Source organism: Marmota monax, unplaced genomic scaffold, assembly GCF_021218885.2.
Source record: "Marmota monax isolate L192 unplaced genomic scaffold, Marmota_monax_Labrador192_F-V1.1 WCK01_AAM20220418_F8-fsc00020, whole genome shotgun sequence".
Taxonomy (NCBI): Eukaryota; Metazoa; Chordata; class Mammalia; order Rodentia; family Sciuridae; genus Marmota; species Marmota monax.
In genome coordinates this window covers 7020358-7164536 of record NW_026692912.1, presented here as the reverse complement: position 1 = coordinate 7164536, position 144179 = coordinate 7020358, and the positions used below count along the sequence as shown (strand labels likewise).

Sequence of the window (144179 nt, the reverse complement as noted above, 5' to 3'; positions counted from 1 at the left end):
TGGGCTGCCTTTAATAAGTCCAAGGAATAGAATTACTTATTGGACTAAAAAATTGATGAAGAGAAGGATCCAGTATGGTGGTATATAATCTCTGGAAGGATATACCATTGTACCTTACCTTAAATATGATTTTTTATTTTTATTTTATAACCTAGCACAAAACATGACTTCACACTAATTAGGATGGCTCCAATAATTTTTCAAAAATAGCAAGTGGTGAGAATGTAGAGAAATTGAAACCTTTCGCATCACTGGAGGGAATGAAATGGTAAACCAAGATGGAAAACAACTGGCAATTCCTCAAAATGCTCCACATAGAATTTCCATATGACCTAACGATTCTACTCCTAGGCAATAAATAGAAGAATTGAAAACAGGAATTCATGGAGATACTTGAACGCTAATGTTCACTGCAGCATCGTGCACAACAGCCAAAATATGGAGGCAACCCAAGTGTCCATCAACAGATGAATAAAATGTAGTATATACATGCAATGAAATACTATTCAGCCCTTAAAAGGAACAAAGTGCCAATACTACTACAAAATACATGGACTTGGAAAGCATGTTAAGTGACATAAGCCAGACACTAAAAGACAAATATTACATGATTCCAATCACATGAAATATCTAGAATGTGCACATTCATAGAGACAGAAAGTAGATGAGAGGTTACCAGAGTCTGGGGACAAGGAGGAAATGAAGAGCCATAGCTTTATGATTACATTTTCTATTTAAGTTGATGAAAATATTTGGTAAACAGAGGTGATGGTTGCACAAAATTGTGAATGTAATTATTTCCAATGAATAGCATACTTCAATTGGCTAAAATGGAAAATTTGTATGCTACATATACTTTGCCACAATTAAATTTTCCCTAAAAATATTTTTAAAAACAGCCAAAACATATTGCTAACAGTTTTATCATTGTAGAGTGGTGTTTCTATCAATAAATAGAAGCTTGTAATATTTGGTATTTTATAAGAATATGAATAATGTGTATATATACATTCAAATGCATGGTTCTATAGAATATACTTCTTGGAGTAGAAGTGGATGCGAAAGAGCATAAACTTTTTTGAAAAAGCTTTTTTACAATCTACCCACCATGGAAATACAGGTTGGCCTCCAAAATGTTGACATGGATCTCATCACCATGTTTTTTGGACTTTTTGCCTCCACAACTGTGAGCGAAATAAAACTCTTTTTCTTTGTGAAGAGCCCAGCCTCGGGGACACAGTAAAGGAAACAGACCCCTACAGAAGCTAAACCACCAGAGGACTTGATGCTGAGGGATGTGGGCGCTTCTTTCTGGCAGAAAATGGGGAGCCAAGAAGAGTTTTAGGCGGGGGAGTAAGTGGTCGGAGCTCTGCCTGGGGCAGGTACCCTGTGGGCGCTGGAGAGGGGGCTCTAGCAGGACAGCACTGAGCCGGGGACCTACAGCCACCTGATGCAGGAGTCCAGGTAGAGAGGACGAGGACAGGTCTCTAAGGCCGATCAGCCCTCTGCTGTGCCTGTGCTCCTTGTACCTGTAGCCACCAAGGAGAGAGTGCACTCTCAGGGTTTTGTTCAGAGGGAGATCTCTTGCTGTGCTCTTACCACAATAAAATAAAGACTTTTTTAAAAGGAGAAAAACAGATTTTCAGTGCCTGAGGGTCCAGCCACGAGCTTGTCCACTCTTAAGTGAGTGTGGCCAGGAAGGTGGCCCCAAACCCAGTAATCAGGATCCTTGCCTTTAAACTGTTTATTTAGGCACACACTTTGCCTTTCTGTTCCCTTTAGATATGTCTGTAGAAATGATTTATTACACAGTTCTGCAATTTGCCCACATAGTTTCTTAATGGGTTTTACACGGGGTGGGCAGGGGGCACACTTCCTGTCACACATGGGCAATATTTTAAAGGGGCCATCCCTCAGCAGCAGATCACCTTTAGGCATAAAATATAGCATAATTTAAAAAAAATTCTCAGTCTAGCTTGTAAATCAAATTAGATCACCATATGCAAATTAGAGCCCCAGTACTGCTGCCACCACAGTCAACCTGAGCCAAGGCCCTTCTTCGAACAAAAAATTGGGGCTGGGAATGTGGCTCAGTGGTAGAGCACTTGCCTTGCAAGTATGGGGCACTGGGTTCCATCCTCAGCACCACATGAAAATAAATAAATAAAATAAAGGTATTGTGTCCAATTACAACTAAAAAAAATATTAAAAAGAAGACAAAAATTCATGTGGCATCATTGATTTGGAATGCCCATTTGTTCTGAGATTTCTCCAAATTGCCACCATCTGTGTGAGAAAGATAATTCATTTAGTGATTGCCTCAAATAAAGAGGAGCAAATACCTTTAATAGCCATCTTTTCTCTTGTGTTTACCAAACAGACCTGCCCTGACAGAAACGGTCTGGGGTGGTGTGGATTATACAGTAATTGCTTCAATAGAGTTTTTCATTATATCCTAGTATTATGCATTAATTTGATTGAACAGCTAGATTAATATGTCTCTGGACTTTGTTTACCAAATGCTGAAACCCTTGCCGGATGCTATGGCGCTCGCCTGTAATCCCAGAGGCTCGGGAGGCTGACACAGCCTCAGCAACTGTGAGGCGCTAAGCAACTCAGTGAGGCCCTGTCACTAATTAAAATACAAAATAGGGCTGGGGATGGGGCTCAGTGGTCCAGTGCCCCTGAGTTCAATTCCTAGTACAGGAAAAAAAAAAAAAAAAAAAAACACAAATTCTGAAATCCTTATAGGTTTGGAATTGGTGGGAAAATATGGGGTTCTTACATAGAAATGCTGAAATTGGGCACCTATTTTGTTGATTCTCAGATTATGTTTGAGTTTCTTTTCTTTTACTTTGTTGGTGATTTGAGGCTGGAGCTGGGGATTCAACCCAGGACCTCACACTTGCAAAGCAGACACTCTACCCCTAAGCTACACCCTGAGTCCCAATTATGTTCTTTTTGTTTTGTTTTATTTTGAGGTACCAGGGATTGAACTCAGGGACACTTGACCACTGAGCCATACCCTCCCTCGCCCTATTTTTGTATTTTATTTAGAGACAGGGTCTCACTGAGTTGCTTGGTGCCTCGCCATTGCTGAGGCTGGCTCTGAACTCTTGATTCTCCTGTCTCAGCCCCCCAAGCTGCTGGAATTATAGTCCTGCACCACTGTGCCCAACCCAATCATGATTTTAAATAAGAAGTCTTTATACCAGTTCCCCTTAAAGGTACAAATCCAAAAATTATACTTTCCAAATATTTGATTATAAAATGAGCAGAATTCATGATATGTAATAATGGATTATGAGAAAGTTAATTTTATACCATTTTAACTTTATAGACAACATCTAAACACTGAGACATATTTATACAGCCTTGCATAAGGGCAGATGAGTGTTAATTAACATATTTTCCACTTTAAGTACATCCCCCCACCCCCACCACCACTAAAGTGGTTCTGGTGGACATTGTCCAAGCTGGAAGCAGACGAGGCTGGGAGATACTGCTGGGGGATCATGCTGAACCCACTGGTCCAAAGCTCAAAAGCCTGTGAGTGAGGGGGGTGCTGCAGGCCAAGGAAGTAAGATCAAACGTTTTGCCAGAAGGAAGAGAAGCAGACATAAATATCCCCCCTCCTTTGTCTGTACACAGTGGCCTCATAGATACCAGATCATTTAATAAAATATCTTCATATGCCAGGTTTACTTTACGTCACATAGGTAACAGTGACTCTGAAATTAGCATGTCCTCTGTAATAAGGAATCCATGTCTCTACGCTTGTCCTCACGATGTTTCCCTGCTGCTCAGGCTAAGGTCACTGCAGGCAAACTGCAGGCTTCTGGGGAGTGTCCTTTTCTCTTGCCCCCATCGCTGTCCTCTCAGATTTCTAACAGTAGCTTCTGGCCTCTCTGGGATGGAGTGACCACAGGAGAGGGAAGGAGCAAAAGAAGCAAAAGTGTTCCCGCTGAGTTGACGCTACTGCAAGATGGCTTTGTGCTGGACTTGGCAGCTGTTGAAAGCTGACCCTGTCTCACACGGATCCCCTGAAAGGCAGCCCTGACGACCACTCCTGTGCTATAAGCCGGCTCCTTTGACCAGTAGTACATCCCATCATCTCCCCTGGCAGCCATTCTCCTTCACAGGACCCTTGGTCAGTGCAGCTGACATTCCTGCTGCCATTTCTGAGACCTCCTGGGCTGTGCTGCCCTTCTAGGGAGCGCACTGCTATTCCAACTGCAGGCTCTGCTCCGTTCCAGGGGCACTGAGTCTTCCCAGATTTGAAGAGGGGGCCGGTCGTCTGGTCCCCCAGTGTCAGAGAACATGTGTTCAGACCTGTCATGGACTAGATCTCCTCAGGAGCTGCCACAAGGGAGCTGAGCACCCTTGGCCTTGAGCACTGGATGCGTGAGACTGGCTTCCGCTGCAGCCAAAGCAGGTGGATCTTACCTCCGCTCAGCAGGGGAGTGCAGCTCAGGGGGTGGGTGTTACCCAATGGGAGTGAGCTGCCCCCCTGTAATACTACCCTCTGACCTTTTTTGGAAGAAATGTTGTATCGAATGGCTTTCCTCAATAAAAACCAGGGTTTGGGATGTTCCCCCCCACCCCTGGCTGCCTCCTGAGTTTTTCTCTTGCCGCCCCCTGCCTTGTGGGACCTTACAGCTGACACAGAGGAGCTGAACTGAAACACCCCGAGAAAGGTATCCTCAGTGTCTGTGTGATTCATTCATGCCAGCTCAGTACACCTGAGTGGCTCTGGTTCTGTAGCCCACGCAGGACGTGGGTTAGAGAGTCTGGAATAATAGGTTCCAAACTGGAAAAGAGAGTAACCACAGATAAGAAGACGGGCAGGACAAACCAGACGGAACCACAAACCTGGAGCCTGGAGTGAGCAGTCACTCCAAGCACAGAGCATGGGATCCAGGGTTAGGCCAGTATGAAGCAAAAGAACAGATTCTGTCACTGGTAGCCCAGCCGAGCAGCAAGAGGGAGCCCCAATGGAAGGGACGGCAGGCAGGCATTCTGTTCACCTATGAGGAAAACATCTCTTCTCTCCTCTTTAACTCAGGATATCAGGACAATAAGTGGTCCTCATGTGAGTTCCATTTGCAAGTGTCCCTGGAAATGTCGAGGACTATTTGCAATGCTGTTTCTGGGAAAATAACGTATTTCAAGCTAATAAGCCAGTGTGGGGCTTGGAGTTGCAACTTTGAGATCATTTTAAATATGACAGTGGACTCCAGGAAGACAGGAATTTGTGTCTGTTTTTCTGGATGTTGTATCCCCAGAACCTAGAACATTCTGTGTAGCTAAAAATTAACCTTACCCAAAAGGAAGTCTGGACTTTGCCCTCAGTTACTGGGAGGGGGCTCTCCAAGTCCTTAGGATACCCCGCCTGGTAAGGGGGTCACAAGAGAGACACGCCCTCCATCCACAGTTGGCAAAACTTCACACAATCAGAAATGACCACTCCAAGAAACCTCAGGGACCCAATAGTACTCTCTTAGCTACCAGACAAAATAAGGTCTCCTCTTTATACCAGATCATGCTATTGATGACCCCAAAGAAGGATAAAGTCCATGGATATGACTTCAAGGCCCTCGCCCCATCCCTGAGATACCAAGAAATGTTTTTCTCTGTCCCTTTTTGTACCTTTGAACTCAGGGACAGTTAATTCCCCATTGCCAGAGGAATTGCTGTGAGGCAGTTGTCACAGTATCATTAGCAGAGAACAGAGCGTCAGTGTCACAATGAGGCTACACTGGAAAAGAACTTCATATCCCTGATGTATTTCAGCTTCTTGACGATCTGTAACTGGGTTTCCTCCTAGGAGGAAATTCTGACTTCAGAAATCACCAGAGAAATACTGACTTCACTATCCAGACCTGGGATCATTGCCCTTCACCCTGTTAGTCCCCAACAGAATGATGCCATTTTGATTCGATAGCCTCAAGCATTGCAAAAATTTGCTGAAGCTATAAGTATTCTCTTCCCAATCCCCAAAGTTTAAAATCAACTTCTATTTTCAAACTTCCCTGCTAGGTCAATTCTGCAGTAGTGTAATCCAGCCATTAGGCAGGGCCTCGTAGCCCAGACCTGTAAGTCTGAGACAACGGTAGGTTGGACTTATTACACAGTCTGGAAAATCAAACTGTTATCAACATTTCTCAAATTCCCCGGGAATATATTCTCATGTTTGCTTGGCTTCCACATTTTAGCCTCCTTGTGGGCTGCCTCCAGCTCCTTCCACAATTTATACCAAAAATCCAATTTACACAATCCATTTGAGTATGTTATGTTTCCTCAAAAGTTCAAAGCAAGTTCATTAATGGAAACAACCTGATGTTGACCTTGAGATATCCCTGTTTTAAAAAAATATCCTTTAACCACGAGCTACTGGTTGATTCTCCTGTGTAAAACATCCCATCTCATCATATTCTCTCCATCACTTCCTCTCTATCCTTCCCTACCAAGTATTCTCCATTGTAGCAGAGCAATTCATTCAATTTTGAAGCCATAGTTTGCATCCCATCCTCTTTCAGTTTACCGATGTAAGCCCTTAACCAAAAGACAGTTCTCACTGAGCATGGTGGCACATGCCTATGATCCCAGTGCCTCAAGAGGCTGAGGCAGGAGGACTGCAAGTTTGAGGCCAGCCTCAATAGTGAGGCACTAAGCAACTCATCGAGACCCTGTCTCTAAATAAAATATAAAAAAGAGCTGGGGATGTGGCTTGGTGGTTGAGCATCCCTGCATTCAATCCTCAGTACCAAAAGACAGTTCTCTCCCTGAAAGAAAATCTCGGATAAACTCTCCTAATGGTTTTCTCCATTTCACAAAGAGCTATTTTGACACTATTGTGTTCAATTTCATTAGTAATGGAAAATGAAAAATTAAACAATATATCACTCAGCCAATCAGATTCATGATTTTAAAAAATATTGGCCATGGATAAAGTTTTGGAATACTTGTAGTTGGGAACATTGGAATAAACGTGACCAACATATGGACAGAACCAAATAACCCCGCCAGCTCAGGGGGAAATGAAGAAGAAAGAAAAGTGCTAAAGGCATCGGGCACTTTAATGGAAATTCCTAACTTCAGGGTAAGGAAATTCAGCTGTCTAGACTAGGAGTGGGGAGCTTGAAGGAGTAACAGTAGTGATGAAGTTAATGATGAGGTAAGGTGTGCAACCACCAGTTGTCGTTCATATCTACCAATAACAAAAGACTGATTTTGGGGGGTTAAAATATAACTTCTGCCAAAGAAAGAGATAATATAAACTGTTGTTAACCTGCCCAAATTCCCAATCCCTTAAAGGAAAACGGTTTTGGATACTGTGCTTGTGTAAAGTTCTGGACACTTAGATGAGTCAAAGGTACTGGACACTTAGATATCCTAAGGATCCAAACTCCAACTAACCTTGTCTTTCAGAGGCTGTGGCTGCTGTCCTTGTCCATTTGCCATTAAAATTGGGCACAAGAACACCAAGAAGTCACCATGAATCTCCTGGGCACCAAACATACTCTTTCCTGCCCTATTGAGTGGCATCAGCTCTAATTATTCCTGTGTTTCATTGGCAGTGGGGGCTGCAAGGGATTGAACTCAGGGGCACTCAGCCACTGAGCTACATCCCAGCTCTATTTGGTATTTTATTTAGAGACAGGGTCTCACTGAGTTGCTTAGCGCCTCGTTTTTGCTGAGGCTGGCTTTGAACTTGCAATACTCCTGCCTTAGCCTCCCAAGATGCTGGGATTACAGGGTGCTCCACCACACCCCACTGTGTTTCATTTTTTTGCCTGCTGTTTTGTTGACATGTGGAACCAGAAGTGCCCCAGCAATGGCCGTAGCTGATTCAATGGGATCTTCACTGTGTCCCTGGATGGAAGTGTCCCCTTCTAGACCTGCAGAGTTAATACACTATAGGGAAGGGAAGTGTACATCCCTGAAGAGGTTTGCTGAGAATGTTGGAAAGTGGAACCACATCTACTTCTATTCCTTAATTTCCAGACCCTGGGACCTTGACTTAGGTTGCCTAGAAGGGTGGTAGCTTATCCTCATGGGTGTTAACTCTAAAATGAGATCTTGGCTGCTCTTAGAGAGGCTGTTTGCTATTCTAATGGTCTGGTAGGTTCTGGGTGATGAAGAATGTGATAGACTTAGTGACTCCCATGGTCATGTGCCAATTACCCTTCCTCTTTTGTCTGAGGTAGGATCTTTAGCTTTAATCTCTTGATGATCTCCAGGAATCCAATTTTGGTGCTGGCTGAAGCCCCACTTGATCCCAGTCAAGATGACAGCTCCTCTTTCTATTTTTGCAAAAGATCTGATATAGTCAAGTGGCCACCAAGTGGCTGGTTCATTTCCTTAGAGCATGATCCTATATCAGAGTTCCTTGTTAGTTGGTGCTGCCGATAGGTTGGATTTTCAGCAGAAGCAATAGATAGATCAGCTGTTGGACCATATGTTGCCTCCACTACAACTACCATGGCTACTCTGTTAATGAACTCATTATGCCAACACCCAGGTAGGTAATGATGTCAATTGGCTGAGTCACCTGAGCTACATGGTTGGGTAAGACCTCTTCAATAATGGATGCTTTCATGAGCCAATGCATATGGAAAACAAAGGTCTTCACATCTCCTGTCAGTCCACCCACATGCCTCTTCCCCAGACCACCTTGTTCCTGATCTTCTAATCTACCTCCTCTAGACCCCTAACTCACAAGCCAGACCATTTGCTACTGCTCATGAACCCATGCAATCCTTGGTAAACTTACATGACAAGGTGCACCTCTCCATCAGGACAGAGGTCCCTAGCAGGAGGATTTCTCACGGCTACCTTTCAATGCCATCCTTGAGTGGGATTGTGGTGTAACAGCAGTCCTTTGGCTTGGGCTGACATATTGAGTTGACCCACTTGTGAACCAGCCTCAACCTTTTCCCCACTCCATCAGTGATCATAAGAGATCCCCTGTGTGACTGGTGCTGAGGGAGAGGCACTGAATGGCATGGGATGAGGGCTACCTGCTCTTACAGCTTGCTGGTGCCCTCTGACCCTACTTGTTCCCTGTATCACACGAAGGAATCATTACTACTGGGTCTACCCATTCTTAAAATTAAGTAGTCTGGAAAAAAAGAACAACGCATAATGGATAATCCTGACTCTGTGGTCATCTGATGGTTCTTGGGCTGATGTCCCATCTCTACAAGGGCTGAACAGCACATCAGAACCTGGTTTCTGAATAGTTGATAGCTCTCTGCTCTGACTGGCATAAGCAGTCTCCAGTAAGCACATTACCCAGTACGGTTATCCTTTATGGGACTGAGAATTTGGGCAAGATAACAAAAGTTCATATTACTTCTATCTCTAGAATATATTTTAACCCCAGAAGTTATTGGGGGTTGAATAACCCCAGTCTTTTGTTATTGATAGATAGAAAGGTAACCTCTGTAAATTTCCATGGGATAAAGCCTTCTGGGCACTTTTATACATTTAGTACTATGTCTCCCATCTTAATTTTTCTCTGAGCTGGAGGAGTTATTTGTTTTCTTCACATACACTTTTTTCTTGGCTGCTGTGTTTTTTCCCATGGCTTCAATCACGATTAGTCCAAATCTTCAATCACCCATCACCGCCCCAGAATCTCAAAGTACTGTATGCTGGTTTTGATTTCTTTATCCATGGCCAGTATCTTTTTAAAATCATGAATCTGATAGGCTAACTGACATATTAATTAATTTGTCACTTTTCCTTACTAATGAGGTTGGACATCTGTTTTTACATTCTTTCTGTCACAGTGATCTCTTCCTATATAAACCGTCTCTTCTCATTTGCCTGTTTAGTGGCTGCTGTGGTGCTCTGTCCAGATCACCCTGGAAGGCTGATGCATTATCCTCTGTGTTGATGGCTGACGGCTCTTGTCTGAGTCTCTCTCTGAGAGACCTAGGCCAATGTCACACCTCCTCTCTCCCAGACAGCCTGAATCCAGTGGTGACAGGGAGCATAAAGGCTTGGCCCTTTTGCCTCCAAGTGGAACAACTGTGAAGAATCATCCCAGCTCCCCATAAAATCAGTGGGGGACTTTACTGTAACTGAGTCACAATAGGCTCCTCCCTGACAGACACTGCTTCTCTTGTTCCCTTAGGGGTGTTGATCCCCAGAGGTCTCCACAACACACCTCCTGCACATAAATCTCTCTCTCTGAGTCTACTTCTTGGGGAAGCCAACCAAGACACCTATTTTTTAAAGCTGGGAATATTTATCTTATTCTTAATGATATATTTTTTAAAACTTTATTATCCCTAATTCTATGTAGGTTAATTCTTTCTCAATTCATTTTTATCTTTTACAGAACAAGTTAAGTAAAGCTATTTTGCTACCTAGGTGAGGCAGCAGAGCTAACAAGAGACAAGTTGGGTAGGTAGGAGGTAGGAATATGGAATATGCATGAGGGTGGCTTATAGAGAAAGGGATGAGTAACCAGCTTAATGCTTCCTAATCTTGGCCAAGCTGTCAGCTTTTCCCCCACGTGCTGGGAGATTTACTTAACACTCCTTACTAAGCGTAAGGAATGAGATGATTTTAAGACTACTAGGCACTGGCCCGTGGAGTGCCAATGGAGAAGCCCCATACTGTACTTACAAGAACCTCTGGTCAAGAGGTAGATGAAAGGGTTGTTCTCAATGCACACAGTACCTGCTTTTTCTGAGCTTGACCTGTGCCCCATTCTGGGCACCTCCTCTGGAGGCATGTTACCTCCCGACCACAAGACCATGCACACTTTAGACTGTGGACATACACCCTGGGCCTACTTTCAGCCTCAAATCTCTCTCAGTCTCCAGGGCTCTAGATTCTTGCTCCTTAACCTGCAGGAATTGTAAACTCCCAAGGCCCACCTGGACCCCCTTTCCAATCCTAGACTCAACATCTCTGTCACTCCTACACATATATGTGCCCGCGCGCGCGTGCGCGCGCACACACACACACACACACACACACACTCACTGTTCTTCCCATGGCCTCCACAGTGGCATGCAGGTACCCTCTCTGTCCAGTTGTCCCTGAGTCTCCCAGAAATGATTACCCCTCCTCTTCTGAGGCAAGACTTCATGGTAGACATGGAAGAGACAACTGATAACAAACTCCTGAACCAGGGGGATCAAGTTTCTGGCCCCTTCTCTCAGCACATAATAGATGAGGCCCTGAGAGAGTGAGAGACTCCGGAGCCCCATCCTTTACCTGTGAAGAAAAAAACTGAGCTAAGAAGGGCCGAGAACCAAAGATCAAAGCAGGATGCTAGGAGATGGGGTTTTGGAAAAGGAGGAACCTTAGAGCAGAGGATTCAACTATCCACTACAGGAGAAAAGGAGAAATTATTTTTTCCTTTGAGCCCCAAACCCAAAAAAGTATTCTATGCCTGGGCTTGGCTGGCTTGCTATGTGTCAGAGAAAGAGAGTCGAGAATCTCTAACTTCAGGACTGGGGAAGTAGCTTGGTGATACACAACTTGCCTCCCATGCCTGAGGGCTTGGGTGCCATCCCCAGAATCTAAATAAATAAATAAATAAATGTAAAAGGGAAGAGGAAAAAAAAAGACTTATTCCAGATATCAACTAGAGCAGATCTCATTTGGGGTGAAGCAGGAAGTTTGAGAAAACTTGCCTTGCAAGATATTTTCCCAAGACATGTTCAGTAGAAAAGTGCCGGAAGCCATCCATGAAATACATGAGGATCTCCTGTGGGCAAGGTAGCCAGGGACAGGCAGGCCTGGCTTGGGAACTTTCCCTGGTTCTCCCACAGCAATAGATTGCCCAATGCCCATACTTTTCCCTCTGCTCTGCCAGGAAGGTTCCTCATAGTATCTCTGGAGATGGGCCTAAGCCCACCTTTAACCTCTTTTGGAGAAGAACATTCTATAGAATCTCTCTGATGTTTCCCAATATAAATAAAGCAGGCACGGGCTCCATTTTTGTCTAGAAGCTCAATCCGTCTTTGAAACTTTTTGTGTTCTGTGGGGATTTTTTTGGCATTTTATTTCCCTTAGCTTTTATTTCTCAGCCAGCCCATTCTTCCTAGGGCAATCCCGTTCCCACTGCCCACAGGGGACGGGGCAGGAGAAAGTATTTATCTTTGGGTAGTTTAAAAGCTCAGAACTGTCCCAAAACACCAAGACAATGCTCACTTCCAGAATGTTCTCCTCCCATGTCGCATCTCATCTACTTCTGGTCTGTCTTACCTTCTGCCCTGCAGACTTCTCCAGCTCAAAGGGAGGCCAGCCCACCATCCCTCCTTCTTCATGGAGGATCTTGATCCATTATTGACACAGATCCCTCTCTGTCCTAATTCTTCTATCAGTTCCTTCTTTTTGACTCTATTCCCTGAGCCTAAAATCCTTCCCAAAAACCACACTAAGCAATGTTCCTCTTGAAAACACACCTCCAGCCACCTTAATCGCAAATACCTGTGAGCTTTTGTTCACCTATGTCCACCCAAAGCTTGTGACTTCCCTGAAGGCCAAAGATGCCATCTTGCCCACGCACCACAGGGCACACTGACACTGTAGTTTGTGAGAACGGTTTTATTAGTGCATAATAGAATAAATGAGCAATGAGTGGAAAAAAAATCCTTTCCTCTGCTCACTAGGTGGCCCTCAGGTATTTTTTCCAACTGCATGATATTTCGATGGTTCAAAAGTTGACATGGTCGTTCTTTGAACTCACTACCACTTTCTTAGCCAAGGAGACCTTGATTACAGGTTCTTGGAATTACAGACTCAGGTTCTAAAACAAAAGCTTTGAGTTTACATAGTCTTAGTTTAAAACATCTGCAGTGAAAGAAATAGGATTCCCACTTATTTTGTAAGGTATTCTGAGGCTGGGGTTGTGGCTCAGCGATAGAGCACTCGATTGGCATGTGCGAAGCCCTGGGTTCAATCCTCAGGACCACATAAAACTAAATAAATAAAGGTATTGTGTCCAATACAAGTAAAAAATTTTTTAAAATGTAAGGTATTCTGTTATGCATTCCTTAAAAAGTTTATTGAACACCCATCGTGTGTCAGCTCCTGGGCTCCATGCTGAGGTCTGAGGTGAGAGTAAGAAGAAAAAGACATTATCTCGGTACCTATGGATGGACATTTGCCCATTAAACTAACACTCATACAAAAAACATTAAATCATAAACGTAGAAATGAGAGGTACAAGCTGCTACCAGAATACCTACTAACCAAGAAGCTCAAGGAAGGTCCTCTGAGGACAGAACGGCCAAATTAACATCTGAAGGATCTGAAGGGAGCAGAGGCCCAGGTACAATGGAAGTGGAGTGTGATGAGCAGAGATAAAATATGTTCCAAGGCCCTAAGGGAGTTTGAGGAAGTGAAGGACGGAGAGAAGCTGGGTCATTGTAAGCGTGGTGGAGGACCAGTGAGAGGAGGCTGGGGACTCGGGAGGGTCAGACGGGGAGGCCTTCAAGGTCAAAAGAAGAACTTTGGTCTTTATTCCAGGAGTAGCTGGAAGTCACTGAAGGGATCTAAGCAGGGAAATGACAGATTGTATTTGTGCTTGAATCCCTTGGGCTCCATCTTAGGATGGCTAATGTTCTGGAGGGGGCCTTCCAGATGTGGGAAACCAGACAGAAGTTATTGCAGTGCAGAAGGAGAGAGAAGTTGATGGCTTGCACTACGGTGGGTTTCAAGTTCCTTCCTTCTACCAAACCCAAACTTACATCTGTGTCTCCAGCTCTTTCTTCTGGGACCGCAGAGAAGGGTCAACTCTACATCAATATGGCAGCCCTTTAAGTAGCTTTAGCAATGCATTGTGCCACCAAATTTTCTGCTCCACCCCACCTAGAACTTTCCTCCTGTTTAAAAAGCATGAGTCTTTAAAGCAAGGTCCTCAAATGGCCTGAATATTAGTTCCCTTCAGTGCCCCTCTCAAGACAGTCTCAGTGGGCCAATAAAGACGAAGCTCAACAGGGGCTGGAGTTGTTGCTCAGCAGTAGAAGGTTCACCTAGCCCGTGCAAGGCCCTGGGTTCGATCCTCAGCACCACATAAAAATAAATAAATAAAATAAAATGTGTCAACTACAACTAAAAAATATATTTTTAAAAAATTATTTTAAAAAAAGACTAAGTTCAACATGCCAAAGCTGCTAGAGATTAAGATGAACACCAAAGATAAAATTGATGTTGCAAAGTCATGATTACAGAATGAAAACAAAACAGGAAGAGTTAAGCCTGCCACCTGACACACCAGGAACATGGTAAACAAAAATCTGGCTTCAGCAGGCTAATGATAATAGAAACCAACTTTTACTGCAGTTATTTTAAACATATAGCATGCTGTAACTCATGTAGTCCTGCAACGAATTTAACATGGGTCTAAATGCTATTCCCATTTTGCAGATGAGAAAAATCAGGTGTGCTAGACCTTAGGATGGCACAGCCAATAAGCACCAGAGCCAGGACCCAAGTACTAGCCCACTTCAGAGGCTGCACTCCCAGGCCCTCCGCTACTGTCATCCGGGGCAAGGGAGGGTCTTCAGACTTAGAAAGGAAACTAAGCATGATTACAGGGAAGTGAAGCCCCCAAGTAGAGAAGAGAACCAGAAAAGCCCTGTTAGATCGAATGCTATTCTAAAGCCCAGATGAATAATATTTTAAGACACTGAAAGAACAGTAAGTTATAAACCCCCAATAGCAGCTGGTCATCTGGAGCTGTCCAGAAATGCCCAACAAATTAAAAAGGCAAAATTTCAAAACAGAAAAAGGATGGAGTTCAAAATATCGATGCACTTTTTATTTCTGTCCATTTTAACTCTGCTTCCTCCTCCTGGGATATGAACCCTTGGCGTGAGATCTTACCTCTGTGCATTTTTTCCTGTGTGGCTCAGGCTGTGGGCCACAGGGACAGTGGCCTGCAGCAGCTCTGGAGCTTCTCCATCTAGAGCTTTATGGACTTGACGCCCTCTGATGAGCAGCTCCAACCTCCTCCTCCTCCTCCTCCTCCTCCCAGCCCCTGGCAACCACCATCCCACTTTGTAATTCTGTCAGTGTGACCATTGACCTTCCTTCTGTGTTAGTATCCTTCATCATTGACCAGGAAGTCCCCATGGCTTTAGAAAAAGCTTTGCGATTCAGGCTCTGGAACACATTTATTCCCTTCTTCCCAAATCTTCATTGAATGAAAACCTGCCACAGATACCTGGGGCCGGGGAGCCCGTGGAGACTAAAACAGACAGGGGCCCACCTTCCGGCACCTTTCCAGTGAGAAAGATCATGATTCATTTATCAATTACACAAATGTGCACGTAATTATAAACTGAATCATGAATTACAATTATTCAGAGACTATCTCCAGAACAGTTTTAAATCACCGGCAAAAAATTTAAATGATGCTTTGATCACATTTTAAATGAAATTTACAGGATTTCATTATAGATGAAAAGCATATATTAAATCTCTCGATGGCTTAAATGTTTGGTTATCATTCTACCCCTTAGAGAATACAAAGAGAATTATAAAATTATATTACGTAAATCATTTGAGACACCACTAAAAACCCCAATGAAAGATTTATTGTAAGCCGGGTGCTGTGGCGCACGCCTGTAATCCCAGTGGCTCAGGAGGCTGAAGCAGGAGGATGGTGAGTTCAAAGTCAGCCTCAGCAACTTAGTGAGGTCCAAAAGCAACTCAGGGAGACCCTGTTTCTAAATAAAATATTTAAAAGGGTACCAAACATACATACATACATAAATCTATTGTAGATCATGGTGACTATAGTTAATAGCAACATATTTTGTACTGGAAAATGGTAAAGAGTAGATTTTAAGTATTCTCTCTACGTTAAAAAATGATAAATATGTGAGATAATGCATTATATGAATTACCTTGATAAATCACTCCACAGGATTTATATACATCAAAACATCATGTTGTGCACCATAAATGCAGATCACTTTTTCAATTAAAAATTTTAATAAAACCTTAATAAAAATGAAATTGAAGAATCTTCTTTATGAATCAATTTTTAAAATTTATTGAGATGAAATTCACATACCACAAAATTCAACATTTTAAAGTGTAAAATTTAGTGGATTTTAGTAGTCACCAAGTTCTGCAGACACTAACTCCATAACATATTCATTACCCCAAACAGAAACCCCAGAACCCATTAGCAGATACTTCTAATGTCCCTCCCCATTTCTGCTGGAAACCACCAATCTACTTTCCATCTCTATGGACTTGCCAATTTGGAGATTTTTGTGTAAATAGAACTGCAGTATATGGAGCCTTTTCTGTCTCACTTTTTTCACTTAGGTCATTTTCAAGCTTCACCCAGGTCGTAACATGTACCAGTAGAACATTCCTTTTTCATGGTAGAATAATATTCCCTTACATGAATATACCACATTTTGCTTATCCATTCATCAACTGGTGGACTTTTGGGTTGTTCCCACTTTTTGGCCATTTTGAATAATGCTGCTATCAACATTCACGTTCGAGTCTTTGTACAGACATACATTTTTAATTATGGAGGGTATATGCCTAAGACTGGAATTTGGGGGTCATATTGAAACTACTTAACCTCTTGAGGAATTGTCAAGAATATTCCTGCTGCACCAGTTTACATTCCACCAGTGTACAAGGGAAAATTTATTATATTATAGTTTGGGTTTTTTTTTTTTTTTGACTATAGGGTGTGAATTGGTTTTGTGTTTTGGGCCTCTCTGATGGCTAATGATGTTGAATACCTTTTCACGTATTCATTGGCCATTGGTATATGTTCTCTGGAGAAATTGTAAGGGTTCTAGATAAACTCCCTAACCAGACATATTATTTGAAAATATTTTCTTTCTTTCTGTGGGCTGATTTTTCTCTTTATTGATGGTATATTTGAAGTAGCCTGAGAGTAATAAATCTCAGTTATTTTAAGTTACTGGGGTTTAGGATTTGTTACCCCAGCACAAGCAAGACTGCCATGATGACAAATATGTTTTTTATAACTTCATTGGTTGTCAGAATGTTACCAAATAAAAACCAAAATACTTAAAAAATAAATCAGAGTTTAGAGTTTAAAATGTCAGCTCTATGAGCTACAGAAGACTCTACTTTTTCTCATATTTGCGGTCAAGAATGCCAACCAGTTATTTGATGACATGGAAAATGCCCAGGACATATTACGTGGGGAGAGAAGATCAAATTTAAAGACAAAACTCCAGATTGTTTACAGTGGTTGTAACTTATTGTTGGATTGGGTTTTAATTTTTTTCTTCGGGGCATATCTGTGGGAGGCCGTTGCACTATGTGACCAGCATTTTCTTTTCCTGATTGGTGAGGCTCTATCAGTCTCTTCCCGTGATTTGGCCATATCACAGTGGCCGTAGACGGTGGCCCTGATCTTGAAAGTCGTAAAAATGTAGCAAAATGTGTCTTCATGCATACGCATGCCTTCCTGCAGCCCCAGGGATCAAGCTACGCTCACCTGTTCCTTTGTGATATTACCCTCTTGCCCTGTTGGGGATAGAATATTCTCTGAAAATGCCCTTTTTGTGTCCTCTTCTCCTGTGTGGCCTTCCTAGGTGTCAGTCAACCTGCTGACAGCAGACATCATGAAGCTAGACTCAGCCCCTTGAAACCTGACCCCCTGCCTCATTTGAATGGCTTCTCAATAAAAGGGGTCAGCAGGGCTCAGGCTCTCTCTTTCTGAGGACCCTTGGGGTCAGAGAGGCCATCACAGGACCCCCAAAGAAAAAGTTATCTCTGTCTCTTGTGTGGTTATTTCGTGCAGCCCAGTTCCCCTGGAGTGACCCTGAGTGTTTTATCACGAGGAATGTGACACATATCTATATTTTCACCTTGGAAATGGCAATACTAAATTTCATGCTAGAAAACAATTTAGCATGAAAGATGTCTTCCATTTTCTATGCTTTTGTCTTGCCGCCTAACAATCTGTAGATGATCATGGCAAGAATTTTTATCCCATAACCAACGGAATGTTATTTCGTATCACAATTTTTTAAGTGATGAGTTCAAAGGATACAATTTTATAAGCACTAAGTATCAGTGCAAGGGACCATATTAGTTTCATGTTTTTCCTTTAATGTGGGGGCACAGAAGGTGGATATTACAATCACAAGTATGGATTGTGTCAAATGAGCCCCAAATCATCTATATTATGAACCTGGACACACAGAAGATAGAATGTAGCTTTTATCTCAAGAAGATGGGCAGAGATGTGCATGACTTCTCCTTCTCAAAATATTGTTGAATGCAGAGGGGATATTCTAAGGAAGAAGAAATAAGAACAACTCCATTGAATCAAAGGCAAACAGGAAAGATGCCATTGGAGAACCAAAACTTTCAATAACTTCTGGAAGATGCTTCCACCATTCTCCCCTGGGGGAAGGGAAGTGTTGGAGAACAAACATCAGCCCCAGAGACATGACTCGGCCCAACTCCAAAACATTAGCTTGGTTTCCAGAAGGGGAAACAGACGCGTTTGATCTTCTCCTAGGTCCTGCAGTTCTCCACGTTGGGCAGTACCCCCATGTGGGGAATGCCTGTGCTGTGCTTTTCATTTCAGCCTTTTCCACAGGGCTGGGGACTCCCTGGCCCGTTCGCTCTGTGAAATCAGACAGTGAGGGTGTGCCAATTTTATCAAGCTCATTGCAGAGTTGTTTCCAGGCCTGTGACAACCGCATCCCTCCCAGATCTGTTTTTGTTTGTTTGTTTGTTTGTTTTGTTTTGTTTTTCAGTTTCACAAAGTAAAATTGGACAGAAAATGAAAATACAGATAAGCGAATATTGTCACGTCAAGGGGTAAACCTACTTCAGCCATTAAATTGCAGGAAGGCTGCCTTTTGAAATGTCTTGCCTCCTTTGCTTCCTGAATTACACAGTGAAGTTGTGTGTGTTTGCTGGCTGGTTTTGTTTTGTAGGGGTTTCTTGGGGGTTTTTTTTGGAATTTTCCCTCTTCCTACCTCAGCCTCCCAAGTAGCTGGGATTACAGGTGTTCACCAACGCTTCCCTATTTGTTTTTTTAAAGACGATTTTTTTAAGAGTATTTGTATGCTCACAGCAAAATTGAGAAGTACAGAGGTTTACCACAGACTCCTGTTCCCATCCATGCATGGCCTCCCATATCAACATCCCCCACCAGAGTGGTACCTTTGTTAAAACTGATGACCCTCCACTGAAACATAATCACCCCGAGTCCATAGTTTATATTAGAGTTCACTCCTGGTGTGCATTATGGGGAGTTGGGCAAATTTATAATGACACATGTCCACCATCAGAGTATCAGACAGAGCAGCTGCACTACCCTGAAAATCCCCTGTGCTCGGCCTATGACGCAGCACAATTTTGAAGACAAAGCTTCAAGTTCTGAACATTTGTTTCTCTTTTTTTTTCTTTTTAACATTGTGGAGATTTTCTTTTTATTTTCTTATCTCCAGTGTTGAGTAAGGAATGTGGCTCAGAGCCTCACTCCCTAAATCAGGGAACTTCAAGTCTCTAAAGTTTCCTAGGGTGGGGACTTTGGCCCTCAGAGCATCCCGCCTGCAGCACCAAGCCTTTTAGCTCCGCCCACTCTCCCAGCCCTCTGCCTCCGCAGGTTCCTATCCTCTCTGCAAGTCTCCCTTCTGTGTGAACGTTTTCCAAAGTTTTCAAAGGATTTTCAATTCAAGGTCAAAACTTAGAAGATACTGGGATTGTCATTCTGAATTAATGTGAACATAAAAAGAGGAAATGAAAAGCCACAGTGAGGAGAACCTAATATTAGCATGCAAATTCACAGCGAGGGCCAAATGCTAGAACAAGATAGAAGAGGGGAATCTCAAGAGGTTTCACTCCTAAAACAATGTGATGGTTGATGTCTTGATGACAACACAGTGCTAAAGAGATCTTGGGTAATCAACTGAAAGATAACAGCTTCTCTATCTGAGCTGAAGAATCAGCAGGCTTCACCAATCAAATTCATGCTACAGAATTTGTAGATTAATGAGGGATGAGGAGCGGGGGCTGTGGCTCAGTGGTAGGGCACTTGCCAGGCATGAACAAGGCCCTGGGTTCCATCCCCCAACACTGCAAAAAATACCAATAATAATAACAATTGGATACATAGCTGATGATAAAGAAAAATTGTACTTTAAAGAGATGTCCTCAAAAAAAAAAAAAAAAAAAAAAGACCAAGATATATTTAATATCTTGTCTGCATGTTTGGAAACAAAGGATCTGTCTTAGGGAACTGTGTTGGAATTTGTACTGATAGGGCCACGTCCATGTTTGACTCTTTGAGAAGTCCCACCTCTCTTGTAAAAATAATAATAATAATAATAATAATATTGGGGGGTCCAGGGACTGAACTCAGGGGCACTCAATCACTGAGCCACATCCCCAGCCCTATTTTGTATTTTATTTAGAGACAGGGTCTCACTGAGTTGCTTAACACCTTGCTTTTGCTGAGGCTGGCTTTGAACTTGTGATCCTACTGCCTTAGCCTCCTGAACCACTGGGATTACAGGTGTGTGCCTCTACACTTGGATAATAATAATATTCCTAAAGAAAGAAAAAGAAGGTTTGGTATTCACAATATAGTGCTTCCTTCAAAGCAAGAGGCTAGAATCTAGCCTCTTTTGCAGATGGAAATTTTAGAAGTTTTGAATGATGACATGACTGTTAACTTCAACAGTTCTTTTGAGAATTTTTTAGAACTATAACATGTGGACCCACACCCCATAGATAAAATAGGAAAAACCATCCTTACACATACCATACCTCATTAATAATCTTATAGAGTGGAAATTTTGATAAGAAGTTAAGCCATATTGATATTGTTTAAGTAGAAAATCAAAAATAAAAAGAAAACTGAAAATTTCTCTCCCCCATTCCTATTTATTGCTTAGAGTTATTTCCATTGTAGGTAGGGGGAACCACACCAAAATGACAGGCTCAGTTAAGGCAGGATAAACAGGTCCAAAGACAAATACCACTCTCTACTCAAAGAGTATTGACAATGTTATTATATCTACATTTTTTTTTTGGCACCAGGTATTGAACTCCAGGGCATTTAACCACTGAGATACTTCACCAGGCCTTTTTAAAATATTTTATTTAGCAACAAGGTTTTGTTGAGTTGCTTAGAGCCTCACTCCATTGCTGAGGCTGGCTTTGAACTTTCAATCCTTCCGCCTTAGCCTTCCAAACCACTGGGATTACAGGTGTGCTCCAAGGTGCCCGGTGATATCTATAATTTAATCACCATGTCAATGTAGCACAAGCTGCATTGCATCACATCAAATTATATCACATCAAATAATTTTTACATAGGATTACTTGAAACCTGAAAATTATTTCAAATTTTCCTCCAGAATAAAATGATTTGAGAAATACTCAAGAATGAGTGTCAGGCAGGGGAAAACGAGGGTAGAAGAGTTTGAAAGATTGAAAGGAATGGCAAAGGTCGAAGGTAAGGGTTTTGAAGAAGGAAAGAAGACAAGTTGTCTGGGGGGACTCAGCAGGATGGCTGGGTAGTTTAAGGACATGTTTGAGATTGGAGTTTGTACTTTGATAGAGGTGTCAATCTTCCCTATTGTGATGTCCCCTGACAGTCCTAAACTACTTGAATGCCCCACAAAATTCGGTTCCTCAATGTCAGCACACACTAAAAAGACAGAGCCAGGGAGCCTGATCTCTGTCAAGGGTGTTAGTAATGCAATGCACCATGAAGTCAGATGGTAAAAGAACAGAAGAAAAGAAAAAGTTAATGGTGTAGAAAATCACATATTATTCTAGGGATCACTGGGTCCTGACAAGATCAAAGAATCATTGAAGTGAGAACAGCTGAATAAGGAACAAAGAAGGAAAGGAGGCTGTCGTTAGAGAGTGGGAGGTTTGAGTTAACGGCTCTGGAGTTCGCACCAGATACAGCTGATGTTCAGATCCAAGATCTAAGGGAGTTTGTAGCTGAAGAAGAGCAGAGGTCACTAGAGAAGAGACCACGGTTTGACTCCATCAGATATCTTGTTGTGCTTGCAAATGACAGAAAATCAAACACAATGGCTTTTGTTATTAAAAAGTCAAGGAGAGGGCTGGGGCTGGGGCTAATGGCAGAGCACTTGCCTAGTATGTGTGAGGCACTGGGTTCGATCCTTAGCACCGCTTACAAAAAAAAAAAAAACTTTATAAAAGAAGTCAAGGAGTACTTTAGCTTGGGCATAGCTGAATCCACGAGCTCAGGACGTGGATTCTGCACTTTCCACTTCTGCTTTTCTCCTCTGTATTGGCTCCAATCTCAAGCAAGCTTTTCTCTAGTGGTAGCAAAACATCAGACGTTCCTCCTCCTTGGTCCAAAACCAGCAGAAAAGAAAGTGTCTCTTGCCTAACTATTTAAGCCAAAGTCTGGGCCACAATCTTATTAGTCCAAATTCGGGGCACACTCCCATCTCTGGGCTAATCTGCAAACACTGGTACACGATGCTGTGATGAGGCAGATCTGAGTCTCATGTCCACTTGTGATACACTTGTGGGGAAAGTTGAAACACTCTGGAAAACATGACTGAGGAGATTAGAGGAAGGATCATCAGAGGAAGCAGGAGGTAGGAATTAGGGGAGCGGATGTGCACTGGGCAGCAGAAACGACCCATGTCTTTCTTCTTTGACAGTGTTGAGCAGGTTGTTCAAGAGATGGTTCAAGTTGGTAGGAAAGTCTGGAGTGGAGAGGAATACCCTAAAGCCAGTTGTGGCATGGCTTCAGTGTCCCTGTGCCTTAAACGGATCTGGTAGTATTAGCACAAATGCCTTTTAATAACTCTTCAGAGGAAAAGATTCTTAAGGGCAAAAGATTTTGCCTACTTGGTACTTACTAGTGGGCCTGATACTCAATAAATGCTTGTAAATGGATGGATGAGGGGATGGATGAATGGGCAGGTGGGTGGAAGGGTGGATGGATGGGTGGGTGGGTAGTTGGGTGGGTGGATGGATGATACAGGAATGAACAAATGAACCACTGAGTTTGGAAATAGCTAGAAAGAAGCTTAGATAAATAAACAGAATGCTACTTTACTAATTGACCAAAAGAAATAATTTGGCAGTATCCCAGTAACTAAAACATTTTCTTCCAGTCTGCAACTACACTTGGGAAGTAAAATCACAATTAGAAGATTGCTAGTGAGTAGAAAAGGGGACTTGGGGTGCCTCCTGCATGTAGCAATGGACCCTTGAGAAACACTTGAAGGACAGAGCGTGGATGGTCATTAACAAGAGCTGTCTCTTCTTGTACATCTTTCTTTGTTCCATTATATATATGTATGTTTTAGAGGGTATCTTATTTTCTTTATTCTTGATTTTTTTTTCTTTAAGAAAGTCTTACCTCAGCATCTAAAATTCTTGTAGTAAAGAGAGCACTTTTCTCATCCACATAACCTGCACAGCAGCTGCGAGCGTCTCTCTGCCCCTCAGATGGCTCGGCTCCCCAGTCTCAGAGCCTGTAAAGTCCAAAGCCCACCCCAGATTTCAGAAATCCTTGGTAGATCTGTGTTCTTGTGGCCACCCCTTCCCCTGCTTCCCCGCGTGATCTCAGTTATGTCGACCCTGAAACCACTCACCGGTTTCTACCAAATAGAAAACTCACTCACACCGTCCACTCCTAAGTAGATGATTTCTAAAGAGCTGAGCAGAGGGGTAGGAGGTAGCAGAAGGGGCTCTTCTGCTCATGGAACAGCAAGCTGTTTAAAGTCATCCCTGGCCAGGGGCAGTGGTGCATGCCTGCAATCCCAATGGCTCAGGAGGCTAAGGCAGGAGGATTGCGAGTTCAAAGCCAGCCTCAGCAATGGTGAGGCACTAAGCAACTCAGTGAGACCCTGTCTCTAAATTTAAAAAATACAAAATAGGACGGAGGATGTGGCTCAGTGGTTGAGTGCCCCTGAGTACAATCCCCGGTACTCCAAAAATAAATAAACAAATATATAAAGTCATCCCTGGACACTCCTATTCTACTGAAGTCCTTCTGACCATCCTGACACCAGGGGTTCCCATGCTGGCCTCTTCCACCAGGGCCCCTAGTCTCACTTCCTCCTCACACTTCGGTTCCTCACCCCCTCCCTTGTCCCTCCTCTGTCCTCCTAGCCCCACCCCAGGGTGTGGGCTTCCCATCCTTGACTCAGGCACAGAGCTTCCCTCTCAGCTAAAGCTGGGCCTGATGATTTCGTCTTTTAACATTGAAAATGTTTTCCACAGCTGGGGGTGAACTTCATGGTGAAGCACCTGTTAAGTACATGAGAGGTCCTTGGTTCAGTCCCTGAGACAATCAATCAATCAATCAATCACAATGACTTTTTCTTTCTAAAATGAGGTTTGTGGGACATCAAAACAAATGTATTGAATGTTATTATAAGTCCAATAAATAAACTTCCCAACTACTCCTCTTGTTCTTCATTTATGCAATACGATGTTGATCAATAATAATTACGTCATGACTATGTTGTTTCTGCACCTCTCCAACATTCCTATCCATGTTGGTTGAGAGGACATCTTCTCTGTGACCTATATTTTCCCCCCACAGCCATAGGCTTTCTGATTTACTAGCTGTGTGTTCTTGTGCAACTGACTTAACCTCTCCGGTTTCAGTGTCACATATACTTCCGGAGACAATTTCATTCATGTAAAGTGCTTACTACATAGTGAGGGCTCAGTAAATGTTAACTGCCAGTTTTCTTCTTAGTCCCTTTTCTCCTGGAATAGTGTGCCTTTGTCAATATAAAAACAAGAAGAGTTTAAACCTTTGCATTTTAATGAATCCATTTTTGAGCTGGGGACTAGATTCTAAACTGTCTTAATGTGATGCCCTTCAACTTGCTGAAAGTCTAGTCCATGGAGGATGACCAGGGGCTAGCCCAGTTGAGGCCTGCATTCAGAGATGAAGAAGGGTACAGGAACATGACAAGAATATAATCCAATCCAGAGTAGCCACAACCAGAGGGACACCAGCTGTCCTGACTCTAGCTCATTATCAAGCCAGAGGACTCAGGTCTCAAGCCTGAAGGGTCTCAGAGCTGGCTACCACCTCATGGTCCTGATTCCACTAGACCTGTCCTGGATCTGAAGTGAGTCAAAGGCCCTTCAAATTTCACAAGAGGATGGGAAGAACTGAGGTACCACACACCTCCCAGAGAGGACCCAGTTTGTCCCCTACTGTCTGGAGCCCCAAGAATAGACAGACTCCTTGATCAGGTGGCCAGAGTGGTCCTTCTAGTTCAGGTCGTTCTCACAGCTGTATCTGATTGCAAAATCTACCTTTTCCCACAACCCACCCATCCCCTGCAGCCTCCGCTGCTCACTGGAGCAGGCTGGTTGGGCTGTGTGTTGCAGCCTCTGGAAAAATAGGATAGGAATGGAGTGGGAGAGCCAGACATGGTTGGTGAAACCAGGCGGGGAGTCGGGGGAGCTGCTGAGCAGGTCCACAGGGCACATCTTTTAGGCTGAGACTAGCTGCCTCTCTACCCTTTCAGAAGGCAGAGCTATCAGAATCTGGACATGAGGGGGCTGGCAGTGGCAGGCAGGGGTAAGGAGGGACATTATAGCCCCCATACAAACTACCTAAGGGGCACAGATCTATTTAAAAAATAATTTGTTATCTGATTCCTACTCCTTACATGAGGACATGTTCCATTTGATGTTTCAGTCTCTTCCTGCAGACTCGAACTTGTCTTTCTGACATTGGGTTCCTGTTTGCCCATACGTTTTTGACTCTCCATCCCTGGAGGAGAGTCTCTTACTCCTTGGTGTGTTCTGACCCTGGCCCTCATGGTCCTTTTTGAAGAAGTGTGTACTTAAAGGGGGATGAAAGGCCACCTAGGGGAGAGGTCTCCCACCAGCCCAGGGGGGTGAGCCCATGAGACCAGGAACTAAGAAGCACAAGGGGTCCCTGGGGAATCCACTCTAGGCAAGATGACCCTGCCCTCTCCAGGAGGCTCCAGCTCCTACAGAGTCCAATTTTATCATCTGGAGGGGGACAACTAGGGCTGGGAGTTTGAGGCAGGAGCCCCAAGCTGAGGCACCTGCTGAGTGGGGGCCACCACCGCAGGAGCACAGAGCAGCGCTCTTCCCCCAAAGGCCTTGGCCCTGGAAGGACCCTGGGCTTCGGAGCTTCTCGGCTTACTTTTCCCAAAGTCTGTGCTACTAGCTCCCCACATGGGTCCTGCTGCTTTTAAACTCTACAAGTAAAGCTTCACACCCGGGCGCTTATCCCAGGCAGAAGCCTAGGCATTCCGCCCTCGCCCAAACCTGTCTTCCTGGGACAGTAGAATTTGGAAACGCTCCCTGGGCAGGTCCCAGGGCGCCCTCTCAGGCGAGTTTCAGTCCCTGAAGTGACAAACCCTAGGGGCCCGCGGGAGGTCCCGGCACGCCTGGCTGGGGGGAAATTCGGCCCTGGTCAGGCGGCCGCGCTCGCAGGAGCAGCGTGACGCGGCGGCCAGCGGGCGGGCGCGCTGGAGCCGGTCTCGCCGTGCTCTCCGAAGAGCCTGGCTTCCCTGCTCTGGTGTGTCGCCAGCCCGCTGGGCCCGCGGGGGCGGAGGCGGGGGCGGGGCGCGGCTCCTTCTGTCCTGGGGAGGAGTGGCCGCGGCCGGGGAGGTCACTTGGCTGCTGAAGTGGCTGCTCTCACACGCGCTCCGCGCCCTCACTCCGCTCGCCTGGCTCGGGTGCGCAGCAGCACGCGCGGCGCACACCCGCACTCTGGGTCGGAGCCCGGACCCTTCGGAGCTGCAGAGTCTGGCAGCATCTCCAGATCGCTGCAGCCACCAAACCCCTGTGTTCTCCATCAGAAGAGGTCCCATGGGTCCCGAGGTCGCCTGCCCGTGGAGGGGCCACCGGCCTCACTTCCAGGTGAGGACCTGGATCGAGCCGGTGGTAGCCTCGTCCCAGGTGGCCAGCTCCTTCTACGACGCGGGATTACTCCTAGTGGTAAAAGCGTCCTTCGCAGCCGGGGGCTCCTCCAACTACAGCACCAGCCCCTCGCCCCGGGGGGATCCAGAGGACCAACAGCAGAAGGCCATCTCCAATTTCTACATCATCTACAACCTCGTCGTGGGCCTGACGCCCCTGCTGTCCGCCTATGGGCTGGGCTGGCTCAGCGACCGCTACCACCGCAAGATCTCCATCTCCGTGTCGCTGCTGGGCTTCCTGCTCTCCCGCCTCACACTGCTGCTCAAGGTGCTGCTGGACTGGCCGGTGGCAGTGTTGTACGCGGGTGCAGCGCTCAATGGGCTGGGCGGCGGCTTCTCGGCTTTCTGGTCCGGGGTCATGGCGCTGGGATCTCTGGGCTCCTCTGAAGGCCGCCGCTCCCTGCGCCTCATTGTTATCGATTTGGTCTTGGGCTTGGCGGGGTTCTGCGGGAGCATGGCCTCGGGTCATCTCTTCAAGCAAATAACTGGGCACTCTAGGCAGGGCCTGGTGCTGACAGCCTGCAGCGTAGGCTGTGCCACGTTTGCCCTTTTCTATAGCCTCTTGGTGCTGAAGGTCCCTGAACCCATAGCCAAGGCCAACAAGAAGCTCCCTGCAGTGGATACGGAGTCTGGCATAGTGGGCACCTACCGCACCCTGGATCCTGATCAGCCAGAAAAGCAAAATGTAGTGGTGCACACTCCACCTCCTGGAAAAGGCAGACCCAAAAGAACCATCATTGTCCTGCTCTTTGTGGGTGCCATCATCTATGACCTGGCTGTAGTGGGCACAGTGGACATGATGCCTCTTTTTGTGCTGAGGGAGCCTCTCAGTTGGAACCAAGTGCAGGTGGGCTATGGTATGGCTTCCGGGTACATCATCTTCATCACCAGCTTTCTGGGCGTCCTGGTCTTCTCCCGCTGCTTCCAGGACACCACCATGATCATGATTGGGATGGTCTCTTTCGGATCAGGAGCCCTCCTCTTGGCCTTTGTGAAAGAGACATACATGTTCTATATTGGTGAGTCTGGCGTTCTTGGATTGCTGGCCCTATGAGTAATGGAGCAGACACAAGGGTCACTGGGGTCTAGGACCTTGTCCCAGCTCAGCACCAGTGATTGAACCTGCTATCCAAAACGCACAAGGAGACAGGATTATAGTCACTTGCGTTTATCTGTATTGTATTGTCTGCGTTGCTGGCTGAAACGATGCCAGAATGGTTCCCGTAGGTCTATAAGGTCAAGGAAGTGTGGTCAGGGGTACCTGAAGTCAGAGGGAAGGCTGGGAAGGCTCAGGATGGACTTGAATGGAAATGGGATTGAGGTTCTTCTCCACAATTTTTTTGGTGGGAGAGGGTACCAGGGATTGAATTTAAGGGCACTCATCCACTGAGCCACATCCCCAGCCCTATTTTGTATTTTTTTATTTAGATACAGGGTCTCATTGACTTACTTAGCATCTCAGTTTTGCTGAGGCTGGCTTTGAACCTGAGATTCTCCTGCATCAGCCTCCCAAGCCACTGGGATTACAGGCATGTGCCACCACACCTGGCTCTTCTCCCCAACTTTAATGGGCTCTTCTCCCCAACTTTAAAAGACCTAACTCAAATGATCCCTTAATTTAAATCACTGGCAACCAAGCAAAGACTTTTAAACAATGCATGAAAATTATTTTTTACTTTTTGTTTGTGGGAGGCGGGGGTTAACCAGGAATTGAACCCAGGAGCACTCAATCACTGAGCCACATTCCCAGCCCTGTTTTGTATGTCATTTAGTTACAGGGTCTCACTGAGTTGCTTAGTGCCTCAACATTGCTGAGACCAGCTTTGAATTCGAGATCCTCCTGTCTCAGCCTCCCGATTACAGGTGTGCTCCACCAGATCCAGCTGCATAAAAATTCTTAATAAGTGCCTTCTACAACCAGTGAAATAAATTCCCTCAAAGAAACAAAATGAAGCTTCCATCTGAGTATAGAAATCAGACAATCACAAACAGAGAGCCCTCGACTAGTGCTCCAAGGGGTGCTCTCTACAATGATGATGATGACCTGTATCCCATCTGTCCCATACAGTAGCCACTAGCAACAGGTGGTTACTGAGCACCAGAAATGTGGCTAGAGCAGAATTTTAAAGTCTATTTTAATTAATTTAAATAGCCTATGTGGCTAACATATTGGGAAGAATGACTCTAGATAGCTATCAGAGGAGTGTCCCTTGGTCCAGATCACACACCTCAGAAAAACACCTAACAAAATGACAAGATGACCTCTGGCCAGTTCCTAGTTAAGAAAGCCATGTGCAAAGGACAGAACATTCCTCTTCCCACACACTTCTCCCTCCCTTCCTTCTACCCACCCCCAAACTTACACACATACATACACAGCTTCTGGCTAACAGCAGGGCTCGAGGGGTGCGTGGCAGTTATATTAGGGGAAACATTTCTGGAAGCAGTTTGCCAGAGCTCCTGGAACAGCCTTCCAGAGGTATTCAGAAATAATAAGGTCAGGAACTTCTCACTTCTGTCCCCTGGAGACCAGGAGAAGAGCCTTGGGTCACTTTGACAGCATCAGCTCCCTCTCTAGAAACCATTTAACTCTGCCAATAAAGATCCCTTCAGCCTGGGGAGTGGGGGACATCCCTGTAATCCCAGCAACTCTGGAGGCTGAGGCAGGAGGATCCCAAGTTTGAGGCTAGCCCAGCAATTGAACGAGGCCCTAAACAAAATAGCGAGACCCTGTCTCAAAATAAACTAAATAAATAAATAAAAGGGCTGGGGATGTAGCTCAGTGGTGGAGGATCCCTGTGTTCAAGCCAATAAAAATGTTAAAAAAAAAAAAAAAACTTAAAAAAATACCCCCCTTCACCATCAGCCTCCGTGTCAACTTGCAGATTGGTACTCAGCATCAATAGTTCACTTAGAGCTGAGAGTGAGCGTCTAGTCCGTGCAGGACACCAGTCTTCTGGCAAAAAAAAAAAAAAAAAAAAAAAGATGCTTCTTTCGGGTCAAGCCCTGTAGGAACTGTGGGCTGAGGGACTGGATGAGTTGTTTTTGCCTTATTCTGATCTCTTCCTTGGCCAGTGCTGGGCCACAGTGAGGAGTGCTGTGTGTGATCTCTTACAGCCCGTGCCGTCATGCTGTTCGCCCTCATCCCCATCACGACCATCCGTTCAGCCATGTCCAAACTCATCAATGGCTCCTCTTACGGTAAGTGAAAGAAACCACTCCAGAATCTTCTGCTAGGGCTGTTTCAGAGCTGTTTAGTTGGAAGCACCAGCTTGCAGAAGACCTTGGGGAAAGTTCCAGAAGCATCCTCAAGTACATTAGGAACATACTGGTTTCCATCCAGGACAGGAGTGAAGACAGGAAGGTGGGAAAGTCTCAGAAAGTCAGTCACTGAAAAGCTTCGAAGAAAGACCCTGTCATCAATAGGCTTCGGGAAAATTCGGCTAGAGGGAGGTGGGATTCCTGATGAGGTGAGCCTTAAAGACTGAAAAGGAGTCTTTGGGAGAGCAAAGGGGTCCCCAAGAGCTCCCCAGAGATGCAGCTAGAGGGAACAACAGCACATTTCTTGGTAACCTCTGTCCCTCCACAGGAAAGGTGTTCGTCATTCTGCAGCTGTCCCTGGCTCTGACCGGAGTGGTGACATCCACCGTGTATAACAACCTCTATCAGCTTACCATGGACAAGTTCCTGGGCACCTGCTTTGTTCTGTCCTCCTTTCTCTCCTTCCTGGCCATAGTCCCGATTGGGTAAGACCGGATTGGTGTGGCTCTGTGGGCTGGGCCCTGGTGCTTAGAACAGGACTGTTGGACTATCTCTACCCCAACCATCTCAGGATGATTTATTTTCAGTATCAGTGCAGCCACTTCTGAGCAGACTCGCTCATAAAGAAAACATCCTCTGGTTCCCTCAAACTGGTAATCTGGCAATCTGGGAATTCCAGAATCACAAATAATGAACAGAGAGCCCCAACCGCTGGCTCATTTCCTGGTGGTTTTGTAACGACAATTTATTTATAGGAGTTTCGCCTACTTCCTTATAATTAGAAGCTGGCATTAGAAACTCCCTTGAACCATTGGGACCTTTTTTTTAGGTTCCCTTTAGGTGAGAGCCATCCCGCCTCCTTCCAGAAACACTCTTCTCTGGGCTCTGCAAGGGTTCTGTGCTCAGTGCGTGAAGATCTGCTCAGGGACTGAGCGAGCTCCCCTGTGGCCTTAGGCAGTGCTCTTGCCTCCTCTGGGGGAACAGTGTCGTTTGTGAAACAAAAGCAAGCAACTCTCAGGGAGGTAACAGGTAGGAGGAGGGCTGAGAAGCAAAGGAGAGGAATACTGGTCTCAGACAAAGCACTAACCAGCATGGTCCACAGAATGGAAAGACAGCTCTGCCTTCAGCCAGCCCCATCCAGTAGGAGTAAGAGTGTGAGTCACACAGACAAGTCACGAGCGCATGCTTTAAATTTGCTAGGAAGCCACATTTGGGCGGGGTGGGTGGGAGGGATACTGGGGCTTGAACTCAGGGGCACTCAACCACTAAGCCACATTCCCAGACCTATTTTGTATTTTATTTAGAGACAGGGTCTCATTGAATTGCTTAGAGCTTTGCTTTTGCTGAGGCTGGCTTTGAACTCAAAATTCTCCTGCCTTAGCCTCCTGAGCCATTGGGATTATAGGCTTGTGCCACCACGTCTGGCTACGAAGCCACATTTTTACAAGATAAAATGAGATGGGTGCTATGGCAATCCCAGTGTCCCTAGAGGCTGATGCAGGAGGATGGCAAGTTCAAGACCAGCCTCAGCAATTTAGTGAAAGTTCTGTCTCAAAATAAAAGTTTAAAAAAGGCTAAGGGTGTAGCTCAGTGGTAGAAGTCAATCCCTAGTACCAAAAAAAAGGGGGGTGGGGTTAAAAGTGACTGAAATTAATCATACTAACAGCACAGTTGGTATTCAAAATATCTCAACATGGAAATAACTTACAGAATTAACCAGAGATATTTTACTTTTTTTTTATACTTCTAGTACATCTCAGTTTGGGCTAGTTGCATTTCTAGTTTTCAGGAGCCGCATGTGGCTAATGGCTCCCATTTGGACAGCATAGTTTTGGTCCTTTGCCCCTTCCTCCCAAGTGAGGGGCTCTCATGTATCGGTGCTGCCTGGCCAGAGAAGAAAGAAATACATACGCATATAGATTATATATGTATATATGTACCTCTAGAGAACAGATATAGCCACAGGAGAAATACAGCCACAAAAAAAGTACAAGGGATTTGATATGGGTTGCAGTTAAAGGTACATGCCCAGTAACCCATGAGAGTGCTATATATCAATTAAGGTGGGATTATAGGCTGCAGAGCAGAAAACGACTGAGGGAAAGTTGCAAGAGGACAGAGATAAACCCCTTTTTGAAATTTTCACACCCCATCATAATACAGGTCCCTGGCTGCACAAAATCTGAGCCTTCTAGGGTAGAAGACATCAATTATTAAGCCTCTTTAGTTTATTTCTTAATTGAGAAAAAATAAGATGTGAAGATAAAAATCACTGAGAGAAGCTGGCCAGGCAGAGGGCCATGACCCAGTCTCATTTATTAGAAGGGGACTGAACCAGATCTGTCCTTGGACTGTCCAGCCCTGGGGCCTTTTCATAGGAGTCCTAGCTGAGTAGGTCGGACTGACTGAGCTAGCAGGCAACAAAAATTTCTTGAGAGCCTCAGCCCCTTATCCAGCCGAGTAACACATAAGCAATTCTGTCCACTGGAAAAGTCTTCAGTTCTAATTCACTGGCAAACACGAAAAAACAAGGACAAACTAATTTTGCTAGTTATGTGTGCATACAGACAAGTTGACAAATGGAAATCATGAGAAAATTCATTACTTCCTTTCTGCAGTTTGATTTGGGTGTGATAAATAAGTTACCTTGCCTTCACGAAGAGACCCGAGTACCATTCTTGAGAGGTGCTGTCCTCGATACTTCATTCCAGTGCACTTGGGCTCTTAATTAGCCACTTAGGGTTGTTGTGATCTTATGTCGAAGAAGCAGGCGAGAATCTGGAAACATTCGAGAAAGGAACTAATCCTGTGCTCGTGGGGATGAGGCACTTTAACTGCTCATTTTTGCAGACACGGAATAGCAGAGACACAAGCAAACAAAGCCAGTTCTCTGTACACTGGAAAACTGGGAAATTTCTCTAAATTACTGCTTTCAGGACCACCCCCCATCCCCCAACAGAGAACATTCCTCAGATGACCTGGGGCACAGTGCCGGTATAGGGATTTTTTACTTTTATTTTTTTATTTTTGTGTGTAACCATAATGGTTTATTACATACATGAAAAGTTGAATTTCATATTATTTCATTGGAGAGATGAGAGAAGAGAAAACTTTAACTAAAACCTTTTTAAAATTCTAAGATAGTATAAAGCAATTTTCAGCAGCATTTACTGTGGGATACTTGTTTTGAGATAAGCTTGTTTTCTGGACAACTGTCACTGTTGATCAGATCATAGATTAAAATTAGAAATGGAAATTTTAAAAAATTCAGCTATTCTGTAGCCAGTTGCTATCTAGATGACTTTGATGGAGGTAGAGAGACCTTAAGGATATACCTGGAATTGTAGGTGTGAACTTTACCAAGGTGCCAGAGTCCCCTAAAGAGACCTTTATAGAGAGAGCAAAGTTCTGCCTAGAGCTGTGGGTGCAGGAATTTTTAAAAGCTCTCCAGGTAATTTGAATGTACAAGATCGAAACTTTCTAGCATAAGAGAGTGTTTCCATTACCTTTCCTGCCCATGAAGTCGTAAAGAAATGAGATCCTGAAAAATTCTTACAGGGAAAGAGGCCAGGCTGTATCATTATTGAGTGAAAGAAACAGGAAAGGACCTCAGAAAGACATTCCATTGACAGAAAAACCCAGAAAGAGCCCAGCAAGATGGTGCACGCGTGCAATCCCACCCATTCAGCAGGCTGAGGCAGGAGGATCACAAGTTTGAGGCCAGCCCAGGCAACTTAGCGAGACACTGTCTCAAAATAAAGAAGGGTTAGAAATGTAGTTTAGTGGTAGATTCAATCGGTAGTATTGAGGAAAAGAAAGAAAGAAAAAAAAAAACAAACAGGAAGGCATGTTAGAGCCGAAGAGGACCGGAGTGAAGAAGGCTGGAACATCACAGTATAAATCCTCTTTGATGCCAGGAGAGGTCCCTGGGCCAGAACTGCCAACAGCCTATTTGCAATCCCGAGGGGCTGTGGTCCTGCCCTTTCCTGGTATCAAAGTGAACTGATTTCATGCTATTATGAGAACCTGCCTTCTCCTACTTGCTGTTCTTTATATGCAATTCAGAGGTGCTGGGGAAATACCTGTGCGGTCAGCTGGCCTGTCCTGCTAGCCTCCAACACACATGCACTCAGCACATGCCTCACTGCATAGAGAAGACAGAAGCTGTAAGAAGAGAATGACCTCATCTTCTCCAATCTACAAACCCACATTCAATCACACCCATCTCTTTTGAAAAATTATAACAACAAAACACATCATTTCATATCTGTAAACTAATTTAACCTTCCTAAACAATCCTTTGAGGTAATTGCTATTGTCCCCATTTGCAGATCAGGAAACAGAGACTCGAACTTGTCATTTTCACAGAGGATTTTCCTCTTTTCAGTCTGAATTAGATTCTTCTATTATATGTTCCCAAGGCTTCCTCTGTTTTTCCTTCATAGCATGATAGTTGAAGACCACTTAGTGATTATCTGTTTAATACACTTGCTCTTAGACCACAGCCCCCCTGAGGACAGCTCTGTGGCGTACCATGTATCCACTGTGTCCAGCAAAGAGCCTGACATATAAGAAGTGCTCAAGAAGGATTTGTTGAGTGAATGAATGAATGAATGAATGAATGCTGGGCCACAGGCTGTGGCACCTACTAGCCAGCAATACTGACCACTCACACACAGAATTGCCTGTTGGCTGACCCTGAAGTTGGACCTGCCAGTTGACATGCAGCTGTTCGGTGGTGTCCACAGTCAGCATCAGCTGCAAAGTCAGGACTGCAAGGCACCGATTATGTGGCCCTGTGCTGGCGGCCTCTAAGTCTAGCATTTCCACTTACCAGCCTTGTAATACGGGGAGTTTTGCTGGAAGCACAGTAAATGCCTCCCCCTGGTAGGGCCTTACGGTTCATAGCAGGTGGGAAGTCAGTGTTCAGAGTTTCTCTAAAGCTTCCCTTGGAAGACTTGGAGTTAAGCTCACACCCCACTCAGCAGTGCTGGGTGTTGTGCATCCATCAAGAGAGCCGTGTTTGAGCTTAGAACCTGAGGATCCTGGAATTCCCACAGATGAGAAAAGTGAGGGCCCCAGAGGTTCAGGACAAGCCAAAGGTCACACAGATCCAGGACTTCAACCCAGAGATCCTAATTGCTATGTCTCCATTTATTACTGATATTTTAAAACTTATGGGAGAGATAAAGGAGTTATGGAAAGCAGAAGAGGCAGCTCATTTGTTTTGGATTAGTGAAGTTCAGTCCTCATCATGAGCTCTGCATGGAGTTTGTCATCAAGCAGGAGGGAGATGAGATTCCAAGAAAATATAGATGCAAAGGGCTCATGATGTGATGGGGAACAGGGAGAAGTTCATTATCACAGGTCTGATAGGAACCCAGAGTGAGAGAAGTCCCCTCCAGTGTCAGCATTCTGATGCCATAATGGAGACAGCTTCTCGCTCTCCCGTGATAAAGAGTAGCCAGAGACAACCCCAACACTGGCGGGCCTGAAGAGCTACCCCCTTGCCTCAGCTGTTCTCTTGTAACTCTGTTGCAAACTCTTTCAGCATCGTGGCCTATAAACAAGTCCTATGGTTGCAATATGGAAACACGACTGAGAAATGAAGGCACTGACCTGCAGAAGCTGAAAACACCAGCCATGGCCAAGTTCCCTTGAAGACAAGGAAGGGTCCAGAGAACTGGTGACCAAAGCAAACTCACTGCCCAAGAAACGCGAGTCCCAGCCAGAATCAGCCTCTGAATGATCTGCTCTGGCTCAGGGGTCCCTGGTGGGTGGAATAAGCACTTTCTGAGTGATAGAAGAACTTTCTTAGCTTTCAGATGCCCATTAGGCAGAGGTTAGGTTCTGTGGGTGCAGGCTGTGTGCACAGCCATCCCAGGCCCTAGAGGGCAGCTGCAGCCAGCGGGCACCCTTTCTTCTGGGGATTGTCTTGAGGGCACCAACACAGGCTGACTGGTCACTTGGGTGCTGTGCTAGAAGTCCCACGGGAGAACCAAAAGCCTTCATTTTCAACAGCCCGGGGGAATGTGAGAGGGGTATTTTACAAGAACTTGCAACAGTTTTGTGTAAACAATAGTACCTTTCAAATTAAAATAAAACCTTGAAAAAAAAAGTTAGCTTTCTTTCCTGAGGCCTTGTTAGCTGAACACTCAGGAGAGAAATGGAGCTCAGGCCGGAGCGGCAATGTTCCCTCCTCACTGTTGCTTTTAAGAAACAATTTTAAGAGCTTCCTTAGTGGAATATTCAATTGAATATTTTCAGTCACCGATACCTCCCAAAGCAGAAGTATGAAGGGAAAGGGGATATGAGAAGAACCACTTTATTCTGAATTATTTTTTATTGTCCATTTTACTTACATATATAAATGCAGATTTATCCAAATAAAGTCAACATTCATAGTATGAGTGCATGAATCATCCTCTACCCGGTCAGATTCCCCCTATAACTCTAGGGCTATGGCATTCTTTTTTAGGGTAGAGGGACTGGGGGATTGAACCCTGGGGTACTTAACTAATGAGCCACATCCCAAGCTTTTTTTCATTGCTTAGGGTCTCACTAAGATGATGAAGTTGGCCTTGATCCTCCTGCCTCAGCCTCCTGAGTTGCTGGGATTATAGGTGTGTGCCACCCTGAATGCTAGTGATGGCATTCTTTATTGTTCTTTCCAGATATACATGACAGTAGAGTGTATTTTTTTTAGAGAGAGAGAGAGAGAGAGAGAGAGAGAGAGAGAGAGAGAGAGAGAGAATTTTAATATTTATTTTTTAGTTTTCCGCGGACACAATATCTTTGTTTGTATATGGTGCTGAGGATCGAACCTGGGCCGCACGCATGCCAGGCAAGCGCACTACCACTTGAGCCACATCCCCAGCCCCTGGTAGAGTGTATTTTAACACACTGTACATACATGGAGTATAACTTATCCTAATTAGGATCCAATTCTTGTGGTTGTACATAATAGTTATGACATTCTTTTTCCTTTTTTGGTGATGCTGGGAATTGAACCCAGGGCCTCGTGCATGGGAGGTAAGCACTCTACCAACTGAGCTATATCCCCAGCCCCAGTGATGACATTCTTAAACTGCAGTGAAACACAAGAGTTAGAGGATGCACTCAAATGTCAGGGCATTTGGGCTTAGAGAGTTTGTATCTCTAAACTCTTGCAGGGAGTGAACAAACCTTTATAGCACATCTACTCAGGTCCTGACAGCATGCTAGGTGCAGAGATACAGTTGAGAACAAGGTGTGACTCTTCCTGCCCAAACACAGCCTACTGTCCAGCAGGTGGAGGGGACAGAAGAGCAGGCAGTGATGTTTCCAAAAACAAATGTCAACAGAGGGGAGCATATAACCCAGATCTGGGAGAAGGCAGGGCTTTCCAAGAATCACATCTATGATAAGACAGGAAGGGTAAGTAGTTGCCAAGGCCAGATGTTGAGGGACAGTCCAGGTATTTGCCTAAGATATAGGAATTCAATGTGAAGGGAGCAAAAAAGGAGGATGGGACAGAGGGATGAGATTGGAGCAGTGAGGAGGGACAGCAGAGAAGATGTCCAAAAGGTTTATAAGAGTAATGGGGATAGCGGTTGAGCATTCATAGAATTCTTACACGTGCATCTTAGAACACTCCAGAAGCTCTGTGGGAAGAGCAGCACAAAACAGATGTGCAAAAAAGAGACGAGAGGCCCTGCAGTGATCCAGGTGAGAGTGGCCGTGGGTTGGCACCCTGGACAAGCAGCAACGGGTGCGGGAAGAGCAATGGGGCGTCGAGAAAGATAGGGGGCTAGAGGTCAACCAGAGTTGGTGGCTGGTGGACTGCAGAGGGTGAGGCAATAATTCAACTTCAGCACTTGGGCCATGCAGGGCGCAGAGCTCCTCACTGAGATAGCAACAGGAGCCAGGCTGATGGGATGAGTCAAGGCCATGCTCATTCCTCTTGACTCCTGCCTCCCAACCTGGGTCCCTGACCATTTCCCTGCCACCCCAAATGAATCCAATCATTAGCTTCTCCATTCCTGCTCTCAAAGAACTTGCTTTTAAGGGCCAGGGAATTTCCTTATTTGCCAACGTCGATCCTGCTCTCAGCTTGTGGTTGAGAAGCCTGAACTAGACTCTCAAGGCCCCGATCTTGGTTCCTCTTCAATCCTACTTGCCATCAGTGTAGCAGTTTCAAACCTTCTCACCTGTCCCCAGTGACCTTGCTACTATTTGCTCTAACCCAGGGGTTCTTGGACCAGTGGCATCAGCATTCCCTGGGAACTTGTGAGAAGCGCCAACTGGGGGTCCCCCCTCAAATCCAACTCTAGCAATGGGGCCAACAGCGACGTTTCCGTAAGCTGCCAAATTCTTGAACCACCACTCCAACCTATAGAGCTGACTCCTCTAAGAACTTTTCTTCAATCTTCCTCCTCTTCTCCCTGCTTCCTTAATTCTCCGAGGCCCAGTCCTTGATCCTCTTCTCAGATAACCAGGTCAACTCCCATGGACTCCAGAACTCTATTTTCAACAGCTGAGTCAACATCTCCACCTCCGGATACATCCAAAACTAATTATTCTTATCCCACTCCACCACCTCACGCCTACTATATCTTTTATTTGTTCTCTCCCAATTGATTTCAGGTAAGAGCATCACCTTCAGCTCCCAGCCTGGAAGTTTCCAAATCACCTGACCCGTTGGCTCACCACAGAAATCTCTTAAATCCAGCTGCTCTTTTCCTCTGCCATCTCTTTATCACTTCCTGCCATGGCTTTTGCAATCTAGTCCTATCTGTTCCCCAGGCCTTCAGCATCCTATCTCAATGTCTTCTCGAAAAGAAAGAAAAAAGGTCTACTTAAAAACAGAAAGGTTGTTATCCTTAATATATAAGTTGGCCATATTTAAACAACAGGAAGTGTTTTTTCAAAAGGAGTGCCCACTGTACACTTAGGGGCTTTGAAAGCATTACAGCCCGTCCCTCCAACAACCCTACTAGGAAGGCTTATCTTCTTTTCAAAGATCATAATCCTGAAGGGTTAGAGAGATGTGACTTGCCTAAGTCAGTTAGTAAATAGAAAGACTGAGATTGGACCCCAAATCTCCCTCTTATCCCATCTTGCTGCCTCACTTTGTACGACTGCTGTCTTTGATTAATGATGTCTACTCTCAGAAAGGCAATTCAGCACCATTATCAGGTCCATTTCCAAAGCACCGCCACTGTTACATAGACACTGTTACATAAACAAGTGCTGGCCCCTCCCCTGACCCAGGCAATGGTAAGGCCCTACTGAGGGGGATGACGCAAGGCGTCCATCCTCTGGAGGAGCGCAGTAGGTTTCTGGGAATGGGCTGGTTTGGTTTTGTATTCCTTTAATAAGTATGATTGCAACTTCTCATATGACCATTAAGTATGAAGGAAAAAACATGACTTTCCCAATTAATGCAACTACTTCTAAAGAATAAATCTCTTTGCTCTAAATGCAATATTCAGCTGTGGAATGTAAATTGTAAATGTTTAATGAGAAACCCCCTGTAGGAAAAACAGTCAAGGAAGTTTTTGAGAAATTAAATTAAAATCTAGAGAAGAAGAATTAATATTAAGAAGACAGATTAGTGCTTAGGACTGGGCAACTTGTTCTTGTTCCTGTGCACAATGGTTTGTGCTCTTACTCTTGTTTGATTAAAATTAGTAGCCTCTCTTTTCAAGTTAACCACTTGCCATAACCGCTGCGCCGGTTCTAGTCAGTAAGTCAAGAAAGAATAGTCAAGGTATAGGCCAATAGTCTGGGACATTTCTAACTCTTATTAAAAGGTAACTAAGCAGAAACAGCTCAAAGCAAAACATGAACTGAAAGTAAAAATGCTTGCTTATGCATAAGCCAAGATACATTCTTCTTATCTAATTGTAGCTACGTATTATTTTGTTTCTTTGAATAATGATTTCTCCTCACCATCCATTCATCTCCTGAGACCCCCTGTCGGAGCTGAACTCCGACAAACAAGCACTCTGGCCTTTGAGCAAGACACTCTAACACTGATAAGCCACAGGCATTTCTTCTTTACCTACAAACTCTTCAAAAACTTCCTAGCAAGCAAAATGTCAGGAAGTGACTAGCCCTGGCCAAGAATATAATGTGCTTTGCCATGGGATGGTGCAGGAAGAGATCTCTCCTGTAATGCCTGGGCTGGCTAGTCAGCTACCTGTCAATCACCATGGTCACTATACTAGGTAATTTCTTCATCTCCCCAAATTAGCATCAATTTGTAAGATGTAGGAGAGGGTAAACTGAGTTTGGATCGATAAAGAACTAGAGAACAAAAATAGTTCAATTACATAGCTATATTTTTCCTGTTGCTCTGTATATTTGATTCTTATAGGCAAATTATTTTCTGTTCAGAAAATAAGAAAACAAAAGAGGTGGCAATCATATTGTCCAGTCCTACAATGGTACAAAAGAGAACAGGAGTCAAGGTAAAGAAAGCATCTTTTATAGATTTATTGGTCCATTACTTTAAGTTAATTGAGGTAAAGAAACTTTGTTTGAATTTACAAGCTAATAGTTTATCAAGCAATACAAATTCTTTATTTACCTCAAAATGTAAAATACTAATTCCATAGTAAACAACAACAAACAGATTTTTTAATACACAGATAACATGAAAAAAAAGTGGGCAAAAAACTTCGTGCCAGCATCAGAAATTCAACAAAAACAACTCTCCTCCCCCATTCCATAATCTCTGAGTGACAAGAAAAAAAGGTGACATTCTTTCTAACATTTGGTAGCTTAATGAAATAAAGACTTCTGGTCTGTAAATAAACTGCTTTCTCATCTACACACACTCTTCTTGAGCACTTTTTATATTCACAGCTTTTGTTTTGGCTTAATGGCAGCATGAAGAGAAGACGACACATTTACACAGAGGACTTCATCAACACCTCAGAAAGAGTTTTCTTTTTCTCTTAAAGTCTTAAACATAAAGAATAATTTCTAAAATTAAAAAAAACACAGTCCATAATTTGGAAATGTCCTAAGTAAAATTTTAATCTCTTCTTAACAGTTAAAATACAAGTTAGAAAGTTTGCTGGCAGTTGATTTCGCGGGAGTATATCAGGGGTAGGTCACCTCTCAATGCATCCCAACCCACAGAGATGGGATAGGCGCACAGGCTCAGGGGTGTCCGGTGGACAGTGCTGACCATTAAGAGATGCTGGTTTGTTCCCGACGAAGGCCCAGGCGACATGATACGGATTCACATTCTGGTCTGCAATCTGTTTCTCCCCCTCCCCACTTCTACACAGAGGAATACGTGATTCTATTTCCTCCTCCTAGTACCATTTCTGAAAGACAGATTGATCTACGACCGTGAACAAGCCTGTCCAATAAGAATGTGGACAGGTAGGTGTTGGTTGCTCTGGCCCAGCCTAGAAAGAGCCCAGAATCATTTGGTGGTGGTGGTGGTGGGGGGAACAGCCCTCCTGGGAGAGGCACATACACAACACTCTTCATCTCTGGTTTAATAACAAAAGCTTTGCTGAAGTGGACTCAATTATGTGAGTCAACAGAATACGTTTTTGGCATTTCAACCTGTGGAGATTTTCCATCCAAAACATGCCCCTCTGAGATCCTCACAGTACCTTCAAAAGCTGTTCTGCAGAATCAGGGTAAGCCTTCAATACTATCATAATCTATAGAGTTCTCTGGATCTGTGATTTGTCAATGCTGATACTGTAACCTCTATAATTAAAAGCATGCCAAAAGGCACTGAACTAATATTTCACACTTTAAAACGACAAGAGGTGGTGTGGTTCCTGGGCTTCCTTGCATTATTAAAAACATCATTTGGCAATAGCTACGCTTACTTCTCTCCTCCCCAAAGGCCACCTCATTCTGACCCTCACTTTCTGGCTTTTTTCTTTAAGAGGACTGAGGACTGACTATGTTAGATCTCTAGTATTTAAGCTGAATGGCTGACTATATATCTAAAACTTTCTATCAAGAATCTTAAAAACACTAGTGGAAGAATAAGGCATATTAGGTCTTGAAAAATTCTCAGAAGTAGAGTTAGGCTTTTAACAGTCTTGTGGCATTATTTTTAAATTCTGGATTTGTTGATTTTTCAAGTTCTAAATACACAGAATGTTTATATGAAACAAATATCTTATTGGTTTATTAAAAGTTATTGTTTTTCATAGCACTTATTCACAGATTAGCAGGACAAACTACCTGGATAACATTTTTCTGCCACATAGTTAAGGGTTGGACAGTCATGCCCAGGACACACTTCAAACTCAAATGATTAAGAGAGCAGTCCACTCCCTTAGAACACAGCCCCACTCCAACTTTTTTTTTCCTTTAATGCAGACAGCTCCTGCACACTCCGATATGTGCAAGTTGGGGATACTTAAAACAAAAACCTACAGAGTAGGGTGGTGAAAAATTTGATTCCTAGATTATTAAAACAAGGAAGAGGAGAGCAATTCCAATACACCCCGATCTGTCTGTAAGTCTGGCCTAGGAGAGGACGTTTTCCTCAAATGTACTAGTAAATGCCACCTGTTATCTGGATTGAAAAGACACCTCAGCGATGATAGGGCATGTCCAATCTGCTGTCATCTTGAGGGCTTTTGAAAGGGAGAAGGCAAACCCAAATTCCAATATCCTCCCATAAACGAGGATGGCCAGAGCGATGTCACCCCAGCCAGATAATTAACTTACTCAGTTGCTACAAGCCCTTAAAGTAGGTGTCTGGGAAGGTGAGGTCCCAGTAAATGGGCCCTGCCCTGACCACAGGCAGCTGAGCTTCTGGGAGGAATCACCCTGTAGGGTCTCTAGCAACGGCAACTAGCCAGTTCCAGCCCACCCCAAGACCCAAACAGCTGAGGCCCACACAGCCTGGAGGTTGTTCTTGACTGTGTTCTCCCTCCCCAATCACCAGCTCCGGATCCAGGGGAGAGACAGTCTCATCAAAACAGAGCTTCAACACTATCAATGGCAGGACTGAGCCACACACACTCCAGGTGTCCCTTGGGCTCCCTTCCTGAGAGGGAAATCTCCCTTGCAACTGCCAGGGGCCATCATGCCCACCTCTGAGTTGGAACTTCCTGTTGGTCCCTCAATAAAGGCGACCATTCTGTTCCCCTTGGGAAGGGGCAACCCAGAGAACACCTCCGATCAAGATTTCAGAGCACACTCTGGGGGTGCTGAAATTTGGCATGAAAACAGACATCTTACATTCACCACGATCCCCAGAGCAGGGCTGTTTGTTATTTCAACTAGAGAGAGGTGTCTGGTGAAACACCAAACCCATCATCTCCCTGATCACACTAAAAGTTTGCCAGCCATCATTGGTAAAGCCTTATCGAAGGATGAAACCCAACCCAAACCGGGCTGGGTCGTGTGTTCCCTCCTCATTTCAGAGCAGTGGTTCCTTGCTCTGAGCAGAGGCTCAGAATCTTCTTATGGACCCCCACACTGACAAGTAAAGGCAATGTCCACAGCTGTCAACACCACAACTGCTTTCTGCTTGACATCATTTGCATCTCTAAAATCTGCTCTGGCTTCTAGGAATTCTCTCTTCTGCCTTCATCCCGGGACTTTTAACCTGGGTGAAGGAAACTCTTCTCTTTTCAGGACCTGGACAGTTGTGTGGGGCAACTTTTCATTGTTCCTCAACACATGTCTGTCCATCTGCCCCAGGTAAAGGGTACCCTTAAGCAAAAATCTCATGGATGATAAATATGAGAGGAGTCGGTGATCGCAGCACTGCAGCTCTGTGAATTCAAGGAGGATGGGGGTACTGGGGCCTCTCTGAGGCAGTCTTTGGCACAGAAGTCTCCCAGTTCTGCTTCTCATAGTGAATCTCCATTTTGCTCGATCAAGACAAACAGACCAGTGCTTGGGACTGCTGAGCTTCAGGGGAAAGAGGGAGCCATGGAGTTGGGAGGGCTGGAGAGCCTCCTTCGCTCCCTTTTCCCGCCCTCTTCCTTCTGGGCAGAGTTCCTCACCTTGTCAGATGCCAGTCTGAAGTCAGGGACAAACGTGCCCTCCTGGGAAGGTCCATTTCTCCAAGCAAGTCTAACATACAGGGTTTTCCTGACTCTGCTACCAATGGCATGCCTGGAGGAAGGGGGTTGCAATGCTGCAGCTCTTCCTGGTGTCTCAAAGCACAGAGCACCACATGGGGCCCAGACAAAGCGCAAGAAAAAGTCCCAAGGAGCCCGAACCCCGCAGAGCCAGACCTCTGCCTTCCACAGAGACAGACTGTGGATCCCCCTCCCATGTCTCCCAGCAAGGAGACCGATGCGTGTTTTTTGAGGGATGGCCTTCCTTCCCAAGTAACCGTTATACAGGAATGACTCTGGAATTTGGCAACTAGCAGGTTCTCGGATTCTGGTTTCCCTGTAGCTCTTTCCATGGTTCTTTCCAAACATCTGTTACCTTCGACATTTTTAAAGCACACATTCTGCGAAGCAAAGCTTCACATGTTCCAAAAATGAATATTCACTGCTGGGTCAGGCTGGTGTCTTCTGCCAAGTATCAATAGAGGGCTGTCAACGATTAGATGCACACCCCAATTCTACCAGCGCACCCTCAGGCTGGACCAGGACATCCACACCCACACCAACTCAATGGTTCAAGAGGTAGAATGAAATGCTGAGTCACCGGAGATGGGGGTAGAGGGACTGTTCTTGCCCTTCCGCTTCCGTGAATCATTTCTATTTGTACCAAACTGAAAATTCACATCAAAAGGTTTTAGAATGGCACAGATGGAGCTTAGCAGTACAGGCAAGTACCGATGGATGTAAAAATTATCATTTCAAATTTGACTTTGTCAAACATGGAACAGCCAAACACCCCTCTGCTATTTGATTGCTGCTCCAACAGTATGCCAGCTGTGGCTGACCCCAAGTCAACTCTGATGTCAGAGTGGAATAAAGTGACTTCAACATGCAGCACATTGACCAGCATTTGCAGGTTAACTTGCATACGAAGCAGAGTCCCGACTGCTTCATTTAAAACAACGAACTACTGTCTGTCTGAGGCTTAAATTTATAGGTTTATAAGCATAAGCCACAAGTGAAAGAACAATCATATAACACATGTAGCTTCTTTTCAGGAAGAGGGGAAAAGGTGAGTTTGAAGAGAGATCCTTTTTGACTGTTGGTTTTGTGGTGATTTGAAAAGTAAACCTGGTAACAGTTTGAAACAAAGACTAAACACAACCAGCTGTACCCAGGAATTCGGCTGCAAATTGAGACTTCAGTTTAGCTAGAAGCAGAGAGCGCGATGTCACGCCTGTCACCTTTGAGGCGCCTGCTGGTACTGACTTTGCTTCCTGACTAGGAAATCCTAAGGGTTAAAGCACTTTATGTAGAACATTCACACTGAGTTTACCAACTTCAACTGTATCATGACAATACAACATACTTGCGCCCCCTCACCACAAGATTGCCCAAACGTCCAGTGGACACGGTAGGAAACATTAAGCTCAGCATTTTTGGTGAGGTAAAGGCAAACTGCACAAAGCAGACATCACCGGTGGGGCTCGCATATGCCCACCGATCTCAACAACGGGGGAACTACTCTGACTGCAAACGAGAGGTCTAATCCTGACTGCTGACAATTACAGGCCAAAGAAAAACATTGAAGGCCTTCACAGAGAAAAATGCACCTTTCTTCATTTTACATGAAAGTTTCTAGTCTATTGCCTTCTGGTATCAGAAGCAAGATCAGGCAGCATCCCCCAGTTTACCAAGGCATCGCATAAGGACAAGGCTTGCTCACTCAAGCATGGATGCATGTGGACACAGACTTTAAAACACGTGTCACTCGTCACAAACAGGCAGCAGGCCACACTCACAGATACAGGCCACCGTAAATTAAGGACTTTCTGTGGAGGTGCCAACACCTCCTTCTAGGCAGAGGCAAGTCAACACCCACAGAGGTCAACTGCAGAGCCGCCGGACTCACAGCAAGCCAGAGGCCTCTTCTTAGTGCCTCCTCCATGACCTTGAAAAGCAAGATCTGTGTCCCCTCCTGCAACAAGCAACTCGGCTATCTCAAAAGAGGAAGCTGTCACGAGAGTCACAGCCTGAGAGTCACAGCCTCAGGCGTGACTCGGTTTCAAGTCTTCGTAGTGACATGGAGGTATGCTTCTTTTGCTGAGAGATGATGACAGCCATACAGACTCCACCAATGAATAAATACAAATCAAAAACAACTGTGGGTTGAAGGGGGCGAGAGAAATACACAAACAAGAGGTGCTTCTGCGTTGTTTCCCCAATGCCACCTCTCCAGCACTGCAGGGACATTCCAGTACAGGGTGTCATGTCCTGTGTAGGTAGAAGAGTCTCTGTTCCAAGGAGCAATCTACTTGGTCTCTTGTTTCTCCTGCAGCAGTGGAATAATTGACTCCCACGCCATGAGGCACTGAAACGACAACATTCACAGAGGATCAGCGACAACATTCACAGAGGATCAGCAACGGGTTTCAGATTTCAGGGTCAGCTTCTTAATTCTGCTCTCATCAACCCTTTCATTGTCAATCCTGCTGGGTCACCTTTGTCTAATGACACCTGTGTGTATTATCCATAACTACTGTCAACAGGGGAGGTGACAGGTGTTTGTTTGGAATGTGTCATCCCCATCTCTAAGGAAGACAGCAGTGTCCCCAGCAAGGCTTACATGCATTCAACATGGTGCCTGAAGCTCAGACCCAGTGAGTGGAAATGGAGTCACTGGAAGAAAACCTTCCCCTTGAAAAAGCAAAACGGAGACCAGGCAGGAAGCCCTTGATGAGGCCTAGGCTCTCCGTATGGATGGCGACAGTGTTCCAGGTATGTGGGGCTTGCACAAGCACAGAATTACAACTGGAACGGACCAGTCACCTGAGGCAGAGTGGGTGGACATCTACTCTTCTCCACCAAACTCAGATTTGCTTGTTGGGGCCACTCTTGGATCTTCCAAAAGAGGCATGGGAGGAGGAGACCCAACGATGCAGTTATATTCTGTCCAGACACTGCTACACGTTTACACTCCTTATCACAACACCTCTGTGAGGTAGAATTATCATCTTTTACATGCACACCTGCTTTGCAGGTGAGGAAAATGAATCTTGTGTTAAAGCACTGGCCCAAGACACACTGCTTTTAAGCGACAGTGCTCATGACTCACAATTCTAACACGAAAGTAAACGGATGCCCTTTCCACTCATCCATCTCTTCATCCCAGATCCTCAGACAGGCCAAGAACTTGGGAGAGTCTGGCTCTGGCCTCTGAGTGCAGCTGCTTAACAGAAATAATTCTCCCTTTCAGCAGTCTCCTGCATGAAGGGAAGGACGGCCCCACAGCTCTGGGCCTTTCTTAGAAGCAGCCCAGGGTAACCTCTGTGCCAGGTCATCTGGGGAGGAGCTCTGGGGAGATGGGAGGAGGAGGAGACACATCAGGTCAAGCTGGAAATAGGAGTGGTGAAACTGGTCCTGGACGCCTTCCTTGGTGACTCTGAGGTTAGAGAAGCCAGACTTAGAAGCCTGGCCCAAGGAAAGTGGAGAGCCTCAAGGAGCTTGCTCCCCGCCAGGGACTCCGAGCGTGGTCCGTGGCAATCTGGGTTCTACTCTTCCAAGTCCACCACCTTAGATCTGAAAGAGTCTTTCTACATCAGCTGTGAGGAACTGAGGCCAGAGCAACTTTCTTCTTTCCAGTCTCCGAGTGTGCCACGCTCTTTCCTACCGCAGGAACCTTGCATATGTCGCTCCCTCTGTCTGGAATACCCATGCTCCAGGTCTCTGTCTCTGAGGCTCAGGACAAATGTTACTTCCAGATTGACCTCACCTGCCCATTCCATCTGCCCCCCTCCTTCCCTCATCTGAATTATGACCCCTAGTATTTCCTCTCGGTTTCCTGTTCTCTTCCTTTGGCACACACAGCTCACTCTTAGTAGTGGGATTCTTTCACTAATACTTAATCCTCCAACAGACTGAGAATGCCTTAAGGATAAGGGTCTGGCTATTTACTTATTAATTTTGTAGATACGGTATCTTTCACATAGCAAATACATAAAAAGCACTGGTCAAATATATGTGAAAACCCCAAACCACACCTCAAGATAGCGACCCTGTTAGTAGTGGTGTAATGGGAAGACCCCAACATGAGACCCGAGTTTTTGCGCCCTAGGGCTGTGGGGTTGCTGGAATTCAGCTTCAGAAGAGTGAAGGAGACAAAAGGATCTAGTTAGAGTAGTGGGACAGCCATTGAACAGTCACATTTACTAAGGAAGTAATGTTTACTAAATGCCTACCATGTGCTGGGCATGCTCAGGTGCTTTGTTTCAAGTATCTTCACAATCATTCCATGGAGAAGGATCACTCCCATTCCACAGATTAAAAAAAAAAGAGAGAGAGGCACAAAAAGGCACCTTTCCAACAGCACGGTAAGCAGAGGAATGAGGCTTCAACTTCACACGGGGTGAACTTTCCACCTCTGGGCACCTCTGTGCTGTTCTTGAGGGAACCATCCCCAAGGCGGACAGTGATGGAACCACCTAGACTTCTGGATCCAACAGTTCTACAAACCTAGTGCATTCGCTCACAGGCTGTGTCAGCTCGGACAGAGCTTTTTAAACCTTGCTGGGCCTTGGTTTCTTGAGCTTTCAACTGAGAGTCCTAAAGCTCCCAGCAGTGACAGTGAGGCTTGAATTTAATGAGATGACACAAGCAACACTTCTGATCTAGCGCCAGCCCAGGACCGCAGCAGGGGCTCCATGAGAAAGGCCAAGAGGAAGGAAGTATGCTTCTCCTCCCTCTGTCAATCAGCCCTTCCCAAGAGCTGACCAGGGAGAGCCGCTCCATACCTGTTTCCTTAGCCTTCACCCAAGAGACCTGGAGACAATGCAGACACACAGCCTCCAGGCAGCAGCCAAACCATCAAAGCCTCAAAAAAGATGAATTCTTGTCACTTAGGTTGAGTTTGTTTCTAGGATTGTGGTGGAAGAGCCAGGTCAGTCCCTGTCCACAGCTGGGAGGCTGCTGTGTTTCCAAGTTTGATGTCGTGCCCACAGGTTACTTGTTGAACTATGATCATGCCAGTCTCTCTAATTTTAGGCTTTTAAGGAACATTAGGATTCTTTAGCAGAAATGATCTAGAGGTGGATACACTAGGGGTGAACTGTGACTGAGAAGAAGGGCTGTAGTTTGACAGGAACCACCATTTGTGGGGGCTGGGGACTTAACCTGAGCAAGGGGATCCATGAATAAAACTGTTCTTAATAGAACTGTTTCCCTTTGTAAATTTCCTTAGGTATTTAGAAGCAGTATTTTTAAGTCTATTTTTAAAAACAGGTAGTATTTTGATAATGGGCGTATCAGCTTCATCAGATGACCAAAGGGGTCTGTGGCACAATGACAACGAAGAGCCCTGTATGTGGAACCACAGGGCAGTGTGAAGTAATCCTGGGCCTCCACCGTCTGGCAGCAGCCGTGCACCGAAGGTCTGACTGACTTGGAGGCAGCCAGGGTCTAGGACCAGCCAGCACAGAAGACGAAGCTGCCGCTTCCACAGTGCGTGCTGCGAGGGGAGCCCAAGTGAGTGCCGGGGCTCTGCTTCCCAACTGGGCCCACAGCTGAGCAAGCAAACACAGGTCAGATGGAGAGAAGAAAGGAGGGACATGGGAGGAGCAGGGTCCCTGCCTCTGGTTTCTGGCGGGCCCACCTTTACCTTCTCATAATACTGGATGTTCTTGTCAGCCAACCCCATGAGCAGCTGCCGGAAGTCCTGCCTCTTGTTGTTCTGCCACCTCTCCATGTCGGCCTTCAGGTCGGCATTGAAGCACTCCATCCGATCCTGACATTTCTCCACGTCTGCAGGCACCTGGAAGCGGGAGGCACACACGGGGGCTTTGTGTGACAGGCTACTCCTGCCTGGGGGTCCTCTGCTCACAGACTGGTGGGAGGCCAAAGTGCTACATTAAAATGTCATCAACAGGCTCCCTCCCTTGGAGACATGGATCTGGGCTTCTGGGTCTGAAGAGGGTCTCTGGAAAGGGCTCTCCTAACCTAAATCTTCCAATCAACAGAGACTCGGGAAACCACCACTGACATGCAGGGAGAAGAAACACAGCAACTCAGAGTCAGATATGTTTGGTTCCTTTCAAGATTTACCCATCCAAACTGAACGAATGTGTGCAGACTTTGCACATACATAGCAGGTACTGGGTTTTGCCCTGCTTTTCTCCTGTGCCCCACATTGGAACTAGAAGAGAAATAGGTTTCCCCAGATCCCGTGAATTATTCCGTTTCTTACGATGTTTCATGTTGCCTTTCCTAATCAATCAGAGAATCAACTGCAATAAGACCACCCACCAGCTGCCTCAGCCGAACTCCTCCATTACACACACACACTGGAGACTTGCTCATGCTCCTCTAGATAGCAGATAATCACAAATGAAGTGACAGTGAGGTTAGGCCTAAGAAAATAGGAGGGAAACAATTTTTGTGTATCAAGAGAAAACAGAGCAGGCAGTTTCAAGATTTTCTTAATGAGGTCCAGAACACTTTCTCAAAAAAGAGAACTGTTGCTGGGGTTGTGGCTCAGTGGTTGAGCGCTTGCTTCCTATGTGTGAGGAACTGGGTTCCATCCTCAGCACCACATAAAAATAAATAAATAAATAAAGTTAAAAAGAAAAAAAGGAACTGTGGGGGAAGGGGGGCTGGGGTTGTGGCTCAGTGGTACAGCACTGGCCTAGCACTTGTGAGGCATTGGGCTCAATCCTCAGCACTACACACACAAAAAAATAAATATGTAAGTAAAATAAAGGTATTTTAAGAATGTGAAGTATTTTTTTAAAAAAAGGCGGGGTGGGGGGGGAACCATGGCACTTGACACAGGAGCCTAGATGCTGAGGTGAGAAGTTACGAGGACTTTCACTTTCACTTTGTTTTGGTGAGTTTCATCCACAGCAAGGGCCTTTTGGTCACAGCGGTTCCCAAAGCACAAGGACTGCTTCTCCTCACTCAAGTGCTCCACTAGGCCCTGTTGGTGGCCAGTGAGTCGACGTGCCCAAAGCTGGGTCAATGAGACTCTGTAGGTTTTGTGTGCTGAGGACAAGGCACCTGAATGTCTCCAAGCTGTGCCCAAGAGCCAATCTCGGCCAATAAGGAAGTGTAGCACCAAGCCTATGGGCAAAGAGCTGGTCAGAACGAGGCCTACACAGCAAGGCCAGGCCCAAGGGCACGGACTCCTTCTCTGTGCTTGGCTACCTGCCACGGCAAGGGGTTCCAAAGTGCTTGGTGAGAACTAAACTTGAGTGAGACAAGGGTGAGTTGGAGAAAAAGACACATCAAGACTTCCTGGCAACTTACGAGAAAGAAACTTCTAAAAGAAAAAGCAGACTTCTTCAAAGTAGCCTTCATGAGCCTCCATGCAGAAAATATCTGCTTGTCATTACGACAACACACTCCACATTGGCGCTGAGCAACACGAAGGTGCTTAGGTCTCACAGGCAGCTTCTGTCTCAAGTTGCCTGCAGTTATTTTGAGAAGAAAAAGGAACACGCCTAGATGCAGAGGTGAGAAGTTACGTGCACTTTCACTTCACAGGGAGGAGGAGGAGCAGCGAGGAGTCCAAACTGGGTGAAGGGTCAGGCCTCCTCGAGGAGGTGGCACTGAGATGACTTTGAAGATGAGAAAGCGGGACATGACAGTGAAGAGGGAGAAGTACATGCAAGTGAGAGGCAAGGAGGTACCTAGACCCCCAGGAGGAACAGCTCACAGACCTGGGGTCCACAAAGGCATATTCGGGAGAACTCTCTCCAGTTGGTGAGACGGGGGATGGGGGTTAGAGGATTTGGATCCTGGAACTTTCCCTGAAGGCCAGTTTTTCTGAGGCCCATTTAGCTCATGACCCCTTCTGGAGAAGAGAAAAGGCCTCCCACTTCCTCTCACTAGTCTGAAACTTCCAGAGTTTGAATAATACTCGTATCACTTACCAGATGTGTGACTTGGGCCTCTCTGTACCTCGGCTTCTTTTTCTGGATAAACATCTATCCACCTTATAAGACTGTTGTGAGGTTCAGTGACACAGTACTTGTAAAGCACCTGCTGCCTGGCATATACTAAGCTCTCAGCAAATATTAGTCCATATCTGTTGAGAGCCACAGCCAAAGGGGCCCCAGCAAACTTCCAGCTGCCAGCTGATGATTGGCTCACAGGGGCCCCAGCAAACTTCTAGCTGCCAAATGATTGGCTCCTCTGCGGTGATGCTCATTTGGCTGTTTCCCTGCCCTTTCAGACCACGGAGCTGCTCATTGGGGGACTTTTTTTGGCTCTGCCCATGCGACCCAGCCAATCAGCCTCAAGAGCAGGAGGAGTGGGGGAGGTTGAGAGGCTTGTGGGAAGCCGGTGGTGGCAGTTGGGCTCTGAAGGTTTTTCCTGAGGAGCTGTGTGGTTTGGCATGTGTGTTCTAAAAATAAAGTTCGTTTCTTTTGACAAGTGGCTCCTGAATTGTGCCCAGCCAGACTGCGGCACATATCAGTATAATATTATAAATTGCTATCCACAAAGGAATCTAACTTTACACAGCCCACTCAAGAATATTTTATTACTCCATGTATTCCAAAAAAAGGATTTTTTTCCCATTTTACAAATATGTTATATTACTAAATATGTTCTGTCAAACTTGATGCCACCCTTTGCCCATGCTACCCCACCCTGAGATTTCACCAGACCTGAAAGATGAGTCAGCACCTCACCATATGTTGGCATGAGGTTACACTGGACACCTGGAACCAGGCGGTAGCCGTAACACCAGAAGGGAGAGGATGGATTAAACCAAACTGGTGGAGACAACTGACAGATCTGGCAACCAACTGACCCTGAGAAATAAGATACAGGGAATCAGAAAGGAGCTTTAAGTTTCTAGTCTAGATGACTGGACCGACAACAATGTGACGAAGGGACTTAGGATGTAGGACAGGTCCACGATCCACAGCAAGGAGGGAGTTGTACCCATGGGAAGAGTGAGACTTCCCTCCACAAAGGGGGCTGAGACAGCTAAAAGACAAACTACCAAAGAACTCAATTAAGAAATGGATTAAAAAACTTGAATAGACATTTTTCCACAGAAGACAGCCAAATGGCCACAAGCACATGAAAAAAGGCTTCCAATCACCGATCATGAGTGAGGTAGATGCATTTCCAAATTACAATGAGATACCACCTCACATCCACAGGGAAGCACCTATCAAAATACAGAAAAACAATAATATGGGGACTTGGAACCCATGTGCCCTGTTAGCAGGAAGATAAAATGGTGCAGCCACAAAGGAAAACAGTATAGCGGTTCCTCCAACAATTAAAAATGGAATTTCTACATAATCCTGCTGGAATCTACTTCTGGGTATGTACTCAAAATAACCAAAACCCGGGTCTCAAAGAGATAGCTGGATACTCATGTCCACAGCAGCATTATTCAAAATTGTCAAAGGAGAAGCCACCCAAGTGCCCACCGATGCATCAACAGATAACAAAACACAGTATGGACATACAACGGGGTATTGCTGAACCTTAGAAAGGAAAGAAATTCTGACCCACGCTATGACATAGACGAAACTGGAGTTCAACGTGCTAAGTGAAATAAACAGTCGACAGAAGGGCAAATACTGCATGATTCCATTTACATGAGGTACTTAGTTAAAGTACTTAGAATAGAAAGAGAAAGTAGAACAGCGGTTGCCAGGGGGCTGAGGGAGGGGGAGTTGCCTAGTGGATGCAGAGTTTCAGTTCTGTGTGGAGAGCCATCCTCACGCGTGACTGGGTGACTCCCGGTTTGGGTCTGAGGCTTCTGGCTGTGTCGGAATTTTCCCGGCCCTCTCCTGATGAGAGAACCCGTCCGTGTGGGGGTGTGACTGACCACTGACCCCGGGGGCCCAATCACTGACCCTGACTTTGGAGTGCGGCACCCCCCTCAACCTTCATTGGATGGAATTCTCCCCTGAATTTCTTGTTCCCCAATAAAAGGCTACTCCCTGCGTGCTCGCTCGCTCTCTCTCCTGCTAGCCCTGAGTAATCCTTGCCGCCCTACGGGTGGTTCGAGGTTGGAGCCAGAGAGGGGAGCCGTCTCGGACCTGGTCATAGAAAAAGGTAACTGAGTCTGTGTGTTTTATTTCGATCTCTGCTAGCTAACTTTTATGCCAAGAACCTCATTAATGAAACCAGTGCACAGGTCGCTTGGTGGAGTTCTGCAAGGTGAAGAGTTTGAAAGATGGCTGTACAACAAGGTGAGTGTATGTAATGCTACTGACCGTGCACTTAAAACTGGTCAAGACGACAAATTTCGTGTTATGTATATAAGAACATTTAAAAAATATATATGAGAGGGAATAAAAGGTGGATGGGGAAGGCAGGGCCTAAGGGGAGATCCATGAAGAAGCCTGTAATTACAGAACTAATAAAGGACTCAGCAAAGATCCCTAAGAAAGGCAGGCACAGAAGTAGCAGGAGGTGAATCAAAAAGAACAGGCCAAAGAAGCCCAGGGATGGAGGGAGAGGGAAGTGGGTAAAAAGAAGAAAGTAAAGGGAACCCAGCGATCTGTCTGAAGGGACCAGCTTGTGAAGTTCCCCAGATTTATGAAGAAGAGGAACGCTGCAGCTGACACTCAGGCCTGTGTTCTTCTTGCTCTTCTTACTGGACGGCATGTGAGTGACAATACTTTACTGACTAGTCACATCCAGCGTTCCTCCTTATCTCAATGTTTTCATTTCTGTGACCGAGGGACGGTTAAGTCAGGCTCCTCATAGCTGAAAGATGTGGATATGGCAATGTTCAGTGCCTGTGGTGGGGCGGTGCCTACTACAGACCCCAGAAGAAAAGAGACATCACCACGTAAGACCTCAAAGACCCAAAACTTCTGAATCGAGGACAAAATGGCATTTTTCACATAGGTTCCCCTCTCTCTGTCACCAGAATCTACTTTACAGAATATGTAATGGCTGGGAGAGACTCCGGTGGGATGAGATTGTGTATTTGTGCGTTTGGGGAGCAGGATGGGGACCTATGTTGACTCAACAGTCATTTATAAAGGTATTCCTGAGCTCATCTCACATGTGGGGCCCAAGGGTATAAATCTCTTTTTTTCCTTGAAGCTAAGCTGGACATGTCAAATGGTCTGCTCCCATGACGACCATAGGTTAATAAAATGCCCCAAGACTAAACAGGGCGGACAAAATCCCAAGACCTGGGGGAGAGGTGTGCTCATGGCTTCCGTGGGACAAGTGCCAGGATCAAGGACAGCTCTGCTGACTCAGGATGGCTGTCTCCTAGGCCATAGGCTCTGAGATAGCAGATGGGGCCAAGATCCCTGATTGGCACCGTACAAAGAGTAGCCACATCGATCCCCACAGCCCTCAGGGAAGCCAGAGTGAACAGGCTAGCCACCTCCAGCTCCCAGCGACCTTGTCTGTTTATCCCAGTGTAACATACAAATATTTTCAGTTTCTATGTGAGCTGTGAAAAAAAAGTTGAGAAAACATAGACAGGGTAAAAAACAAACAAAAAACAAACAGGTGAGACCAGAGAGCAAGAGAAGTGCTAAGATGAGTCACAGCACATACAGTAAGAACCGAGAGCCGTGAACTCACCTGTACCAAGACTGGGAGACACTGGGAGACACTGGGAGACACTGGGGACACAGAGACCCAAGACCCAAGAGAAGGTCCACGGTCTCTCCCCAGTCCCTCCAGGGTTCATCTCCACTGACTTACAAAGCCAGAGCCCTCCCTTCCACATGCAAATACTTCTGGGGCCGGGACCCTGGTGAGGAAAGGATGCCAGCCAGACCATTTGTTAGCTCTGGCACACAAGCTACAGGATTCCCCAAGCCCTGGAGCCTCCTCTGTAAAGTGGAAACCCTCAGACAGAAGGCCGGAATTAAAGAGCACAAAGAAAGATGACTGAGTTCTGCCCTCCTGGGGCTGAGCCTGTCTGGCTTTCTAACACAGGCGGAGATGATAGCTGCTTTGGAGAGAACTGGCAACTGTCGGGTGTCTCTTTCCCCACTTGCCAGACACGTCTGGAGATGACAGGTAGCTAGCGTTGCTTAGTTCTCCAGTTTGCAGGCGCTGCATAGTAAGAAGTGTCCCCGCTGCAATTTAAAACTAGAGTTCTTGCTGTCTGCCACATCTTCCCCATCGCAGAATGTTCGCCCTCCTGGTGCTTTTCAGGGCTTATAAAGGTGCACAGCATTTTTCTCTTTTTTCTTTTCTCTTCTTTTTCTTTTTTCAGACAGGGTCTCACTATGTTACCCAGGGCTGACCTCAAACTCACCAGCTCAAATGATATACACGTCTCAGCCTCCCATGTAGATGGGAGGTGCACAGCTTTTAAGAGGGCTGGGTTGACCAGGTAAGCCCAGTTCCTACTTCTCTTCTTCTAAACCTGAGAAGCTCAGGACATTTTATTTTCTGCTTTCATTTGTCGCCACACAACACACTGGTTCACCTCCACATGCCACTCACTTCCACACATACTGCCCACCCACTCATCTCCACATGCCACGCCCACTCATCACACACCACACCCACTCATCTCACCTCCACACACCACGCCTACTCATCTCCACACGCCATGCTTACTGTTCACATTGCCATGCCCTCACCTCCCCTGATACATCTCACTTTCGTTCATCAGGCACTGTACCCAGTACAAGACCCAGGGGCCGGGACCCTGGTGAGGAGGGCCTAAGACAGCCCCTTCCTGCCTTGTGTTTGACCTTTTGAAGGTAATGGGAAACATTTTGCAAAGCATCCTCTCCTGGAATCCCTTCTTTGTTCTTTCCTGAACTAATGATACATGAACATGTTAGCATTGAGAAGGGTCAAAGGCAAAATAAAGTAAAACATAAACTTTCCCTCCAGTTCCCCTTGCTGACTACACTAAAGTTTGTATACCTCTACTTCAATTTCATACACAATTCCTGGACCCTCTTGTTTCTAGTAATAGCTCTGATGCCCTCCCAAACTTCTAAGGAGGGTCAAATTCTAAGATTTACATATGCCTATGGCCAGCCGCCTTCTAAATACCTATAATTTCTCAATCTCAAAATTAAAATGAGGAAAACTAAGTATACACCATCCATAGATCCATTTGCCTGAGACTAAAGCCACCTCAGTGTTTGCTGAGCTTTCTCAAAGCCTAAAAACAAAACAAAACTTTATGATTCTTCTGTTCCACACTGCACTGGAGGCCTCATCACCCCTCCCTTAGCCGCAGGGCCCCCAGCTTGGCATCTGGAGCTGTGGGCACACACCTCAACCTAAAATCCCATCCTAGGACTCCTCTGTCCTAAGACAACCACCCCAGTTTGAAACCCGAAACCCAGGTCAGAGACTCTTGAAGCCACTTCCTTCCTCTGGGTTAGAGAAAAGTGATCAGGTTTCAATACCATCCCACGGCCTCACAAAAATCAACGTTCCCTCATCTTTGGGGCAATGGTTTGAAGATTTCACTTCAAAATGAAGCAAGTCACCGATCCTCTTAGATCTTCTGTTAACACGCTTAGGCCCAGGGCCCCTCATTCCCTGCATCCCTGCCTCAGACCTATGAGCACTGTTGTGCCCACTGTCAGTTACCAACCAAACTAGCAGAGTCCTTGGGGCAGAATCAGCCCTCACCCACTTCCTGATACCCTGGCTTTTATCTCACCAATAGCAGCTCTGGTTTTGTGAGCTCAAACCCACACCAAGCAAAGCACAGCAAAACCTGAAGCTGTTTGTTTCTGAGATGTCTCTCTGCCTGCTGTGTGTGGGAGGGGCGGGAATGAGGAAATAATGTCTAAAACACTGTGATCTGAGAAAGCAAAAAAAATAATTTTTTAAACATACATGGCAACAATGTTCATCGGCATTCCCAGGGGAGACACCAAGAGCCATGTGCAGCAGAGGTTCATGTGCTGCTAGGACAAACACAACACTGGGCACTTTACACAATCACAGTGATCACATGTCTGAGACCAGTGAGGCTCACAGAGGCTAATGAGCGATGAGCAACCTGGGGGACAGAGCTTGGCTTTGAACCCAAGCCCCTGGGCTTCTAATCCCTTTCTACTGTGCCATGATAGACCTGGATAGGCTACATGAGCTGTCCTCTGCCCACCAAGGTGGCTGCCACCCCAGATCCAACAGGGGCCCAATTTTAGTGTGCTTTTAGATTATACTTATTGATAAACCACCATGATGGCCACATCTGCTAAGTAATGATAAAATTAACTCTGGCATGGTTCAACCTTCCACCAGGCAGAGGGAAGACACCCGGTGTAGGAAGAGAGGCAGGTGTGTGTGGAACCTGTTCGTTTCACTAGCTGGAAAAAATTCTCCCCCTCTTGTAAGAATTTGTGTGGCCAAGGAGATAAGCCACATGGGAAAGAAATCAACACTGGGAAGAGGAGTCTCCCACCCACACCAGCAAGAACAGGAGGCCAAGGGGACTGGGAGGTATGTGGGAGCCAAAGCCAGCTGTTCCCTCTGCCTGAGACTGTTCCAAGCTGGTGTGAGCTTCCCACAGACAGCAAGAAGGGCACAACTAGTCAGCCTATTATTCCTCACCCTCAGCTTCTGTCTTTGGAAAGGAATATGTCCAGGATAGGGCTGGACACACGGAACAAGTTCGGAGAAGGCTGGGCACATGCAAACACTGATGGAACTATTTAAGTGACAACTGTACACGCAGGATCCTCAGTTTCTATACCAGGCCAGTGGCAGGACTTGCTGGCTCTCCTTCCCTCCCTAGCCAGGAAAAGTGGCTTCCAGAGTTTTAAAAAAAAAAATTTGACAAATAGATTGTATGTATTAAAGGGTAGGATTTGATTTACGTACACCTTATGAGGTGACTACCATAATCATTAAGTAATATCCATCATCACCCATGCTGTACATGACATCCCCAGAACATGTGGTAGTTTTGCTTTGTTTGAAGTGGGGTCTCACTGTATTGCCCAGGCTGTCCTCCAACTCCTAGGCTCACATGATCCCCCCACCTCAGCCTCCTACAGACAGTCATCACCACGACCGCGGCACGAGTTCATTTTGCAACTGAAGGTTTTGATGTCTCCAGCCCCTGGCAACCACTATTCTACTCTTATTTCTATGAGGCCAACTTTTTTAGATGCCACAGTCAAATGAGACCATGAAGCATTTGTTGTTTTGTGAAGTGACTTCTATCTTTATATTTTGGGGCTAAGTGATTAGAAGGAAAAATTTTAATATAAAAGCAGTATTCCATGTCATTCTTTTTTCAATAGGACAGAGACTAGGGCCCAGCTGATGGCACAGTGTTCCAGAATATCATGGGGACAGCTTCAAACTCGCCAACAGGACAGGCAGCTGGAGACAGAGGTAGCTGTGCACCTGGTTGCGTTTCCCTCCCTTGTGACACACAGGATGGAAGAAGGCTAACAGGCCACCACAAGAGAAGCAAGAGGGAGGGTCCCGCCAGCAGCACTGGGCCAAGGACAAGGGCCCCAATCCCGCCCAGCTTCGTACAAGATGTAGAGAGCTAGGCTGGGGTTGTGGCTCAGTGGTAGAGCACTGCCTCATATGTGTCAGGCACTGGGTTCAGTTCTCAGCACCACATTATAAGTAAATGAATAAAATAAAGGTCCACCAACAACTAAAAAAATATATTAAAAGAAAAAAGATGCAGAGCGCTTCACCCTCAAGTGGAAAAGTCACACTACGGGTGATGTGCATATCAACATAAAAAGAATGCATTATATGCCTACTGGATACAGCGTATTGGATGTGGAGACATTTGGCATAAAAGAGGCTAGGCAATCTACTGTGCTTTGTGACTCATTCCCTCACCCATGAAATGGGGACGGAACAATGCCTTCCCTCTGGTCCTCAGATGACCATCATCATCATGTAACATTGTTCATATTTTTAAAAGCACTACATAAAGACAAGGAGTGCCATTTCTGAAGTTTGGGTTTTGAATTCCCAAAGCTGGTTCCTTTCCAGGTAGGTGTCAGCAGCAGTAGTAAGAACCACGGCAGAGGAAGGATGGGAGAATGGAAGAACAGAAGGTAGAAGAGAGGGAGAGGGGAAGGAGGAGTCACAGAGAGAGAAAAGGAGGAAGGGAGGGGAAAAGGGAGGAAAGAAGGAGAAGGAAAAGTTCTCATGTCAAACTATTTCCCTGAAACTTGGATCCCCACTATTATCTTTTTAATAGCACTCCCTATCCCACCCCTTCTTTGAAAACAAATAAACTTTATGATTGCAAACAAAAAAGGAACAGAATAACATAGTGGCAGTGGCAAAGTCCCACAGTTGTACACAGGGTACAATCCTAGCTCTACCAGTTGCTAGCTATGTGATACTGGACCTTGGTTTGTTCATCTCTTAAATGGGAACAATAATGATACCTAAACCATATGGTTGTTGTATAGAGTAAATGAGAGTAGCTTAGCACACTATAAGTCCTTATGCACTGGATATCATGACTCTTGCTTTTAACCCTGGCTGGAGGGAAGAGAAGGACAATGATTGGAACGACTCACACAGCAGATACATTTGGGATCCTGATCCTTTATCTCAAGTCAGAGGGCAGCAGAGACAAGTTGGACCTGTGCTTCTTAAACTCCAAAGGAGTCAAGAGACACTTTTTGTTGGCTTTTGCCCCTAATTCAGCCAAGCTGCAGTCCTACTATGCACATGGAGCATACAGTCTGCGCCCCCCGAACTCCCCACTGCAGTCGGACAACACACCCCTCGAGTGCTCTGAGGGGTGTGCCACAGGTCACTGGCCACGCAGCCACATCAGCTGCTATGCTCATGTCTAAGCACTTTCTCCTGCCTTCCGTGACTTCCTCATCATGGGTGGGTAACAGTTTGTGGCCCCATCATTGAACCTTACTTTGAGAGCTCTGATCTGAACTGTTCTTCCCTCCCTCTGCAATGCCATTTTACCGAGTAAGAAACGGCCAGTGAATGGGATGCAAGTCTCTTAAAAAATCCCAGAAAACAGCAGAAAATTGAACCCCTAGTGCACATTAGGAACTCTCAGAAATAGGATGGAGGAAAATAATAACATCAACATAGCCCAGCTGACACTGACCACCTTGGTCGTACAGATCTAGGGAGGCGCCTAACTTAGCACCAGCAGGGAGGTTACAGCTTGCAGCCGGGAGCAGCCCATCTCTTGCGTGGGGGCTTCCCTGACCTTGGGGCGGTCTTCCTTTCTCAGAGCCACCGCTTCCAGTTTGGCTTCGTACTCTGCTTGAACCTGGTCCCTCTTCTTCAATACGCTCTGTAGGAAGAGACAGAGAGGAAAAGCATGTAACACAGAGTCCACAAAGGGACCTCGGACGTCCAAGGCAACAGCTCCTTTACCCCAGCCCTTCCCAAATCAGAGCACCATGTGATGGCCCCATCACACACTGCAGGGTCCAAGTGCTGCAGAGTGGCTGTGGAGGAAGCAGGGAAGAGGAGGGAAGGAAGGAGAACCAGCCCTAGAGACTGAGCCTTCCAGCAAGATAACCGTGCCTGATGCTAAAAGTGAGATGGTTCCAGGGAAGGGAGAAACATGCCCACCCACTGCTGCACAGACAGGAGGACCCAGCTTTGCCATGTGCAGAGGACCTGGCTCTGGGAAAGGTGGAGTTTCACAGGGAACAATGTGGGACGTTCTCTGAACTCACTGGAAGAGTCTTTACTTTTTTTTTTTAACTAAAAGTTCTTTACTATTATTATTTTAAACATTTAGTTAATTGACAAATCAAAATTTACTGTGTCTCACATGCTGTTTTGAAATATGTACACATTATACAATGACTAAATTGAGCTACTTAACTATGCGGTATCTTGCACACTTAATTTTTCTGTGGTGAAAACATTTAAAATCTATTCTCATAGCAATTTTCGAGAATATATTACAGTGAACTGTAGTCGTCATGTCATGCAGTACATCTAGGAGAGTTCTTGACTAATTCATTGAGTTGATGCCTGGTGGACTGACCGGTTCATTGATCCATGAGCTGCTTACTTGTCATTGATTCTGGGCCAGGTAGACAAAGAGATGCTACTTAAGGGGTTCAGTCTGAGAGAGACATAGTACTATGTCTATCTGTACTATGCAGACATAGTACAAGGCTATATTTGGTACAAGAGCTGCATGGGTGCAGGTCCAGAATTCCTAGAGCCATACGGCCAGCCTGCCAGAGTGGGTGGTCACTGGGCCCAAACTAAGCCATCCCTGGATGGCACTAAGGTCGGGGAGCCAAGTGCTCAAGGTTCCTAATGTGCACTAGACACTCACTCCTAAGACCCATGCCAATAGAAGGTCAGCACCTAGAGAGGATGTCCTTAATGTGTCCTGGGCTCACTGCCGTCGCCTCACCCGGTCTGAGCTCTGCCTCTAAGACCCCACCGACCAAAACAGAAAGGCTTGCAGTAGATATTCTAGAAAAACATCTGTTTTATTAAAGAGTTTCTTATCTTCTTCTTCTGGTAGAATCACAATGGCAAATAAAGAATGAAAAGAACTCTTCTTTCCCACTAACTCAGAAGACAAAAGTTGCTATAAAAGTTTCTGAACATGAAGTTTCCTGGTAGGGACATTCCCACAGGGCATGGAATCAGGAAGGAGGTGTGCCTGAGCTACAAGGTGGGCACTTTGTGTCCCTGACGGTGCTCTCAAAGGTGATGAGTGACTGAAGAGCTGAGAGCACTCCAGGGCCAACCTTCTGACGGGATGCACCAACACTGGGAACCCCAGGTCTTCCCTGAGGAAGAATTTCCTCTGAGGAACGTCTTCCCATGAGAAGAGCATGAGCTAAAACTGCAGCTGTTTAATCCTCACCTTTCTCCTAAGTGCTCTGATAGCTGCTCCTCACTCTTAGTAACCTTTGAACTGCATTTACAGTGCTGTTCCAGGGGACCTTCTACTATGATGGAAATGGTCCATAAAATGCGCTAATACACTGGTCACTAAGCTCCAGGTGCTTATCAAGCAGTTGACATGTGGCTCATGTGATTAAGAAGCAGGGTTTAAATTTTTATTTAGTTTTACTAATTTGACTTTAGAATTAATAAGTAGTTATATATGGCTAGTGGTTAGCATATTGGAAGACATAAATCTATAAAGTAAAACTAAAGAAAATAAAGCAGCACCAAAAAACACACACACAAAAAAAAAACTAGGATCCTTCACATATCAGAACTAATGAGAACAAATTAAAAAAATCTTTTTTAAAAAAGGATCCTTTCTGGATTTCACGGAGGCCAAAAAATAATCCAAATCTGGGTCTGGCACCAGGGGAGGTAAAAATCATACCCTCGCCCAAGATAAATAAAGACACAGTGCCATCCACAGAGTGCTGGACAGCCAGGGAAGGGGCGGTAGGAATCTTTCCAGCGTATGCATGTCCCTCCCAGGATGCTGCAGAGCTTACTGGAAAAAAGCACACATCATGGGCTGGGGATGTGGCTCAAGCAGTAGCGCGCTGGCCTGGCATGCACGGGACACTGGGTTAGATCCTCAGCACCACATTAAAAAAAAAAAAAAAAAAGATGTTGTGTCCACCAAAAACTAAAAAATAAATATTAAAAATTCTCTCTCTCTTAAAAAAAAAAGAAAAAGAAGAAGAAGCAGCAGCAGCAGCACCACCACCACCAACACACATCACCAGTCCAGCACTTTGAAGAATGGAGATGAGTTGCTGCAGTGGCATTCGCTGTGCCTGTGTGGCAAGAACCTCAAAGACAATTTATGGCCTTGGAATGCAGCCAGCCCAGTGTGGGGCTTTCTACTCCATGTGACCCCATGAGGTTGCCAGGGCCCCTGGGAGAGGGGTGGGGAGATACACCCACCCCACAGAACTAAAACAGTCTAAATGAGTCTCCTCTTGCCACCCCGCAAAGAAGACAAGGGAGCCCTAAGATGCAGCCACATCCCCTTCCCCCAGTCAGCCTGGCCATTCCCCTCAGCCTCTGCTGCCCTGGCCTCCCCTGGAGCAGCCAGAACGCTGCCCTCTTGTGCAGCTGGCAGGAGGATCTTGCTAACATCCCTGTGTCACCTTTCGCCTCTGCAGGGTTCTTGTGGGCCATTATCCCTGCTTTCCAGACAAGGAGGCTTGGTACAGCGACAATGGCAGGACCTGCTTGAGGCCCCACTGCTGGCTGACAGCACAGCAGTGACCTGTCCAGCCTCTTCCTGCTACATTGCGGCTTAGGGTTCCACAACCTGAGCACAACACAGAAAGCCAGGGGACCCGTCTGGAATAGAAACAAGCCATTGGAGACGACTGTCCTTGTGGAGAGATCTCTGGCCACTGTTGGCCAGAGGCCGAGAGGATGGATGGGCTCCCACCCCAAACATGCAGCCTCTGCAGGTAAAACCAGCCAAACCAGCCTGTGACGATCAGATGGCACCCAAGCCTGAAACAGACCACGTCATCTCCACACAGAGGCCCCTCCATCACCAAGGAGCCAGCACAAGATAGGGACAGCTGGGCCTTTCACAGAACTTCATAGGGATCTGGTTCCAACAGACATGACAAATCAAAAAGGTGAAGTGCGGGGACACTTTCCTCCTTATGCCACGTCATCCAGTTCTGACTTGAAGCCTCTTCCCTTGCCTATCCCAGGGCGGGGTTTCAGCAAAGAACACCACACAAAACCCTTTTATGCACGGACCTTCAGGCTAGAGGGAACAAACCAGTAAACAGACAGGGCATGAGGGAGCTCTAGGCGGCTCCAGAGGGAAAAGTCAAACAAGAAAGGAGGGTGTGAAGGGTCTCACACGGAGACAGCAACTTTAGAAATATGGGATAAGCTTCTCTTGGTCACTACATTGTTTTTGTTTTGTTTTGAGGGGTAGGGGGGCTGGCACCAGGGATTGAACCCAGAGGTGCTTAACCACTGAGCCATATCCCCAGCCTCTTTTTGTTTTTATTTACAGACAGGGTCCTCTAAGTTGCTTAGGGCCTTGCTAAATTACTGAGGCTAGGTTTGAACTCGTGATTCTCCTGCCTAGGCCTCGTGAGCGCTGGGATCACAGGCATGCGTGACCATGCCTGTTTTTAAATGCAGAGCCTTTCATCATGATTTTCAGTGTTCCTTTCAAACTAAGACAGGACAAATGACTCAGTTTCTTTAACAAGTGAGTTGAAAAAAGAAGTGGATGGAAAGACATTTTAAAATATGTAAGGAACATCTCAGCCAATGTCTGGATCTTATTTGGATTATGTTTTGGGGCGGGGACTATGAAAGCAGTAGCTGAGACAACGCGAGCACTAACTGGATACATGACCGTAGTAAGAACTGGGTTTTGTTTTCATAGGTGTGATGACAACGTGGTTCTTTTTCTTTAAGGAACAGTTGTATTTTAGAGATACATATGAATACTTTTGTATGAAATGATATGATGTCTGGGATTTGCTTTAAAATAATCCAGGCAGCAGGGGATGTTGGGAGTGGGTGGAAAGAGAGTCATAAGATGGCTGTGAGTGGCCAACTGGTCAGCTGGCTGGGTACATGTGGGCTTATCAATTTCTGGACCTGACTTTTTTCTACCACAAAAAAAAAAAAAAAAAGTCAAAGAATTGGAAACATAGTATCTGTCATCCAAATGTTTACAAAAAACTAATAATAGCTATTAGGAGGCCTGCAACCACGTCATTCAGGACCAATTTATGGCAAAAGCCTTTATTCCACAATGACAACCGTCTGGAACAGTCAGATCACAGACATTTTCTGTGGTTTGGCTCTCAGGGATGCCACTGGATTTTTTTCCAGGAAAACAAAACACTACCACAATGGTCAGTATCTACAGGAAAACTTAACATTCCTTCCCCAGAACTCATGCTGTGTCTCCCCCTGGCAAAGCTGTGGGCCCACAAACCGTGGGAGGGGAAAGAGCAGTCCTCGGATGCCCAGAACAATAGGTGGCAGCTGCCGAGAAGCCTCCTCCATCCCTGAGGTTTTGTTTAAGCTTCCAATCTTTGTGGAAGAGGGACAGCTGGATGCAGGGATGGAGAGTACATGAAGCAACAAGAACAGCTTAGCCGAACCCAACAGCCCTGGTATGCCAAAGACCCAGGAGCAGTGCCTACAGGACGCTGGGTGTTCAAAGAAAGAGGCTCACCTGAGATAAAGCTACAACACCTGCCTCAGGGCAGCCCTCTCGGAGAGTGTCCTCCTGCAGTCAGGAGAACGCATGACTGGTCCGGGCGGACACGCAATTTCTGAATAAATGAATGAGTTCAGGCTGCTCCTGAGACAGGCTCCTTCTAGACACTCAGTGCATGAAAGAGAGACCACCTGTGAGCTCACTGCCCTTGGGCAATGTTATAATACAGAAACCACACGGGCCCCCTAATTGAAGATTTGCTAATTTGGAAAATAAAGAAAAATGTAAATGGTGCGCACCATCCATAATCTCCTCTCTCAGACATAATTGGCAATACTTTTTTACTTCATTTCCAACCTCCTTTGATGTTTCCCATCCTCTGTTTCCTCCTCCTGTGCTTCTGTTATTAAGATGCTAGGCTTATGGTAAGGTCCCCTCATATTCATGTTTTTTTCTAGCTACCATCTTTCTGTTTCTTGTTATACATAGTTTTAACTTTTTCTTCTAATTCTATTGATTTCTCTTTTTTCCATTTCTATCATGGTTTTAACTTCCAAAAATTCATTGTTCTCTGAACTTTAAAAAATTCTTATTGTATGGTGGTGACTTCTCTTTCTGGGGATACCAATGATTTTTTTTTTTGTTTTTTTCATCAAAGGAGAAGAAACTTGGGCTGGGGCTGTAGCTCAGCGGCAGAGTGCTTGCCTTAGCAATCCTCAGCACCACATAAAAAAAAAACAAATAAAATAAAGGCATTCTGTCCATCTACAACTACAAAAATAAACATAAAAAAGGGTGGTGGGGGAGGAACTTTCCCCTCTCAATCTTTATCTTGTTTGTCTTTACTTCTGATATTCATGCTAGAATCTTCCCTTAAACATCTGGCAACCCTTGCTTTTTGCACATAGAGGGCTTGTTGACAATTCTCTAGAAGGGAGTCTATTGGTCCTTTCATGGGGGACCCTCCCTCACCCACCCCTCACCAATATTAGTATTCTTAGTCTCTTCTCTTGGCTTGTTCAGATTTTCTAGAAATGCCCCCTCTACCCCTCATACAGGGGGTTGAAACCCAGGAGCACTCTATCCCCAGACCTTTTTTTTATTTTGAGACAGAGTTTTGCTAAATTGCCCAGACTGGTCTCAAACCTGCAATCCTCCTGCCTCAGCCTCTGGAGGAGCTGGAATTACAGGTAGTTCCACAGTGCCTGGCTCTAGGAAACTCTCTTGTCATCCTTCCCTGTTAGACAAAAAGCTGGGAGCCTCGCAGGGGAAAGTGATGACACCTCAACTTCCAGTAACCTTTCCCTGAATGCCTTCAACTGTACCTGAAGTCCCTCTGTTCAGAGCCCCTCTAATTTTACCTCTGACAGTGAATGTGCCCGTTTAGTCTGCATGGAGAAGGGACAGTGTTCCCTGTGTGAGGAGGGAGGAGACAATCTGAAGCACTAACTGATTCTCAGACTCTCAACTCCTCTTCAGCCCCAACTCCCTGTCCCAGAGGGGTGTGTACTTCTAGTCCTTGAATTTGGGGCGGGGAGGGGGGTATTGAGTCATCTAAATAACTTCTCGTCTCTCAATTGGCTTTCTGGTTCCCATATTGTATTGCCTATTGCTCTTTGGGGGCAGTTGCTTCTTCTTTCCTGGTAATGGAGATTTAACCCAGGAGTGTGCTTTACCACTGAGCCACATCCCAGCCCTTTTTATTTATTTATTTATTTTTTAAATTTTGAGACAGGGTCTCACTAAAGTTGCTGAGGATGGCCTCAAACTTGTCATTCTCCTGCCTCAGCCTCCTGAGTTGCTGGGACTACACACCCAGCTGCTGCTGCTGCTTTTTTTTTTTTTTTAATACTTCCATTGTCAGGCTGGGGATATAGCTCAGTTGGTAGAGTGCTTGCCTCACATGCACAAGGCCCTGGGTTTGATTCCCAGCACCATACATCCAAAAAAAAAAATTATATACACACACTCTCTCTCTCTCTCACTTCCAGTGCCATTTTGGTAGGGTTTCATAAAGTAGTAGTTTAAATGTGTACTCAGTCCATCATCACTGAGAATATGAGTTTAATTTTGATATTTTTCTTTTTTTTCAAAATCCTTCAAGATCATCAAGCACATTTCACATCCTGCTTCGTGTTTTCACCTGAAGTTGTAAGAAATGAGCCCCTCGGTTTCTCTATTCACTTTTGTTCAGAAAGGAGGACTTTTTGCTTAACAACTCAACCTTCCAGAAAAAATCTTCAATGCAGTTTTTGAAAGGCAATGAAAACCCAAAGCATAAACTGGCAACGTCCCTGTACTTTGTCTCATTAGCGCCACCTCGTGGCCCAGAGGTGGACAGGCTGTAGAAAGCAGCAGACACCTGAACTGGAGAAGAACCCTCCCAGGGTGCTGTGGAGGGCGTCCCAGCTCAGAGCCAACACATCTCCACCACACCTCCAGGACCCCCACACCATTAAAATCCTCCGTCATCCTTCACCCCATTCTCCTAGGAGCACTTCTCTGAAGTGATCCTCTACTTTTTTCCTCCTACCACATCAACCACAGTCCTCCTCAGGATCAACCCCGTTGTTCCTTGTTCTTCTTCTTAATGGCGGACACTGACCCACTAAATAACATCAATCCTGAACTCTCTGCTGGCCCTGCTCTCACCTCCCCAGGTGAGCTCCCTCAGCCTTGCAGACTTAAAACTCGTCCACACACAAGTGGCCCCCAAATTCCTATTCTTTTACTGAACTAAAACTCATCATCAACTGCCATGACATCTCCATTTTAATGACTAATGGGTATTTTTTAACTCAACATGGCCAAACAACTCGATTCCCAACTGCCCAATCTGTTCCTCCCTAGACTTCCTCGTTCCAATACACGTTACCACTATGTATTCAATTGCTGAAGCCCAAAACCTCAGTTCCTCCCTTTCTTACTTCATGTTAAAACATTATATCCTATCGTTCTATATACAGGATACCTTTAAAAAAAAAGAAAACTTAAATTGATCAATTTCATGGGTGTCCTATAAAATTCTGTAGGTTTTTATACATGCCCTATACATAGGATGATGGAAGTAATGGGTTAATACAACAAGTGTAGTTGGCCTTCCATCCAAAATGGGCTCCAAATCCATCCACTGCTCTACCACTATAGTCCCAGCACTACCACCCCAGGCTCCTGTGCACCTCCTGAAGGTCCCACCCACCTCTACTCTGATGGTCCCGAGGCCCACCCCTACTCTTCTTGACTATCTAGCCTCTGTACTGGAGCCCTAGCTATCTCCTGAAAGTAAACATTGCATCCCACAATTCCCCTGCATAAAACGAAAAGATTTCCCTTCTGTTTCTTAGGATAGAATCCAGACTCTGACCCACAAGACCATGAGCCTTACCCAGCTCTCTGACTTTACCTCTGACCTTGCTCCCTAGCCTCCGCTCTACTGGCCTTTCAGATCCACAAAGACAAGCTCATTTCTGCTTTCACAGCTTTGCACCAGTTATTCCCTCTGCCTCAAGTGCTCCACCCTCCGACCCTTGCATGGTGAACTCCTCCATGACATTAAGGTCTCAGCCACAGCCACTTTCTCCACATGGCTTTCCCTGATAACCCGACTTCCTTCAGACCCTCACACCTCACCCCGGCATCCACCAAGACCTCCAAGATAAGCTACTTGTGGATTTACAGATAAGCCTATTCCAGAAAATAACAAGACACACAACATACAACAGTTATACATTTGTAAATATTCTGAATTTACTAAGCCATCAAATCCAGTTAAATACTTGTTGACCCTCTTCCATGGATAAGGCAGGGTGACAGTCTGAACCTCCTTAAGTAAAGCATCTCTGCCTCCTGGCCTGGGCATAATGACCCCAATAAACTCAGAAGCACTGCCAGGAATTTGGTAAGATGCTTTTTCTCTGCCTGTCACTACATTGAGTACATTTTACACACATAGTCCCTAGGGTGCAAAAATCCAAAGACTGGGATGTAGCTCAGTGATAGAGCACTTGCCTAGCACGTACAAGGCCTTGAGTTCAATCCCCAGTACTGTAAAACTATAAATGAAATTTTCTCTGTGCAAATACATCCAAGGGCTCACATGTGCCCTTGTGTGTCAGGGTGTGTGACATGAGGGCTCCTCCCCAACAGGCTCCATGCGGTCTCTCTCTCCACACATCCTTGGAATACAGGCCTTCAACCATCTTTAAAATTGTTCTCATTGTTTCCTGCCTGAAAATCTCACTGCTCCATTTGTTCCACGTGGCCTCTAACAACCCGACTTTTGATATGTTCTCTCTCCATCTCCAAAGAGAACAGAATGTACTCAGCCACAATCATCCTTAAATAGATACAATTTGACACAGATTTGAAAAGCCAGAGATCACCTAGTTTCCTCTTGGCAGGTAGTGAACACAAGGCTACTAGGTGACTAGCCACTAGGGAGTAATGTCTGTGGCCAAAGAACAGAGAAAAGCTTTACCTACAGGGTTCTGTTTCCTTAAACAAAATGAACTAATTAGACAAAATGATCCCAAGGGTCCTTTCAAACCCTGAGAGGATCCCAACCACAGTCCTACTAGAAGAGAGCTTCAAGAAGCCCATCTAGGGACAAATCAACCCTCAACAAATTCTAAGGCAAAAGCCACTAACTTCAAATGACAAGGAGAAATACTTTGATTCACCCAAAACCAAGGTAAAAAGGTGACAAAACGTGACCACATCAGAATCCCCACTGAAACCAAACCAGGACTCATCTCAGTTCCAAAACCTACTCGGCAGTTGCTAAGGAAGATGTCACACCCAGGTCTTCAGCAATCCTTCTCCTCCAATTTTAGGTCTCATAGTGATAGCAAAGTCTGTCTCACTTATGTCTAAACAAATCAGAAAATTGTTTTTAAAATGGAGGCTGAGGAACTGGGGTTGTGGCTCAGCGGCAAAGTGCTCGTCTAGCACGTGCGAGGTCCTGGGTATGATCCTCAGTACCACATATAAAATACAGAAAATAAAGGTATTGTGTCCAACTACAACCAAGAAATAAGTGGATATTTTTTTAAAATAAAATAAAATGGAAGCTGAGTGTGGTAGAGCACACCTGTCACCCTAGCTCCTCAGGAGGCTGAGGCAGGCAGATGGAAAGTTCAAGGCCAGCCTGAGCAACTTAATAAGACCCTGTCTCAAAATAAAATTTTTTAAAAAGGGCTGGGGACATACCTCAGTGGCAAAGTGCTTGTGTAGCATGAGCAAGACCTTGGGCAAGGGGAGGAAGAGAGAAAGAGAGAGAGGGAGAAAGAGAGAGGAAGGAAGGGAGGGAGGGAGGGAGGAAAAGAGAGGGAAATAAGTTAGCTAAGAATTCTTGCTGGGCATGGTGACACATGACTGTAATCCCAGGGGCTCAGGAGGCTGAGGCAGGAGGATCACAAGTTCAAGGCCAACCTCGGCAACTTAGCAAGGCCCTAAGCAACTTAGTGAGACCCTATCTCAAAATAAAATATTAGAAAAAGGGTTGGGGATGTGGCTCAGTGGTTAAGCACCCTGGGTTCACTTCCCAGTATTAAAAAAAAAAAAGAATTCTTAAAAAGCAGCAAAGTTCAGCTTGGTGTTGTGGTGCATGCCTGTGATCCCAGCAACTCAGATGGCTGAGGGAGGAGGATGGTAAGTTCAAAGCCAGCCTCAACAACCTAGTGAGGTCCTCAGCAACTTAGTAAGATTCTAAAAAAATAAAAAGGGCTGTGAATGTGGCTCAGTGATAAAGTGCCCTGGGTTTCATCCCCAGCACAAAAAAGAAAGAGGAGGGGGACAGGGAGAAAAAGAGTGGAATGGAACAGAAAGCGGGGTGGCAGTAATGTTCACAGGCAGGAGAGCCATGGAAGACACCTATCACTGTCCCAATGTCTTTAGTCCTGGCCACATGGACTCTGACAATCCTAAATGTAGTCTTGGTTTTGTAGTCAGATCACTTCTGTCTGACACAGAGCACTCTGCAGAGGTGTTTTCCAGTTGCAGACAGTGGCAGCAAGTGGCCTCTCTCACGGAGTTTAGCTCAGCTCACCACGGGACAAAGCCTGGGAGTCACAGATGGCCAGTCAACTGTTCTGCCCTCTCCAGACAGCACTGTGCATGATCCCTTCTCCCAGCCTCCTTAGCCTGACTGCAATTCTGTTCAGGCTCAGTAAACAAGAAACACATTATACATGCCTCACACATGGGGTGAAGAAAGAGAGTGAATTCATGTTTCTTTGATGTATAACTTCAATTACTCACACAAGCTTATGTTTCACAGTGTAATAATGTTTCAATAAAGATGCCAGATAAATCCCTGCAAAATGACAATTCAAAATCCTGCTTCAAGTACAAATACATATTAAGTACTAACTTTCTTGCCACATGTAAAAACAAAGTGACTTGGACTATCATATCCAATGCCGTGCATGCACTGGATAAAAAGCCTGAGTAAGGTTAAGGAGCATTTTGATGAAGGAAGCCTTTGTCTGTATAAGAGACAAATCCAGAGACACCCCCAGGGATTGTAAAAACACGTTTGTTCACAAAAACAGACACTCTTACTTTATAAGTAACGTGAAATATTTTGGTTCATTTTAAGTAAGTCATAGGCCTTTCATACTTGTTTCAACTGCAGGATTAAACATGCAATGTGTGTACCTCCATTTTTAAAAAAGGCAATGTTGACAGAGGAAAATGAGCTGTTCAATTTGGAGCCAGAACTTTTGGTTTTCAGTTTCTGTTCCAATGATAACCAACAAAGCTGTCTCAGGCTTAAGATCTCACACCTGAACTTTATCCTAGTACCAGCACCAATTTCATCCTACAGGTAAGGAAATTCACACCAATTTCCTGATCACCGTGAGATCCAGGCGAGAGCCTACCTTTGAAAACCTTTTACTAGCTGCTTCATGGTATCAGTGAGACTGTGATTCATTTTACCAGGAAAGGACCCTACTTTCCACGGTCCACACTTTAACATGGATCAGGAGCCTTAACACATTCACACCTGATAGAACAAGACAGATCTAGGATGATGGGTACATGGGATTTTGTCAGACTATTAAGTCTCTCTGCTTTTGTGTATGCTTGAAATTTCCACAGTACAATTTTTAAAGTCTTTATAAATATTGATTCATTTTTTTACTCCCCTTCTCAAACTACACAATATCTTCATAATTCTATGATTTTTTCTGGTTTTCCAATTTTACAACCCGGTTGACCGATAGCTTTCTCAATAGATTTGAGCAATCCCTGGTAGGTCAATCTTAATGGAATGCCCCAAAGACAGACAAATAATTCAGAGGTCTCCTCTGGAAGTAGGAAGGGAAGTTAGGGATGTTCAACACTGAGCTGCATAGCCTTTTCTGTTGTCAGGAAGACAAATTTTTCTCTTTAACTGGTGCCATCATCAAGGCCATGAGGCCATGCTTTCAACCAGTCTCTGCATGTGTGGGAGGTTTCTGGTGTGGGCTTTAAAGCATTCCATCCTGAACTCCACCCTTACTCTGCATATAGAGTTGGATGTAGAAATCTTTTGTCCTCGTAGGTCCTCTGTCTTTTCTCCTCCATCACTGCTGGACCAAGGTCATTCTGATTCTTATTCCTTTTATCACCTCCCTCTTTCTTCAAAGGCTTTCAAAATCATATCACTTTTGTTTTTAAATTTCACAATATACTTTGGGTTGTTCTCTTTTCATTCCTTTTTCTGGGCAATTAGCATCTTCTTTCAAAATGAAGATTTATGTCTTTAAGTTTGGAAAATTTTCTTGTATTGTTTCCTTCATAATTTCCTTTCCTAAGTTTTTCCTATTCCCTCACTCAGGAACTCTTCTCAGTCTGATATTGAACCTTTGGGATTAATCCTCTAATCTCTTAACTTCCTATTATATGAAAACTTGCATTTTTGTTTTACTTTTCAACTACCTTTTTATTTATCTTACTTTCTAAGATTTCTTCAGTGTCATCTTCCAACTTCACCCCTCAAATTTATTTTAGCATATTTAAACTCCCAAGAGCTCTAATTATCTAATTATTCTTTTTCCATAACATCCTCTTCTTATTGAAGAGACACTTTATCTCCCTGAATTCTCAGAGTACACTAATAAGAATTTTTTGAGTGGAGATGTAGCTCAGTGGTAGAGTACTTGCCTAGCTTGTGCAAGGTCCCTGGTTCAATACCTTGCACTACAAAAGAAAATTTTCTCCCAAACTTTTTGTCTTCATTTAATTCACATAACTGGTTCACCAGGTTTTCTATTTATATGACCCATGATGTCAGTCCACATACCTGTGACCTCCTAGGAAGAAGGAAATGTGTACCACATGCAAGCAGGCAACAATCCATTACTTTTTTTTTTTCCCATTACTTCTTGATAACAACTATTACCGAGAAAGCACCTAAGTGCACAAGAAGCAAGCCAGCTTACCTTCATGGAGTCAGAGTATAAAATATATTCCCTGAGCACAGGTAGGAAGTCTTCTGTCATGTCATCCGTCAGCTCTTCCAAGGCTGTCGAGCAGTTTCCGATACAGGCCGACACACCCTCCAGGGGCTCAGCCAGCTCACCTTCTAGTGCACTCCACGTGGAGTACACAGGCCCATATTCTCTCAGCTCCACAAGGTACTCTACAAGGGGCAGAGGACAGGACTAATTACAGTCTGGCTGGGTGGCCATCCCTGGTGTTACTGGGTGGCCATCCCTCGTGATCACCACAGCCAAGAGCACTCTACATGATAATGTGTCTCCTTGGCCGTTCACCCACCTGAGCACACTCTCCTGTGAGCACAGCACTGTTTCCAACGTGACTTCTTAAAACCTCTGAAAACGGATGTTACCTGATGATATCAGGATATCCAGGCCTCTGTTAATGGGGACCACGATGCTTCATGGGGAAAACTGGAAAGAGCCACACCCCCAAACATCTTCAACTATAACCAGTTGCCTCCCCATACAGGGAAGCAGTATTTTAATAGACTTTCAGAAAGGTTCAGGGGGTGTTTAAGGGGGGGTGGACAACTCATTCACAAGGAAAAAACAATGGAATTTTAGAAAACATATTCCTAAAAGAGATGTGGTCTTCCATAAGTTGACTCACTCACTGTGGTCATCCCAACATCTTGTCCCATCAGATTCATGACCTTTAAGAATGGACAGTGCCCACAGCTATTTCTGTGGGCCCCACAGGGCATTACCTCTGGGTAAAGGAGGGGAGAGGCACCAAAAGGAAAAAAAAATGTTGTGTTCCCCACCGCCCCCCCACACCTGTCACCAGGATTCTTGTCAGGACATAAGAATGCTGTTGCCATTGTTTAATTACCAAGAATGGCAACTGATAAAGAATCTTTCCTGCCTGCTTCCTGTGTCAGCTTGATCATTAACCAGGAGGCTCAGAAGCGGTTGTTTGGCATGGGAAAAACAAACATTGAGATGCGGGACAAAGAATGGAGTATAAAATTATGCTCTAGTCACAACTAGCTCCTTTTCTCATATTTATTTGCTTGGTATCGGGTCTCAACAAAGAGCTCACCTATTTCTTCTTTGATGATCCGCTGGGCTATTCGATCGATGGTTCCCAGTTTGAGTGCAAAGGTGTCTAAGTATTCACCTATAGCTGCAAACTCAAGGGGCCGACTCCTCAGCTTGTAGCCTCCAGTGACATGCTTGACTGACTCGCCCACTCTGGTCAGCAGTGCCATCCCCTGCTTCTTGTAGGCGTTCAGGTCCTAAGGACGACATGAACAAACACAAAGCACACCATCACGCACACGGCTAGGCTACGTAGGCCAGCTTCTCCAGGCAGCTTCTTTTTTGGAAATGGAAGACTAGGAAAACAAGGAGCTGAGATAGAGGACCTGGTCACATACACAAGAGTGTCCCCTCCTTGACATCAGGACAACCACACTCAAATCCTGGTTGTACACAGAGTTATCCAGAGACCCCTGTCCACAGAGCTGGTCTCCAATCCCTGCAGTTATTTCACTCATCTGAGCACGCTGCCCTTCAAACATGGCACTGTTCTAACATGATTTTTAAAGTCTCAAATGACAACAACAACAAACACCCTATCTTGCCTTCATGAGTAAAACTGAAGAGCTGAGATTCTGCCATTCATCCCCCGCACTCGTGTAAACCCCAACTGAAGCCACCTAGGGAGAACAGAGAGCAGAGGGTGTAAGCAGGCAAGGTGAGCAGAGCACTGCTAGAAAACTCAGGCAAGGACCGATGCTGTCACAACACAACGCCTTAACCCTCAATTTTTGGTAGGTCAAGGTGAAAACAGGAAACTCATTGAGTCTTGGAACCCACTCTGGACAGGAGCTGTGTACACACCTTTAAGTCCTGAGTAAAGAGGTTCTGAACACTGCTGTGTAACTGGACCTTACCTCGGCTCGGATAAGAGAGGTGCAGCTCCAGGAGTGGGCGTCACTCGAAGGGGTTGGATTACACCCACTTGTTGCAACCCTCCCCCTTGCCTCATTTGAATGCCTTCTCCCCAGTAAAACCGGGGTTCAAGGCGTGCTCCTCCTCTTTCTTGCCTGCCTTGCCCCTCCTTTTTGGATCTGTGGCTGAGAAGCGGTCACTGAACTCAAGAAGGTACTTTCTGTGTCTTATTCAGTCAACCAAAATTTATTTGGAGTGACCCTGACCAGTTTAGTCGTGTGGCATGACACACTGTATCTGAACTTTAAAAAGCACATGAGCTTGCCAGGTGCTTCCTCCCATCACCAAACTCTAAGAGGGACAGACAGCATCTTCAGGCTGTGCTATGTCACCTAGCAGTGCCTTCAAAAACAGTTTTAAAGGAAATGGATGAGGAGTCTGTTTCTCACCACCATACCACCAGAAGCAATACTGAGCTAGGTTGGATCTGTTCTGTTTTAAAGGCACCTCTCCTGGATTCACTCATGTGAAGCTGGATTCTTACTGAGAAAAGGAAGGACCCTATACATTTTAAAAATCATTTTCATATTGCTTGGCCTACAGATAAACAGGCATATTCTCTCTCTCTCTCCTCTACCTCTGCCTACCACCCTCCCCTCCCCTACCCCCCTCTCAACCCCCCCCCCAGACACACAATCTTTACCATCTTTTTGTCACACAATTCTTAATGACCACAGGTCCAACCTACCCCACCCCTTTCTCATTCATTCCATAAAGAAGGCAGTTTGAGGTCCTTTGGGGCACATGACCTGCAACATGGGTAAGAAAATGAACTACATTTTTGGAGAACGGGATGGACTTCACTTTGAGTACACCTTGAAAAAAACTATATCTGAGGATCAGTTCACCAGGAAACACATTTTTTAAAAGTGTACACGTTTGACCTGTGGCGGGCGGTGGGGGGCAGGGGGGCCTGGGGCGGATGGATGGGGAGGAAACAACAATAAATGAGATGCCATCGACAAGGATAAATGCCAACCGAGGTTAAAAAGCAAAACTAAACTGAAGGCCTCTGCCAAGTAGAGAGGGAGAATGAAGCCATCACTAAAGTCTTAAATATCTACTGATGTATTCTCTACATATTTTACAATTTTGACAAAGAAAATTGGACAGTATGTGCTCATCAATACCCTTGCCAACAGGGAACATAATACACACAGCCTTCATATGAAAATCTGATACCTGAAACTAAACACAGCGGGCGGGGAAAGCCAGTGCGAGGTCCAAGCAAGTGCCCCACTCTGCAGAATCACAGTGGGGCACCTCAGGCTCTCTTGGCCAGTTTTGCCAAAAGGGAAGGGCAGAGAAAAGCTGGTAACCAACCAACCTGAGTCTGGATATACAGTCTCAGGCCATATGTAGGACTCTAAGATTTCTCTGGTAAATGCTTGAATAATGCACACCTGATAAGAACAGGATTATGGTCAGGCAGTATGACACAGAGGGCAAGTGTGGCCTCAGGAGCCTCAAAGACCCAATTTCAGGTCCTAGTGATGTCACCTGACAAGTACAAATGCCCCAAACGTCAGTATCCTTATCTGTAAAATAAGGCTACAAGCAATTACACACAGCGTTCTTGTTCAGAATGCCCTTACCAAACACTTAATAAATATTCTCTCCCTTTTGTGCCCACTGTTGGTGAGACTGGCCTAATCCAGTAATATTGTTCCAGGAGAGCTTAAGTAAACATTTTATCTCTGCTTCTGGCAAGTGAAAATATTCTGACTTCCACTGCTATTCCAAGGGGTTGTAGCTCAGTGGTAAAGCACCTGCTTAGCATGTGTGAGGCACTGGGTTCAATTCTCAGCACCACATATGAATAAATAAAATAAAGGTCCAAGAGGGAAAAGATCTGGTTTCACCCTAAATAGAAACCACGCTAATACCAACAGGCACCCCCATCCCCCAAAACTGAGCAATTTATAAAACCTACTACAAAGGCACATTCATGCAGGTGGCTTGTGAGAGATCAAAGCTGCTTTTAAGAAAGCACCTATGCAGCTGAGCGCAGTGGTGTACACCTGTAATCCCAATGGCTTGGGAGGCTGAGGCAGGAGGATTTTGAATTCAAAGCCAGCCCCAGCAACTTAGTGAGGCCCTAAGCAACTCAGCAAGACCTTGTCTCTAAATAAAATATTTTAAAAAGTGCTGGGGATGTGTTCAGTGGTTAAGTACCCTGGATTCAATCCATGGATGAAAAAAAGAAAGAATGAAAGAAAGGAGGGAGGGAGGGAGGGAGGGAGGGAAGGAGGGAGGAAGGAAGGAAGGAAGGAAGGGTGAGCCTATGAATGACAATTTGGGGAAGGAATATACAAAACCGTGTCCTTACCTTAGCAGTAAGGAAAACATTAAAGTGTTCATTGAAAGACAGCACAGGGTGATCTGTGATTCTCTTTAGGAATTTATCCAAAGCTTTTCTTCTGGTCTCCACAAACTCTTCTGAAAAACGATCCACAACACCTTTCACCACAAACTTCTCAGGAAGTGGCTACGGAAACATGAAGAAAAATATCACAGTAATTGATGAGGCAGTGCAGGGGAAAAACCACCAAGCTCGCAAATAATTCCTACCACCCATCTGTCCAAGAACAGCATTTCTTGATCAGTTGGATCTTCATGTGGTCATTGATACAAAGATTTCTGAAAGGTAGATGGAGCAATCACAACTATCCTCTCAGTTTCATAACGCAAGGACTAAAACGCTGTAGAACAGCCCCTGAAATGCAGAGAAGTCCACATGGAGCTCACACCTGGGTAGAAGACTGGAAATGCAGCACTCGTCAGAGGTGCAGGCCACCCAGCCAGGTGTCCCAAACCAAAGCACCACGGGATCTGTCTTACTAAGGTACAGTTGTCCTTTAGGATAATTCCTTTATTCCAGTCAGTTCTTCTCCTGTTGCTACAGGCAGCCACTCTCATGCCCCAACTTTTTGTGCTAAGCAGATAACCAAAGTGGGAACCAGGAATGAGAGCAGCACATGGGAATTCCTGAGGAAATTCCTCAGGAAATTCAGCAGCAAATGGAAATTCCACAGAAAGCTGTCTACCCGGCACCACCCTCACTCTGCTTCTCCGGTGCCTGTGGACAGCACACCCTTCACCAAAGCTAATGTGTGTTTCATCTCTGTCCCTGACCTATCGGTTCCCCGAGATGCCCCTGTCACCCTCAATTAGTTATACCTTCTCTTCCCTGTATCTTCAACATCTCCTGCTCATCCAGCTTCATTCCTGGAGTCTAAAAAATATGGTTGGTTCTCTACCTGAAAAAAAAAAATCCAACCATCCCTTGACTTGACCTCTTCTCCACTCAACTTCCTGTCTCATTCCATCTTTTTGAAAAGAGCCACTTGATTTCCACTCTTTCCATTGATTTCTCAAGCCCCAACCTTCCCTCCAACCCAAAGAAAAGCCAGCTCTGGCACTGCACTGTCAAAACTGCATTTCTCTGCCCTCTCCACATCTGATGCAGAAACCACTCTTTCAGATGATCACAATGACTTTCTAGCCCCCCCAATTATGTGGCCATTTTTCTGTTCTTATGTCAGGAGTCAGTCGGGCAAACTGTCTTTTGATTCTGCTGAACAGGACTTGGGAGGAAGACCTAAGGAGCACATAGTGGTAGGTTGTGCCTCATTTCACAAAACAAAGAGCCTCCTGAATTAGCCATCCATTCTTCAGAGTTAGTACGATGATCTTACATCTGTTGAACCAAGAGTTTATTATTTAAAGGAACACTAGGGTAAACAACTTCTTCAAATGATTTCCTTCTGTAATAAGTGTTATTATTCCCAAAAGTACATGGCTTTGGGAATTTGTCTGTCCTCATTTCAAACATCCTGAATGGGACACGCCAACTCTTAGCCTCATCTTTATTACTTTCTGGTTGTTTGTGCATAGGAACCTGGGCTATGGTGAAGTCAAGTGTGTCTGTAGTCTGTACGTGAGATCATGTGTTCATGAGCTCAACACAGCTCCAAGTACACGGGAGAGGCCTAACAAATGCTAGATGTGGTTGTTAAATTTGTGAACACTGAAAACAGAAGCAAAATGGGGAATAGGACACAGGGTAGAAATTCCATGGATCATTAAGGCTAAATTTTTTTTTAATCCAGGATACCATTTCATACCTACTAGGATGGTTATTAGAAAATAGGAAACAAGTGCAAGAAAACACATAGAAAAAACTGTATCTTATACACTACTGGTGGGAATATAAAATAGTACAGCTGCCGTGGGAAACAGTTGGGCTGTTTCCCCCCCCCAAAAAAAAAATTAAGAATAGGCATAGAATTACCATATGATCCATTCCCTGGTGTGTAGCCAAGTTAGCAAAAAAAGAAAAAAAAAGTGTTACACCAAAATCTTGTACAATGAATATTCCTAGCAGCATGAGTTATGATAGCTGGGCTGGGAGGGGGGGCAATGGGGAGTGACTGCCAGTGGGCATGGGGTATCCTGAGGGTGATGACAATGATCTGGGTTGAACAGTGGTGACAGTCATGCAACATTATGATGGCCTAAAAGCCACCCAACTACACACCATGAAATGGCTCAAGTGGTGGCCTTTACTAACAGAAGTAGTTATGATGGTGGAATCAGACATCAGAGGGACAAGGGGAGGCTACACAGCTGGCCTTAAAGATGGAAAGAGGCCACAAGACAAGGAACTCAGGTACCTCTAAGAGCTGGAAGAAGCAGGCACGGATCCTCCCCTAGAGCTTCAGATGGACACAGCCCTGGTCTGCACCTCAACATTAGCCCATGAGACTGCTCGTGGACTTTTTTGACCTCTAAAAAAAATATGCGTTGTTTAGGCCACTTTAAAAAAATAGGACCTGGAGCAGGTTTCAGAAAGTGAAAAGAAATGAAGGAAGATAGGCCCTGACTGATAGACCGCCATGGTGGGGGCTCAATGCACCAAATCTATCTATGTTAGTGTATTTGTTATTTTTGCTAACAGAAAAGCTTTTAAAAACTAAATACATGTACAGATATGTGTCTGGAATCTACAACAAATAAATAAATCCTACTTGCAAAACATTACAGTTAAATCTTTCAAGCTTTAGACTTGAAGTACTGATATTCCAAGAAAACTTCCAAGTGAAATACAATCAAGTGTATTTGGAAAAAACACTTTTGACATATATTCTATACTAGTTTATAAAATTGTTTTGCAACCTCTGAAATAAAAGCATATTTCCTACAGATTGTCACTGAAACACTATATTTCTGGTAAGAAATCTGGACAAATATTTTAGTTGTTCAATCTTTTTTTTTTCCTTCAAAATATGTACGTTTATTTATTATACTGACATTGCTTTACTACATATTACATAATTATAAAGCATTCACAAACATTATAAAAGGATAGCTGAAAGATACACATAAACAAATGCTTTAATGTTTTCATTCTGAACCTCTATGATTGTCTTGCAAAGCTTCACTGCTCAATCTTGAAATACCCAACTTTTTCTTGTCAGCATTTGAACTGTTTCTTCTATACAATCCAATACTTGGTGCACAGCCACTTCATGACACAAACCTATCCTTTCCTATGATTTTCAGTTTAGTAGAAAATACTGCTACCAGACAAAAATAACTCTTAAATAAATAAAGGAACATCAAGATTAAAGACCTTGACCCCATGAAGAATAATTGCCAAGCCTGGTTTAATTTAAAGTATTTGAAAGTTCGATGAATGATTCACTACTTATTAACTTAGCTACTGGAAAAAAATAAAAGTATGTATATTTAACAGTACCAAAAAAAAGAGAACTAGAAAATGAAGGTGTAGTTTTTATTGATCATTTCATATTAGGAAAAAGTCACTGAATTACAAATTTCTTCTCCTTAAGTCCTGTGAGTATTAACCTAAAAGAAAACTGGATGCAGAGAAAATGCAAACATATCCCTCCTATAAAGTGCCTTCATAAAAATGAAGAAAACTTCCAAGTGAAATTAAACAGTCAAGTGTTTACATTCACTTCATCTTCTGAATTTACGCCTGCCCATTTTATCATGCAGTCTCTCTGCTGCGTAACTAGCATTTGCACTGGCAAATGGAGCACGGTTAAAACCACTGAGCAAACACAGAACAAAACAACAGAACAGAGGTTCCAGGGAAAGAGGGGAAGGGGAAATGAGGAGTTTTTCAACTAGTGTAGAGTTGCTGTCATACAAGATGAACAAGGTCTAGACGCCTGCTATGAAACAATGATGCCTAAGAACAAAGTGGTGTTCTGCACTTAAAACCTTATCAAGAAGGAAGATCTAGTGTTGTGTTCTACACACACACACACACGCACGCACATGCACACAAGCAAAGGTACACGAGGAAATTCTGGAGGTGGTGGGTGTCTATTGCATAAGTGGTGATAGCATCATGGTGCACATATGCTCATGAAATTGTAGGCATTAAAGACACACATGGTTCTTTTGTGTGTACCAATTATACTTCAATAAAGCTTAAAGAAAACACTGAGGGAAAAACAGTAGCAATAAATACTTTTGGGTGGCTCCAGCTGTTACATAACACAGAAAAACACAGTGAAGTGCTTTTACGAGACAACAACCGTACTCACACACTTTGGTTTCAAGATGACATTTTAAGCACATATGGTTATTTCTTTGGCTTTTAAAAATCCTGAGGAACAAAGCAATATATTTTTTTTTAAAGTCACAACACCGTAAAACACAGGGGCCGGAGGTGTAACTCAGTAGTAGTCTGTATACTCAATATGCACAAGGCCCTGGGTTCAATCCCCAGCACCACATAAAGGGGAGAGGGAAGCTACTATTCAACAGGACAGAATTTATTAAGATAAAGTAGAAAAGATTGGGTTGAGAGAAAGTCCAATCAATATAAACCATCTTGTAATTCTACTCAGGCAAAGGAAAGGCGGGTCTAGGAAGCAGAGGGTTGAGTTTCTCCAGCAGAGCTCCAAAGGTTACTAGGTTCAGAAGAACAGGGACTGCAAACAAGGGCAGCCTATGACAACCCACGGGGAAAGGCAAATCAAAGAACTCGGTGCCTCCCCAGAGCCTCCCTCTGGCTGGCTGTTGACCTACCACTTCACATGGCTTCAATGAAGCCCAGGTTTCAGAGTGGGGATTTTATCTTCACACTCCTAACCTGAGCAGCAGCACTGGCAAGCTCAGGCATGCTCAAACATTTCTAACCACAGCTGACTTGGGATGGCAGACACAAAACGCCAAACAAACCAGGAACCCACCACCACGCCCCTAAAGTTTCCCACGTGATTTAAAAAGTTGCTGAAGTTCCTCCCCCAAAATATGACTACTCAATAATAAAAAAGGCCAATTTTTAAGTGGGCAAAGGATCTGAATAGCTACTTCTCTAAGACACACAAATGTCCAACAAAGCCTTGAAAAGATGCCCAACGTCATTAGCCATCAGGGAAATGCACATGAAAACCACAGTGAGACACCACCTTCCACTCAAAAGCATGAATACAACTAAAGACAGATGATCACCATTATGGATGAAGACGTGGAGAAACTGCAACTCCCATGAGCTGCATATGGGAATATAAAATGATATGCCACAGACTGGTAGTTCCTCAAAAAATTAAATACAGAATTACTTAGGATTTAGCAATTACACTCCTAGGTATCCACCCAAGAAAAACAAAACCATGTGGCCACAGAAAAAGCCTTACATCAATGTTCACGGTTGTAGTATTCATAATGGCCAAACAAGCAAAACAACTGAAATGTTCATCAAGGGTGAGTAGATAGACAAACACAGGGATGAAGCAGAAATAGATGCTGTAACATGCATGACCTTGAACACACAATGCTCAGTAAGAGAAAGAAACTGGTCACAAACAGTCACATAGTGCATCATTATCATCCCACTGATGTGAAATACCCAGAAAAGACAAATCTACAGAGACAAAAGCAGAGGTGAGGTTACTAGATGCTGGGGAGATAGAGGGTTTGGAATCAAGAGCTAAGCAGTTCAAAGTTTCTTTTGGAGGTGATGAAAACATTCTAAAGTTGATTTGCTGATGGTGGCAAAACTCTGAATATTATACTAAAAGCCTTTGAGTTGTACATTTTAAATGAGGGAATGAATGGTATGATATATGAATTATAGACCAATAAAGCAGTTTGTATACATCAATAAAGTTTCTGTAAAATGATATTTTGTGGAAAAAAAAAGTTTTGCTTCTGGTTTGACTTTAAAATTTAAATCAGAGATGCTCTCCTAAATTAAATCTCCTACTTCAGATATGTATTGAGAATTCATGAAGAAATTTAAGGTTCTGCAGGCTTCTATAGCATGTTCTTACTCACAGTTTCTACTCAGACTATAAGAAACCATACTTGGAGATGATCTGCATCCACCTGGGCATTCTGGAGATTTCCATGGTGTCAAAAGCCTGTGCTTCATGCGTCAGGGTGGATGGATGAGTGCCACTATGTTCCACCAGTAGGTGTCGCTCTCTAGCCTTTGATCTCAAGCTCCACAAGGTGAACGCAATAGATGCCAGGAGGGGGAACACACTGTGGGCCTCCCATAAAGAGCACTTCCATCCCCAGCCCAGGACAGAAAGGGAGAGAACAAGAGAACGGCAAGGAACAACGTCAACAAGCGGCTCCTCCAGACAGGTGAGGCAGGTTAACCACAGAGATACCTACAACAGGAATGACGCTTTACCTCTATGGTTTTCCTCTCCAGGACACATTATTCCAATCTAACCCCCCAAAAAGCACCTGAGACTAAGGTCAACTGAGGGACAGGCTACAGAATACCTCACCAGTACTCCTCAAAACCATCATCAAAAAAACAAGGAAAGCTTGAGAAACTGTCAAAACCAAAAAGAACCTAAGGAGACATGACTAGGATTTATAATGTGGTGTCTTGGGTGGGATCCTGGGACAGAAAAATGACACCAGGCAAAACTACTCTGAATCAAGTAGTTTTAGTTAATAATGTTCAAAAATAACAGTAATGATGATTGGTTCATAAATTGTGACAAATGTGTTATACTAATATAAAATGTTAATAATGAGCAAAACTGGGTGTGAAATATATAAGAACTCTCTGCTACCTTCACAATAATTTTGTGATTCTTAAATTGTTCTGACATATAAAAAGTTTATTTTAAAAAATGATTCACTAGCTGCCAATTTTGCCAAGTTAAGATTCTAATTTAAGAAACAGCTCCAACTGTTTAAAAACAATCGTTCACTTTTCAGGCATGCTTTTAAGTGATGAGAAGATAGAAAAGGAAAACCTCAGGCTTGGAGAGCAGAGGGGACACCTGGTGGGAAAAGAGAAGGTGCTCTGGGAAAGAACGGTTCCATCATTTGTACCCCAACCCTAGCAACAGGGCTTTTCCCACCTTTAAAGCTAAGAAATGGCCAGTATGTTCACAGCACGTACAACCAAGGGGGGGAAAGGTTGGAAGACACAATGGTAACAGGAAAACTGGTAGTGCTAAGAAGTTTTTCAAACAAGGACTTTGTTACAGGACAAATCAGTCTCTTTCCAAAGGGTTTTATGACCCAAACTGCCCAAAGACCTCCAAACCTCTAGGATCTAATTATTTCTACTTTTTATAAAGCACTTAATATGTCTATTGATGTGTGTGTGTGTGTGTGTGTGTGTGTGTTGCTGGGGATCAAATCCACAGTCTGGTGCATGCTAAGTGATTTGTTAGTCTTTGAAATTTCATTTGCTCTGGTTCTATAAAAAAGAAAAAACGTGTAGGCGTAAGTTGATAAATGTTATGCTCCTTCAATAAATAGGGTTAGGTGGTTTTGTTTGTCTTTTAAATTTAAGAACTGTGGCTGGAATGAATTGTGTGGCAGATTCCTGCTCCCTGAGTTACCCATGTCCAAAGAAAGCCAGCCACAATCTAAGGCATCATTCTTCACCTAGTGGCAGCTATCCAAACCTCAAGAACAGTGGCCACTGAGGGGAGAGAGCCATCTGGGGGACAGCTTATGCTATCAAGCTTTGACATTTAAAGAGGCAGCAAGTGAGAATTAGAGCTCTCCATTCCTCAAAAAAATTGCCATATTGAGAGTGAAAATCTACTCCACCCTGCCTGAGAAACTGGCATACTGTACAGCCAATCAGAAATCAAAATCTAAAAGGTGCAATACACTATCCAGTGTGTTTTACGTACATTTGATGGGGGAGTCTGGCATAGAGACGTGGCTAAGTATACCTGGAATGGAAGGGGCAAGATCACTCGGGGAAAGTGAGAACAAGCTGTATTGACTTACTACCTACGGGAATGAGATGAGTGGGCTGGGATTCTTCCAGTTTGCTCCTCAACCAGTCAAAATCCTGGTATCTTCGGCGAACAGAATATTCTGGCAAGTCAAACTCTGCCCGAGTACTCTGCAAATAAGAAAATGGAAAAAAATAAGCATAAGGGAATAGAAGCATATCTTGGCTGGAGGGAAGGAAAAAAGCACTCTTAGGATAACCAAACTGGGAAAGAACACACGTTCCTTCCACCAGATGTGCCAGCCAAGTGGCGGAGTTTACCAACACAAACGACCAGTCGAAGCCACAAATTCAAGGAGGCAGAATGAAAACGTCAGGTTTGGGGGGGTTTGTGTCTTTGTTTTTTCCTACCCTCAGGAAATGGAACTCAGAATTGTTTAGAACGTTTGATTCATTTCCTCCATGCTTAACTCAGAATGTTCTTCACAGAATGATTCCACTTAGGATATTGCAACTATTTCCGAATCCGTGTAAAGAAATTAAGTCTCTACCTTCCAGTAAATATGCTGACAAGCTTTGCCAAAGGCAAAGGAAAGTAAAGGGTGGAGATAATGGATCACTGCTCATTTAGGAGGCAGATTAGAGGAAAATAGAAAGGGTTTTGCTTAATCTGCCAGAACCATGACCTTCAAAGTATACTGTATTTTAGATGCATAAGAAAGTATCTAGGACATAATATAATACCACTGTACCAGATAAAAATATCAATAACTTTATCTCCTTTCCTGAATGTTTAGTTTTCTAAAACATGAAACAGCATTTTAAATAAGAAAACCAATGCTAAATAAAATTAAGTTGATTTACATCAAAACAACACTTTTACTCACTGATTAGAATCATGTCTCAGATAAGCCACTTTTCCCTAAGAGGGCACAGACAGTTTCTGATCTCAGAAATTAAAGTACAAGATAAAAATGGCTTAAGCGACATTTTATAAATTCACTCCTTCAAGCCAAATTTCTGTTTTAATTCAAGACACCAAGAAAATCTTTAAAACACAAAAAGGAAGAGTCATCCAAAGAAATGGCTGTGAACGGTTTTGGCACTGAAAATTATGATCTCATCCTTCCCAAAAGTTGTGCTCACAGTCTGAGCAAAACCCTGAAAGTGCAGGACTCAGTCTTAGACTGTCTTTTCAAAGACCCAGATCAGCAAACACCCATGAAACACAACCTTCCCCCATGGTCGGGGACTTCAGGGGTGGGAAGATGTGGAGAAATTCATTCAGTTTAGCACTCTGTAAATTATTAGAAGACTCTCCCAAAGAATTGGAATCATAGAAGGCAGGGACGGGCAGCAATGCTTAAATCCACAGAACGAGTCACTCCTGATGAAGTTTCAGGTATGACATGACAGCAGTGAAGGGACAGGCCACTGGACACTCACCCTGAGGCAGGGTGGGAAGAACTCTGCCTGGGAAGTGCCAGTAACCGCCAGATCCCAGAGGCACCAGCCGGCCTCCCTGAGCCTTAGTTTCCTCAATAGTAAGAAGATTGCTGAGAGAAGGCCTCTCACTGTGTCCACAGACAGGCTCCATCAGAGAACTTGATGATCATAGCCCATGAAAGGGACATTTTGAAAAGTGACAAATGAAAGCAACTCATTTTCATTATAAATGGGACTGATGGAGCCTGTGGCTTCTTCTTCTTCTTCTTTTTTTTCCAACTGCCCATTTCTCTTTATTATGTTTTTTAAATACATTTTAGAAATTATACTTTATGTAACATTTCTCCTCTATGAAATTAATATTTGATAACTTCAAGAAACAGCATAATAAAACACAAGATTTGTTTTGCTTCAGCCAATTTCACATTTGGGGAACTGGGTTTTTTTTTCCTTTTTCCTTTCTATTTATTATTTATTCAGGCTATATATACTTACTTTAAAACACCAGGAGAAATAAGGTAAAGGCTCAGCCATAATCCCATTAGGGTTTGTATCTTTCCATATTTTTCTATGAACATTCATTTATTCACTCATTTTCTTTATCACTTTAATACATCTTAGATATCTCTCTGTGTCAGTAAGTTCAGATCTACATAACTATTTTTAATAGATATACAGTATTCCATTGAATGGCTATACAATTATTAAACCAAATGCCCATTCAAGTTGTTTCCAACATTTTCCCCCATATTTTTATTGGTGCATTACACTTGTACATAATAGGATTGTTACATATTCATGCATGTACACAATGTAACAATAATTTGGCCAATATCATTCCCCAGAATTTCTCCTTTCCCTCCCCTCTGTTTCCAACTTTCCAAACAATAAACAATGCTACAATAAACATCAATAGGCACCTATCTGATAATTCTACTAAAATAATTCCTAAAAACAGAATTGCTGGATGAAAGAGCATACATATTTTTAATCAACACACTGCTTCAAAAAATAAAACAATTTATATTCTTATATTCAAATGCTTGTTGGCCATATACATTTCTTCTGTTGTCAAGGGTTCCCCACACCCCACCCCACCCCACCCCACCCTTTTTTTTTTTTGGTCAAGTCTTTTTCATTTGTATAAGCTCTTTATTGCAACTTGCCTTTCGTATTTCTAAATGGTTTTTTTGATAACAGAACTTTCAATTGTCACGAAGTAGATTTCCTGTGTCCCTTCCCCTTAAGACAGTTGCTTTGGTGTCATCAACCAGAAGGCCATCACACTGCAAGCTTATAAACATATTCACCTGTATCCTCTCCTTTGTGGTTTTCTTTTATATTTATGTCATTAAGCACTGTTATTACATTTCTAGGAATTTACTATTGGGAAAGATTTGTTGGGTTTTTTGATGATGTTGTTGTTGTTTTTGTTTTTCTTTTGGTCAGGTGATGCTGGAGATTTATTCCAAAAGAAATTTACCATGCTACATCTCCAGCCTTTTATATTTTTTATTTTGAGACAGGGTCTCACTAAATTGCTGAGGTTCTCACTAAAATGTTAAAGCTGGCTTTGAACTTGCAATCCTCCTGTCTCAGCCTCCTGAGATGCTGGGATTAAAAACATGCACCATCATGCCTGGTTTGGAAAAGAAAGTTTTACTAGCAGGGAAGTTGGATGTGTTGGCATGTACTAGCTACTGGGGAGGCTGAGGCTGGAGGATCACTTGAGCCCATGAGGAGATCAAGACCACCCTGGGTAACACAACAAGCCTATAACAAAACAAACAAAAAATGTCCAGGGATGCCTAGAGATAACTAAAGAAGCATTCCTATAGAGTGATGATGTTAAGCTTCTAATGTAGAAAAATGAATATTCTTTACTATGAGAATTATACTGTTACTTATTCCTAGGTCCTGCCTCAAAAAAAAAAAAAAAAAAAGAGGTGGCATATATATCTGTATGATGATCTGCACTGCAATATCATTTCAAATTGCAAAGGAATCAAAGCAACCTATATGCACAACAATTCAAAAACACTATAAGAAAATTACAGTGTATTTATTCTATAGTTATCAGTAATTATGTTTTAAGATATTTTTAATGACAAAAATGCTTCAACATAGTTTTAACCAGCAAGATACCAGATTCATTATACATCCATTATTATTTCACTTGTGTTAAAATTTTTAATAGGAAAAAAGTTTAGAACTGACAGTGAAAACTCCTCTTTATACTCATCCTTGTTTCCAAATTTTATCATCTATATACAATATTTTTATAGTCAAAAACACAAAATGTTCATGGTTTTTTAAAAAATATTTTTCAATTGCAGATGGACATAATACTTTTATTTATTTATCTTTATGTGGTGCCTCAAATCCAGTGCCTCACACGTGCTAGGCAGTGCTCCACCTCTGAGCTCCAGCCCCAGCCCCTGTTCATAGTTTTAATAGCTCCTTTAAGGACCACAGGGGATTTAATACTGCAGGAAAAACCTGCCTGATGCTTTAGAAAGCGATAGGTAAAAACCACCACAAGCAGGATGCTCACGCTCTCTGGCCCACTATCTCTTTTCCTTATTTTTACTGCAGCTTGTTCTATAAAAGACATAGTGATATATAAAATATAATCGAATGACATGACAGAGAAGTAGATGAGAATGATAAAAGAAAAACAAGGACAGAGACAAAAAGCAGAGCCAGGAATGAGGCTAGCCGAACAGGCTCCCTGCCCACCGTGCACTGGCTGAAACTGGGCCGCGGACATCACTGGATTCCTGGAGAGAAACCCAGCTGTATGACTCACAGTCTTCATAAAATATGCAGATCAGTAAAACTCCAAGCATGAGTTTGTAATAAATTTTTCCTCTGTGAAATTCAGGATATAATTAAGGAAAATAAAGAAATATTTGTTTATCTCTGTTTTCTAATAGTGGTGGCTAACAAAGCAATAAAAATGAAAGGAAAATATCCAACCACACAATTCCATGACCACAGACAACCATGACAGCACTTTAATCTATGTCCTTCCATATTGTGTGTCTACAAGCTAGAATGTCCAACAAAGATCCAAGGTCATGGTTACACACCTGAAGTCAGAAGGACAGGTAACTGAGCAACAGTGTCACAGTAAAGGGTATTCATTTTTACTATTAGTACCATGCTTGCTATGAATACCTCTTTCTTCATCTCTAGCATCTCTGGAAATTTTTCTTTTTTCTTCTTTGGAAGTTCAGCACTTTGGAAGACCTAGGTCTAGTCAATCTGTCCCCTGGGCATCACCCCACCTTAAAAGGCCTCCCCTTGCACCCCAAGAGTTGAGGTACCAAGCAGCTGTGGCCCAGAGCCATTCCAAAGAATGTCCACTCAACCCAAAATTTACAACTGACTCACTCCGGAGAGATTGATCTTCATCACAAGTGGCATCCATCCAGGCCATAGCAAGAGCCAGAGAAGTCCAGGTGACAACTGTCCCCCATCAATGCGACCTCTTCCCTTATCAAATGACAACCACCCTCAGAGAACAACTGAGAAAAATGACAGGGGAGGCTTCTGGCCCCTCACCCTCACTCTCTTCCAGGTTTCCTTCTGAGAAAAGATCTTCCCCCCAAGTTATTTGGGAACATCCATTCCATAATAGATGTGGCTCTTCGACCTACTCAGATTCTGAACTCTGGCTCTCCCCTGAGAATGCAGCCTCCCTGCGGCCCGCCCATCCCTTGGGTGCTGCTCATTCTCTCCCACTCACTGTCCACACCCACCCCAGGCCAGGAGCTGCCCCAGCGCTGCTCCACTGCCCGGGAACCCTGCCAGGCTCATGCTGCCCTCCCTCATCCTCCCCTCCTCACAGCCGTGGATTGACTCCCCGTTGGCTCCCCAAGCACCTGGTTCTCCAGCTTCCTCTCCAAAGCCCTTCATCATCTGAGTGCCCTCCCATCCAGGTGGTCCCCTCATCTGCCTCTGAGCTGACCACGTCTCCCTCCTCTCTGGGGTCTCCCAGACGGAGTCAGGCAGAAACGCTCATCTCTCCCTCCCTGAACAGCACCCCCTATGATTCAGGCTCTTCCACCTGTGGACACCCTTGTCTTCTCAGTCTCTTTTGACCTAGTCTCTTGACATTCTGTCTGCTCCTATCTTTCCTTCCTTCCTGGGCAGTTCATTACTTTCCATATCTAAATGCTCCCTCCCATTGTCCATGCTCCCAGCTCAGGCAGAACCTCAACTGGCCACTTCCTGTTTTATCAGGCCTGGCCCTGTGAGCACAATGCTGGAGGAAAAAACCGAGATCAGAGTGACACAATGGCCTGCAGCTGGACCTCAGCACTACCGGGCAACCTTAATACTCCCCTCAACGCTCACTTGTTTTCCACACAGTTAGTAAAAGGCCGGTGCAAGTTTTCAAAACTTCCGAAGATCACTTCAAATCTTCCTCCTCACTCTTTTTTTTTTTAATTTTTTATTATTTATTTTTTAGTTTTCGGCAGACACATGTGGTGTATGTGGTGCTGAGGATCGAACCAGGGCCGCAGCATGCCAGGCGAGCGCGCTATCGCTTGAGCCACACCCCCAGCCCATTCCTCCTCACTCTTAGGGGAAGAGCTCATCATTGATTCATGGAGAAAATTGGAGCTCTAAGCAAAGAGCTCCTCAACTTCCTGCCACAAAACAGCTTCCCTTCTTTTTCCAAGAACAACGGAAAAAGAGTGTGCAGAAAAAGTATGCCTCCCCCTTCGGAGGCCAGTCCCCACCGCACCACGCTCAGAACACCATCTCCTGACACCTTCCCTCCTGTCAATCTGCAGCCCAAAGTCTCCTTCTCTACCAAAACTGTCTACTTGGCACTTAAGTCTCCCCCATGCTCCTCCCTCAGCTATTGCTCATGCTGTCTGTTTTACTCTTTCGATCACTAGCAAACTACCAATACTCATATCTTCTCTTCTAACTCTCATTCACTCTAACCCACTGCAAACTGGGTTCTGCACCACACCAATGAAACGGTCACCCTAGTCACCCATGACCCTGTCATTAGATCAAATGCCCACTATGTGATTCTTAGACATAACGTGGCTCCTGAGCAGCATTTAGGCTCTCTTGACCACTGAGTATCTGAGAGGTACTCCTTGGGGGGTAAGAGGTGACTGATGGGAAATAGTGTAAAAGGTCAGAGGACGGTCTCTAAAGGGAGCTGGAGGCGGCTCTCTGTTTCCTCAAACTTGCATCTATGTCTACATGGACCATTTCAGCTGGACCACTGTTCTGCCCTCCTGTGCTGGGTGAGAGCCATCCTCTCTGGCAAATCATGCTGTGGAAAACAGCACAATTGTTAAGGAATCTGGACTCGAGCACTAGTTCCACCACATATTAGTTATGTCTTTGAGCAATTTTCTTAACGTCTCTGTGTCTCAGTTTCATTCATACAGTATCAATATCTACTTCACCAAGTGTGAAGATTAATAATATATGTAAAGCACTTAGTGCAAAATAAATGATGGCAGATGCACCCAACAGAACACTTAGTGCCACCTTATAAGTGATGGCCTGAAAGTGTGCTTACTGGTGCTTACTAGCTGAGAAAGATATCTGCAACATATTAAGAGAGCTGGCCACATGCAAAATACTCATTTTTTAAAAATAAGAGGAAAATAGCACAGACGTTATCAATGATTTTTTTTTTTTTTGGCTGCTGACCTTATAGGTAGTCTTTTTTTTTTTAAGCTTTCATCTTCTGATTTTTCTATAAAATCTGTATTTCTAAAAATACCTATACTTACATAAAATAATAATTGAACAGTTTTATTGCAAAAAAAAGTATAACACATGCTCAGCATCCAATAATTAGTTCTTAATATGATGCTACTTTCTAGGCGCCGTCAGAGAAGAGAGGCAGGAGCCACCTGCCTTGGGAGGGCCTTAGGGGCCTCCCATCAGCATAGATTTGGTGAAGCATTCTTTGCCTAGATCAGCTCTCAGACTTCACTTCATGTTAGCTCCTGTGGTCAACAGGAACCTGAATCAGAATTGGGAAGTCAAAACCTCCAAGTAATAAAGCAAGCATGTGTACAGCCTCATCCTCTGACCATTCACTTTGCTGAGGACCTCAACAGAAGAGCAAATCCTAGGACAAGATCAGGCGTGGGGCCCTGTGTCCCTGTGTGTCCTCTCTCATCCCCACACACCCCTACATATCCATTAACACAGCTTTCAGAAAGAAAGCTCTGAATGCCCCATCAGGACAACCAACCTGGTGTTGCTTTTAGAAACAGAAAAAGCAGACAATGCAGGTATTGAATCACAAGTGGAAGAGAGGGATGGTAAGAAGTAAAATTTGAGGGAAAGGCAGGGGGAGGGGGACTCATGAACCGAAATCTATTTCCATGCATATATAAGTTTGTTGGGACAAACCCAAATAGTATGTATAACCATTAAAAAAAAAAAAAAAGGTAAAAATTCCCCACCAGGTTCATCTTGAGGTGCCAAGTGAAAATGTGGGACTGCAAGTGGGAAAAGGTTACTTTCGGATATTTTCTCATATGCAGGAAATTGAATCATCCCGGGGAAAGATAAGAACATGGAGGGTAAGGGGTAAGGAAAGAAGAAAAAGAAGAGGCCTAAGAAAGACTGGCAGGTTGTGGCCAGTGTACTAGTCCATCAGTCAACTAAGAGAAGCCCTCCCTGCGGGATCTACTTTGGGGAGTGGGGCAGGGAGGCACAGGAATCAAGTAGTGGTGAAAACTGTCACCTCGGGCGAGTGTTACTGTGCCAGCAAGGCAGTCACCTTGTCACCTGGCTGTAGCAGCAATTCAAGAAAAACGGGTTTTGCATTTCATGGAACACAAGGTAAAGAATATGTTCAGCCAAAGTAAAAATAAATAAATAGAAATAATTTCGGAAAATATGTACATGGCCCTAGACCTCTGAGGAAGAAATAACACACATGTGAGCACCTGCTCGGGATGGTCATAAGGAAAGACATCGTGTGCAGACAGATCTTCAAGTGTGGATCAGGTGAGAGAGGACAGGAAGTAACTTCAGAAAATTGACAAATGCTTAAATGTCCATAGAGAAAAGATAATGACCTAATCACTGCATAAATAATTAGGCAGAGACAGGAAGAATAAGATAGATACAATTGTATGCACCGGGAAGGGCCTTCAAAAATACTGTCAATTGAAAATTAATATATAAATATAAATATAGCTTAGTTGGTAAGAAAGAAAGTGAAAGACACCAGAATCTAAATAATGTGTATTCTAACTGTTCATGTATATATGTAAATGAAAAGAGATGAGAAGAACATACCACGTTTTAGCAATGGCAACTTTCAATTAGAATAGATATTGAGGACAACCAGGGAGGACTCAGGGTTTTCTACTCTTGTATTTGGTCTTTAACATTGTTCTCTCCTCTCTCTTCTCTTCTCCTCCCTCCCTCTCCCCCACCCAATGAATGTGTTTATATTACTCACATAATTTTTTAAATATAATATTTTTCATCCAATAAAAGATGAAGAAGCAAATTTGAATGTATTTCATCCCATTTTTCTTTCTAAAAAGAATTTAAGCAGGTTCAGAACCTATTCAACTTTCACAGTAAAAGATCAGTTTTCTTCTACAATGAAAAAAGAAAAGGCACAGTAAGAGAAACAAGAAATGTTATCCATGCTTTTCTTGACACCACCCACAAAGGTAACTGCATCTATTAATGCATCTGGAATTACCTAGAAGTCTTTTCTTCACTATGTGGTTTGTGGTAGGGGAAATACCAAGAAATAAGATAGTTTCCTGACAAAAAGACTTCTTTATTCTAAAATACACAGCGATAATGTGAATTTTCTTCCTAATAATATAAATAATCTAGATTTTTTATATTATTATGCTCCTGGTTTTCAACCAGGGAGCAAGTTTGTCCCCCAGAGAATACCTGGCAATATTTGGAGATATTTTTGTTGTCACAACCAGGGGCTGAGAGTGGGGGAGGATGGTGCCCTTGGCATCCAGAGGCCAGAGCCCAGGGATGATGCTAAAAAACACCTGCTGACCCACAGTACAACCCCCTAAAACCAAGTGTTGCTCAGTCCAAAATGTCCATACCACCAAGGTCAAGAAACCCTGCTTCACACCTAAAACTTCAGTACTATTTCAAATAGTCAGAAAATAACTTTCAAAAGCAACAAATAATACAGGGCTGGAAGTGTAGCTCAGTGGTAGAGTTCTTCCCTAGCAGGTGCAGGGCCTGGGCTCCATCCCTAGCACTGGAACGAACACACACACACTCACACACACTCACACACACACACACACACACCCCAAAGTTATTCTTTTTAAAAACATATTTTTCTTAGTTATAGATGGACTTTTATTTTCTTTATTTACATTCAGTGCTGAGAACTGAACCCAGTGCCTCACACATGCTAGGCAAGCACTCTACCACTGAGCCACAACCCCAGCCCCAAAGTTATTCTTTCACAAGTGGAATATGGATTTTAAAAATTAAAATATGGACTTTCTAGTCCTTCAAGTTATAATTCCATTTACTAATTCTCTAACCTTTAACAAGTTACTCAAACTTTCTACTTCAGTCTCCTCAACTGTGAAGAAAGATTGCCAAGTAATTTCAAAAGCTTTACTAGATGGATTGCCTTTATGGGTGGTGTTAGGAAGAGCTTGGATAGCATGTCTTTTTTCTCCTACTGTTCCTTTTCTCTTTTTCATTGTAGAATAAAAAAAAATTTATTATGAATATTTAATAAGTTCTGAACCTGTTTAAATTCTTTGGAAAGAAAAATGTAATGAAATACACTCAAATTTTGTTTATCCATCTTTTATTGGATGAAAAACATCATATTTTAAAAATTATATGAATATTATAAACACATTCATTTTAAAAAAAAAGAAATATGTTAAGACCAAACAGCAGAAAACCATGAGTCTTCACTGGTCCCCTTACTTATCTGTTCTCAGATAAACAGTCACTGCTAAAAGATAGATCTCACAGGATTTCTGTGAGAATCAATCAATTAATTAGGCACTACCCTGCCTGCTACTTGCCTGGACTTAGCAGAAAGTCAATAAATACCAGTTCCAGTCTTCTTACTCCTTGTCCCCAACCATCAACCTCAGTTAGGCCACAAATTGTAATTAGGGTCTCAAAACAGATTTAGGTAGATACAATGACTGGAAAATTTCAAGGTTAACGTAATATGAACCCGTTAAATGGTACCATGATAGGAAAAAAAGTCAGAGTATAGGGGTTAAAAGACCTGAGTCACAGGGCTGGGAATATAGCTTAGTTGGTACAGTGTTTGCCTCATATGCACAAGGCCCTGGGTTCAATCCCCAGCACCACACACACAAAAAGACCTTAGTCACAAATTCTCCCTCATCTTAAGAGTTTAAAAAATTATTATGTGTATGTGATGCTTTTAATCTTTTTATTGTAAATAATCAATGTGTTTAAATTATTAGATTGGCTTACACAACCAGAAGGTGGATAGTCCACAATGGCCATGTGCAAGCTGGAGGAACCAGTACCGTGCAGTCCATGATGCCAAAACCTCAGAACGAGAGGGACCAATGATGTCACCCCATTCCTGAACCGAAGGCTTCTGGAAACTCCCTGGAGAATCACTGGCAGAGTGATCCTTTTAATCTTAATGCATCTACTCTCTGTAGACACCACACCCACAAATGTAACGAAGGTGAATGAAGCTGTACAGAGGGTGGATGAAGGCGATGGAAAACCACGGGGTTAGGACCCCAGTTCCCCAAGACCCGGGCAACAGAAAACAAAGGAACCTACTTTGGTGGTGATCCTGTACGTGATGTAGGTCTCCATGGTACAGACATGCTTCTTGGGGTCATCCACTGTGACAAAGAGATCTCTGGTCTCACCATCAATGTCATCATCAAGTTGAAGTCTGTTTAGAAGAGAAGACGAAGAAGCTGGACTGGAAGTCCCTGCTGGAGTACCACCGTTGGGCAGAATGAGATCCTACAAGAAAAAAAGAACTGCCTTACAAATGGAAGAAAAACACACCACAGGAGAACCTCAGCAACTGTAGCTAGTGTGCCAAACCAAGGAACAACGTTAAAATACAACAGTTACTTTCCAAAAATCTGAGTCTCTCCTTACTAATTATTTCTTGAGCAAACAGATCTTTCATGACCAAGAGAAAAAGAGTATGGTGGCACTGCAGACCCAATTCATGTGGAATCATCTTCTGACAAGTTCTGGGGTGACCAGCTGCAAGTGTCTCTGTTCAGGGACAGAGAACATAACCACCCACCATGGTCAGACTTCGCCAGAGAAATAACTCTGAGCACACTGCACTTCATTTTCCCCTTTCTTAAGACCACCACCTGGGCCAAGGTAAACATTAAAAGGCCTGAGCCCTCTTAAATACTCAACACACTTAAAACGCAATCATCTTTCACAAAGAGATAATTAAAAGTTTAAAAGTTGGTGCCTCCTAAAAAAAGTCCATACCATCAAAAAGAGGCCCACCTGCCAAAAAAAATTCAATTTGAATCCTGAACAAGCTTCTGCACATAACACCAACACACAGGTAAAATAATAATGAAACAAAATGTAAAAAGTAAGATTCTGAGATGAGTTGAGGAAATCTGAATTCTGATCAGTTGAATACGAGTGACATTAAGGAATCAATTAGGTATGATAATGGAAGTGCCATGATTTTATAGTCGTCTTTTAAAATATATTCTGAAATATTTATGGATGAAATGATAAGATGTCCAGTATTTGCTTCAAAATAATTAAGGCTGGGGAAGGGGGTATAAATGATATAAGACACCCAGGTGTTGATGATGGTGCTTGCAGGTTCATTACACGATCTGTCCTTTTTTGTATGACTAAAATTTCCCACGATAAAAACATTAAAGGGAAGGGAGGCTGTCAGAGAGGCAAATGCCAGTAAAGAAAAAGAAAAGTTCTAAAAACTATAAATCTCACTCTCTTTAAGCCTGTGGCTACCTCAATACATTATGTCCCTATAACATCAAAGGCTGTAACGCAGGAAGGCCAGGTCTTACAGTCACCCTTCTGGGTTTCAAGGTTTGATAACAGAATAGCACTAGGTGTGGAGGCCTCTGTATGTCACCCTGGATCACTGGGAGACAAAGACTGAGGGGACATGGCAAGAAAGTGCCACAACACAATGGAAAGGGCCATGGTGACCTGGGGGCCATCAGACCATGGGTTGGGTGGGCAAGGAGGCATTTTCCCTTTTCTCTCTTCTGGGAGCTCTGCACATTGGAGGCGAGCTGGCCCCCAGGTGAGGAGACACACAGGACACAAGAGGTCAACCCAGCCGTCATACCCCATGAGCTCCAGTTCACGGGAGACCTGGGAAGAGGGATGAGATGAGGTGGAGGAAAGCATGGCCTGGCATCAAGGGCAATGTCACCCAACTTGGTGGGGGACAGAAAAAAAGGTCTCCTTCCTTTGTCTCACATTGCCACTAACCCCAGATCATTTAATCGCATACTTAAGCGATGTCAAAACCACTTTTTTTGTCATTACTGGCATCTCCACAGAAGGTGCTTCCTGGATGTCCCCTCCACTGCTCCCCAGCTCCACCTCTGACTACAGAGCAGAGCCGGGAGCACCTCGGGTGGGGGCCTTGCTACAGCAGCACCTGCTGGTTTCTCAGTGTGCTGAGACCACAGGGCATGCAGCGTCACACCCAGCATCCTGGGACATCGGGTGGGGGACATCATCTTTTCTGGAACTCTGAGATAATCATCATCATGTCTTTGTCATTTCAGTAAATATTTAAACACTGACCTCAGACAAAACACCGTGCTGGGCACCGCAGGGGCCCACCCTTACATTTTATAAACACAACCTCAAAACACAGGGCCTCAGGACTGCCCTGCCAGTGGCTCTACACAGCACAAAAGAAACAAAAGCAGAATCTTGTCAGATAAGCCCACCTCAGTTCTGACGGTGGCTTTCTATGAGCTGGCCTGGGCTCCGGCTCCCCACAAGCCCTAGGCACCAGAACCCACCATGTTTTTCTCACCTCCCACCTCTGCTTGCAAAGCCCTCCCTCCCTTTTCTCATGTTGAGGTTTCCAAACTATCTACTGATGGGCTGGGGTTGTGGCTCAGCCGTAGAGCGCTCGCCTAGCACAGGCGAGGCGCTGGTTTGATCCTCAGCACCACATAAAAAATAAACAAACAAAAATAAAGGCATTGTGTCCAAGTACAACTATAAAAAAAATTTTTAAAAAGGAATCTATTGAATGCTCCCTCCTCTTAGGCCTTCCCCTTCCTGCTCCCCGGCAGAATCAGTCACTCCCTTCTCCACTGCTTTGAAGGTATCTGCACTGAAGCAGTTTTCACAGTTTTGATCATTAATTTACACTTTTAACTTCTGCACAAACACTGCGACTCGCCCATGACTGTGACTGTGCCGGTTCATCCACACGCTGTGTGGTTATCTGCCATCTCGCCCCAGGTCCAGCAGCAACTCTAGGAGCCTCTCCTAACCTGGCCCTGGTGACCTCAGCCAACAACCTTCCTGGAACAGCCGGCATACAGGTCTGAACTGCCTTGGCCAGCCGGGGTGGAGGGGAGACCGCCAACCAGACCTCACGCAGTCCAGATTCCTTCCTCCTGGGACTACACAGCCAGGGAAAGCACGGGCACCCCTCGTTCCAGAGTGTTCACTGGAACATCACTTGCACTGATGGGAGTAGACAACCGGCTACAGAAGCCTCGGGTCTCCTGAGCCTGAGGCCGCCACCATGGACCATCTGCACACAGCGCTTACGGTCTGCTTTCACTGCACCCATGGCAGCCTAGAATAGATATTTTCTCCACCAATGAGGAAGCAGACTCGAAAAGATGAAGTAACTTGCACAAATGTATAGACACTAGTATTTGTCGCACCAAAGGTTGAATGGGGTTTCTGCTTCCTAGGTCAGCCTCTCTTGCCAAAAGTTCCCTCTGTGGGACTTTCCTCCAGCCCCTACACTGTCCTTCAGCTCCACTCCCAGGTCATAAATCCTGTGGGTAAACACGAAGCTTCTGTTTTTAAAGAGAGTCAGGGAAAGCTAACATCTTCCTTAAGGTCTTAATACAAGTTATCCCAAAATGACTTTCTCAAGATACGGTCCCCGCGAAAACAAACATGGAGGGTAAACATGAAAGTACTAGGGGATGGGCAAGGGATTACATGAACTGAACCACCCAGGTCTCTCGGCCCATCACAGTCCTCCAGCCCTGGGGTCGGCTCTGCGGAGCTCTGGATCAGGAATGGTGTGGGGGCAGCACCTTCTTCACGACTGCGCGAGTCATGCAGCTCAGGAAGTGAGGGAAACCCTTGGCTTAACCAAAAGGCCTCCTGCCTTCCTTCAGTTACCCTACAGTCAGCTCTCCAAACCACAGCCAGAGCGCTCTTTTAAAAATGTAAAACAAAACATCAACACCCTTGCTCACAACTCCTAAAGACACTCCATGACATTCAGAAGGAAATCCAACTCCCACCGTCTGCAAGCGCCAACATCACTGGTCCTTGCCCTTACCTCCTACCTCATGGCCAGCACTTTTACCCAGGTCATCCTGCTCTGGACAGACTGGCCTTCCTTCTGGCCCTGGCACTGTCTTGGCTCATCCTGACCTCAGGGCCTTAGTACTTGCTGGCTTTCTCTATTTGGAATATTCCTCTACCACAGATCTCCATGGGCTGCCTCTTTGCTTATCAAACAGGTTTCTGCTCATTTGACACCTATTTAGAGAGAACTTCTCTACCCATAAACCCTAAAAGTATCCCTGTATCCCTTCATCACTCTCTAGCCCCTTTCCTGGGCTCTATTTTCTTTACAGGAATTACCACTATTTGAAATTTTATTATATATTTATCAACTGACTATCTTAGCCACTAAGCCACATCCCCAGCCCTTTTTGTTTTTCCTTTTGAGATAGGGTCTCACTGAGTTGCTTAGGGCTTCGCTAAACTGCTGAGGCAGGCTTTGAACTTGCAATCTTCCTGCCTCAGTCTCCCAAGTCACTAGGATTACAGGTGTGTGCTACTACACCCAGCTCTGTAAAGTTAAATTTAAAAACCACTTTGGAGAACAAACTCAAAGGGAAAAATCTCAGAAGTGTTCTGTTCGAAGATATTCATGCTGGGCACAGTGGTGCCCACCCATAATCCCAGAGATTTGGGAGGCTGAGGCAGGAGGATTACACATTGAAGGCCAGCCTTTTCGAATTAGTGAGACCCTATCTGAAAATTTTAGAAAAGGGAAAGGAAGTAGGCATGTAGTGCAGTGGTAAAATGCCTCTGAGTTCAATTCCCAGTAAGGGAGTGGGGGAGGGGTGTTCATGGTGTTCAAAACAGAACAAAGAACACAATGAAACCTGGAAAAAAATCCCAAAGGCTCAATAACCAGGAAATGATTGTGTTTACATTAATAAGACAGAATGTTACACACTCATTCAAAAACTGTAGATCTAGACTTCTAGATGAACTTGGCGAGTTGACTACCAGTCTTTGCTTTCTCTTCCTTTCTCCAGATACTTATTTAAGAATGGGAGAGAAAAAGCAGTGGGGAAAATGACAAGAAATACAGCAACTAGAGTCATAGTGATCCTGGAGACTAGAATAGGGTACCATCCAAATGCCAAAGCTTCTAAGATTTTCTATTGGTGTAACTGGAAAAAATAACTAAGAGGCATCTTTAACCTGAGTCACCGCCAGGTTACTTAAGGTAATCAAGGCTACTTAAAAGGTAGACAATGTCTCGAACCCCCATCTCATGTGCACCCTAATGTGAAAGTGCAATTGTCAGGAGGGAAGGGAACATGGAAGGCCTGATGACAGGACAAAGAAGGACAGCCAGGGTTTCTGGCTGCTGTGAAGTGGATCACAAGCACAGGTAGACGCCCTAAGCAAGGTCTACCAGTAGGGGGCTCCCTGCCCACAGTGCTTTATCCCGGCCTCAGGGGTAGAAATGCAGGGTAAAGGTCAAGAAGAAACAAGGTGGCCCCAGGGTCAGCAGGTCTGGGGATGTCCAACAGGCAAGACTGCAAATGCTGGTGGGGAGGGGCTCTACAAGGAGGAGAGGTGCTAAAACAAGAAGGAAGCCGGGCGACAGGTGGTCCAGACACCGAGAGGAGCCAGACCAAGTCTCCCTGACGGGAATGCTCAGGATGCTGCCAGTCTTCCTTCCACCTCCCTTCCCCGCTCACAGCTCGCTCAACTGGTACCAACATAAGGATCCCAAAGGAGAATTCTAATGACATCAAGTAGAAACAAAGGCAATCCAGTAATCCACTCTTCAGGCCTGCATCCTTATATCAGACACACATAAACAACAACAACAAAAAAAAACACGGAAACAAAGTCACATAGAGTACTCAAGAGCAAATAAACATGAAAAAGCTTCAGCCCATGAAATAAAACACTTAGACCACATTCACTGTGTGCTCTCATTAAAAAAAAAAACACATGGCGTCTGGAGACAGGCTCAGTGGTAAAGTGCTCACCTTATATTTTCTACCTTTAAGTAGCCTTGATAACCTTAAGTAACCTCGCAGTGACTCGGGTTCAAGATGCCTCTTAGTTATTTTTCCAGTTATACCAACACTACCAAAAAAAAAAAAAAAGAAAGAAAAGGAAAAAGAAAGTATATACTGAAAACCAAAAAAGGCAAAAGTCATAAGTCAAAACTTAATTCTAGAAGAGGAATTTGATAAAGTAAAACTTAGGAAACCTCACCAATTATAGAAATGAGAAAAAAGAAAAAGAACAGGGGCTGGGGCTGTGGCTCAAGCAGTAGCGCGCTCGCCTGGCATGCGTGCGGCCCGGGTTCGATCCTCAGCACCACATACAAACAAAGATGTTGTGTCCACCGAGAACTAAAAAAATAAATAAATATTAAAAAAAAAGAAAAAGAACAGAAAAAAATCACTATTTAAATCTTATCTCCATGTAATAAATTATAAGGATGTGCTGTGAATAATGATGTAAAAGCTTGGAAATGTGTATGTTAGATGTTTCTAGAGTAAAATAGGAAGCTAAAATGATATTTGACAGAAATCTGAAGACAAATATGGTTAAAGAAGTGATGCCAGAGAATTAGAGACCTCCAGGAAAACACAAGCTGGGCCCTCCTGGTTTCACAGTGATCTCTAATGAACCTTCAAGGAGTAAGTCCTGCTTCATTCAGATATTCTCATATACCTTTTAAAAATGGAGAAACCTTTCAAATCATTTGTTTATTTATTTATGTACTGATGACTGAACACAGAGGTGCTTTACCACATCCCCAATCCTTTTTACTATTTTTTCATTTTGAGACCCTAAGTTGCTTAGGACCTCATTAAGTTGTTGAGGCTAGCCCCAAATTTGTGATCCTCCTGCCTCAGTCTCCCAAGTTATGGGACTACAGGTGTGTGTCACAGTGCCTGGCTTCAAATCACTTTATGAAGATCACCTAATATCTGATATCAGAAATTTAGGACAAAGAGGAAAATCAGATATAAATATAAACATTGCCAATAAAGGAACAGCTAATGGTACATTAAAAGAATTTTTAAAAAGAAGAACATGCCAGGATCAAGCCAAAGGTACTCTAGGAAAACAAAAATGATTTAACATCAGGAAATTAATTATTGCAATTTATTATATTACTGAATGCATATGTAAATCACTATTGAAGGTAATCATGTCCACAACTATCAAAATGTTCATTAGTATCATTCACTGGTAACTATCATTCATTAAAATTTCAAGTAAAGTTAAGGATTTGTAAAAGAAAAGTTCTTAAATATGTTAAAGAATACAGTATCTACCAGAAAACATCAGCAATGAACCTGATTACATTGTTCTAAGTGAACTGTCATAAGAGGCAAATCCTCAGAGGCAGAAAGCAGATTTTTCCACTGACAGAGAGGCTAATCCAAAGAGATGGCTTAGTGAGGATGGGATTTCTTTTGAAGATGACAAAAATATTCTGAAGGGCTGGGCATGTAGCTCCATGGTAGAGCATGTGGCAGGTGTGTGAGGCCCTGGATCCAATTTCCAGCTCTGCCAAGAAAAAAAAGAAAGAAAGAAAAATTCTGGAATTAGGTGCTGATGGTCGCTCCACCCAGTGAATATACTAAAAGCCATTCAACTGTATATTTCAAGATGGTGAATTTCATGGTATGTAAATGACAGCTCAATAAATAAATAAATAACAGCAAACAATGAAACACCGGGGGCACAGCTACTAAGTTCAGAAACTTCATTCTGATACCTGGTATTTACTGGCATTCACAACCACTCTAGAGATTCTAGGGAATGCACTGATGAGCTAGAAGAACACACAATGTGGTATACACACAGTGATCTGCCACATCACTTCCTGGCAGCAGATCAAGTTCTCCCAGAAGAATCTAAAATTTTAATACACACAACAGGAATAAAATGTTTTCTGTCCATTTTAAAATGATAAATGTGAACCTGTCTTTACTAAATAATGAAAAAGGTAGAGGTCACAGACGACATGGTAGATGGAATTAACATCTGCAATGATTAACCCTCTGTTCTGTGAGGAGCCCGGTCCTTCCTATGGCCCGGTGATTTCCTGCAGGGAGACACAGCTCTGCCCCATGATCAGGCACAGGGATGAACAAAGCAGAGTGGCGGCTGTGTGAGCCACTGGGAGCTTCCAGCAAGTCTCTTGTTCTTTCTGCTCTACCTTGAAAGTAGGTGTCCCAGGTAAGGGTTGATCCTTCAGAGCGGGATGACTTGCAGGAGAGAGCAGCAAAGCTGACTCAAACACTGACATGTCACATGACCTAGAAATTAATGTTTATTGCATACCTTTGAATTTTTGGAGTTGTTCATTACCACAGCAAAGCTGACATGTCACATGACCTAGAAATTAATGTTTATTGCATACCTTTGAATTTTTGGAGTTGTTCATTACCACAGCAAAGCTGACTAGTACATATAATTTTAAAAGTTGTCTAAAACCTGGATAGGAAGCAGTGGCAAAACAGTATGGAATTTAAAGATTCAAAGATTTAAACCCTCCCCCCCAGAGGTATCCAAATGTGTCTTAATTAATTAGTATGTCTCAAGTTCTGGGACCTCCTTGCTTATTGATATGAAGTTCAATGCCCTATACCATGCCATCCCCAAATCTTCATGTCAAATGTTCTCCAAAACCTCCAAGGTTGCTTGCACGAGTATCTCCCAGTTCCCAAGGTCCACTACTCCAAGGTTTCTAGGCTTAGCATCTTCCCTGATAAGTTTACAATTTCCTACTTTGGATTCTGGGGTTTTCATTTATTTTTATTATTATTTTTATATTATTATTATTATTTTGGTGGTACTGAGGATTGAATCCAGGGCGTTTTACCACTGAGCTACATCCCCATCCCTTTTTATTTATAGACAGGGTCTCAATAAGCTGCCCAGGTTGCCCTCAAATTTGCCATTCCCCTGCCTCAGCCTCCAGAGTAGCTAGGGTTCTGGGAACATTTCTTATAGGATAAAGACTCTTCTTTAGATACTGGTTCAGAGACCACTTGCTTCAAACCTTTATTTATAGGCTGGTAAGCTATTTTGAAACTGAACATGTTTCCCTAGCTTTTCAACGAAAAAAAATCTACCCCTTGAGTAATAGCCACCCACTGACCACCAACTAACAAGATCATAAATGAAGTCAGAATGAAAGCACCCCAGTCCACATTCCTTGGCAAAGGTTCCAGTATCTGTTATTAGCCTTTTCTAAAACTCTCCAGATTAGCACTCCTTTCTCTAAACTCTCCTGTGATTCTTGGGAGGAAAGTTTCTCCCCAACTCTCAGCTGAATTTAAACATGATTCCTGTGCATTCCTTCTAAGGAGGGTCCACTGGTTCCAGCACAGCTGAACACCTAACAGATGTCAACCAAAGTGCTGGTGCAGCACTACCAAAAAAACAGGAGTGAGAACATCAGTATTTAAACAATTCAGCCTGGTTGGGGATAAGGACACAAAAACCTCTAAGGACGTAATGCAGGACTGGTCATGACAGAGCTCCACGCATTGAGGAAGGCAAGTGGAGGCCGAGGCACCTGGAGAAGAATGAGCACATGTGCCAAATGGAAAAGCAGGACAGGAGAGTTCAGCTTGGACGTTCCTGGATGAGGAATCACCTCACTAAAGGAAGGGAGTCACTTCCAAAAGTTTATACCTAATGAATGATAAACCAAGAGCCACAACCTGAAGACTCCACTTCTGCTGCTGGCCAAGTACATCAGGCCATCTGTAGGATTCAAAAGTCCAAGCGGACAGCTTTCTAAGAAGCAAGATTAAAATCTCCCAGAGGCACAGATCCATGGAGAAGAGAAGGCTACCTAAAAACCCACTCTTACCTGTCTACCTCAACCCTGGTCTCAACATCCTGCCAATGGAAAACCTGAAAAGCGAGGGCATCCATTCCTCCACTGACATTTCTGTGCCCAAATCACATAGGGCTTGAGGTGCAAAACCCCTCAGCAGTCACCCCAGTTGTGTGTGTTACATAAAAGGAAGAGGCTCCAAAGTGATGTGCATGAAGTCATGGTCACCGACTGGTGCATGAGGTGCCAGGCCTGTGTCTCTCCTGCAGGGCTGTGCTACCTGCACCACATTCCTTCTTCCATCTCAACTGGGAAGAAGGTGTCTAGAATGATCCCTTAAGCAAGGCTTGTTCCTTTGCTACCCTTCCATCTTTCTGTGCTGTCATCTGACACGGTACTACTCACATGAAACTCCCTCAGTGTTTGACAAAACAAACCAGGTGCTTAAGGAAAGTTCAAAGGAAAGGCATTCTGGACTTTATGAACAAGGGATTAAAAACAGCAGTACTCCACAGAGAGCTACCTAGGCTTTTGGTGATCAAATACTTGTCGATTAATCATCAGCCCAGGCCAAACCCTCTCAAGGCAAAAACCACTCAAGCGAGGAACAGAACAGGGCAGAACCCCACTAGCACCAAGTGGCTACAATAAAGTCTGTTCTCGGAACTCACACTTCTCAAGTGTGTTTGTAAAGCCCTCACCTTTAGCAAGACGTTACAAGTGTCCTTGCTTCAGAGATTACCAAAAACCTCTGTTCCCCTACAACACAGACTCTCTGAAATCCACAGGCACCTTAGGGCCAAAAACTATGTGCCAGGATTTGCATGTGCACAAGCAAATGTGACCCTCCCTTGGGACAGAACCTATCATTTTTGGACTCTCAAAAATACCTATGGGAGGGGCTAGAGTTGTAGCTCAGTGGTACAGCACTTGCCTCACAAGTGTGAAGCACTAGGTTCAATCCTAGTACCACATAAAAACAAATAAAGGCATTGAGTCCATATTACAACTAAAAAATTTTAAAAATACCTATGGGAAAACGCTAGGCACTCCAGATTCTAAACTGTATCTCTGATCCAGAAAAAGAAACAGAACATATTTCACATTCCCTTGGCTACACAAATTCAAGCTGTCCTCTGGTAGAGCACTCTCACACTCAATGACTGATGACACACACACCCTGCACCTTTGGGGCTAGGATGCCCTTAAACCCACACCCCAAATCTAAAACCAACCCAAGACAAGAATATGCTAAACTAGAAGGAAATGTGTGACTATATTCAAAGAGTCCCCACTTCCCTAAGAAAAAGTTTTCACTTCATTTCCCTCTCCTCGTGCAGACAAGATAGGACTCTTTCAGTACTGGATCTGAGGCATTAAGCAATGTCCTAATGACTCAGATCCACATCTTGCCAAGAAGGAGCTGTGCAAGTCCTCAAGGCCATAGGCAATTTCCCCCATGGTTGCCTTTTTTAGAAGTGTGAAGAGTGCCTGTCTCCAACCCAAAAGTGCAGACGGACTTCAGGCTACAGAGCCACCTAGCTGGTACCTGGTTGCTCCAGATCTGGTTCCTACATTCCTACCAACATGACTCAGATGGAATGTGGCTGATTCCTTTTTATTTCCATAGTTCATATGGTCATTGAAAAAGAAAAAGGTACTCAATCCAGTCAAAAAATTAAGGAATGAAAGACAAAGCAGGAATGATTCCAAACCAAAACTATGCAAAAGAGATTTATAACTACCTAATCAGACAAGTAAAGAAAGCAGAAGAAAGGAGGGGGATGCAGAGACATAAAATGGCCTTAAACCTAACATAGGTGCCACACAGCGACGCTTTGGTCAACAACCCACCACAAGTATGACAGTGGTCCTGTAAGATTATAAAGGGCCAAAGTATTCTTACAACAATGGGTCTGGAACTTAAGCTAAGTGTTATTACAAAAAGTTTTTTTTTTTAAGTTTATAAAGCAAAAAAAAAAAAGTTACACTTGAGCTAAAGTTAATTTATTACTAAAGAAAGAAAAATGTTTCATTATAAATGTAGTGTAGACCAAGTACAGTGTTTATAGTCTACAGTGGTACAGGTGAGGTCCTTGGCCCTCACATCTGCTCTCCAGCCCCTGACTCACCCAGAGCTGCTTCCAGTCCTGCAGTCTCCCCATTCATGGTAACTGATACAACTGTACCATTTTTAGCTTTTGTACTATGTTTTTACTGTAGCTTTTTTATGTTTAGATATATTTAGATTCACAAATACTTACCACTGTGTTACAATTACCCACAGTATTCTGTATAGTAACACACTGTACAGGTCTGTAGCCTGGGAGCAATAGGCTACCCACACAGCCTACCTGCACCATCTAGGTCTGTACAAGTACACTCCATGACATTCACACAAGGATGAAGTCCCCTAAGGATGCATTTCTCAAACTGGATCCCCACTGCCAAATGACTCAAGACTGCCTTGTCCTTTCATAGAGGCAATCTGAACTCAGATGCAGAAATGAGCTTTGCAAATAAGCACCGATGATCAGCGCTTCTTATTTCTGACCACATACAGAAGACAGAGAAGCATAGATAGACAAAGAAGAGAGTCAAGGAAAGAATGAGGGGAAAAAAATCTTACTACTGATTTGTCTTTAAACTCTGAGGCATAAATAAAAGTCGGAAATGAGCCCACTCCTGCATGTGGCACGGCTGCGGCCAGGGGACGCTCATCTATATGGAGAGGCCTCTAGGCTTGTCTTGAAGTTGGCATGCAAGGGATCAACAAGGAGGGTTTCCAGAGATGCTTTTATTTATACTTCATATATGAAGAAGAAAAACACCAGCTGTCCAAATTAAAGAACATCATTATTTTTTTGTGTAGGTTATTATGGAGAAAGGCACTGGTAGATTACAGAATGCCTTTCCTCAAAGCCTCTCCCCAGTATAGCTGTTGTCTGACAAAATTTAGCTGAAAGATTACATTCCTAAAACATGTATAATGTTTTAAGCACCTTTCATCAAGTAATGAAATACTTGATTATGTCTCTATGAGATGGCAGAGGGAGTGGAACAAAATAATAACCAGTCCCTATTTACTCTACAGACATAATGTAGGGGCTTTTCCAACACATCGAGCTTGAGTAGCTAATTACCAGGCCGCTACACTCCCCCCAGACCACAAACCAGAGGATATGGAAAGCAAAATCTATTCACACACATATTCACCCAAACACCAAGTTCTCACCGACTGCCAGGTGCTATTACAGACGCAGAGGAAAGCAGGCTGAGAAGAAATCCACTTGAGGGAGCTAGTCCAGGATGTAGCATGGGGAATGGCAACGTGATACGCCCTGAGAAATTCATGAGTAAAGCGGAGCCTGTTTGCTGTACTAGAGCTGGGAAGCAAGGTTTCCCCAAGGACAGCTGGACCTGAGCTTCCTAGGGTGGCAGAAGGCTTCCCTGAGGGCATCTGGGCTGAAACTCAGATCACCTGTTGGCTCTGAGGTTGTAAGAAAATCCCCTACATTCACCAATGTTGGCAGAAAGATGCCAAGACCTCTGTCCTGGCGAGGCTGTACAGAAATTATTAAGATTATAAGTGAAAGCCCTCTGTAAAGAGAGAAGAGCCACTCAGTGGAGGAGGGAGACATTCCTGGCACGGAGCACTGCATCAGCAAAACGGCCAGGGGGTGAATGCAGCAGGCGCCACTCAGGACCAGTCACCATGGATGGACATAAGCCAGTGGGAGGAAGTGACAGGAAATACAGCCAGGAAAGCAGATTAGCTCCAGACTCAGGGATCTTAAATAACAGGTTTGAGAGCTAGAGGAGCACTCTAAATGCTCAAGTCTGCTTTTTTTTTTTTTTTTAATTGAATCCAGGGTGCTGCACATGCTGAGCAAGTGCTCTATGACTGAGCTACCTCCCGGTCCAATGTGTAGGCTTTTAAACAGGAAAGTGGTAGCAATCTTGCATAAGTGTTACCAAAAAAAAAATTAGGAAAAAGCATGCAGAACACATAAAGGAACGATATAGGGGATGAGAGAAGGAACAGTTAGGGAGCTGTTGTAACTGTCCCAGCACCCATTACTGTTGCCTGCCCCGGTGGTACTTAAAACTGAGTGGGAGATACCAGAAGAGGCAAGGACAGGTGAGAAGTCCCCTCAACGCTAAGGTCAGCTGCCCAGGATACTCTCGTGAATGTTTCTCAGGCAGAATAAAATCTGGCCATACCAGAGGAGTCATATTTCAAACACAGGTAAATTACAAAGGATTAAAAACTGCTAGAGTTCTAGCAAAATCCAGTAAACCCAAGTTCAACGGACCCATGTACTGCCCATGGATTCCATCCTTATGACAAGAGGCAAGTCCTGCTGAAAAAACTCTGTTCAGAGGCTGAAGTTGTGGCTCAGTGGTACAGCACTTGCCTGGTATGTGTGAGGCCCTGGGTTTGATCCTCAGCACTGCATATAAATAAATAAATAATTCATTGACAACTAAAATATATTTAAAAAAAAAAAAAAAACACAACTGTGTTCAGCAAAGGTTTAAGCCAAGGTCACTGGGCATTTGACCTTCTCTATCCATGTGCTGCCTCCCACAGGTCACTCCCCTTCAGTAATCTGTTTCCATGATACCTGACTCAGGCCATTTTTCCACTGTCAAAGACCAGCAGCTCTCACCACAGGAACTCTCATGGGGAATCTTGACCATATTTCATTTAAGGAGACCAGATACACAAACAGTACACAGACGGTCATCACAGCCTGGCCCTGACACCTGGCCAGAGTGCTCTCCTTGGGACATCTGAACCCACCCTTGGCAGAGAGCAAAAGGTGGCCACCAGAGCATCCAGAAACGTGGGCTATAAGTTGATTCAAAAACAAAAACACAACAAACCCCCCAAATAGAGAGCAAACTCTTGGAGCTAAGAAAGATTAAAGGAATTGGAGACAAAACCCACACTTCTCATAGTGATCTACACATACAGCTATAAATCAAAGGAAGTGAAGATTAAGAAAGTAAGTATTTTGCTGAGTGTCATGGCACACCTGTAATCCCAGCAACCTGGGAGGCTGAGGCAGCAGGATCCCAAGTTCAAAGCCAGCCTCAGCAACTTAGGCCCTAAGCAACTTAGCAAAACCCTGTCTCAAAATAAAAAGGGCTGGAGATGTTGCTCAGTGGTAAAGTCCCTCTAAGTTCAACCCACAGTACCAAAAAACAGAAAGAAAAAAAAAAAAAAGGAAATTAAGTATTTTAAATTCACTCTCTGCCAGACACTATACAAACAGACCACTTCACACACTGGGTCTCATTTAACGCTTAAAATAACTTGGGAGTGGAGAGGAAATTTTATTATCTCTGTTTCACTAAGAGACTAGGTTAAAGACCAGGGAGATTGGAAGATGGGCCTAAGGTCACTCATCAACAGCAGGCAGTCACAAGGAACCCAGCCTGCAGACTTTGGCACAGAGGCTAGTATCCTCCACCAGTGCCAGAGAGGATTTCACTGAACAAGCACCTACCAGAAAAAAGACTGAGTACTACCACACTCACTCTCTTATCTGGGGCATTAGAGAGTGCCTGGTGCATGCAATTCTTCGTATGTGTTTCCTAACACAATTAAATTTCTGATCCTCCAATGTCAGAGAAATAAATCAAGCCAAATCTCCTCTCCAGAGATTTTTAAGAGCCAGCCAAGCTCCAGAGAAGATCCAACATAAAGTAACAGAAACCATTAACAAACAGCTCCATTTAGTCATCATCAGTCCCCCACAGACTCCAGGAAAAGAAAACGAGACCCCACCATAGCAACTACACTTAGAAGTAAATCCACGTGGCCACATGCCACTGTGCACAGGTACAGCTGGCCTGAGCATCCAGTGTTAATGCACAAGGCAGGGGTCCTCATCCCCAGAGAACTCTGGGGTATTATGTATCTCGTCCAAACAGCTTAATGACTGTCATCCCCTAAACTGATGGAACAGATCTGAGTTTAATATGAAATAACTGTGGAACTCAAATAGTGAAGAGAGAATAGAGTATTCAATCCATGCTGATGTAAACACTGGTTAACTCTTTGGAGAAGGATAAAGCAAGAAACAACCTTCTTTAATTCTAAATGCAAAAACAAATGTCAGGTTGTTCAAATAATTAAATAAAAATATTTAAAATAGAGTAATAGATGATGATTTATATCAAGAGTCTCTAAAATATTTGTATCAAGAGAGGAAATATTCTCAGCTTTGAAGATGGCACGGTCTCTGCTGTAACATCTCGAGTAGGCTGCTGTAGTGCCAGGGCAGCCATAGACAAAAGGGAGACAAGTGGGTGTAGTGTTCCAAAAAAATTTTACTTACAGACACTGAAGCCTGAAATTCACCAATTTTCAGATGGCACAAAATATAACACTTTTGACTTTTTTCAGCCCTTTAAAGTGTAAAACAAACACACACACACACACACACACACACACACACCCTTAAAGCTAATGGTGTCAAGAGGTTGGAGAGGGAATTGAGGGTGGATGTTGCAATACCAGGGTAGCAGGAGGGGCCTTGTAATTGTAAACAGTTTGCATCTTGATCATGGTGGTGCTGGGCACAGAAATGTACACATGCAACAGAACTGCACAAAGAAACACACACACATACACACACACACACGAGTACATGTAACACCAGAGAAATGTGTATGAGTCTGTGCACTGCACAGATGCCAGCTTCCTGGTACTGTTATCCAAGTACATAAGACATTACTATTAGGGAAAACTGAGTAAGGGGTATCTGGGACCCCCTTTTACACAATTTTTACAACTTTCTGTGAATCTATAATTACTCCAAAATAAAAAGTTAAAGATAACAATTTTTAAAACAAGACCAAAAAAGACATTAATTCATGGCCTTGGTTTGCTGACTTCTGAGTTAGATGACTAGTATACTATGATAATAGTATATAATAGTTGTGGTTGAGAAAGGCAATTTCCAAACCTCAAACCAAAAGCAGAATCCATAAAGGAAAAGACTAACAGATTTAACAATTTCTTTCTCTGTCAAAAAAATACAATTAGTAAAAATTGAAAGATAAACAGCAAACTGGGACAAAGATTTGGATACATGTGACAATAGACTGTTTAAAAATTCTGAAAAATCAACATAAAACAAAAAACAGAGTCCAACAGAAAGATAACAACTGGCAATCTGTATACAGGGAAAAAATGGGAGTTCATAACCCACTTCAATCAAATGTATGAAATACGATATGTCAAGAGCTATGTAATGTTTTGAACAACTAATAATAGAAAAAAGAAAGATAACAACTGTGTAAATATGGCCAATAAGTAATAATAGTTTGACATAAATAGTAAAAAACAACATGAAAATTAAAACATACATTTCTCCCATCAAATGGGAACCTCTGACTCCAAAACCATTGCTTCTACTGCACCAGACTCAAAATATATGTAGGACAACACCCCAAAACAAAGTGTCCTTTTCAAAGTCCTATTCAGAACAAAAAGAGAAAGGAAGGACGTGGCCAACAGGCCGGGGGACTCTGGGCTGGATGAGGACAGCGCAGTTCGAGGACTGCCTGGCTGAACCATCAGAAAATGCTGGTAACCGAAGTGATGCCTGCCTTCAATCCCCAGCCAGGCCTAAGTGGTCGATGCCGGGGCCAAGGACAAAGATTCATGACACATACAACGTTCATTTGTTATCAATGACCCAAGCACTTTTCCTCTGTCAGTTGTGACCAACAGCAGATGGTCATATTTATACCTGGTGAATTTCATCTCACTACCACATTCAAGCGCAGGGGAAAGCAGTCCTCAATATCGCCCAGGGGAGCACCGGACTCAGTGATAGTCGGACAAATGCTGTGCTGAGCTAGGGTTAGGGACCAGTTTTAATTCAGTGCACAATGGTGTTACTGCACCAAGGGAGGAGCCCGGATAGAGAAGGCAGGAAACCCCTTCTTGGCATGGAGGAAACAGCTCCAAAAGTGCAAGTAGCTGGGCGCCGTGATGGACTCCTGTCATTCCAGCTGCTCAGGAGGCTGAGGCAAATTAGAGGCCAGCCTCAGCAACTTAGCGGGACCCTGTCTCAAAATTTTAAAATGAAATAAAATGAAAGGTCTGGGGATGCGGCTCAGAGGTAAAGATCCCCCCCCGAGTTCAATCCCCATTACAAAAAAAAAAAAGATTTTTGAGTAAAAGACTCAGAGATCCTCTTCTGCCTGCCATCAGCAAACACACAAGTCAAGTTTTTTCAGGATCCTGGGATGATTTCCTTAGGCGGTACCAAGCAGAAACTAAACTCTCTCTCTTTTTTATAAAAACCATGGTAGAAAACATAACAAAACCTACCATCTTGATATTTTTAAGTGTACAGTTCACTGGTGGTGAGTACAGCCATGCTGCTGTGAAAGTCCCCCCCAAACCTCTGTTCACATTTTCTTTAACCAAAGTATTCTGGGGCCATGACTGGATTTGCCCCCTCCCCTCACTCTGTCCCCTTGTGCACACAAATGTACATGCCTGCACACAGTGACGTGTGCATAGCCACAAAAACCTGCACCCCCGTGGTGGCACAATAACAAAAATAACAAATCTCACTTCTTGGGGAACAGAACAGGGCTCTCAAGGAAGAAGCAGTGGATGACCACAGCAGACTAAAAGCTGAGAGCACTCAAGTATAATGGTGATGCTATGGTTGAAATCAGCGTCCCCAAAGGCCCAGGTGTTAAGGGCTGGGTCCACAGAGGTGCTACTGGGAGGTGGTGGGACCTTTAGGAGATGGGGCCTAGTGAGAGGAAATGAGGTCATGGGGGATGACCTTGGAGAGGAAATCAGGATGCTGAGCTCTTTTGCTTCCTGGCGGCCTTGAGGTGAGCAGCTTCCTCTGCCCCATGCTTCCACCATGATGTACTGCCCCACTACAGTCCCCAGGCAGGGCCACACCTGGTAACCCCACAATGCTCTCACCATGCCCCAAACCTATCCCTTACCACTGCCTGTTCATCTGCCTGGCCCCGCCACTGAACCATGAGGTTGAGAAGCCTGGGCCTGTACTATTATCTTGGTATCTCCAGCATGGTGTCTGTGGCATGACCATAACGACAACTTCCATCTCACATGCTTATCTGCCAGGTGTCCTGGCTGCTTCTCATCAACGGATGGTCTCCCAGCCCACCCTGCTGAATCTGGGTAGGCCTTTGAACTGCTTTGAATATGGAAGTGATTCTATGCCGGTTCTGGACACAGACCTTAGATGGGCCAGAATTTCCCATTTCCTTTCTCTCAGAACGCTCATTGTTAGGACATGCCTTCTAGAGAACCATCCGCCATGCTTGAGCCACATGACTACATCACATAGGCAACGCCAATCAAGCGCCAGTCGTGAGTCATCTTGGGAAACCAGTCTTCAGCTGACTGCATCACCAGCCGACATCTGCCTCCAACTGCACGAGACTCCCAAGACAAAAACACCTGAGGCCAGTCGGCCCACAGAGCATGAGAGACAACAATAAATTTTTGTGTTAATCTCCTTAGTTTGGGATGGCCTGTTATGCTGCAGAACACAACCAGAACAAAGTCTGCCTGCAAAACAGGGCCAAAAAATGAAAGAACAATTACATAGCTATGACATGATGCAAGGCACACAGCAAACACTCAAATAAATGGCTGCTGCTGTTATTAAAATGATGTGAAAGGGGAATAAACAAGGAGAGAAACTGGCTGGAGGGGTTGTTACGTCCCTGCCAGCGGAAAGCCATGAAACACATTAAGTGCACAACGATGAGCTGAGTTCTGTTTGACTCCTGGGTCCCTCCAAGTTCCCAGGAAATGACAAAAGAAATAGAAAAGGAAGAGTTGGCCCATAAAAATGAATCCAGGACACAGGGAAGGATGCCATCAGTTAATAAGAAACTTTGAGGAATTTCTGGAAGAGATTCAGCAGACAGGATCAAATTCACAGAAAAAAAAAAAATTGCATTTAACCCAAGTTGAGAAACCAAAACCTAAATGGGCCACAGTGGGAAATGCTAGATATGGAAAGAGACAGAATTTTCTACTTGGAGCCTGGGGCGGGTGGGCGGGGGATGGGGATTCAGAGACAACAAGGAGGAAGAAGAAGCCCCAGAAAGAAAGATGGAGGTGATCAAAGGGCTTGGGAGTGCTGAGTTGCTAATACAAGTTGAAGAATTGTCGCGACCCCTTGCCCGCAAGGAAGACGCAACTCAGGAATCTTCTTTCAGCAGTTTATTCAGGCCCTTGATATTTCTTCTTCTCCCCCTCGGATGCCCCTCCCAGCCTTAATAAAGCAACTCAAGCCCCAATACGAAGCTGCCACGTGGAGCTTTCTCATAGGGTGGTGAAAAACCACGCGCCAACTCTCCCAAATAAGGAGTTGTTTGTCACAGACCACAGCGGAGCCAGCGCCATCTTGTAATGGCGACCATAGTCTGCAGAAACGGCAGAAGCGGCTCACCACAAAGAATAAAACAGGAAGGAATATTTTAGGAACAGCTAGGAAAGTCTCCATCTGCAGGGCAACTCTTCTCCCACTTCCTAAGTTGAGAAGGGTCTTGACTTGTTATCAGCCTCTTGACTTATTATCTTCCCCACAGCCCCACCGCCCCACAGAAAGCTGCCTAACAGCAAGGTCAAGGATCTGGTCTCCATTCTCTCCCCACCCCTTACCTCGTTTCACACCTACCTAATCCCTGCAAGCAGGGCAAAGGTGGACTGAAAAATCTCCAGGCAGAGGAGAAAAGAATAATGTATATACCACACCCAGGTGTTGTTGTATAAGGCATAATATCTAGGGCTTGTCCGCCCTATCTTAACTTATAGACATAATGCTGTGCATTGAAAAACAAATCAGAATAAAGTTTGTTCAAGAAAAAATCAAGAGCTGGAATTGTGGCTCAGTAGTGGAGCATCCATGCTTAGCATGCAAGGCCCTGGGTTCAATCCTCAGAACTGCAAAAAAAAAAAAAGAATTAGCTTAATGATGTTATGTTTCTGTCAAGTTTGAACCAACTGTTAAGAAAAGTACTCGTTAAACAGAAGAACATTAATTTTAAAAAAAGTCACAATCAAATTCAGGGTGATATTAATAATATCTAGAAGGGGAAGTAAAAACAAGCCCAAAGATCCCTCTTTGCTTTGGAGAAAGCTACAGATACTAACTCAATCTGCCTATGGTTGAAAAATATAATTATAAACATTAGTCAAATAGAAACAGGAAATAGAGCCATAGAGAAAAATAAACTTGAACAAAGCAAACTTAAACAATGAAACCAAAGTCAAGAATTGGAGAAAAGGGAGAGAAACGAAAGCATAATAAAGAGAAAAAAAAATTCAAAATTCCATGTGAAGTATTACCAAATTGAACCTATGACCAAGTAGCATTTATCCTAACTATAAATGTAAACACATTAGTTCTGGATTAAGAAATCAATTGACCATATTAACCCATTAAGTCCCAAGTTTTAAATTCTGCAAACATAATAAATATTCAAATATTATTTCAAAGTTACCCTAAGTGTATATTCAACTGAAGTTTTCATAAGGGTTCTACATCTAAGATGATGGAGGAAAAAATGGGTTAAAAGATTAATACAGGAAAATTCAAATTACATCCACAAATACTGTGACAGCATTTTACTAAACCCATTTCATTCATTGCTGATTTTTTTTAACATTTTATTTTTTAGTTGTAGATGAACACAATATCTTTATTTTATTTTTATGTGGTGCTGAGGATCGAACCCAGGGCCTCACACGTGCTAGGTGAGTGATCTACCACTGAGCCACAACCCCAGCCCGCTGACTTTTTTTTTTTTTTAATAGTAAGCTATGAATAGAAAAAATTATCTTAAACTTGCTCAGCGCAGTGGTGCATGCCTTTATCTCAGCAGCTTGGAGGGCTGAGTCAGGAGGATTGCAAGTTCAAAGCCAGCCTCAGCAAAAGCGAGCCGCTAAGAACTCAGTGAGACCCTGTCTCTAAATAAAATATAAAATAGGGCTGGGGATGTGGCTCCTGAGGGCAATTCCTATCCCACTACCAGAATACACACACATAAAAAGTACCTTAACTTGACAAAAAACCAATAGCAAACATTATATATAATGGGAAAATACTCAATATATTCCCTTTAACAAGGTACAAGAAGGCCCTCAGTGATTTACACAGGTTTAGATCAACACAATAAAATTAAAAACCTTTTGAAAAGAAGCAATAAAAGTTAGTCTACATTTTCTAAGATAATGAATTAAATTATTCAAAACACATTAGGAATTCAATAAGGTGGCTAGATGCAAGATAAAATATGAAAAATACAGCTTTCCTACATAATGGCAATAGACAATGAGAAATTGCAAAGAACAATAATTTTGTTTTTAGATCTTCATATTTTTAAAATACTTATTTTTTAGTTGTAGTTGGACACAATAACTTTATTTCATTTATTTATTTTTACATGATGCTGAGGATCGAACCCAGGGCCTCGCACCGCGCTAGGCGAGGGCTCTACCACTGAACCACAACCCCAGACTCTTAGATCTTCATATTTCAATCTTGGAGCAGAAGAAAAGAAACCGAAACCTGAAAAGCCCTGCAATTCAATGGCTGTCCATAGGGGATGTGGCTAGAAGCAACCTAGCACATTACCCAGCACTTGATAAATATTTGATGAATAAGTGAATGGAATATGGACTTCCTGATTAAGTCTAATTTCTCTCATCTATTTCCTCCGGGAAAGAATTCTTGCCAGCTGAAATAACCCTTTCTTCTCCAGGTATGTAACTCACACATCAGAAAGACTCCTCTCTTGCTTTTCAACATCATCACGTTGAATGAGCCACAGGTAATTCACTCTTGTTCAAACAAGAAGAAAATCAAATAAAAGAGAGGAAATGAAAAAGTTTGCCATAATGAGATCATAATAATAATCAGATCAAATGGTAATGTAAATATAACACCACTGTAAATATCTGTTGCAGATTCTTTTACTTTTTAAAGCTCTCTATGACTTGGCCTTGAAGTCATAGTGAATGGATCCGAGAGCTGATTCAAGAGTTTCTTCCCCTCAATTTATGCACTTTTTCTCAAAAGCTGGGTTTTCTCCCTCTTTGCTATAATGCAATCAGTTTTATAATAAACCTTCACTCTACAACCTCCCTGTTCTGGACGGTCTTTCTTTTCTTTCATCTCTTACTTCCTGAGTGCTTTAGGTACCCCTCCCGTGGCAGGATGAGCCTATCCCCACTACCAGGACCTATCAGAGACAGGCCAAGAGGCTTCTTTTGCAGACATCTAAAATATGTCATTTGCATGAGTTATGAGAGTCACTTATGAGAACAGCCTTGGGATCCCCTTGGACATAATCTCATACAACCCCTTATGAGGTAGGAACTATCTCCATCTTATTGATGAAACAACCACAATTCAAAGGGGGGAAGTGACTTACCAGCCAGGAAGTGATCATATCAAGACTCCTTCAGCAGACTCCCAAAGGTCCATTCCTCCTCCTCAGCTCCAAACCCCTTGACCTACCTTGCTCTAAATAACGTCTCCACATGTAATAGTTCTAAACTCCTTCACACAGTGTACTGATTTCCTTACTTTGGAACAAATATTTGGTAGCAAACAGACTTAATTCATTCAGCTGCTGGAGACATTCTCTCACACAGTGAACAGATTCTCTACCCAGTCACTGCAACTATAGATAGATGAAGTTGCCTTGATCCACTAATACATCAGCAGTGAGACTTTTTTAACAGCCTCGTCTTAATTTCAATGGGAAAAAAGTTTAAAATGGAAAATGTTGTATTTTTGCTTGTCAATTAAGATGCAGACAAGCCTAAGTCAACACTTGAAAATACATTCATCTATGTGACACCAACACTGATCTATGTGACATACAAACCCTGCTTCTACAATTATAATCTTGGCACAATGCAATATATCTTTTATATCTTTTGGAAATATAACCCTTTCCATTCACACTCAGCAATGGATACAGTAAGGTCTAAGAAAATGAGAATAATTTGAGGAAAAAAAATGGCTACCTCATTCTTCAAGTCAGGTTGAAAGTGGAAAAGTAACCATTTTGCTCAAATCATCACTAGACATTTGAACAGAAATCTGCAGATGCACCTGTCAGTGCCACAACACATTCATTACTAAAGTTAAACAGTGTCTAGTTCAGGATACTACAAAAGATACTTTCTGGGTTACTCAAAAAGCTTTAAGAAAACCTAAAATAATGTGACAGGCCTTTCCACACACCTGGAGAGGAAAACAGCAGGACAGGCCAGTGGGAGGGGGGCACATGCCTATAATCCCAGTGACTCAAGAGGCTGAGACAGGGGGATTGCAAATTCAAGGCCAGCCTTGGCAATTTAGGGAGACTCTCAGGCGATATCCTGTCTCAAACTAAAAAAAAAAAAAGAAAAAGAGAAGAGGTATCAGTTGAAAGACTAACAATCACCTCACAGAAACATTCTTCGTTTCCACTTACTGAAAAGGTGGCCAGCCCTCTCTGTGGGGAAAACTCCTAACTGGAGTAAGGCTTGCTATGAGGGAAACCAGAAAGGGAAAGAGCTAGTGTGGCTGGGCTCAATGTCTCCTCCCTCTTCACAGAGACAGGCATACCAAGAGATGAATAATAACTATTAAAGAAATAAAACAATTATAACAATGTGCTGTAATAAAATTGCCAACAGCACTACTCTTGTGTTTTGGGGCCATTCTTAAGTAAAATAAGGGTTACTCAAAATCAAGCACTATGGTACCACAACTGTCAATTTGAGAACCTAGAGGCTCCTAAGTAACTAATGAGAAGGTAGAATACACAAGACAGATACACTGGACAAGGAATGATTCATGTCCTGGTTGCTATCCATAATTCTATATATTTTAAAATTAATGAATTGTGTATTTATGGAATTTTCCATTTAATATTTTTGGACCATGATTGACTGTATAACTGAAATCTACGAAAGTAAAGCCATGGATAAGGGTAAATTGCTGTAAAACTACTTAAGGCTCAACTGAAATAAATGAATGAACCCTGATGCGATCAGGGCAAAGAACATTCTAGGCAGAAGCAACAGTAAATGCAAAAGGCCTGAGACAAGGGGGTAAACAGTGGGTGGAGGACAGAGGAGCAGCCAGGAGTGCCTTGGAGACTGAGGAGAACTGGAAGGGTACAGAGAACTGAAAAGTTTCTGGTTGTAAGCAAAGGCCAAGCAAAGACATGATAGGTCTTATGCTTTGGGTGTTTTAAAGAATCTCTCTGATTGATGTGTGGATAACAGACCAAGGAAATGGGAAGCAGGAAGACTAATGAGTTGGCTACTAAGATATAATAGTAATGCAGGCGTGCATTGTGTGGATTCTGTGGATTTAGATGAGGATGACTGGGTCAAGGTAAGCAGCAGTGGAGACAGTTACAAGGGAACAGATTCTGGTTATAGTTCAAATGGTTTTGTTGATGGACTGAAAAAGAATAACTAAGGATAACTTCAAGGTTATCTGAGGTTTTTAGGGGTTTTGGCCTAAGAAATCATGAAGGCACCAATTTGAGACAGGAAAAACTGGGAGAAGTGGTTTCTCTATCTCCGAGAAGGAATTAAGAGCAGTCCAGTCAGGCTACCTTGAGATGCCTGTTGGAGATGCAGCTCTAGATGTCAAGAATGCAGTGGGAGATAGGAATCTGGAATTCAAAAGAGGGTTTTTTACTGGAGTCACCAGTACACAATGGTATTTATAATGGTGAAGATAGATGAGATTGCTTATGGGCACCACGCAGATGAAGAGGCCACATCAGAACTAAGTATTGGAGCATTCTAATATTTAGAGATAGGGAAATGAATAGGCTGAGAAGAACAGCCAGTAAGGCACAAAGGGAATCACAAGTGCGAATCCCAGAAGCCAAGTGAAGGCTCAGCTCTTCCTGTCTGAGCCAGGGTAGCACACGATCCACGCCCAGCAGAAGAGATGCTCTGGCTGTGTCCTCAGGATGACCACACGAGAACCACACGGGAAACAGCTGCACCGACAAGGGAAGAGAGCCCTGACACCACGCTCCAGGGAGTGGAGCTCGATGTTGAGCCTTTCTCTCAGGGAAGGAATATGACCAGGGCCTGCCCCACAGCAGGTGCTAAGTAAAGAAAAGATGAGAAGACCAGTGACCTTGACAGAGGTGGTTAGGGATACTGACTGCAGACAGAAGAACAGTCCTCCCCTTCATATGCCAGCTTATATGTAGGTTAGACACAGACAGAAAAGGAATCACTAAATCAAAGAAAATATGTATGTGTTATTTTGACAGATGTTGCCAAATTGCTTCCGTCCATCAATCATATAGAAGACTACTCTTACCATGGAGGATGAATAGGGAGGTGTGCTTTCCTGAAGGCAAATTCCCTCTGGGTAAACCAGAGAATTATCTGAAGGAAAATGATCTCAATCTTGGCTGCCCATTAGAATAATCTAAATAAACTTTAAAAAAAAAAAAAAAACTTATCCATGGATCATGCTACTAGACCCAAAATTCCAGAGCTGGGGTCTGGGCATCAGTATTGTCTAAAAAGGTCCCGAGAGTATCTGAATGTGTAGTCAAGACTGCTAACTTTGTTCTAAAACAGGGCTTCCCAATTTTTAACATGCATACAATTCACTTAGGGATTGTGTTAAAATGCAGATTCTGGCTCTGTAGGTCTGGAATTAGGCCTAAGATCCTGCATTTTCAACAACCTCCCAGATGATGCCAGTGCACCTAGTCCTGGGCTACACTTGGGCAGCAAAGTTCCAATGCAATACTATGATCTTGCCTTATGTGCAGTTTCAGTTACCTGCTGTCAACAGCACTCTACAGTTTTACAGCACAAAAACATTTGGGATCTGTGGTGTTCCTGCCTTCACCTCCCAAGCAACTGGGATTATATGCATGTGTCACCACACCCAAAGAGAGAGACCATATTCATATAAGCCTTATTGTATTATATTGCTATAATTGTTCTATTTTATATTGGTTATTGTTAATTACTATGCCGCACTTAAAAATTAAACTTTATTATAGGTACATATATAGAGAGAAAAAACATAATAGAGTTTGTTTGGCCTTATGGATATTTTTAGGCATCCCTTAGAGGTCTTGGATGAGAGAGCAGCACTGTACTAGACGACAGATACAGGAAACAGGCTTAGCAAAGCTGAGCTGAAGAACTCGGCAGCTCAAGAGGAAAATAATTTGGCAGGGACATAACTTCCTAAGAGAGGATCTTGGAGGTGAATGGGTCCCTGCTCACAAAAGGGCTAGAGTTATAGCTCAGTGGCAGAGCACTTGCCTACCATGTGTGAGGCACTGGGTTCGATTCTCCGTACCACATAAATATAAATAAATTAATCAAATAAAGGTCTGTCAACAACTAATATTAAAAGGGGGGGGGGGCTGGGATTGTGGCTCAGTGGTAGAGCGCTGGCCTCACAGGTGTGAGACCCTGGGTTTGATTCTCAGCACCACATAAGAATAAATAAGTGAAATCAAGGTATTGTTAAAAAAAAAAAAAGTCAGGCTAAGAACTCAGACTGTCACTGAGTAAACAACGAAGAGCCACTGCAGGTCTCAGCAGACGGGAACAGCATACACAAGCCAGAACCTGAGGAAGGGAGACCCTGTCTACAGGAGAGGGGACCAGGCCACACCAAACAGCAAGGCCTGCCAATCACAGGCTTGATTCGGACACTGACAGTCATGACAGAAACGAAGAAACATGGAAGAATAGTGATGCCCGTGCAGGAAGGGGAGTCTCAGGAAGAGAAGTGTGGTTTTTAAAGAATCATAACACACAGTGATAATGAGGTACTAAAAACAAGAATCACAGAAAAGTTTGACAGATGAGTTAGGAGTTAGAAATGAAGTTGTGAGACTCGTAAGCCCAACTAAAGGCCATCCAGATAGGGTCTATGAGGAATGATCAAAGACTGGGAACCAGGGCTGGGTAGGTAAAAAGGGAGAGCACAGGGATGCAGAGGCAGACCAGGGAGGACCAAGTAAAAAGACAGTCAACCCATTCTGTGAACACTTACCAAACACCTGCTATGTACCAGAAAAACAGCTGTGACCCGAAGTGACCCTGAGAAAGGACCAAGAATAAGGAAAAATGGAGAGGGTTGGTTCATGTCAATCAAGAAAGGTACTGTCATGGTTTGGATATGAGGTGTTTCCCCAAATCTCCTATATGAATGAAGAAATGTTCGGAGGTGAAAGGATTAGATTTTAGGAACTGTAACCTAATCAGTCCATCCTAGTTTGAATGGACCGAGTGGTAACAACTGTAGGCAGGTGGGACGCGGCCAGAAGAGCTGGGCACTGGAGACGGGCCCTAGAAGGGTTCATCTTCCCTGAGGCCCTTTCCCTGTCTCTCTCTCTCTGCTTCCTGGCTTCCAAGGATGGAGCGGTTTTCCTCTGTCACACCCTCCCTTCCACCATAATGTTCTGCCTCACTTTGGGTCTGAAGAAATGGACGTGGCTGACCATGGACTAAACCTCTGGAACCATGAGCCAAAACAAACTTTCTCTCCTCTAAGTTGTCCCTGTCAGGTATTTTGGTCTTAACACAAAACTAATGCAGACCCTTTACCAGAGGTCTGAAAAGCTGGGTCCAACTCTAACTCTGTCATAAGCTGTTTGGGTAACTCTGATTTGCCAAATCACTTTTCTGTGTGGGCCACAGTTTCGTCCACTAGAGAAAAGAGAAAAAAAAAAAAAAAAGGAAGGCCTTGAAGTAGATGATTTCCATGGCCTCTGCAGCTCTGATGGCCTGGGAGTTTACAGCAAAAACAAAAACAGGTACTGGATCTCTTCAAGCCATGAGTGATGGGGCAAGACCTGGACCACACAAGCATGTTAAGGCAAGAGGAGACAGATGGCGAGGCAGATGGAAGCAATGGAGAGACTACTCATCCAAGGAGCCTGGTGGTGGCGGGGCAAGTGAGGTAGCAGCCTTTGAAAACTCCTCTAACAAGGTAGACAGGTACACTGTGGAAAGAGAGCCAAAGGGGAAAAAAAATGGAATTGAGATAGGGAGAGACGCAGGCTAAGACGTAGAGGTTAGCCTGAAGATTGAGCTCTATATAAGAAATATGACCCAGGAGGCTGAGGCAGGAGGGTGACAAGTTGAAGGTCAGCCTGGGTAATTTAGTGAGACTCTGTCTCAAAATAAAATTTATAAAAAGGGCTGGGGATAACTCAGTAGTAGGGCACTTGCCTAGCAAGTGCAAGGCCCTGGGTTCAATCCCAAGTACTGGGGGGGGGCGGGGGGGGGGGAAGTAACATACTCAGTTCATTGCCAATGTTGTATGAAGATGGTGGTTACGAGAATGGGTCCTGAAGCTGGGCACAATGGCGCACACCTGTAATCCCAGTGGCTCGGAAGGCCAAGGCAGTCATGAGTTCAAAACCAGCCTCAGCAACAAAGAGGCACTAAGCAACTCAGTGAGACCCTGTCTTTAAATAAAATACCAAATAGGGCTGAGAATGTAGCTCAGTGGTTGAATGTCCCTGAGTTCAATCTCCAGTAGTCCCCCTCCCCCAAAAAAGAGAACAGCCCTTACTCTCGTCTAGCTCTGTAACTGCGGACTAGTTACTTCACCTCTCAAAGCCTATTTTCCCTGTGTCAATGGGGAATGTGATAGTAGCTACACCATTGAGTAGTCCACTGAAATAATGCAGGAAAGCTCCCATTCAAAGCCAGGGCTCCATAAATGCTAACGGTGATTACAGAACACACAGTACTATTACCTCCGGGAGAAGGCAAGGGTAACCGAGGGACCATGAGTCGGACACCCTTGATGCAGAAGAGACAAGAACAAAGGTAAGAGAAAGGGAAATGAAAAGCAGGCCAAGCAGATATGATATAACAGGCTGGGCCTCGGGGAGAGCAAGCACGTTAAGCTTTTCTACAAATGGAATGCTGTAATGAAGGCTGATGGAAGGCAGGGGATGGAGTAGTCAAGGCAGGCCCCACAGTCCACCAAGACTGAAGACATAAACCCAGAGGACCCAGCTCATTCTCAAACATCTCCAGAAAATGGGAAGAGGGCAGACCTAGAACACCAGCATGAATAAGAGGGGATCTTACAGAACTTGGAAACCCGTTCCTCCAAGGATACATTCAAGGCCAGCTTTGTATTCATGTGATCTTATGCAGCTGGGCAGATCATGTACTCAGAAGGATTCCACACTGAGTTTAATGCTTTGCTGTCACCATTCTGGAACACTGAATACTTATCCTAAAAGGTGCCACGCATTTTAATTTTACAATGGGTCCCACAAACTATGTAGTTCATCTTGGATACAGGGATAAAGAACACTAACTGTAACTGTTCTTTATATTCTTAAGAAAATCTAAGGGCTGAAAAGAAATAAAGAATTTCCCATAATCATGAAACCAAAAAGTAATCATGCAAATTCTCTTTGAAAACCCCAAACTGACCTTTAATCTAAAAGACAAAATGCAGTTGTTATCTGAAATAGGTAACCCAAGGCCTCCTTCACCCTAGAATTTCTTTAACTCAAAAAAATCACTCTGATCCCCCTTCATGACATTCTGGAGACGTCCCTTACATCATATTAAGGGCAGTTTTCACTTGTATTTCCTGCCTGGACCTTGGGTGCCTACAAGGTAAGACCGTGGTTATGTAACTACACATCCCCAGGCATGGCACAAGAGAGGCCCACATAAATCTCTGAGGAATGAACAAAAGTCCAAGTGCCCTTCATAACTGCTGATGAAGGTCATGAAATAAACAAGATCTGCCTGAACAGGTGCTTCAGAGGAAGCAGCTATATTGCACTTTCCCAGCATAGATGCTGACGGCAGCAGGATGACAAGACCAGCTCCTCAGAACACACCTCTGTCCTAACTGCACAGTCCTGGGGAAGGTGCAAGCTTCCATCTTTGCAATGAAACAGCCAACTGCACACCCACTTTTACTTTAATTACAGTAAGGGGGATCAGAGTGATTTTTTTTTAATTAAATAAATTCTAGGTTGAAGAATTACCTGGAATATCTGAGAAATGACCTGTGCCAAACTAATGACATTTTCAGAATTTAGATATTTAATTCCCAATAATGCTTACATGTTATAAGAAGGTACTCAAACTCTGGTAGAATAAGTTGATCCCAGCACTTCCAGGATTATAATAAGGTGGGCATAGATGTGCATACACATACGTATATTTACATATATATATATATATATATATATATATATATATATATATATATATATATAAAATTAAGAAATGAATGAGCTGCAAATATGAAAAAAATTTTCAACATCATTGACAATTAGGGAAAAATAAATCAAAACTACACTGAGATTTCATCTCACACCACTCAAAATGGCAGTCATCAAGAATGCAAACAATATAGCCAGTCGCTGTGGTGCACACCTATAATCCCAGTGGCTCAGCAGCCTGAGGCAAGAGGATCACAAGTTCAAAGTCAGCCTCAGCAATTTAGCAAGGGCCTAAGCAACTCAAGACCCTAAGCAAGACCTTGTTTCAAAATAAAACACGAAAAGGACTGGGGGTGTGGCTTTTCCTTGTATGTGGAAACTAGAGAGGAAAAAGGAAAAGAAAAGTGGGGAAGATCTCAAGAAAATCAAGGGAGATAAGTAGAGGAGAGGGATGAGGAATGTGAGGGAGGCGGGGGAGTGATACCAGCCAAATTATATTGTTATACCATGTGGATGTACCAATATGTAATAACAAATCCCATAATTATGTACAATCAAACGCACCAATAACAAATGTGGGAGAAAAAGAAAGAAATGAATGAAATTTAAAAGCATATGCACCTTCCATGGGGAAAAAGAATCTTTTTCAACAAGTATTGAGAAAATGAAGTTGTATTCTTATCTTATATCATACGCAGAAACTTAACTCAAAATGCATAAAAGACCTAAACACAGGACTCAAACTATGAAGTCCTAGAAAAAAACATAGGGGAAAGGCTTCATAGCATTGGACCGGGCAATGATTTACTAAAGAGGACACCAAAAGCTTATGCAACAACAACAAAAAAAAATTGTGCAAAGGACACAATCAATAGAATAAAAAAGCAAACTACAGACTGAGATACAATATTTTCAAGCCACATATCTGATAAGGGATTAATATCTAGAATATATATACTCCCAAAACTCAATAACAAAAATATCAAATAACCTAATTTTTAAATGAACAAAGGACTTGAACAGATACATCTCCAAAAAAGATATACAAGTGGTCAACAAGCATATGAAAAGATACAAAACAGCCTGGCATAGTGGCACACACCTACAATCCCAGCTACTCCAGATGCTGAGGCAGGAGTATGGTGGCCATTCTAGAGCACATACTGAGACCCAGACTCCAAAAAAAAAAAAAACAAAGAGAACAAACAAATGCAAATCAAATCCACAAATCCACAATAAGATAAAACCTCACACCCACTATGATGACAACATTAAAAAAAAAAAAAAAAAAAAAAAAGGTCAGACACAGTGGGGCATGCCTGTAATCCCAAAAGCTCAGGAGGCTGAAACAGGAGGATCATGAGTTCAAAGCCAACCTCAGCAACTCGGCAAGGCCCTAAGCAACTCAGCAAGACCCTATTTCAAAATAGAATACAAAAAAAGGGCTGAGGATGTGGCTCAGTGGTTAAGCACCCCTAGGTTTAATCCCTGGTACCAAAAAGAAAAAAATAATAAGCCTTAAGAAGGATGTGAAGAAATCAGAACCCCGCACCTTGTTGATGGGACTCTAAAATAGTACAAGTACTTTGGAAAACAGAATGAAGGTTCCTCAAAAAAATTAGAAATAGAATCACCATATGATCCACCAATCCCCTTCTAGGTATACATCCAAAAGGCTTGAAAAGGGACACCTGCAGAGTCATGCTCATTGTAGCATTTTTCACAACAGCCAAGAGGCAAAAGTGACATACCATCCACTGGATGAATGGAAAACATGATAGATAGATAGATATATATATATATATAATGGAATATAAAAAAGGAAATCCTAGGGGAAGGATAGCTATGGGAGTTGTTATATAACAGGTACACAGTTTCAATTTTGCAAGGTGAGAAAGTTCTAGAAAACTGTGGCACAACAATATGAATATACTTAACACTACTGAACTACACACTTATAAATGGTTAAGACAATTTTTAAAAAGTCAATGAAAAACATCTTATTGTACATTCACTTAAAATGATTAAAATTACCATTAACCTCAAATGTCAAAATTATTGTATGAAATTATATAAAATACAGTTAGTATCTTTTCCCCAAAGAAGTACATATACCCCCAATATTCATCAACTGATGAATGAATAAATAATATATGGTTCATACATAAAATAGAACAGTACTCATAAAAAGAATAATAATGTTGGTGGGTAGGGAGAAGAGGGAGAGATAGGTCAAAGGGTACAAACTTTCTGTTATATGATAAATTCTTGAGACCTAACATACAACATGGTGACTGCAAATAATAATAAAGTATTTTATATTTGCTAAGGGAGCTCGCAAGTGCTATCATCAAAGTAATTATGAGGTGATGGACATGTTAATTGGCTTAATTATGGTAATCACTTCATAATCTATAAATATATTAAAACATTGCACTGTACATCTTAAATATATTCATTTGTATCAACCATGATTCAATATAGCTGAGGGAAAATTGAGTACTGATATATACTACAACATAAATGAACCTTTAAAACGTTAGCCAAAGCAAAAGAAACTAGACTCAAAGACCACCTATTGCTATAATTCTATTTATAAAAAATATCCAATATAGACAAATCCAGAGAAAGAAAGCCAATTAGTAGTTGCCAGGGGTTGGTAGTAAAGGAAACAGAGTGTCTGCTAGCAGGTACAGGGTGTCTAATAATATACTAAAAACCACTAAACTGGATGCTTTAAAAAAATGAATTTTCTTGATAATTGCCTTTCTGACAAGATGGTTTTGACTTGCATTTCTCTAATTGCTGGAGATGTTGAACATTTTTTCATATATTGGTTGGATATTTGTATTTCTTGTTTTGAGAAGTGCCTGTTTAGTTCTTTGCTTTTATTTATTGGGTTATTTGATTTTTTGTTAAGTTTTTTTGAGTTCTTTATATATTCTGGATATTAATGCCCTATCTGAGAAATAGGTGGCAAAGATCTTCTCCCATTCTGTAAGCTCTCTCTTCACATTTTTTTCAATTTTTTGAAATGCATTTCAATTCATATTACATATACAGAGCACAATTTTTCATATCTCTGCTTGTTTACAAAGTACATTCACACCATTTGGGTGTTCTTCATACATGTACTTAGGGTAGTGATGTCCATCTCATTCCATCATCTTTTTTTACCCCCCTGCCCTCTCCCTCTCTCTCTCTCCCCTTTTCCCTATGTAGAGTTTATCTAATCTTCCCATGTTCCCCCTCCCTACCCCACTATGAGTCAGCCTCCTTATATCAGAGAAAATATTCGGCATTTGGTTTTTTGGGATTGGCTTACTTCACTTACCATTATCTTCTCCAACTCCATCCATTTACCTACATATGCCATCATCATTAGCCAGTCACCAATGCCAATGACCAGAGTCTCCCCTGTAGAGATCTTTTGTCACCTGTCCAGCACACCTCACCACTGCCTGTAGAGATCTTTTGTCACCTGTCCAGCACATCTCACCACTGCCTTTGGGATCCTGTAGCTGGAATAGAGCTCATTTATATCTTCAGACTCCTCCCCCAGCCACAAGTGATTGGCCCAGAAAATTCCTGAGCCAAGTTGGACCAATCACAGTACATGACTCTCAAGGTCCAATTGATTGGTCTGGTCTGAGGATGGGCATTTCCAAGTCCAAGACATTCTTCCCTGGGAAGAGAAGCCCTCTCCCCAACCCCTCTGGAGGCAGAGCTATATAATGTGAGGAATGCAAGATGTCTACCAGTTGCCATGATTCCTGACATGCACCAAACTGGTCTGAGAATACCAAACCTCAGTGGCATTCACAAGTTCCGCTCATTCCTATGGTTAAATGAGCCTGTCAACAGGTTTGGCTTTTTGTTGAAGTTAATGCAAGTTGGGTATCTATCATGTGCAAAAAAAAAAAAAACTGACCAATACACTCCCGAGTCTAATACTACCCCCTACCCCACCCACCCTCACCCCCCTGCGCGCCCCCATCTCCTGCTGCAACAGCCTCCTCCCTGGACTCCCTACAGCCAGGCTCTATCTACCCAATCTATGCTAGGAACTCTTACAACTCTTAAAACCACCAACATGGTCCTGCTGTTGCCCTGTATGACACTTGACCAACCTCTAGACTGCTCAGGCTTTAGTATCTGTCACTACAGGGCACAATCTGCACACTTTCTACCTCTCCAGGCATCCCTTTCTGACCCCCTGGTGCACAACATACATTACTTGACACTGCTAAGTGATGACCCATTCTGGGTTTTGAGGGGTTCTGGGGGCCTCAGACGCTCTTCCTACCTCTGTCCATTTGTAAACCATCTACTTCATTCTCCAGTGCAAACATTATCTTCTTTGGAAAAGCCACTCTCTTCCTAAGCAAGGTCACCTTTGCTTTATTCCCCATACACATCACTTTCATAATTACTGTAACAGATGCTGTTGGGGCCCCATCTGTATATCCCCTTATCAGTACCCAGTGACCTGACTCCCAAGCCCCAGCACCTGCATTTCTCAGCCTAACTGCTTCATCTGGCTGCTAAACCTACTTTGCCCACTTGAAGGTTGGCAAGTGCTTGGGAATTAATACCCAAACACCCGACCCAAGCAGCCTTCAATCAATGACCAATGAGAGTTGCTGCTGGAAGACCCCTAGCTCCCTCACCATGGAGAGGCTCCCTGCTGGGTGATGACTGGTCCATGCTCAGTGGAAACTGGCTTGGTAACTTACCCTTTAGTGGTTAACATCCCTTCCCTGTGTCACTTCCCCTACTCTTCTAATGCTGTTTCCTTCACCCCTCAAATAAATGACCAGCAACTGTTCTCAGGGTCTACTTCCAGGGCAACACCACCACCTAGCACTGGCATACAGGCTGAGTATTCCTTATCCAAAAATGCTTGGGACGAAAAGTTCCAGATTTTGGAATACTTACACATAGCTTACTGAGTGAGCATCCCCAACCCCAAAATCCAAAATCTGAAATTCTCAAGTTTCAGATTTCAGAGCATTGTGGATTTCAGATTTTTGGATTAGGGATGCTCAGCCTGTAGTGCAGACAACATTAAAAATACTCGTTTAAACTTCAAAACATCCCTGTAGGACATTCCAAAATATAGACAGGGAAATGAAAGAATTAAAAAGGTCAAGACATTTGTCAAAAGTCATAGAGTTAGCAAATAAGTTCAGCATTTTTTACACACAAACATTTGTTCGTGTGTCTCTCTTCTTCACTGGACCATGAACATCTCAAGGGAAAGGCTTTTTTTAAATCTTTCTCTACACCTGCAGCATTTAGCACAGAGCCCAACATGTAGCAGATGCTCAAGAGACTGGAATTTTGAAAAGCACCTGTACTCTGACACCCAAGCGTGCAGCATGCTCTCCCAACCTCTGTGATTTTCTCTAACAGGAACCCTGAAACACTTTTCCCCAATATCCCTCTTTCCCCTGCCTCTATGTACACACAAAACACACATTGGCATTAATTCCTGATTCCCTTCTATGGTAGCCAAATGAAGAATTCTGCGGGGCAAGGCAGGCCTGAAACACCATATGATCTAATACCTAATAAACAAGCCCAGTGGATCACACATGCATCTGTGGCCCTGGCCATGCTAATGTTTACATACTTCCTTTGCCTCCACCAAAGCTCAATCCTCAAACTGCTGTCACATCTTTCATTTCAACATCCACTCTGTCTAAACTCTGGCCTCACTTCTTCTCCCACTCCCATCTGTTTGGAACTGTGGGGATTACACGCCTGTTTGACAAAGAAGCACTTCCCTGAGATGGGATTTGTTCAAGCAGGCTTCCAGCAGCCGGCTTTGGACAACCTCTGTCCTGAACTCCTGGCTTCATGAGACCACATGAGAAGCATCTGTACACATCACACTTGCTTCCCAGTCTGAGCATTAGTCCCCTGGACTTGGAAACCAGTCCTCCTCTGGACACCAAAAGTAATCATCTTTACTAATCTTCCTTCTCCCAAGCAACAACTCCAACCTCAGCTGTAAGGATGGCCTTAGGCCTTAGCCTAAGCAACTCCGTTTTAAAACTCCAGTTTGAAACCTGCATCTCACCAGGTACCACTATGGAGCCCTCCAGCATGGCCCTCAGGCACAAACAAGTCACTTCTCTCCACCCTGACAAACTCAGAGTGTCTCTGGCTTGTTGCCCTCGCCCTGATAAAAGCAAGAAAATCAGGGCGGGGACCACCAGACCAGATGCTTTAACCTCAGGACAAATGACGTCACTGAGAAATCGAGTAGCAGCTGATAGGGATTGAAAGGGTGGTCAGAAGCCCCCAAATTTAGTATAAATGATGGAGCAAATGAACATTTAGCCAGCCGACACTGATGCACACAAGCCTGAGAGCCTGAGGAGGACCTGGACTGACATCCCAACTCTTCTCATCTGCCTCATCCTCTGCGTTGTTCTCACGGCTCTCAAACTCTACAGCAGCCTCTTGACTCTGGTGTGGCAAGGACTCAGCTCCACCCCAGGAGAAGCCTGCCTTGGTTCCTGATCTGATCACATGGTCTGAGTGAGTGTGCATCTGCTGGACTTAGAGCCTAAGGCTTGAGACTTTTGATGTGACACTTGAGCTTAGCTTGCAGAGGGAATGTCTGTCATGAGCCTGGCATGATTAAATGTGTTTGCAATGCTTAAAATCAATCTAGAATTGTTTGCTGTGAATTGATTATGTCCATTTTGGTGCCTAGCATTGAGGATTGTCATTTTCTTGATTAAGAAACTATAGAGTGGGGCTAGGGATGTGGCTCAAGCGGTAGCACGCTTGCCTGGCATGCGCACGGTGCTGGGTTCGATCCTCAGCACCACATACAAATAAAGATGTTGTGTCTGCTGAAAACTAAAAAATAAATTAAAAAAAAAAAAGAACCTACAGAGTGGGGGCTGGGGTTGAGCACTGGCCTCGCACATGCGAGGTCCTGGGTTCGATCCTCAGCACCACAAAAATTAAAAAAATAAAGGTATAGTGTACTAAAAAAATAAATATTTTTTAAAAAAAGAACCCATAGAGTGAAATTTTACTGAGTGATTTGAGTGAATAAGCATTGAAAAGGGCAGAAGCGTGTGGACATTCCTTATTTCTCCCCCTCGACTGCATAAGGTGCACCTTGCCCATCGAGACATGAGCCAGGCTAACCCCTTCCTACTGTACCTCTTCACTGCCAGTCCCTCCCCATCCTAAGCGCTGATCACACATTTTCCTGCTCAAAGACCCTCTGAGGCTGCTGCTGCCTAAAGAAAGGAGCTAACCTCCACATCATGGCACTCAGAACAGTTTGTAGTCCCCTCCTGACCTGTCTACCCAGGTCCCCGTGCACCAGTCCCCCCTCAAGATGCTCTGACCCTCTCTCCACACATGGCCCAACCCAATCCTCCTCCTGCGAGCACAGTCAACCCCACCTTGGGAGCTGTGCTCCTGAACTCCTGGCTTCATAAGACCACACGACAGGCATCTGTACACATCACACTTGCTTCCCAATCTGAGCATCACTTCTCTGGACTAGCATTTATTATTATTCCTTGACATTGTATTCCAGATTTTCTTTCTACATTTCTGTCTATTTGTGGGGTGGGCTAAGACAAAAATGCAGAAAGAAAATCTGGAATATCAAGGAATAATAACCACCACCTTAAACCTAAGCCCACCCCACACCTGTCTGTCTCCTCAAGCCTCATGAACCGGTGAAGCCACGCCTCTGCCACCTGAACCGATGCGCAGACATATACCTTAATAATGGGTCTGATCGACAGGAATTAAACACACCCTCCTCAACATTCCCCAAGTAAAACTAAATTTTCACTCCATATTTCAAGGTAAATATACTGTCAAACTTTTTCCCCCCAGTTTTAAGTAATAAATCAAACAAAAGGGAATTGACTACTTCCTGTGACCAGGAAGCCTGGCTAAGCTCAGGCACAGCTGGCCCAGAATTCACGTGCTTGCCCCTCTCCCCTCCGGGCTCCACTTCCCTCTCTGGCTCATCCTTAGGCAGGCACGATAACCCACTCAGGAAACAGCTGCTCACCATCTAACAGAAGCAGCCTTTCCCTCAGCACCCATCTAACTAATCTCGGGAAAGATGGACGGGCGCCCCTTGGAGCACATGTCCACTCAGGACCACAACTGGGCCAGTGAAAGACAGGAAAGACCAGGTGGCAGGACAAGAACAGCCAGGTGTTTCTCCCCAGTGCCCAACTCCCCCCCCCCCTCTTCTCCAGCAAGTGTCCCTGGCCGTGAAGCTTCCCCTCCAGGACCCCTTCCTCTGTGGTTCCAGCTCTTTCAGGGGCCCCGCCTCCAGGCTAGCTCCCCCAGAAGCTCTCGGCTCCTGCTAACACCACCTTCTTCACTGTGTCTCTGGTCCTGAGGGTGAGGGCAGCTTCCTGCCATTGCTGCTCTCTGGGCTCCTCGCCTGCCCTTGACATCTTAGGTTTTCTACCCGCTAAGTGACTAATTCCCCGTACTACAGCCTCTCCATACAAAGAACCTTCAGTCTTTTTTATTCCCTGATGGGACTGCAACAGACATGGAAACTGACAAATAGACAAAAATGCAGAAAGCAAATCTGGAATATCAAGGAATAATAACCACCACCTTACATTGATTAAAGCGTCCTGATGTGCCGGGCACTACTGTGCAAACTCTCGGATCTTCAAATCAACCCAGCTATAGAGTACTTCTGTGACCCTCTTTTTTACAGATGAGGAAATTGAGGCTCAGAGAGGTTAAGCAATTTGCAGTTGCCCAGATCATAAGTGGGGAAGCTGAGATTCAAATCCAGATGACCTGACTCCAGAGTGCACACTCTAAAACAGGAAGCCAAGGGCGGCAAGTACTTTAGCAGGATCAAATGCTGCCTGCCAAGAAGCCAGGTGAGATAAGACCTAGGAAGCACCTACTGAATTTAGCAATAAGAGAGTAGGGAGGTCCCTGAATAGCAAAATTCAAAACCAGAGGGCAGGAGGCTGAGCAATAAGTCAGAGGTTAGCAGAGTAGAGGTAAGAACAGCAAACCTTCCTTTCAAAGAGTATAAAGGGGAATCACAAAATTGGGCATGAGATGGAGGAAGAGAGCGACAGGGCACTTCTCTTCATATTCACTTTGAGGATGTTTAAACATGAATAGGAATGAGTCAGTTGAGAGGGCTTAATGTCAGCTTTGAGTTACTACAAAGAAATGCCTGAAGTAACTCATTTTATAAAGAGAAAAAATTTAGGCTGGGGTGTAGTTCAGTGGTAGAACATATGCTTAGCCACAAAAGGCCCTGGGTTCAATGCCCAGCATGAGGGGCGGGGGAAGGAAAGGTTTGTTTAGCTCAGAATTGGAAGTTCAAGGGCATGGCACCTGCATTAGCTCTGTTCTGGTGAGGAGCCCACAGTGGGGTGGTAGAGGGAGTATGTGTGTAAGAGTCAGAAGTCACATCTTGAGCCAGGAAGCAGAGAGAAAGGCTGGGACCCCACAATAGGTCATGACCCCAAAGACACAAGGATCTCTCACTCAGCCACCTCTAACAGGTTCACATCACCTCCCGCTACCAACACCCGGAGACCATGTACCCAACACGTGAACCTTTGGGCGAGGATACAGAGCTTATTCTAAGAGTGACAGAGGGGGTCTGCACACTCAGGGGTTGACAGTAGGGTCTCCACTGGGCTAGAAAGTGAGTAGGTTTTAGCTGCCCTTGGCCCTCCATGCACACACACAAATGAGTAACCGTGTGAGATAAGATATGCTAATTTGCTTCACTACAGTAACTTTTTTACTACCTCTATGTATCCCATAACATCACATTATATGCCTAAAATACACAAAATAAAAATTTTAAAGGTATCTAATAGCATTATTTCAGAGCTGGACTAATTGTAGGTATTATAGTATAAGGGTGTGGCCAGAGAGAAGGCAGATGAACTATAAAAATGGTGAAAGTGATTAGAGATAAACAGGGCAAGAAATTGATAGTTTTGGAGACTCGGACAGATCAGTCATGTGAATGGTTAAGCCCTCTAAGATGAGGATGTGCTTTGAAAGGACAGTAAGTTGAGGGGCTAAAGATTTTAATGAATGAGAGTGAACAGTAATGAAGTTAGAAAATGACAGGAATGGGGTAGGGATGCAGCTCAGCAGTAAAGCACTTGCCTGGCATGCACAAGACCCTAGGATCAATCCCCAGCACAGCATAAAAATAATAAAAAAGAAAATACAGGGAAGAAAAAGGTAGCAGTGAACATTCAGTGCTTCCTGCTTGTCCTACGTGCACTCCTCCTCCTTCTGGTTACAGGAAGACCATGATTTTACTTTGGGTTTTTGTTGTTGTTGCTGTTTGGTGCTGGGGAGTCAAATCCAGGATCTCAGGCATGCTCAGCAAGTACTCCAGGGCTGAGCTAGGCCCCCACCTTGATTTTACTGTGAAAATCATATCTTTCCTTCCTAAGCACAGAGGGGCTTCCAAAGTATTTGTAATAGTCTAGGTTTTATTATGGACATTCATTTTATTATTCTTTAAACTGTACGGACATATTTTATTCTTTAAAATCTCCAGACATTTTTAAATGCTTCACTTGTATACTTCACTATTGTAGAAAAAATAAAAATCCCTCTCCTCATTACAAAGCTAAAGCGCTGAGATCAGGTCTGAGCAATTAGAGTCACAAAGACAGGTTTAGGTACCTGACCCAATTTAAGCCAACAAGACACCAGCCCAGAGCTTTCACTGGAACTATCAGGAAAGAGGAGCTCTCTGCTGGAGCCGTGAAGCTTGTCTGTGGAACATATCCCTCCACTAGCTTGAGGAGGCAAAAAAAAAAAAAAAGCTAGTACAGAAGAAAGCAGAGCCAAGAGATGGCAAGTGACAGATTCCAACATCATCTGGATACCTTGTTCCAGCCATTCCTGAAGCCAAAGTCCCGTCCCTGGGCCTCTTCAACAGGAACCAGTAGACTTTTCCCAGCTCTGGTTCATCAGTATGCTTTGGTTTCTGACCTTTAAAGGAGTCCTAATGCTACAGCACAAACAAGGTATTCCCAATTCCACAGCCTGTTTGCTCCTTTGACCATGAGAGTCCAACCAGGCTCCAGACCCTGGAAAGCCCCCTTTCTGTGGCACTCAAAGTCAAGGCCAAAATCCTCAGGGAAGCGCTGCCAAAGGCAAATGCAATTTGATTCCTCTGTGCCCCTTAGTTTGTGAGTTTCCAAGGCTCACTCTGCCCCAGGCATGCTGGCCTCCAGGTCTCCCTGACTCACCAGGCCTGTGATCTCAGGCCTCTGCTTCCGGCTGCCCTCCACCTGACACTTCTCCAAACATCCACCTGCTGACTCTCTCATTTCCGTCAAGTCTCAGTAAGGCCTACCCAAATTCCCCTCCCCACGGCCAGTGATCCTGAAGACCCACCCGCTCCCTGTTCAACTTTTTCTTTTTTCTAAGGCATTTACTGCATAATATAGTACAAAGTCACCAAAATGTACCCCCCTGAGGGCAGGTTTAGGGTGACCTGGGCTGGTTTATTCATCTCAAGTTCTTAGAACAGGGCCTAGCTCAGAGGAAGTCCTATTTTTTTTTAATGAATAAAAAAAAATGATATGATCCTCAAAAGACCAGACCTTGGTTTAAAAAAGGCAATGGAGAATGGAGGGAAAGGACCCTGAAGCCCACCTCCTGGCTCTGATTTAAATGAAGTATAGAATGAAAAGACACCTCCATTTCTAAAACTTCAGGGAAATCTAGGTGACCTAAGGGGGCAGGAAGGAGGAGGACAAGTTCAGTAAAGAGGGTGGGGATATGGGAAGAGGTGTTAGTCACAGAACAGGGCTTAAGAGGGTTTAGGTATTCCCTTCTGGAAGGCATACAGAAATCAGAGGCTGAGTCAGAGGAGAAACATGATGAAATCCATGGATGAAAGTAAAAAGAGGACAAATACATCAAGTGAATTATTTACAATTTTAGTTAGAGAGGAGAGATGTAATGATATAAGGCCTGTGGGTTTAGTTGGCATCAGAAGAAGCAACCCTAGGGAAATATAAAGAATTCCCCCATCACCCCATGGTTTGAATGATTTGAGAACTTTATGGATGGAGCATCCACCATATTTGGTCTCTGCCCTACTTGAGCACTAAGAGGCCATTCAGAGTGTCAGCTGGACCAAGAGGCCAGGTTATCTTATTTCACAGCACCACCCTGTGCCACAGAACCAAGTCTCCTCTGCATAATAACTATACACTGAGGGCAGCCTGTCAAACCTTCACTCTTCAACCCCAATTCCTTGTCATCACAACCCTAAAATCCAAAGAGGCAAGAAAACAGACTTCAAAGACCACAGCACTTGACTTACCCACCTGCCCTCCAATGACCCCCAGGCTGCCTAAGCAAGAGAAAGCAGGGCAAAGAGTAGGCTTCCTGTTCTGACTCACCTCTGCCACTTGCTAGCTTCTCTCTATAGAAATTCACAAGAACACCTGGAGGAAAATGTTACTCCCAGTTAGAAAAGGAAATTACAATGCTAAGCCTCTAAGGAAAAGTGGCTTACTATAAATCAGGCCCTTGAGACTGGTGTTATTTAGATCCTCCCCATAGCTGTCCAATAATTAATAACAGTGCCTTCAAGATTGTCTCTCTCAAAGAACTGATCCTGGGAAGGAAGCCATCAGTAATCAGACTTGTGCCTCACTCCTGACCCACCCAGATCTTGGTGGTACAGGGCATACGCCCTCCAAGAACTTATTAATGAAACAATCACGCTGCTAAGTCAGGTGTCACCCACGGGCAAATCATTAAGCACATATTTTAAACAGCCTCCAAGATGGCCCCAGTGATCTCTACCTCCTGGTATTCACTCCCTGGTATTCATACCCTCTCCCCTCATTGTACCAGTGTTGGTCTACGTGACCCACAGAACACAGTAGAGGCTAGTTATATAAGATTGGCTCATTGACTCTGGGAGAAACCAGCTGCCATGTCAAATTGCCCCACGCAGAGTAACTAAAGCCTGCCAACAGCTACATGAGTGAACCTGGAAGCGGATTCTCCCTCAATCCAGCCTTCAAATCACTGCAGCCTCCTGAAAGACCTAGGTGAGAACCACCCAGAGAAGCTACTCCCAGATTTCTGACCCACAGACATTATTTCCAGGTACTATATTTTGGGGACTTGTTACAAGCAATAGATAATTGATTCACTATCCTACACAGAACTGAGAAGGAAATCAGAAGGTTTAACCTCAATTCCTATCCTATAGAGGTCCATTTAAGATCAATTTCTCTGTCCATAAGAAACAACACAGTATTCATTTAGCCATTCAACAATTAGTTTTTGAATGTCAAATACGTGCAAGATATTTCCAAGCTACGAAAGTGCTCATATACTCTATATATCTTCTATAAAATGAAGAAAAGAAAAAAAAAAAAAAACACCAAGCCTAAGTTTTCTTCTTCCTAATGCTTTACAAACCTCTAGGAGATACATCAGTCCCACTCCCTAACTAATTTGAGTGCTCAGGATCGTTCTAGCTGTAAACCCATCAAATTATATTTTCTCATACTTATTTTTATTGTACCACATACCCTCCATCTAAGGGGAGAAGAATATTATGTCTCCTGATTTCGTTAATATTGAGACAAGGAAGAATTCATTTAGTATTTTAACTAGGAGGAGAAAATCCTCCTAGTGCTTGTCCCTCCTCACAAGTGCTGAAATTCAAATTTCAGCAATTAATGACCAAGAGGCAACAGGAGTACTGACAGAATCACTGCTCACGTCCTGCTCACGGCTGAAATGGCTTTGGGGACTGGGGAGACGTCTCCTCCCTTCCCCGCAAAAGACTTTGCAGTCTCTCACAGCAGCAGGAGGGTTGTGTCACTCTAAGAAAATCAGAAGCCTCTCTCTGCACAAAGAAGGTCAAAGGGCGAGCTTTCTCTCCATCAACCACAAAACCAGCCTGTGCCAAACCTAAACAGTGTGTAGGCCGTCGGAGGTGAATGAAGCCCCAGACAGAAAACCACAGCGAGACTCGTCCTCCCCCCGCGGCCAGGGTCGGAGTCAGGTGACTCCTCAGGGCAAACAGCAAACCTAAACAAAGATCACACCCCACATGACTAGCGGGGAAGAAGACAGTTCTCGCCGCAAGCCCGAGGCTGCCCAGTCCTACCCGGGAAAGCCATTAACTCCGGCTTTTTTTTTTTTTTTTTTTTTTTTTGCAGTCCCAGGAAACTGGAGGCGCTACAAGTTATTCAGCACCTCAGCCCCCAGGGATGCACCTGGAGGAACTTGGGACCCCATCCCAGGACAGGCGCTGAGCACTGCACGCAGCCTCCCGCCCAAACACGCAAGCAGGACCCCTCCCCACCAGCTGTCACCGAGCTCAACCAGTCAGAGCCAGAGAAGCTCCTCTCCTGGCCGCTCTCCCCTGCAGCTGCGACCCCACGGGGGCGGCAAAGGGTTCTGGGGGCTAGGGCACGCCCGTACCCCGGGAAGGGGCGCCAGGGTGGGCGCGGTCCCTGCACAGCACGGCTCCAGAATTATCCTCCCCCACCCCGTGAGGTGGAAAGAGGCTCCCAGTCCCCAGTACCACGCGTCTTACCTTGTCACCGAAGCTGCGGGCCATCAGCAGGTCTGGGCTGGGCGTGCTGTCGCCGCCCACGGCCTCCTCGCTGCTGGAGCCGGCCAGCGGGTGCGGCATGTCGCGCAGGGAGTAGGGCCCCGTGGACTGCAGGGCCTTGGGGGGGCCGCCCGCCATGGCGCGCACCGCTCCGGTCGCGCCGCCGCCGCCGCTTCCTCTCGCTGCCCGCTGCCCGCTGCGGTGGTCTCCCGAGAGCCCCCCGGGCCGAGACCCCTTTCGGGCCAAGTCCCTGCACTGGCCTGGTAGGAGCCGCGGCTCGCAGACTCCTCGTCCTGCCTGCTGGGCTTCTCCGCGCCGCGCCCCAGCTCCGCGCCCAAGCCCGCCGCCGGTCCGCCAGCACCTCGGCCCCGGCGCCCAACCCGCACCGCCACGCCGCCCACCCGCTCGCGGCCCCGCCCCCGCGGCGCCTCGGCCGCCCCCAGGGGCGGGAAGAGCGAGAGCGGGGGAGGCGGGGAGGGACGAGTGCGGAGGGAGGCGGGCAGCTCCGCCCTCGCCGGCGCGCGGCAGGAAGTGAGCCTTCAGCCCTCTGCCCTGTCCTCCGAGTGTCCGGCCTCGC

General features: G+C 44.2%; 2 protein-coding genes and 1 non-coding gene across 4 annotated transcripts; 1 reads left to right on the top strand and 2 right to left on the bottom strand.

The window, feature by feature from the left end:
- The first annotated feature begins 26615 nt into the window (after window positions 1-26615).
- Window positions 26616-36585, top strand: Slc46a2 (solute carrier family 46 member 2). Its single transcript, XM_046452040.2, has 4 exons — window positions 26616-27952; window positions 30051-30134; window positions 30523-30679; window positions 35746-36585. Exons 1-4 carry the CDS (start codon window positions 26824-26826, stop codon window positions 35801-35803), a joined length of 1428 nt encoding a protein of 475 aa, XP_046307996.1. The 5' UTR covers window positions 26616-26823; the 3' UTR covers window positions 35804-36585.
- A 599-nt stretch (window positions 36586-37184) lies between these two features.
- Window positions 37185-37257, bottom strand: Trnag-ccc (transfer RNA glycine (anticodon CCC)). The gene has a single exon. It is a non-coding gene; the product is annotated as a tRNA-Gly (tRNA).
- Window positions 37258-40649: 3392 nt separating this feature from the next.
- Snx30 (sorting nexin family member 30) lies at window positions 40650-143973 on the bottom strand. Of its 2 annotated transcripts, none has more exons than XM_046451592.2 (9): window positions 143585-143973; window positions 98187-98378; window positions 87000-87110; window positions 79062-79220; window positions 75819-76014; window positions 74717-74916; window positions 61383-61469; window positions 49890-50042; window positions 40650-46607 (listed from the first exon to the last, which is right to left on the bottom strand). In XM_046451592.2, exons 1-9 carry the CDS (start codon window positions 143738-143740, stop codon window positions 46548-46550), a joined length of 1314 nt encoding a protein of 437 aa, XP_046307548.1. In that variant the 5' UTR covers window positions 143741-143973; the 3' UTR covers window positions 40650-46547. The 2 variants fall into 2 exon arrangements, with proteins under 2 accessions (XP_046307548.1, XP_058437614.1); XM_058581631.1 differs by lacking the exon at window positions 143585-143973 and adding an exon at window positions 110966-111260.
- Window positions 143974-144179: the final 206 nt, after the last annotated feature.

Coding starts and splice junctions, on each gene's coding strand:
- Slc46a2 (XM_046452040.2), top strand. CDS start 26,824: ATGGGTCCCGAGGTCGCCTGCCCGTGGAGGGGCCACCGGCCTCACTTC. Junction 30,135..30,522: donor CATCAATGGCTCCTCTTACG/GTAAGTGAAAGA, acceptor GTCCCTCCACAG/GAAAGGTGTTCGTCATTCTG. Junction 30,680..35,745: donor CTGGCCATAGTCCCGATTGG/GTAAGACCGGAT, acceptor AAACTCTTTCAG/CATCGTGGCCTATAAACAAG.
- Snx30 (XM_058581631.1), bottom strand. CDS start 111,190: ATGCCCTCAGGGAAGCCTTCTGCCACCCTAGGAAGCTCAGGTCCAGCT. Junction 98,379..110,965: donor GTAATAGCACCTGGCAGTCG/GTGAGAACTTGG, acceptor TTTTTCTTGTAG/GATCTCATTCTGCCCAACGG. Junction 61,470..74,716: donor TATACTCTGACTCCATGAAG/GTAAGCTGGCTT, acceptor CTCTTCCTACAG/AGCGTATTGAAGAAGAGGGA.